At 39.7% G+C, this 114141-nt stretch overlaps 9 protein-coding genes and 1 long non-coding RNA gene across 20 annotated transcripts; 4 read left to right on the forward strand and 6 right to left on the reverse strand.

The window, feature by feature from the left end:
• Positions 1-9066: 9066 nt before the first annotated feature.
• On the reverse strand, positions 9067-14644 carry LOC117832970 (C2 calcium-dependent domain-containing protein 4C). The gene is made up of 2 exons (XM_034712305.1): positions 14540-14644; positions 9067-13619 (listed from the first exon to the last, which is right to left on the reverse strand). Exon 2 carries the CDS (start codon positions 13561-13563, stop codon positions 12304-12306), a length of 1260 nt encoding a protein of 419 aa, XP_034568196.1. The 5' UTR covers positions 13564-13619; positions 14540-14644; the 3' UTR covers positions 9067-12303.
• Positions 14645-23728: 9084 nt separating this feature from the next.
• On the reverse strand, positions 23729-39771 carry cdc34a (cell division cycle 34 homolog (S. cerevisiae) a). 2 transcript variants are annotated; one of them, XM_034707326.1, is made up of 5 exons: positions 39514-39771; positions 27280-27366; positions 26282-26379; positions 24323-24457; positions 23729-24174 (listed from the first exon to the last, which is right to left on the reverse strand). In XM_034707326.1, exons 1-5 carry the CDS (start codon positions 39721-39723, stop codon positions 23952-23954), a joined length of 753 nt encoding a protein of 250 aa, XP_034563217.1. In that variant the 5' UTR covers positions 39724-39771; the 3' UTR covers positions 23729-23951. The 2 variants fall into 2 exon arrangements, with proteins under 2 accessions (XP_034563217.1, XP_034563225.1); XM_034707334.1 differs by having other exon boundaries at positions 39291-39750.
• A 1981-nt stretch (positions 39772-41752) lies between these two features.
• On the reverse strand, positions 41753-70003 carry ap3d1 (adaptor related protein complex 3 subunit delta 1). 6 transcript variants are annotated; one of them, XM_034704465.1, is made up of 35 exons: positions 69499-70003; positions 65381-65476; positions 64490-64570; positions 63800-63880; positions 63581-63688; positions 63270-63399; positions 62566-62705; positions 62086-62159; positions 61912-61961; positions 61644-61693; positions 61301-61349; positions 59594-59739; positions 59217-59365; positions 58861-59091; positions 58146-58377; positions 57862-58007; positions 57579-57720; positions 57342-57353; positions 57000-57071; positions 56763-56838; positions 55292-55491; positions 55013-55086; positions 53244-53412; positions 52906-53049; positions 52406-52459; positions 49561-49683; positions 49134-49289; positions 48756-48803; positions 48175-48195; positions 47583-47772; positions 47323-47411; positions 46159-46244; positions 45214-45335; positions 44711-44790; positions 41753-44581 (listed from the first exon to the last, which is right to left on the reverse strand). In XM_034704465.1, the coding sequence occupies exons 1-35, from the start codon at positions 69592-69594 to the stop codon at positions 44486-44488; spliced, it is 3813 nt and encodes a 1270-aa protein (XP_034560356.1). In that variant the 5' UTR covers positions 69595-70003; the 3' UTR covers positions 41753-44485. The 6 variants fall into 6 exon arrangements, with proteins under 6 accessions (XP_034560356.1, XP_034560365.1, XP_034560375.1 ...); XM_034704474.1 differs by lacking the exon at positions 57342-57353; XM_034704484.1 differs by lacking the exon at positions 48175-48195.
• A 1807-nt stretch (positions 70004-71810) lies between these two features.
• On the reverse strand, positions 71811-78794 carry hdgfl2 (HDGF like 2). 2 transcript variants are annotated; one of them, XM_034707701.1, is made up of 16 exons: positions 78453-78794; positions 77922-77998; positions 77207-77348; positions 76825-77007; positions 75809-75928; positions 75646-75714; positions 75376-75553; positions 75159-75243; positions 74739-75042; positions 74467-74600; positions 74267-74334; positions 73988-74058; positions 73793-73894; positions 73423-73582; positions 73204-73321; positions 71811-72965 (listed from the first exon to the last, which is right to left on the reverse strand). In XM_034707701.1, exons 1-16 carry the CDS (start codon positions 78522-78524, stop codon positions 72869-72871), a joined length of 1980 nt encoding a protein of 659 aa, XP_034563592.1. In that variant the 5' UTR covers positions 78525-78794; the 3' UTR covers positions 71811-72868. The 2 variants fall into 2 exon arrangements, with proteins under 2 accessions (XP_034563592.1, XP_034563583.1); XM_034707692.1 differs by having other exon boundaries at positions 75376-75556; positions 78453-78793.
• Positions 78795-80327: 1533 nt separating this feature from the next.
• On the forward strand, positions 80328-82425 carry fh (fumarate hydratase). Its single transcript, XM_034707710.1, has one exon. It carries the CDS (start codon positions 80339-80341, stop codon positions 81899-81901), a length of 1563 nt encoding a protein of 520 aa, XP_034563601.1. The 5' UTR covers positions 80328-80338; the 3' UTR covers positions 81902-82425.
• Positions 82426-82527: 102 nt separating this feature from the next.
• On the reverse strand, positions 82528-85686 carry fam32a (family with sequence similarity 32 member A). The gene is made up of 4 exons (XM_034707724.1): positions 85549-85686; positions 84176-84320; positions 82965-83018; positions 82528-82751 (listed from the first exon to the last, which is right to left on the reverse strand). Exons 1-4 carry the CDS (start codon positions 85620-85622, stop codon positions 82683-82685), a joined length of 342 nt encoding a protein of 113 aa, XP_034563615.1. The 5' UTR covers positions 85623-85686; the 3' UTR covers positions 82528-82682.
• A 95-nt stretch (positions 85687-85781) lies between these two features.
• Positions 85782-90644, forward strand: mrpl54 (mitochondrial ribosomal protein L54). The gene is made up of 3 exons (XM_034707740.1): positions 85782-86025; positions 89626-89782; positions 90158-90644. The coding sequence occupies exons 1-3, from the start codon at positions 85899-85901 to the stop codon at positions 90288-90290; spliced, it is 417 nt and encodes a 138-aa protein (XP_034563631.1). The 5' UTR covers positions 85782-85898; the 3' UTR covers positions 90291-90644.
• Positions 90645-92062: 1418 nt separating this feature from the next.
• On the forward strand, positions 92063-101075 carry malt2 (MALT paracaspase 2). Of its 3 annotated transcripts, none has more exons than XM_034706067.1 (18): positions 92063-92210; positions 92287-92325; positions 92713-92866; positions 94515-94681; positions 95277-95404; positions 95599-95743; positions 95823-96010; positions 96576-96672; positions 96815-96865; positions 97168-97254; positions 97374-97577; positions 97816-97993; positions 98078-98152; positions 98314-98441; positions 99354-99503; positions 99639-99796; positions 99971-100108; positions 100373-101075. In XM_034706067.1, exons 3-18 carry the CDS (start codon positions 92745-92747, stop codon positions 100808-100810), a joined length of 2454 nt encoding a protein of 817 aa, XP_034561958.1. In that variant the 5' UTR covers positions 92063-92210; positions 92287-92325; positions 92713-92744; the 3' UTR covers positions 100811-101075. The 3 variants fall into 3 exon arrangements, with proteins under 3 accessions (XP_034561958.1, XP_034561942.1, XP_034561951.1); XM_034706051.1 differs by having other exon boundaries at positions 92064-92210; positions 95274-95404; XM_034706060.1 differs by having other exon boundaries at positions 92210-92325; positions 95274-95404.
• LOC117828764 lies at positions 99290-101812 on the reverse strand. The gene is made up of 3 exons (XR_004634489.1): positions 101445-101812; positions 99645-99791; positions 99290-99508 (listed from the first exon to the last, which is right to left on the reverse strand). It is a non-coding gene; the product is annotated as an uncharacterized LOC117828764 (long non-coding RNA).
• safb (scaffold attachment factor B) lies at positions 101502-111392 on the forward strand. 2 transcript variants are annotated; one of them, XM_034706040.1, is made up of 21 exons: positions 101502-101799; positions 102165-102255; positions 103947-104011; positions 104190-104390; positions 104480-104539; positions 104637-104676; positions 105438-105870; positions 106224-106267; positions 106354-106463; positions 106602-106751; positions 107049-107134; positions 107419-107468; positions 107581-107660; positions 107833-107975; positions 108822-108933; positions 109131-109327; positions 109477-109639; positions 110034-110116; positions 110229-110287; positions 110433-110487; positions 110609-111392. In XM_034706040.1, the coding sequence occupies exons 1-21, from the start codon at positions 101647-101649 to the stop codon at positions 110724-110726; spliced, it is 2493 nt and encodes an 830-aa protein (XP_034561931.1). In that variant the 5' UTR covers positions 101502-101646; the 3' UTR covers positions 110727-111392. The 2 variants fall into 2 exon arrangements, with proteins under 2 accessions (XP_034561931.1, XP_034561922.1); XM_034706031.1 differs by having other exon boundaries at positions 101503-101799; positions 110606-111392.
• Positions 111393-114141: the final 2749 nt, after the last annotated feature.

Consider the following 114141-nt stretch of genomic DNA (forward strand, 5'->3'; position numbering starts at 1 on the left):
TTCCCTGGACATCGTGTCCATCTGCAACTTCATCTCTCACGTTTACTATATTCAGAAATCTGGTCCACGACCAACCAAACCTACCTCTCTGGCATTAACTTCTTCATCAAACTAGTCACTGGCCTGAACTTCCATCTCCCATTCCCATGTAACGATGTTGATTAAAGGTTGAAGAAAACAGGAACCTGCAGTCACCTCAAAGTGCCTTCCACTCACCTCTGACCTCCTCAGTCTTTGCATTCAGTCTCTCTGTTCAGAAATGCACACAGCTCATGGTCAAGACTTTGAGTTTCCATCACACAGTGACATGTGATCATTATTTTTCCCTCTGATGCTTAGAGTCATTCATCGTGTGCTTGTATGTTATAAACATTATGACAGGATGTTGTCACTTTGTTGAGGAGATGGATGATTTGCTGCTGTGTGAGGGAACACCTGGAAGGTTCTTTTTCAATATCAAACTAATGTAATAACTGATTTAAGAGAAAATAGCCCTTGCCTTGTTTGAAGGGTGCTCATGGCTGGTTAATTAACCTGCTTCAATTTCCTTTCATTCAGTTTATTGTGTCCCTAATTAGAAAAGGGGACATTTCATTCCATCTCTAATGGTCATGCCATAAAGGTGCGTCTTGTATGTATTTTATTTCCCAGTAATTTGGGTCAGAAGACAAATGCGATGGACAGCCTCATGCTTCATCTTTGTCAATAATTCCGCCATGTATCTTTTGCAATGATGACATTTTATGAGATAAAATTTTAACATCAATTAATGACATCAATAACCTTCTCTTTATATTTATTCCATCACTTTTTTATGTTGTTTTTTTTGATGACGATCAATTTCACCCAATTCGTTAAAATGTGATGTTAAAAATAAATAATAGGGTCATCAGAAAATAAATGCATTGGATTATGTAGAAGTTATAACTTACATTAAACATGATTGATTCATTTCACATGTTTTTACTACACCAGCTGATCTCTAGAGGCTCGTCACACACTAACCTGTGGACTTCATCTGACTCCAAGTGCTTAAAAATGTCTTCTCTGCCACACTGACCACCTGATGTATTTTATAAAAAGAATATACTTTAATAGACACCCCCCCACCTGCCACCCCTCTCCTGTGTACCTTCATTTCCCTTCACCTGTGGCATATGTCCCCTGGGTTGTTATGGAAACAGTGACACAGATGGTTTGACAGCACCGTTGTTCTCGGCACTCGTGGAGTTTAGTGTTGAAGTGTCTGTGATCACCATGGTTAAGCTGCAGGATGGTGGCAGAGGGTCAGCCATTTTATTGGTTAGGGGTTACAGGGATCAGGCACTGACAGGGTCACAAGAGGTCAGTCCAGCAAAGGAGTCAGCTGATCATTAACACTGCTGCAGGCAGGTGATAAAAGATAGGTCTGACACATTTTACCGACCCAGGCAAAACTCTATTGGCTTACATAACAATGGATTAGTGTAGACAAGAGGTAAATGCAGACCCAGCCTTGTTTTGAACTGTAGTGCTAGCTATAACTTTTAGCAGTCTTTGTCATAAAGTAAAGAACACTGCAGCAAAATATAGTCTGACAAACCAAACTTGTAGGTATGCACGTAATTATTCAACCCCAACTGTTCAGAAAAAACAGAGACGGGCTGCTACTGAGTCAGGAACCATAGCTAACCTTTATGATTGTTTTAATTTTACTATTATCGTATGCAATATGTCAGTATGTAAGAATAGTTTTCCAGAGCCTTTCATTTTTCTTTTGAAACGTTGGGTGTTTGATGCAAAAAATCTACGTAATGGGATTTTAAACCACAACTTTTTATGTGGTGTCATCCATCCATCCATCCATCCAGTTTCTTCCACTTATCTCAGGTCATGATGACATTAGGCTGAGCAAGCCCAGACATCCTACTCCCCAGCAACATTATCCAGCTCCTCCCGGACGATCCAAAGGTATTCCCTGTCCAGACAGGATATACATCCCTCTAGGGTCTCCTCCTAGATGTGCCAGGAAAACCTCCAAAGGAAGGTGCCCAGAAGACATCTTTATTAGATGCTGAACCACCATCCCAATGGAGCCAGTCAATCTTCTCACAGTGGAAATTTTGACCTTAACTGTAGAAAAAAGAGCTGATTAAACTAATGATGGGTCTGTTTGATTTATGCGAACCAGTGAACAGCGAGTGTTATCAATGGTATCATTACACATTGCTTGAAAAGCAACAGGTGCACATAACTGCTCCATTGGCTGCCAAAGCAAGGGACTGCTCTTTTATAAACTAACGTCATTGTAAGCTGGCTCATTGTTTTTAATCTCTAGTGGACCAACAGGAGGCCTGTAACATAAATGTACATATATAGAAATACTTTTCATGTCCCCTTGGGAAACTCTTTCTTTTCAAACAAAGAGGAAAACACTCAGTATTTCTGACTGGACACCAACACTGCAAACATTGGAAGGGCTACTGATTAAACATCAGAGTCAAATCTGCTTCTTTTGTTGGAGGGTTAATGCTGAAAGGAAAAACACAGCGTGCTACAATTATACTGGATGGCAATTTAAACTGCAATACTCAACCCCCCACTAGACACACGCATGCACACACACACCACACATCTCATTCCTTCACTCAGAGAGCACTCAGCTCAGTGGTTGCCATAGTAATCCCAAAGCCAATAACAGCCCTAAACATTTCCTCCCTGAAGTCGGGGATGAAAATCACCCCCAATCAAATTTGCCCTACGGAGAATAGGTTTCGTTGCTGCGGCCACGTCACATTCAGAATCTGCACCCATCTCCAGAGCCCCCAAGTTTTCTTTGTGTTTCCCCCATCCTCACCCAAACCGAGGAGAAGACAGCATTATAAATCAATTTACTTGCTGTGAAAGGCATCTGGCAGAGGATGGGGATGAACAACGATGAAAGATATTGAAAACAGTGAGCGGGTGGAGGCAGCTCTATGTGCAGCTGACTCAGGAAACATAATAGTATTTTTGCGTCTGCATACACATTCGAGTGATGAATTAGAGAAGGCAGGAATGAGGAGAGGAAGGGATTGTAGACAGATTGTGTGTTTGTGTCCTTGCTTGTGTAGGCTTGTGTAATGTATAGTTGAAGCAGACAAAAGTTATCTTAGGTTAGACGACTCTTAAATGAAGTGCGTGAAGCAAACTCCTGGTAAACAGTGAGTCAGATCTTTATCCATGATGTCTCATATGGTCAGCTTTTCAATAAAACTTTCTAAATGAAGGTCAATTTAAACCAAGTCCCAAACGAGGGCTGTACCCACATCTTGAAGACCGATACCCAAATCAATATATTTCTTCTTTAATTTGACAAGCTTTTCTCGTTCTGTTAAACTTGGGCAGGAATAATTGTGAAAAAGTAAATAACAGTTTCGTCAGCGTAAAGATGAAAAGTAGACTTTGTCCACACTAACTAATGTTAATAGTAAATAATAAAGGGCCCAGAACTTAACTTTGAGGGATCCCTTTGTGGATTTGTAGCACATCTGAAGTAAATGGTAAATGGACTTGTATTTATATAGCGTTTTTCTAGTCTTTCTGACCACTCAAAGCGCTTTTACACACTACTTGTCGCATTCACCCATTCATACCCATGAATGGCTGATGGTAGAGGCTGCTATTTAGTAAGGGACCATCAATATTAGCTAATTTAATTCGTACACATTCACACACCGCTGAACAACAGCAGGAGCAATTTGGGGTTCAGTGTCTTGCTCAAGGACACTTCAGCATGTGACCGCAGGAGCTGGGATCGAACCGCCAATCTTCCAATTGATAGACGACCGACTCTACCCTCTGAGCCACAGCCGCTCCAAAGTACAAAGTACAGCTTAAAAACTTAAGCTGATTAATCTGGTTTATTTTAGGAGACCAGACAACTGATTGATCTGTAAAACTAATATCTTTAAGACCTTTTTATAAAATACTTCAACCGGTGGGTAACAAAAGCCTTGGAAAAGTCACAAGAATTCACTTTAATTGCTGATGATTTATGATCTATCTCAAGTATAGTTATTAAATATTGATGTTTAGTGACTAAGACAGATATGTATTTTATTTATATATTAAACCTGTGCACACATTACCTTTTTTCTAGGCTCTGTAGGTACCTAATAAATGGAGTTCCCCATCATTACAGGTCAGTTTGTTTCTCCTCCAGTTCCTAAGGAAAAAATATTGGCTCCTGGTTACTGAGTTTGTCAGAGGCTATAATTAAATAGTTGTATATTGATAAATAAGCCTGCAAAAGAGCAAGTGACAGGCCTTGGAGTTGCACAGTCAATAAAAAAAGTATATTGCAGTTGCTGTTCAAGTGTCCACTTTAGGCTGGCTCTGAGTTACAATGCAAGCTCTGAGTTACAATGCCAGCAGAAATAACTATTTTCACTGCCTCAAACAAAAGAAAGGTTATGGTCTTTTTAAATAACGTTTCTATTTTGGAGAACTGCCAGGGTGTTGAATTTCTACACAGCTCACCCGTTTTAATGATAATAAGCGTAAGTTATTCAAATGAGGTGCATAGCTACTTCGAGTGAAAGGTGAATGCTGCTGGCTGTCTGAATAACAACAACAGAGCCTATTCAGTCCCCAAACTTAGTTGTGTTTGTGTTTTTGAAGCCTTTTAGAACATTTTTCGGGTAAAAATTGGACGAACAACGTGACTCTGTGTGGTTTATGGCACTAAATGGAGCGCCGCCTGCAAGCTAGTTCAGGCAGACAACTCGAGCCGCGCTCATCATACTGACACGTCACCACCTCTCCATCAGCTGATCTCAACATCCTCATTCGGCGGTCTATTTAAACGGCAAGCCTCCCTGTCTCTGCCTATGCTTGCAGTGCTCCTGCTGTTCTGCTCAGTGCTGTGTGAAGTTTGTCCCCACCTCCTCCCCGGCTTCCACCTGCGGGCTCCGAGGGGGTTAGTGCTATCTCATTGCTCCTAATGTCTGCATTTAAATAATCTACGAGGAGTAATGAAATTCGGAGCCCACACGCCAAACACAATACTGTATGCTGCAATAAACTTATTAAGTAAACATGAGTTGTCTGACTGAACTGAAAAATATGTTGGTGAGTGAATGTATTATATTACATTGTAAGTGCCAGATTGTTTCCTGGCACTGATGCCACTGATGTTTGGTGCCCTAGAGCAAGGCACCAAACCTCCATCTGCTCATGGCGCTCATCCATGTGCAGCCCCTCACTTTGAAATGTCTCTATTAGTACATGTCTACAGGACCCTGTTTTTGCATTTGTGTGTGTCATGTTTAATAATGAACTGTAAAAAGTTGATTCCCCTAAATAAATACCTATGTCTTCTTCTTCTATTGTTTTTACTTGACCTGTTCGTTTCTGTAGTGTTTATGAAACAGCTTTTTTATTTGTTGGTCAGTGCAAAAGATACAGGATTATTGTTGGTTATTCCCTGGAGACATTAAGGCAGACAGTTGTGGTTAGAAGACCGGTTATTCAAAATGATGTGGTATCTGTCGGTCACCCGACGCCCCCTCACTGGTGATTCAGGCGAGTGAGCCACATGCAGTGAGCCTGCTACACTCCACAAGCTCTCTTGGCTCTTCTAGTCTAATAGAGAAATGGCTGCGGTCAACCAGCAACACAAATAGACTCTCACTCTGTTGGTACCACAAGATTAAAATAACTCATCCACCATCTAATGAATTAGTCATGGGTGATGAATGTTGAGCTTTGATAACTTGGTGTTTGCCAAACCCTGGCTCTTCTCCAGCAGCACCCTCTCAACCAAATATAACTTCATATAATATATTAAAAATAATAATAATCAGCAGCAGTTGATGCCGCTATTTCCTTAAAATGTAAGAACAAATGTTGACTGTAAAAGTGTACTCATCCTGCAAATTAAAAACAACATATAGCTGAGATGAGATAGTAGTTTATCTCTTTGTGTGTGCTGTTGATTCAGAATACAAAAGGGTGAGCAGTTAAGAGGGGAAAAGGCTTGACAACTCTGTTGAATATGGGATTTAAGAGGCAGGGTGCATCATTAAAAAGATTTGATATTAGTCTGAGGGAGCCAGAGTGTTACTTCACTCAGATAAAAACAAGCAATAGGAAAGATGGACAGGACTGAGGAAGGTAAGCTGGAGACAAGTAAACGAAAGAGTACAAAGTGGCAAAGTTATTTTGTTTATAATGTTTGAAATTCACCTCAAGAAGTGCTGGAATATTTTAACAGATTGGCAACACTGAAGAACATCCAATGAACACTCAAAGAGAGGGAAGACCATAGACATAAAGAGTAGACGCTGCTTCAACCGCTACTACCTATTGGCGCTGATGAGCCGTGGGGCCGCCATCTTGGTTCGGTCACCCGCCCCACTCAGTGTGATCTGTTTGGCAGAAATTAAGTGTCAGCGCAATTGATCAATCATAACTCGCTGAATACTGAACGGATTTTCATGCAGGGGGGGGGGGTGGTTCTGCAAACGTCATACATATAGGTATGATACAGGACACATGGTTTGGGGTATTTTAATATTCATAGTGGCCTTAACAGTAATAGAATATTCTGATATGTGATATATGTGATGTATGAAAGGTATTTTGCTGCACAGTGCTCTGGCATCTTGAAGTCTCTGCTGCTTCAGTTTACATTTACAGGTAGGATCATGGGTAGGATGACCAGACCAAGATGGCGGCCGTGTTTCTTGCGCCCAAGCAGCCAATGTGGCGTCTACTCTTTATATGTCTATGGGGAAGACACCCAGAAAATATATCCATAGTCAATCAAGGTACAGCGAGACACAGGTGAGTCTAATCAGGGCGGGACTGACCTAAGGGGGGAAACATGGGGAGCAGGGTGGAGGAGACAGGGGATAAGGATAAAACAGGAAATGACAATAATGAAAGAGGAAAACAAAAACATAACCATAGGTTACTGTAATACAGATATACTTAAGTTCATGTCTTTCGGGCCATTCCAAGTGGGCTGTTAATTGTATTGTTCCTGTCCAACGCAAAAAGAACGTTAATAATTAGTTAATTAATTGTGACATAAAATTTCTAATCAAAAGACAGAAGATCCAAGGGACACTTAAGTGCTTCAGTTTTGCTCACATCAGTTTCGTCGATAATTATTGATTAATAACAGACTGCACTGAGCAGATCTTCATCAAGAGCATTATTTATTTACATCAACCTCATAAGTTATAGTAGACAGTAGTGGGGAGGCTGTAAGTTAAACTTTTACTTCATAGGGGAGTAGGTCAAAATATGGTCATGCACATTAACACATTAATAACTGCATTATGTTGTCCAATACAGAACCAAAGCACAACACATCTGCATGATAATAAGCAACTAACTAATATTGAATGTGTATCTCTTACAATATTATAAAAGTGTTACTGATATGTCAGTTGGCCAGCTATTTCCCTGTCACAACTAAAAGGAATTCATTTTCAGCAAGAAAAAAAGAAATACTCTTCAAGCTAATTTGAGGGATTCTCACCATGTGAAATGTATGTCAAATAAAAATTGTGGCCATTTTCATTCTTGATCATTCTATTTTATAATGGTTTACACTACTCTTGTGACATACAACTGTGCTAATAAGCTGTAAATCAAAAACAACACACTCACAGAAAGTCATATTCTTTAATTGAAGTATTTCACACCATGTACAGAATAACCAAACCAAACCTAATAGCTTCTGTCAGTGGATTTAGTCACAGTAAAAAAAAAGAAAATGAAGGCATTACTTGCACATGCAGGATACACACTGTGAACAAAATCATCATATTGAAACAAGATTCCAAAGCTTTATTACATCTATGCAATTTAAAGATTTCAGTCTCAAGTAAAGGACGGGCACTCAGAGAAAACCTGTAAAGACAGGAAGACTTAAGACACATAAACTTTTCTTGAGTTCTTCAAGAATTATATGTTATATAACGATTATGCACCACCACTCTCAGTCTGTCACTAATGGAACCTTCTTCTTCAATCGTTTCATTTAAAATGTTATCAGTATAGCCTCTCCAAATGTTCAATTTGTTCAATCATTTCTGCTGTTGCAATACAGTTATTATGTTAGCTTCTTCAGTCTGTGCTGACTACTAATTGTTACAGCACATCTTAACATGAAACCACAACTCATCATCTTTACATCTCACTGTATGCACAGATTAAACAAACACAACACAGCCAGCCATTTCAACAGCTTTAGGAGTGCTTGTCAACATCATACCCCTTTTTTGTCACTCAAACAGCAGAACTGTCTCCACCTGTTATCTGTTTTTACAAAAGTCAATGCCAATCTCCTCAGGGCTCTTGTTCAATATTCACCCCGTTTGACAAAAACTCATATTGATTTTACCACTTACACTGGTAAATGAAGCACAAAAAAGAGTATTCCTTTAAATGACCAACATTTTGGGAAATTAATTGACTTAAAACCTGGTAACCTCAGCTACTATTTTAATTTAGAGCTAACATGTCTGATAAGTTTGAGATGCTGGCTTTCACAGTAAATAATCTATTAATCTTATTCTACAAATTAGAAAGGAAAAAACTGGCCTTACTAGTGGCATCCTAATTGTATAACTACATGTGTCTCACCTTTTTAAACTATTTCATAGATGTAAGACTTTTAGCTTGCTAGCATGGCTGCTTGCTAACATAGCTGCTCGCTAGCATGGCTACTGGCTAATGAGGCAGAGTAGGGAATAGTAAGAATCCATTTTCTTAGCATTACTTTCAGCAGTACTTAAAAACTGTCTTTTAATTTTGAAAACAGAAGTTCTGTCTGTCTAGAAAGTTAAAGTGGGGAATCAAAAGAAGCCAATTGTTATTTTTACAAACGAAGTACACTGAAAAAATGTTGTGTTGAATCATCTAAATTTTATTATATCAAGGTTTTGCATGAAATACATTTCTCTAAATGCAGATATATTTATTAAGTTAATTGTACCTAACTTAATAAATATATCTGAATTTAGAGAAATGTATTTCATGCAACAACTTGACATAATAACATTTAGTAGATTCAACACAACATTTTTTTCTGTGTAGGTTTTATTTCCTCTAGACACAATATTCATCACTGAATGTTAGAAACATGGTAGTTGTCCTGCTCGGCTTAAAAACCCCTTAAGACGCAGAGAGAAACTAATGGTTAAAATAATTGGTTTGTTATGATATATTTTTGGTAAAATTTGGTAAGATTGTGTCAGATAAAGAATGTCAAAGAAAAGGCGGGGGCCAAATGTGATAATATTTTTCAGTGGGCCTAAAATCCCTGGTGGTGCACCTGTAACTAAGAGCAGCACAGCCTGACCAGGCAGAAGTAGTCAGATAAATGATCATTTTTTCCCCTTGCTTTTTATTTTTAAATGAAAAGTTTCATGAAGACAATCAGAACAGTTGATTATAAAAGCTAAGACAATTAGTCTGACAATTTGCAGAACACACCTCCAGGTTTCTGGCATCATTATAGACATTGTGTCGTCTGAAATCATCTTTTACAATCAGAGCACCGGGTAACCAAACAAGAAACAGTAAGGATCCACTGAAATTTAGCACTGACAATACTGAAGTGTATACTGTAAGTCATGCGAGAAGCAACCTTAGAAAAGGTTAACAACAGGTCTGTGTAAAAAATACCGTAAGTCTACAAGCAGGCACTGCAAACTATGTCTGCAACAGGTTTTACAACAGATCACTTAGTTTCACTCAAAAACAACCAGCAGGGTCACTGAATATAGAGTATAGAGAGCATATTAATAGCAGTGCTACAGGTGAGCTACAAACGCCAGGTGAGAGAAATTCTCTCAGAGTTCAAGTGAAGCTTTTAGGCAAAGTGTGAGACACTTCAGTAATCTCCATCAGTCTGACAACTTTGACTGCTCTCCTGTTTGTTGTCGCTTCCCTCTGCTGAGCACTTGAAGCTGCAGTCACATGCAATTTTTTTGTAATTCCTCAAAACGGCGCCAGAGAACAGCAAAACGGCAGAGGGCTGTCAAAACACATAAAATAGCTTTCCTGGTTGCCTTATTTCCTCATTTCCTTCCTGACATTTCTGCTCCTTCCCCCAGGGCTTCGTTAAGGTTGGAACTAATAAAATTAACACGCCTCTCATCACACCTCTCACACATGGCTGCATAATGAGTGTTTCCCCGACAGGTGTAGAAACTAGAACATGTAATTATATACAGTATAAAGTCAACACATGTTTAAAGTCATGTCAAAGGATTCAGTGGCATTTTACAAAATATGAAATGTACATAGAAAATCAACAACTTTAGACAAAGTATCATGCTTATTAAGACCAATTCTCTGTCACACACATGCATACACACATATGTACAAATATAGTAAGGCTTTAGGGTTTCATAAAACTTTGAGTGTGTCATGCAAACACCAGTCGACATATCAATGCCATACAGCTGGTACTCTGCACTGTGACACCAGTGCTCTGCTCGTCTATAGAAAACATTTAATACATTTACATGCACACAAGCACTGTATTTGTCCACTGCCTATACTGGCTGCATAAATTGACTGTTTTATTCTGTTTCCATGAATATGTTTAAGTTTGACTTTTTTAACTACCTTGTATCATGTCTCACTGCATTTGGAATAAACAAATTAACTATGTGGCACTTTGACACTGCCCCTTCCATAAATACCATTTGTTAAAGTCCATCATTTCAGGTGCTATTTTTAAAAATTAATGATCACGAAATGATTTTGAGTGAAGCATCTTGTTATTATTAAATATTGTTCTGAAAACAAATATAATTGTCAATGCTTCTGTGTTCTTTGTTCTGGAGAATCTGCAGAAATAACACTGAGGTTACATTGCATCTCTGAATGCAGAGGGAGGATGTTGATGTACCTATTTTGGCAAATGCCTGTTGCCTGGTTGCACAAGATTTAATCTAGGTGCCCACACTGGGTGAAACATGCGTGACAGACTGCAGCTGAAACGTCCACACAGGTCCCTTATGAGGCTGCATGCATGATGATTCATGATGTCATTAACCAAGCAGGAATAAAGAACATGTTAAATCAACAGGAATTCTCTCATATAGTGAAAAACATTCTTCTTTGCAGCTTTTTCTTTAAGTCAACGAGTCAGGTTTAATGTGGTGCACTTTATAAAAATAAAGTTACCTCACACTTATGTAAGACCTGGACTATAATTTTATAGATAGATGAAACATTAAGAAAATACTTCTATATTTAGAAGAATATTTAACCCTGTTGCCAAAAGATTTCAACTTGTTTAAAGATGTTTGATTGTGAAATAAAATCAGCATTAGAATATTAAAAAATAAACTTTACTTAATCAAAACAAACTCAAACTTTTTTCCTAAAGTGGCTCTTGGAAGAACTCAAGGCTTTTTTGGGGTTGATCTGGGTTTTTTTTCGGCTCACTCAATGCACTTTGGTAAGAAACACTGAATGTAACTCCATACGGCACCTTTAACTTATCATAACTTAAATGGGATTCAAATTTTACTTAAACTTTGAAGTTTTTGCAGCACATATACATCACAAGGGTTTCAGTTTCTGTCAGTAAGAACAAAATAAAACTAATATATTCAGATTATACAATCACAGGACTTTGTCCCACTTGCATAACTAATCTCGTTCTATTTCTATTTTTGATCTGCATGTGAATGTGGCCATTGTGGCAATCTGTTGCTCTCCTGTAGTAGGCGGGCCATGGCAACTAAGATCAAAGGGTAATTTGCACATCAGGACGTAGTGCCACTTCAAAGCCCCACTGTCTCACAAAAGCATCTTTGTGCTGCACACATGGTTAAGCTGATGTAGAATCACATCTCTGCTGCTGTGGATTCATGTCACATTTTAATAATAAAACCATGCCACACATGGCGGAGTGCAGGCAAGGACGTGGAGGAGACAGGTCGATGCACAGGTGTCTCCAATCTTTGAACAGGAGCTGACTGAGGAAGCTGGCAGCGAGATATGTCCAGAAAAAATCGAACCCTTTTATCTGTGGAATTAATGTGTGGCTGCCCAGCTTGGTTTAATGAGATTTCATTGCATGGGGAATGAGCCTGGCAAGCCTCAGCCTCTATGAGTCCTTCATCTGTCCATGAATTTCAACAGATTCATCTTCTGAGACGTTTTATTTTCTGAACTTGAGATCCTCTAGAAGTTATTTTTCCGTTATCTACTGGAACAAAAACAGCTGCGTCTATAAAAAACAATGCAAACATCAAACTTCAGTGTCCCCCTTTTAGTTGTATTTGAACTTGAGGTCCTGTGGACTTAAACTCCAGAGAGTAGCTTTGTCAGCAGCACCTCTCTCTGTCCCAGCAGTGTGTCCCTCTTCAAGCTGGTGCCTTTGTTGACCACCTTGAACTTCATGGACAAGCTTTTCACCTGCACCGAACTAATCGAGTCAAAGAAGAAGTCCTCGTTGAAGACCGGGTTGCGGCTGTTCTTGATAATGTTGCTCCTTTGCTTCTGAAGTTTCCCCGGTGTCAGATAGACGGACACGCAGCAGTTGATGCTCTTGATGTCAACGTGCTTGTCGTAAAGACTCTCTGCTGCCAGGATGCGGATGAGTAGACGGGAGGTGCTAGAATCATAGTTGGCGCTGATTCTCAGCATCCCACCTTTGTGCAGGCTGATAGTGTGCTCTCGATGGATTTTATTGTCTGACACTGCGCCACCACTGTGCAAGGAGGGTATGTGGAGCCGTCTCTGGACATTGGGGCTTGGCTCGGCTGAGCTGCACTCATCGGTTGAGAGCGAGCTGTGGCGAGCAAATGTCCGCTTGGCTTTCACCACTTTGGCCTGCGTCTCGTGAGTGAAGATCTTGAGCAGGGAGGCTGAGCGGGAGAGCAACGGGGAGCTGAAGGGAGAGGACTCAGCTGAGGAGCAGGTGTCGCTCTCTCCACCACTGAAGTATCGATAAGGATTCATGTGAGAGGTGTTAAAGTCTGCTGGATTTAGGTGATTCCCCCCTTCACTTCCTCTCCCCGGGGTCTTTCTCTGAGTGTTTGGCGAAGTGATGGGACTGGTGTGCTCACAGTGGAACAGCGACTCTTTACGCCGGGTGTGGGGGCTCTCCTTTAAAGTTACAAAGCCATAAGGGGTGTGAGTCTTAGGGACATAAGGCAAGGACATTGCTGTCTGTGACTGGGGGTCTGCATTGGTGTCTCCAGTCACAACATCGTCTGCACTTTCTATCTGAATGATGTGACGGTTTGCTGCTTTCAGCAAGTTCTTGGTGTCTCCCGCGATCTTGGCGACCAGGCGTGGACTTCTTGGGCTGCTGATCTTCCTCCCACTGCTGATTGTTTGCTCTGAAGTTGAGGGTTGCAATCCTTCTTTGGGCTTTAAGGTTGGGATCTCAGGTTCTGGGGGGGTGCTAACCAGCTTTGGGGGAATGAAAAAGTCTGGGATCTTGTCAGGAGTGAGGACGTTGCTGTAGGATGGAGTGACGCCCTTCTTGTCTCCGTTCTCTCCTTGTCTCAGAACGCCAGTCTCCACCGAGCCGCGGATTTTATCCAGAACCCACATGGTCCCACAAGACGGTGGGATGTGGGGGTGTGTGGAGTAGTCACAGTCAGGTGTGTCTGCAGTTAATAACACACAGAGAGGTAAATGATCAGAAGAGGGTTACTCCACAGGGAACAGAGATTAAAATAGCACCTAGGTGTAAAGGTCATGAATAATACAGCACACTGAATATCAGCTTAACTTTTAGAGCAATACTCACTACAACTGAGTATACTGAGATACTAATGCTGAAAAACGCGCTCTACAAAAAGCAGCAGTTCATTAACAGGGCTTGATACATCTTAGAGAAGAGGTCTAACAAACTAACACGACTCGGAAGGTAGCAACATGACACAGAAAAAAAGGCATAACAGCCAAAGTTCGATTAGGCTTCTGTTTTTTCCATAGCACATGAGTTATTCATCATTTGTTTTTGGACAGCTTAATGCAAAGATTAAGTGTTATTACAGAGTATCTACGAATATATTACTAACACTATATGGACGACTTGGCTATTTCTTTTCTAAATGTAATGTTCAATAGCACTACTTTAAAGTCAAATTCATGGTTTAATTAATCAACCACTAAATATTATTGATTGGCCGTTGCCAGCCAAAACCGGAAATTACTTGTTGAATTTTTATTCTCTAAACTGAGAAATCACAGCTCTAAATGTGGCATTAAGTTAAAAGGAGAAACGAACTGGTGGTTTTCAGGACATACTAATATTGTAACTAGTTTTGCCGAATTTTGAAACAATTTATTTAATGAAAAAATCATTAATCAAAACAAAAAACGTTGCCTGACGAGTTTTAAGAAAAAAAGTGAGGGAAAATAATTTCTAAAAGTAACAAACGCTCCAGTGCAACAGGTGCCGAGAGACTTCCTCCTTTTACGCACAAGTGCGTTTTCCCAAACCTCTTACATCCAATATTTTCACGTCATCTTAAGGCTTCACAGTTTCTATCTTTAAAAACCTGATATATAATATACTTACAGCACTTCTCCAAAGCGCACGCTCCTCTTTTCCTCTTCCTCAGTCAGTAACACAGGTTTTCTTCTCGGGTGCGCCTCGCGCTGCTCTGCGCACTCACACGGTCTCAGCTCTTGAGAGCTTGGCTCGCGCTTTATACACGGCACAGGGATGCAGTTGACCAATGAGATCAAACTGAGATATTCTCAGCCGAAGCGACTAGAAACACATCAGTGATATATCAGAGGAAGAGGTGTTCAACAGGTGGGTCAATAATCTAAGCCAACACAGCCCCTGCCACGATCTAGATACACACCCTGATACATTTTTATGTGTAGCCTATTATATGATAGATTTTAAAAAAGGACAGAACAAAAAAAAAAAAACAACAACAGGTGCTACCCTCTCATATTCAACAGGAATAACTTCAATTATCTTCAGTCCAGCTGTTTTAATACTTTCACTGAGACAGCACTGACTGTTTTTCTCATTTCTTTGTGTTTGCAGCTCGTTTTATTTGTCATGATCTAAACATTGGAGCAGGAAAAACACATGCACCTAAGCAAATAGTGCTTGCTGCTGCAAACAGGAGCACCTATCGTCTGTGTGGTTTAATTCAATTTCACAGCAGCTTTTCTTCCTCCTTCTATCTTTTTTGTCCGTCTATCTTTGGGTTTAAACCATCTGATCGGTTTCCCTGGAAACTTTGCTATGGCAACAAACGCATCTGTCCGTCTAAAATTGGAAGGGCCCCACTGACTTCATTGATTGTCAGGACAAAAAGCTCCATTTGACTAGATTGCCTGGATTTGAGTTAAGTGCTACATAAGCTATGGACTGAGAGGTTTATGGTCACAGCTGACGCACTGATCTTGCACTAAGACAACAAGAGAGCTGCATTAACCTGACAGAGAGTCATTTAAGAAATACAGGTTAGAGTAGCTGTGAGTGTTGGTTTGTCAAAACTTTGGACTGAATGCAGATTTCTCCCCTTTGAAACTCATTTTTTGGATCAATATTCATATGACAGTGCCAAGGTAACACAATAAGTAAAGTGTCCGAAGTCTTTCATAATTATATTGATAATTTCTTAAAAAAGGAACTGTAAACTGTCATAAAAAAGCTCAAATGTGGATATGTAGAGCAATATGTCACATAAAGTCAGTAATTCAGAAAATATACTTTAAGTCAGGAAAGCTAAGACACAGAATGATATACCAGCACTCAAATGTAGAGACACACAACAGGTCTTGACATTCAAATACAATTAGACAAAGGTGCATCTGCATCTAACATTTACCAACCCTCATGCAAACAAATCCATATCTGTTTACACATGCATTTGCACAAATATGCACACACAATGAAAACCGGATCCAGAGAGAAGAATAAACCTGCAAAATGACATTCTTCACCTGAGGGTGAATGTGAACCCAGGTGTCAGGCTTTGACCTAAAAGAGTGAGGACAAACGCACATCAGGACGGCCTTTAGCTCAGCATGTGAAACATGTCAGCTATTCCAGCTCTGAGCGGAGATAATTACACGTCTTGTCTTCAGAGGCCCTTTGTGAGGTCAACGTCTGATGTAATCAACCTGTGAAAAGAGCCACTTACCATGTAGATTGCAGAGGCACATTTGAGCCCTCATGCACCCATCGCTGTGTGTCATCTGAAGGCGACAGTTATCACTCTGTCTGCACACACAGATGCTCAACCAACTACACAAGAAAACAAGTTTTCAGAGCGATCTCATCAGTAGTAGTCATGTAATTAGGACCGTCCAAAGATAGTTCAATGAGGGTCACAGCTGATGATCATGTCTGTTAATGGTTATTACTATAATTATTCTTTTATATCTAACAGTGTGACCGCAAAAATCTAAAACATCCTCATTATATTTGATGGTGAAATCTTAAGTTATTTGCCGTTTGTAGAGAACACAGAAAAAAGATGGATGTGTGCTGACATTCTACCATGTTCTGTATATCCTTCACACCAGTCTCTTAAAATCTCCTTAAATGAATGTATCTGTTTACAACAACTCAATCATCAGAATGGTTAGTGTTTGGCCTGACTCACCAATTAATCATTGTTTCAGTGCAGTGGTTTGAGTGAGCTTAAATTCAAAATGGAAAAAAAGGGATGAAACTTCCCTCAAATTGCAACAAAAGAGGAAAAAAATAATAGAAAGTATATCAAAATTGGACGAGTGCCCTCTGAGGAATCATTTGAATGTCACACTGCTCCATGCTCACGCTGCTAACAGCTTCCTTTAGGGAAATAATGAGATGGGTACAGAGCAGTGTGTGAATTCTCAGCGAGCAGGACAAACTACAGCCTGTGAAAAGGTTAATGTGTCTGTTGTGCTCTCATTAAGAGGCCAACTGTACATCTCTGTCCGTCCAACTTTGCAGCTGTTACACAACCCAAAAGTATAGAAGTTCCCCTCTTTGGTGAGCTGATGCAGCGTGTTGCTTGTTTCTGGTCATGGGGAGACAGGTGCACACTGGCAGAGAAGGGGGAAATTATACATGCAGAGAGGCAGCTGTAAAGACTACTGCACCAATTGTTGAGCAACTTCTTTTCTGATAAAGTCTCGTCGACTTACAGGAAATGGAGGACTCAGAAACAAGCCTTAATAAAAAGCTGCAGGAGGTCTTGTGTACCTCCAGGATTGTTCCTCCTACAGTGTGTCTCAGGACACACGGTCACTCATTAAACACGTCACAGGCTCCATTTTTACCCAGCTACGTCTTATTGTTGCCATCCATTTTCCTTCTTCTCGTCAAACGGCTTCCACACAACTTCTGTTGCCTTGGTGACATCTCATATCGTGACATATGAATCAATCCGACCTCAGTGACCAACTCTCCACTCTCCTCCTCTCATCTCACCTTTCTTCACCTCCCCGGTCTGTTACAATACAAACAGGTGGTTCATTCCTCAGGATGGCCAGCTTGCGTCAGGTCAACAAGGGCTCTGATTCAGGGAAGGCATTAGGAGCCAAAGCCAGCTGGAGCAGGGAAATGCTACCCTCAGGTTGTAACATCTGGCACTGATCGAGCTGTATGAACAAAGTGTTCTCCTTTTCGAGACAAAAACAACGAGAGAGTGAGAAAGGCAGCACAGACTGAAAGGCAATTTTGTAAATGCCAGGACCATTTTCGGGGTCTAGCCTGTTCTGGTCTGCTGAACTGGCATTTGGATTGGACACAAGCGGGGCAAAAAGGTCGAACCTGTTGCTGCAGGAAACAAATGTGATGGAGTTTGAAGCAAAGATCTTCATATCTCTGTCGGGGCAGAGTGATAGGATGACCCGGCAGCTGAGGGGAGATTCATTAGAGGATTCAAATTAAAACATTGATTGCAAAAAAAAAAAAAGATTACACTTCTTCTGAAAGCTGATCCAAAAAAACTCACTTTGTCTTATTGATCTGCATTTTCTGTCAGGTGAAAGCCCCTTTGTTGTGGCTTGCCCTGTTGTGACTTCTTTTCAGGCAGCCACAGATGGTCTTTCCCAAGAAATAAAAACACCATGACGAATTTATGTGTAAGAGCAGCACATGGTGGCAAAGCATGTGTGCTAAACATGCAGTTTACCTACAGAGTGTAATGAGCGATGAGAAAAGTGTAAACCACAGGATACTCCGGCACTACTGAGCCTGTTCTGTTCTACCTCTGTAAAAAGAATAGCAGCACCCCCAACTGGAGGACAAGGAAAAGGACAGGGACATCTCTCTTGCCTCAGTGTGTGCTATGGATTGCAGAAGCACACAAGTCTGATCTGAGAAAACAAAGGCAAACACAGTTCTATCAACCATATTCTTGGAATAATTGAACTGTAAAAATTTGTTCCTGAGAAATACTCTTAAGACTCTTAAATCTTCAAACACTGTGGTCTTACAGAATGTTCACAGACAACTACTCTGTAATAATCAAGCTGTTGCTGCCCTCTAGAGGCACAGAGCAGTCAATTAATTAAACCTTAAAAAAGAGCATAGCAGGGGTTACATGAGGAGAGCATCAAGATATCCTTTAAATCTCCACCACCCACATATGAAGGGTGACTGCAGGTTGCAGATCTCATCATACTCACTCCTCACTTAGTTTGAACTCAGCAAACCATATATGCACCGAGCAGAGAGCTGTGATCAAAGCTAGTATGAGGGGTCTTGTATATTAACAATTAAGACAGAATCAGAATCAGAATCAGAATCAGCTTTATTCGCCAAGTATGCTTGAACACACAAGGAATTTGACTTTAGTAAACTGTGCTCTCTTTGTACAAGGCATAAGAATAGGAATAAGAATAAGAACTACAATAAAAAAATAAAATAAAAATATAATAACAATAACCTTAGCTATAAATACAAAGAACAACAAATAGGCATGACTAATATGTACAGGCTAAAATAATATGATAAAGTGCAGTGGTGAGTTGCAGAGGTAGTATACACACATGAATACCCCCCTTGGCTGCATATAGTATGAGCTCATTTGTCTCCATTTAAAAATATAAGGATTGCACACTGCTTTACCTCAGCTGTTTTGCAGGACGGTTTCAGCATCTGTAAGAACAGACAGTGAAAATATCCATGTTTTTTCTCAATATGTTAAATTTCACACCCAAAATTCCTGAAAGAGAGTCAAACTCTATGCGTTTAAGTTTAGCTGCACAGACAAACGATATTTCAGGCCTTCAGTGTCAGAGCAGTTTCTGAAAAATGTGATTAATTTGAATGCAGATTGCTTATTTTTGTTTATTAATAGCAGATTTAGACAATCCAAAGTGATCCAAATCTAAAGGGAAAGCATGTAACTATTATCTTCCTCTGTGAAATACACAGAATGGTACATTGACCAACAAGTTTAAAATATAAAGTGTCATGGTGCGCAGCAAACAAAGGAGGACCCAAAGTGCAGATTAACATAAGAAGGTTTTAATAACCAAAAGCAATAAACAAAAACGGACTTTAACAAGAAATATAAAGCATAAGTCAAGTGGATTGAATCAAAAACACATTGTGTTAGACTTTGTGACATCAATACATATCCTATTGTTGTCTTGAAAATCTATGTTTTACCCTGACAGACTTGTGATTAACATGCCTACTGTTAAGGTGAAAGTGTGATTAATAAAGAAATCTGGGGAAGTTCAAATCTACACACTTCACAAGTAGAAGATCAGGGCCGTGTGAAGATTTGTTAGTACAATGACTGAGTCTTATCTCCATGTGTAAACCCAGTGAAGATGTTTCAGTCAAAGTATCTTATATGTGAAACGGATGATTTTCTTTTTCACATGCAAGGTGAAGTGAAAGTAACGAGTGAGGTAGAAACATGATGAAACTGTCTTGGCCAGGTCGTCCTTGGAAATGAGATCTTTGATCTCAATGGGACAACCTGGTTAAATAAAGGTTAAATGAAATAAAAAATAAATTATCCCAGTGTAGTTCAATTGTTCTAGGAGGATTTTCCTGACATTTCCTCAGTTGCATCTTACAGCAAAAGCCATGGTCCACAGAGAGCTTCCAAAGCATCAGAGGGATCTCATGTTTTGAAAGGTATCAGTCAGGAGAAGGGTACAAACATTTTCAAAGGCATTTGATATACCATGGACCACAGTGAAGACAGTCATCATCAAGTGGAGAAAATATGGCACAACAGTGACATTCAGAGAGCTGAACATCCCTCCAAAACTGATGAAAAGACGAGAAGAAAACTGGTCATGGAGGCTTCCAAGAGGCCTACAGCAACATTAAAGGAGCTGCAGGGATTTCTGACTAGTACTGGCTGTGTACTACATGTGACAACATCTCTCGTATTCTTCATATGCTTCTGCTATGGATAGGGTGGCAAGAAGGAAGCCTTTTCTTATGAAGAAAAACATCCAAGCCCGACAAAATGTTTCAAAAACATACATGAAGTCTCCCAAAAGCATGTGGCAAATGTTTTATGGTCTGATGAAACCAAGGTTGAACTTTTTGGCCATAATTCCAATAGGTAGGTTTGTCGTAAAAGCAACACTGCACATCACATAAAGAACACCATACTCGCAGAGAAGCATGGTGGGGGCAGCATCATGCTTTGGGCCTGTTTTTCTTCAGCTGGAACCGGGGCCTTAGTCAAGGTGGAGGGAAGTATGAACAGTTACAAATACCAGTCAGTTTAACACAAAACCTCCAGGCCTCTGTTAGAAAGATGAAGATGAAGAGGAATTTCACCTTTCAACTCAACAACGACCCAAAGCATACATCCAAATCAACAAAAGTATGGCCTCACCAGAAGAAGATTAAAGTTTTGGAATGGCCCAGCCAGAGTCCAGACGTGAATCCAGTTCAATATCTGTGGGGTGGTCTGAAGAGGGCTGTGCACAGGAGATGCCCTCCCTATCTGATGGATTTGGAGCTTTTTTGTAAAGACGAATGGGCAAATATTACCACATCAAGATGTGCCATGCTAATAGACTCCTACAAAAAATATGGAGTGCTGAAATAAAATCAAAAGGTGCTTCAACAAATGATTAGTTAAAGGGTGTGTGCTCTTATGCAACCACATTATTTTAGTTTTTATTCTTCCTCGGAAATATTTAATTTTTTCTCAATTGAATTGTTCATGTTATAGGTCACATTAAAGGTGGAAAAAGTTCTGACATGATTTATCTTGGTCTCATTTTTTTACATCACAAAACCTGGCATTTTAACAGGGGTGTGTAGACTTTTGCTATCCACTGTAAGTGAAAAGAAGGGAGGACACAAGCCTTACCTCTCAGAGTAAGCCCTGAGTTTCATTCATATTTCAACCACTCATGTCATTCCAGTGTCTACGAGAGAAAACAGAAACCAAGGAGAACTTGAAAATCTGTAACCCATTCATCCCAAAATGAAGAACAATCAGGCAATATCTAATAAAGATCTTTATTTCAGATTTTAAATAGATTTACAAACCATAAGAAAAAAAGAAAATATCAACAAGAAAAGAAAAAAAAAACATCAAGTGATCGTCAAATATCCACATGTGCATATTAAGGTAGAGATTGTAAACAGTCCTTTGAAGCCGAAAAGTGAGACTCCCCGGGGCTTAGGTTCACTCAGATGGAAAAATAATGTTTGTTTGTTTGGTGGTTGGTAGATTTTCTCTTCCTGAGGTTCTTGTAGTTTTCTGCAATTATCAGCTGGGTTTTTTCCCTCAGTGATGCTTCAACCAATCAGAGCTCAGAGAATGGGGGACAATTGGGGGGGCGACAATAAAAAAAAAAAAGAGACAGTAGTTTGACAAAAATAATCCCATTCACTCTAAAACATCAAACAGCGGGTGGAGGATCATTCATAGGCTGCGTGATGGATATCTGTTAATCATTGAGAATTGATGACTCACTTGTGAGCATTGTGGGCTTTAGAACAGGTTTAAGTAATTACTGTGTGGTGTGCTGTTTGAACTTTCTGCTAGTTTTTAATAAAATCATAGATTTCTTATGAACAACCCTGTGTTTTTTCACAATCAGGTCAATATTAGTAGCACTTAATACATATAAGATAGAAAACATTGTAGCCCACACCACGATTTGGAAATAAAAGATAACATGAGTATAGTAAATGAAGCCAGTCCTCCCAGAAAAACAAAAACGGACAACCCTCAGCCCATTCATAATGCAACAACTTCAGATAAAATTGAGAAGAGGACTTAAGTCCTTGGACACAATCCCCACCCTGTATAGCAGTTCTAACACCACAAACACATCATAACAGCATGCTAGTGAAGAACCACAGTCTCCTGTTCATGCTCATAGGACAACCTGATCCCCATGCCTTCCCATTTCTGCACTTCTTCTCAATACTTATCAGCACATCTTATTAACAATCAGCAAGTATTCACACACAACGGAAACATGGTTACAACAGAAATACTGCAGGGTGGTGGTGCAGAGGGCCTCTACAGGGTACTGAGTGAGAACAAACCCCCTGTCAGTAGGCCTTTATCATTCGTCGAAATCACTCACACTGCTACCTCTTCTGCTCTGAGGTAACAGGGTTCATTTATCCAGGTGAGTCAAGGTGGCTGCAGCCCAGTCGAGCATTTCATAATCGGGGGGGATGAAAATGCCTGTACACACAGTCACCACTAGGAGGTGAGCTCTGATGGCAGTCTGTGCACAAATTCACTCTTGTCCCTGCTCACAGCACTTGTGGATATGACTTCACATGTCCATCTCTCGCTGAGGACAAATCAAGACCAGAACCCTCACAGGATCGTTGCTGGCTTTCAAAAACTCAAGCTGTAGTTCAGGTCAGACTGTAGAGAGGCTCAGCTTCACTGCCACACGTGTAAAGCACTGCATATTAAGTATGTTCAAGGACTGTCTGCATAGGTTTTCTTTGAAATACAGTACATTGGATATCATGAGGAGCAGCCGGCTCTGCTAGCTGTTTCTTAATGCATCCAGGCCACGAGTTGCACGTGCTTGTACGATGAAGGCTACGTGGCGGGCAGTAGAGGACGTTAGTGGGATTCTGATCTACATTCCATTCTTTAGTTCAGCTGTTGGATCTCACCTCTCTCCCTCCATCCCCAACAAATCTGACAGGTGCTGCTATAAATAACTTATTCCATCAGGAGGGCGCTGTTTGCACAGTATCCCCCACATGGGACCTTGTGAGCCAGAAAATCTCCTGCTGTGTGCACAGTCTGCCCCATGACTCATTCAGATTTGTGATATCAGGGAGAGAGGGAAGGCACAAGGGAATTTGAACGGCTTTTCGAAATGGGTAACTTCCCTGTTTGGAGCAGCAGAAGCCCAAAGGGCTCAAAGTGTCAGAGGTGAAGCGTGGCATACCTTCTAACCAGGTCACACACACACATGGCTCAGAGAAAGAGTGACTCAGCTTTTTTTCAAACATGCATGCAGCACACAAACTCTGCAGCTTTGCACATGCACCCAACTTGTTTGACTCTGATCTGGCCTGACCTGTGACATTGCATTCCACCCTGCTGATGCTGAAGTCAAGAAAAGGCGTGACTATTTCTCAGCCAAATTTTCCTACAGGAAAATTTCACAGATGCTTTGTTCCGTTCAAAGCCGAAGGAAGAAAAGGGTCTCCGAAATTTTAACCAGTTCTCAATTATGTAAGTTGTGCTCTTGCGTGCGTGTGTGTGAGTGTGTGTCATGAGTGCAACTTCTACTCAGACAACAAAATAAAAAAATAAGAAACATATAAGAAAAAAACAAAAAACTCTGTAGCTTTCTTTTCATGAATGCATCAGGTTCTAGTGTGCATACTGTGGCCGCACATGTGACAGACGGTGGACAAAGGGGCGGTGCTAAGTGAGTAGGACAGAAAAGGGGAGGGAATTAAAGTTCAGTTCCTGACAAGAGGAGTAGGTGTGATGGTAGGGGGTGGGGGGGCGAGGAGGTGGTGCTATCACAAGGAGGTGAGGTCAGGAGTCTTCGGTGCCCGAGTCGTCGTCATCATAGCAACAGTCCTCGTTATCGTCCTCATCATCGTCTTCCAGTTCCTCATCGTCATAGTAGTCGTCGTATAAAAGGTTGGAGCCGTCGTCTGTGGGCGGGACTTGGGTGCGAACGCAGTACTCGTCCAAAGTGGTAGGAACCTTGACCCCATCACGCTCCGCGTCAGCTTTGGTAGCCAGCACCTGCTTCCTGTGAGGCGTACAGGGAGAAGATAGAGGAGGAAAAAGGAAGATCAGGAGAGGCTTAGGCACTCTGCTGCTAACACACGGTAAAGTGCTTATTCATCAAGCTCCCATGTGAGGTGTAGAGTTTCTGTGTTTATGTTTTCTTTTGTTACCTGATGATCTCGATGTATTCTCTGTCCTTGCCCTTGCTGTCCCTCCACTTGCGGTACATGACGGAGGCGTCGACGTTGGCCGGGGAGAAGGTGTTGGGCTCGTTTAGGAGGGAGATCACACTAAGCAGGATGGTTCTGAGAAACAGAAAAAGAGATGAGAACACAGGAGAAAGAGGAGATGGAAAAACAGGAACAACAGGGGGTCGATTGAAGGATGGAAGTAAGTCGAGACAAGGCACATTGAAAGCGTGGGACAAAGAGGTGTACAGAGATGGAAAGGAAGGCAAAGAGAGAAAGAAAGGGAAACATCCATTTGTCTCTGCTGTCAGCTCCTGAATTCAGCTTCCAGTAGCCAGTCATCAATACATACAGACAATGGCGTACATACAATATTCATACTTTAATTTGACTGAGGGGAATCAACTAGATTGCACCGTTTTCTTACATGTGACATCTCACCAGCTCTCCTCTCTCCTTCAGAGGAAATGTGGAACGGTTTATGTTTATTTTGCTTTGATCAGCAGCAGCTCAGGGGCTACAGAGCCCATTATTGTGAACACAGTTCTATCCAGCTGTGAGAGTTTGTGTCTATACATAATGCATTAAAAGAAAAAGCTATAGAAAAACACAGGGAAGGATTCAATAGAAAGCAGCAGGGGTTGAATAAATAAATCTGTGTCAAGTGATTAAATAAAATAAAGCAGTATGAGTAATACATCATGTTTGAATGTGTAATGAATGTACACAGCAGCAAGCTGGTTTAGAGTCTAACAAAAAAGTCTTTTAGCTTTGAATCATGTCTGCAGACAGGGGAAACAATACTAAAAAAACAAGATGCATAATCTAAAGTATAATCTCAGTAGGGTGACAAAGGGCTGATCATTTCTGGCCCTGATATGAGTATTCTTAAACAACCCTGGTCTGGTGGATTGTTTCAATTAAGAGCTTTGATTGCACTGTTGATGTCAGGAATTAATTAGATGCTTTACACATTACAACAAAGACACTTTAAAACCAATCAATGCTATCAGTGAATTCAGTATGCATGAACCAAAAAGACACATAAAGGAACGAAAAATGGAAAGATTCAAATCTTTGCATGTTAGCTGCTACAACAACATTTATCCAGCCTGATTAGACAACAATGTGCCAACTACATCCTGTAAAGCAGGGGTTCCCAAAGTGTGGGACAGGACCCCCGAGGGGATCGCGAAACACACATTGGGAAGTCGTGAGATGTCTTCCAGAATTTTCTTTTTTTTTTTGAAGATTGAAAAATAGTACATTTTACCCATTATATTACAAAAATAGTCGCTTAATTTGAAATAAAACCTTGAAAATAGAAAATGTAATGACTCTTCTACCTCTCTTTTTGCCTGATGACTCATAAGTTTAGGGTTAGTGAAAAGTTAATTATCAAAAGCATCAGTAGCAGTAGGTTAATTCATAACGGCACAGGAAACACAGTCACATGCTCATATAGGTAGGCACATTTTCTGCAGACCAGCTAAATGAAGCCACATTAAATCACTCTGAGGGACAGTGGGAGTGACAAGTCTTTGGCACCTATATTTTGGGGGTCACAAGCTGGAAAGTTTGGGAACCCCTGTTGTAAAGTATCTGAAATCTCATGGCAAGATTGGGTAAACAGCTGCGAATGAGTCTATAAATCCTTAAAGCAAAATGCGAAATATTTGCATCTAACACGTTTACTGTGATGTAAAGTCTTAAGTTTGTATTTGAAACTGGCTGGACAATTGGGCAATGGGTAAGCAGAAGAAGAGTGACATCATGCTGCCAGAATCAGCATAATTGTCAACTCACGCCTGCAACCGGTCATGGTTAAATCCCAATGATATTATTAAAGAAACAATTTACAAATCATTGCATATCATTTGCTGCGCCTTGTTCATTAAAAACATTGGCATGTATGAACTTTAAGAACCCATTGTTGTGTACCTGACGTTCTGCGTGGGGTTCCACCTCTCTGATGGCAACTCCCCGCTCTGTGGGTCGTCCACCGGTGGGTGCAGGATTGAGATGCATACATCTCCATTCTGGGGACAAAGGAGAATACATCCGTTTAGTCATAAATACCTCGATGCAGTTAAAAGGATCTATGTGTTGGTCTCAATTGCCTTTATTTAAAATTCCTCCCAAACATAAAAAATCTAACAGGTAACCACGCTACAAGCTGATCTTACACTAATATACGGCGAAATCACAACAGCAATTCAGAAAACTTTGGATATTGCTGTAGTGTTTCTGATTTGCCGTAGTGTTTCTGATCTGTCGTAGTGTTTTCTGATTTGCCATTGTGTTTTCTGATTTGCCGTTGTGTTTTCTGGTTTGCTGTTGTGTTTTCTGATTTGCCGTTATGTTTTCTGATTTGCCGTTGTGTTTTCTGATCTGCCGTTGTTTTTTCAAATGCGTTGTGTTTTCAAATACGTTGTGTTTTCTGATTTGCCGTTGTGTTTTCTGATTTGCCGTTGTGTTTTCTGATTTGCTGTTGTGTTTTCTGATTTGCCGTTGTGTTTTCTGATTTTCTGTTGTGTTTTCTGATTTGCTGTAGTGTTTTCTGATTTGCCGTTGTGTTTTCTGATTTGCTGTTGTGTTTTCTGATTTGCCGTTGTGTTTTCTGATTTGCTGTTGTGTTTTCTGATTTTCTGTTGTGTTTTCTGATTTGCTGTTGTGTTTTCTGATTTGCTGTTGTGTTTTCTGATTTGCCGTTATGTTTTCTGATTTGCCGTTGTGTTTTCTGATCTGCTGTTGTGTTTTCTGATTTGCTGTTGTGTTTTCTGATTTGCCGTTGTGTTTTCTGATTTGCCGTTGTGTTTTGCACTTCAGGGCCACCGTACTAATATAACCCCTACTTACCTATCACAAGCACTCTATAAAACAAAGACTATAATCACTGCTTTGTGTCGTGTACAGGAATTAATTGAAGTCAGACTTACTTCATAAATGTTGGGGTGCCACATTTTGGTGAGAAAGCGGAAGGCAGGTGGAGAGTACGGGTAGTCGACAGGGAACTTGATGCGAGCCTGAGGGCAAGAGGAGACACATATTAGCAATGTGAGAGGCAGGCGGTTTATTCACACACTTCCCAACAGACAAGTCATGACTACTTCCCTAAAAGCTATGACTGATTAGGGGGGGGAACTGTTTTCTTGTCTGCACACAAACCTTACTCGGGTGTGATTGTTGAAGCTATGGTGGGTGTGCTGCGTGTAGTTTTAACGCGGTAGTCGTGCTGCTTGCTTAAAGAAAACTTTGCCTCTTCTGCTAAAAAGCACTGAGCTGGTGGACACCGTCTCCCAAGGGTAGTCCAGAAAGCAAGTCTGTACAGTGCTGCAGAAGCCACTATCACACACAGGCACAAACACAAGGACAGCTGCTGGGGATACAGGGGCTTCATTCTGCATGTTTTCTTCATTTTTCCACATTGATGTCAGCGCCTGGCTGCTCAGAGAAGATCTCTACACTCATGCTGATCTGCTTCAACAGTGACTGAAAGAAACCTAAAAATAGCAGCTGTGGAGTCATGGCTAACCCTTCTGAGGTGGCTGAGCATGGAGGAGCTAATGACAGTGTAATGTAATATAGTGAGGAGGGAGGGAGGGAGGGAGAGCGGCTGGCAGAGCATTCAGCTGCTCAGTGCGTGGAGCTTTTGAGAAACACCAGTGGGTGAGGGGAGCTGCTGGTATAAAGACATTGAGGGGGTTTGTTCTCTCCAGCTGTCACTGCAACCCAAGACAATCCACTACTCACACTCATGCTCTGCTTTTATATGTCCCCCCCACACTGAAACCACACTCACACACACTCACACACTCACACAGTCTCACACAGTCTCACACACACACACACACACACACACACACACACACACACACACACACACACACACACACACACACACACACACACACACACACACACACACACACACACACACACACACACACACACACACACACACACTGTATATAAATCCTGCTTTGTGTGGCGGACCCCTCCTCCAGTTCCATAAGGAGTGATTTGGGAGGGACGGGAGGGGACACCGACTGCTGATTACACACACACACACGCACGCACGTCACTCACAGCTTGGAACCTTCTGCTTATCCCCCCCTGTCATATACATACACACACACACACACTCACATTTGCTGATTCGGCATGGTCAGCTGGTCCTCGCCACAGTGAAGCAGGAGGCATGGGGATCGGTTGCTGTGAGGGGGGGATTTTGCTTAGAATAAAGGGGGTTTTGCTCTACTTAATACTTCTGCTCCATATTAGCATCTTACCCCCCCTGTCTGCATTGTAGCATTAAAACAGGCTGTATGTAGCAGAGACACACACTTAATACTAAAAGGCCGCCGTTGTAAAAATGCCACTTACAGGAACACTTCAGGATCTATTGTGTGCGTAAGTATTGCCCTCAAGTTCAAGAGCAACATTTGTGTTACGTGTTATGTGTCTTAACAGCTCCTGGTTTGCAATGAACAGAACATAGCTGCTCTCACGAAACTGGGGAGGAAACACTGACACAGTCCTGAGAGAATGCCACTTGCAGGAAAACACACACACAAAATCCCAGGGTCCGAATGACCCTGCTGGAAATCTGGCGGCCCTTCTGAGTGCAGGGTTCAAGCCAACATTGCACACATTACAAGCTGGCAAGAGTGCAACACATAGCAGCCAGCTAGGAGGGAGGGGGTAAAGGGGGTTGGGAGGTGGGGAGGCAGCAGCAGCGGCGGCGAGAGCTTGGTTTGTCATCCAAAACAATAAATGTCAAGATCATATCTGTCCACTCTCAGTGAAAAAGGCGGAAAAATATCTCATTCTGTAGATTTGGGACTAATCTTCCCCTCCCTCCAACATCATGCCCAACTGACGGCTAATGTCTGTTTTGGTTTACACAGTGCAGGGCCCGCTTCTTTGTTGACCCCGATAGGATAAGCAGAGAGCTACAGCATCTGGCAGGGAGGATGCTTTAAACAAACCACATCAGAGAGCATTTGGTCAAACGCAAAAGAGGATGGACAGGGTGTTAAGATAACTAGAGGGTATTTGACTAAGAGCTATGCCTGCACTTCCTTTGGGAAAAGTGGTTTATGCTTATTGTCCAGGCGTTCAGAAAAAAACAATGTGTGAAGAGATCTACAGCCTCCAGACTTCTGAAAGTCCCTGATGTCTTTCAGTCACTTGCAAAGATTAAGACTTTTTTATTTGCCACAGCCTTCCTATCTTAGCTTATTTTAACTCACTTTAAATGCAAACTTTAAATTCACTTTTAATATATTTCTAATTCCTTTTCTTTTCTGTTTTATTATATTTGTCATTTTAATTGTGCTCTGTTATGCTTGTCTGAATGTTTCCAATGCTCTTAATGTTATAATGTAAAGCACATTAAGTTGCCCTCATGTATGAAATGCGCTAGGGGTGTCCAGATACAACCTTTTCACTTCCGATACAATACCGATATTGCAGCCTTCTATCCGGGCGCTGCTGGATAGAAGTGCTGGAGCGGAGTCTGGAATGGACTGCTTGTATGGGAGTGCTTATATCGGAGATTTTAGATGCAGGCCGATACAATCTGATACTCGTTTTTTTGCTGATATCGGACCGATATCCAATATCAATATCCGATCGGGACACCCCTAAAATGTGCTACAAAATAAAGTTGCCTTGCAAAAACCAACAAGTTGTATTCCTTTGTCAAAACACTGTTTATACATCCAGTGTCACACAGTCAGGGAAAACACTGGGATGCAAACCACAACAACTTCAGCATCATCTGAAACACTCAAAACAACCCATCTCAGTAGAAGTACAGTCTTCTTTATTTCATTCATCGCTGAATAAGGAAATGATCTCACTTTGTATCCTGTTGCTGGGAGACCTGAGCATCAACACTTCCCATTAAATGGTTTCATTCATCACAATCCTGAGAATGCAAGCCAAAAGTAAAGCAGGGATGTAGGCATATGCATTAAGGGTAAGCACCAGCATTGATCCCTGTAAGAAGGTAAGAGCATGATTTCACAATGCAGCTTACCAGAAGGCTTTAAAATACAATGCCACCAACTGCACAAGAAATGGATTCAATTTTTATTTCTCTGTGGAAGTTAAAAAAATGGACAAAGTCAGGAGGACACACACACACACGCTGTATGTGGGTTTGGCAGCTGTAAAATACAGATTTAACACTGTATGAAAGAGACTGAATGATAGCAGTTTCCCCTGTGAGCAAGCAGGAGGGGGAGGATGGAAAGTGTTGACCTGCCCACACAGGTGACACTGAACCTTAGATTGATGGAGGGAGGATGGATGGATGGATGGAGGTAGAGAAGTGTGACGGAGCTGGGCAGAACACAGACAGGCTGCTTGGTTTGCTTGTTTGCTCTGCAGCAGCGAGGAGCTCGTCTCCAATCTCATCAGCAGCGAGCTGACAGAAGAGGTGAAATCCAAGGAGGAGCAGGAAGAGAAAGGAGGATGCTGCAGACAGACAATATTCACTTTTTCCTTGATTTGACAGAACTCACTCTCGTCTACGAGCCACACCGGAATAGATCCTTATTCTAGTCTTTTCACGTATTTGCCTTACCCCACTCACTCGTTCTTTACTATAGTCTGTTTTCCTAAGATGAAATGAGATCTCCCTCCATTAGTGCTGGGCAATATTGAAAATTATGTTATCAGGATAAAATATTTCATATTAGTCAATATCGATAATTATCACGATAAATATCAAATCATTATTTCATTTAAATTTAAATGCAGATTTTTGGTCCTGAGTGAAAGTTGAAGAAACCAGACAGTTTGTTAGTTTGTATCTGGATTTAGTTTTCTGATAAACTTCTTGATTAGATTTTTGTGAAGTTTTAGTTTGTAGATTCTTGTTTTTCTCAGATTGAGGTTATTTCCATAATTTGATTTAGATTTACAACAAATATATATATCAAATTGTGTTCTGTGTATCAGTTTATAGAGTATTGTTTTGAGTTGTGCGCTCCCCTTTAAGATTACTAAGGGTTACAGGCAGGGTGATGTTGTTTCCCACAGTGCAGTGAATGCATCACACTCGTTCAGTGTTCAGTTGTCCTACGGTCGCAGCGGAAGTTGCCTCTGTGCTCTTCCTTTACCCACATCCTGAAACTATATTTAATGAAGTGTTTTAAGTTAATAGTTAACGCAGAGTCGACAGTGTCAGACTAACGACTCTGTGTTAAGCTGGTAGGTTTTGAGTTTTCTTCAGTGTCGCTGTCCCTCGTCTCAGCTGTTTTTACTGTCAGCTCCACATGTCTTGAAGCCCCGCCTACCTCTCACCCCGTGACATGATTGGCTGTTCAATGCAGTCTTCTTCTTGTGTCAAATGTTGGGTGGCAACTAGCGTTTAAGGCTCATTAGCGCTCCCCTTCATTTGAAGTGGCCGGCGGGTGTAATTACAGGTTTGTTTATATCGAATTTCTATCAAAAATGTTTTATATTTATATCAAGAAGAAATGTATTGTGATAATTATCGTTATCGAATTATCGCCCAGCCCTACCCTCCATCACAAAGTGCTGCTAGCCTCAGCCCAGTTGCTGAAACATGCTACTTGCTGACTTGCATGGCATGCCTCATAATTGGATTGAGCACAGAATTAACAGCACCCAGGGTCAAGAGGTGACTCACTACGGACGACTCATTTGAGGGCTGTATACGACACAAAGTGCAGCTGATTTCCTGCAGAGCGTGCAAAAAAAGATCCAAACTTAGGAAAGCCTTGCTCTGGAGAATACGGAGTGCAGGTTCATTATCTTCTTGCTATGAAATTCTTATTTGAATTGCGAGCTGACAAGCTGCCTTGAAGAGAGAGAGGGAGAATGAGTGTGAACACGCCCACTGAGTGGTAGATGACAGCAGGGCAAAGTAAACCAGGTCAATGTGAAGACCCTGAACAGAACAAATCATTCTGTTCTTCCCTGAGCACCTCTTTACCTTCTCCGCAGAGAAAAAAAGTCCTTGTGTGGAGCAAATGGCATACCCTCGCACACACATGCATATAGATCTAAGAGATTATCATGCTCGTACCCTCCAGGCCCCCTGCCTCATTAACTGGATTCAGAAGGAGGGAGTTTAAAAGAAGAAACAACACATGGAAGTTTTAAACAAACTGCCAAGACATGTTTCAGAGGAACAGTTATCACGCTGATGGCTAACACAGGAAAAGAAACACATGACCAGGGCTTCAGGGGACGGTTATGACTGACTACAGGGGCCTCACACTCTCTTCTATTAACTGCAGGCTCTCCTTTCAAAGAGGCACCACTGCATGGAGGAAGGGCTCTCTTCTCTGCTCTGGATCTGGCTGTTCCTGTACTTCTTTCCTCTGCCCTGCTCTCATATCTCTGTGACACAACCAGAGGTGGGGGGGGGGGAGAAACATGACTCCGACAAGCTCAACCAGGCCCGGCCCCAGTCAGGCCCTTCTGCTGCCGGGGTTGAGTCCTCTCTCGCCTTGTACCCTCCTCCTCTTCGGTGCCGAGGAAGGAAGAAAAAAGAAGGAAGGAAGGCACAAACACAGAGTCAGCTGCTCTGCAGAACTAGACAGACAGACAGGCCCAGGCCGAAACCAGGCGTCAACACCCCTCTTTTATTTTCATGGCTGCTGTGAAGACGTGGTCTGTCAGTGTTTGGTGAGCCACTCTGGGAAAACCACATGACTGACATATGAAAGATGTTTTGTTTCAAGGTATATTTGGAGCTGCCAGGATCGAATTTACAGCATAATTACATGCAGCAGAAATGACAATGAAAGTTACCAGATGCTGACAGAGCAGCACTTAAAACACGGTCATCCTTCTTTTTTTTTTTTTACTTTTTATAGATCTCAGGATCTTTTACAGAAGTCCTGTCAACAAACAGAAAAGTTCCTGCTGCACACCAAGGCGACAAACTCCATTGTGAAAAAGCAAAGCAGGTGAACTCACAGTTGTAGATAGAGAGAGCAACACCCTGCTCTGCTGCTCTGCTGCATGACACAGAACGGAGCAGCAAGAGGTCAAAGCTGCTAATTGTGAACAGACTGACTCTGGTGTCACAGAAAAAGCAGCATCGCTGTTCTGAAGTGGACTCGCTGATGTTTTTATGGACATCTTTATGGATTCATTAATCAGTAAGCTGATAAACGTGCAGAACACAGAAGCGCATTTAATGCCATGCAGATTTACAAAACTTTTTCAAAATGAGAATGCACATCATTAAAGACTGAATCCAAAGCAGAGTTATCTTAAGAGCAAAACTAAACCAGAGTTTCAGGTATGCTGCACTTCTGGGCCATGTAAGGTAAAGCCGGTTGAGCCTTTTAGGGGCCTCTTGGAAATAACAGTGATTACTAAAGGCTCGAGAAAGGAGTTCACTGCAAGTGAAAATTACAGTTCAAGTTTGGGTCATTATGAAAACAAATTCACTGATCCATTACATTTTAGCCATCAGTAGTTCTGCTCTAAAATGTCAATGCAGATAAATATATTCCACGTTCAAAAAAGTGCAAAACTGTTGGATAGTAAATAGTGGTGTCCAGATACAACCTTTTCACTTCCGATACGATATCGATATTGCAGCCTTGAGTACTGAGCGATACCGATATCGATCCGATACAATATCAGCACGGCTCATAGATACTTTTATTACTTATTTTGCAGTATGGAATGTTAGAAAAGGCTTGATCAAGTGATATTACTCAAACAGAGAACAATAGTCAACAACAGTAGGTATGAGAAATCTGACCCATTTATTATTGTATTAGGTATAGTTTCATCAACAATGAATATGTGATCACGTGGGTTCTGCATGGTGGATTCAGGCGCTGCTGGATAGATGTACTGGAGTGGAGTCTGGAATGGACTGCTTGTATGGGGGTGCTTATATCGGAGATTTTAGATGCAGATACACACCTAATAGTAATCCCAGAAGTGACTGTGAGCAAAGTTCTAAATAAAAAGTTAACAAGAGGCCGGATCGTAGAGGATCTTACAAAGAGGATGTGTCATAGGGCTGAGCTAGCTCCGATGTAATGCTGAATATTGGCGACTAAGATTTAGAGGTTGTGGAGTGATATAGACCAGGGTGTGATCTTATTATCTCACAAAACACTGACATCTCACGGCTCGTCTATGAGGTCAAGAAGGAACAAGTTAGAAACCAAGACCATCAAGAAAGAAAAAAAGTAGTTACTTTTTAAGAGCCTCAAAGATTAATGTAGAAATGTAATACTAGTGGTAGAATAATTGGGCCAAATAATAACCAGCAACTGCTCATGTCTGTAGGACATGTCCCTTCTGTCCATTTCGCCATTGTGTGTTCAACATTCTGCAGTCTGCTATAAATGTCCTCAGTCATCGTCATCTACATGAAATGTGTTTCCCATCCTGAATGACAGCATATCAGACCTCAGACAGTAACTGGCTGCCATTTAATATAAAGTGTGTTATGATAATTATAGAATAGCAGTTTGATAATGCTTCTAAAATAAATATCAGACAGACCAAACAAGATATTCAAGGACGTCCTCTTGTGCTCTTGAAAACATTGATGTTTGCTTTCAACCATTTTATGGCCCAAAAGAAGCCCTGCGTCCATTCAGTGAAAAAACTTTCATCAATGAAAAGAACTGTGAGATGATAACTGTATCCACAGGCAGACTAAATGTCAACAATGACAACACACACAGTGGAACTGACTGGCCCTCTTTCAGGGATCATCAGGCACTCAGAGCCTTGAGTGATACTTCACATGACAGAGATGAAGGTTTACAAACAAAGATCCTTAAGCTTTGAAATGTCTCTGACCCAGTGAATGAACATCAGTGTTAGAGCTTGTTGTGGACTCTTCAGGCTGAAAGGGAGCCCACATCACACCAATTTTAAAGTCTTTGCATGGGCTTCCAGTATCTTTTAGAATAGATTATAAGATTATTTTATTGGTTGTTAAATCTCTTAATGGTATTGGTCCTTCTTATTTATCAGATTTGCATTTATCATATGAGCCAGTGAGCGCCCTCAGGTCTTCAGGTAGTGGACTTTTAATTGTACCAAATGTAAGAACAAAGACCCACAGTGAGGCAGCTTTTTATTATCATTGCCCACGCCTGTGGAACACCTTATCTGACGATCTGAGGGCTGCGCAGAGCATAAACATTTTTGAAAGCAAACTCAAGACAGACCTTTTTAGTCTCACTTTTAACCGAGTTTGACTCTTAAGAGTTTTATTTATTTATGTATTATCTAGTTCAAATTTTAGTCACTTTTATTATACTTTATTTATGTACTTATTCATTTTAAGTACAGCATCTTATTTTCTTTTAATGGTTTAATATTTTAGTGTTTTATTATCTTAGAAATGTATTTTATTTTGGTGATTTCAATTTCCTGTGTGGATTTTTAACATCTTATATTACCTCCAGTGTTTCCTCATTAAGATATCATGACAGCGTTTCCTCAGTTCCTTCAGCAACTTATTTTTTATTTTGTATTTATTTATTTATTTTATTTCTATTGTTGTATTACTATTGTTGCATATATTGTGTTCTTAACCTTAGGATTGTGGGGTGGGTTTTGGGTCAGGCCTGGGGGTGGGATCTTTTTCTTAATTTATTTCATTTTAGGTTGTTTTTATGTACATCACTTTGTTACAATGTCTTTGTATGAAAAGCGCTTTATGAATAAAGTCTGATTGGATTGATTAATGGTCAGTGTGTTATTAAAAAAAGGTATAGAGTGTTTACTGATCCAAGACAGACATCTGATGTATCCTGAATGGCATTTTAATATGACTCAATGTGGGCCTCTAGTCATGACTTATTGCTCATAGTGTGACTCTTGGAGAGAAACACCCATGTGAAATTTATACCTGACTCAGCCGGGCTTCATGTGACGTCATCCCCTGCCCTTTTTTGGGAGGAACAGGTGGCGGCAGCGTGTCATAACAGCTTGTTTGTGTTTGGGTTACCTGGTCAGAAAAGGGTGGGTTTTGTCTTTTTGAATAAGGTAAACTGGTTGGATGGAAACCCAGCACAGAACAATGAGTCACAGCCATGCGGTGGATTTCACAGCCGGGCTGTGCATTCCTGGCCCGACAAAGGAATCCTGTACACAGCAGCAGAGCACCCACACAGAAACACTGTCTGAACACGGTCTACAGTAGCCTGGTCAGGGCCCTCCATGCTTGTGTTCACAGGCTTGAGAAAGACCAGAGGCAAAAAGTGCAGCTGAAATTGTGTGCGTTTAAATAGTCTGGATTTCTAAGAAGTCTGAACACAGTGGGAGCCTCACTGGTACATAACAAGTTAGCTTAAACAATTACACAACTATGTCTAACGCTGGACTTAGTGCTATGACCCCAAGACAAAAAATAACAATACAGTAGATCATATAAATGAAGCATACCTTTGAGTATTTATTATCTACCTCATACAAAGTTTGGACCTTCTTTATTGGCTGTTTTATATTTATCAGAAAGACAGGATTGCGCAACCATGCTAAAACATAATGTTTGTATGACGTTTTCTATCATAAATATCTAGGTCAAGTTTGATCAGTATTTACCACTGCCTTTACCAGATAAATACATCTGAGTTATTTATAGAATAAATTACTGCATAAGTACAGTACATGACTTGAAACCAGGATACTCAACAATGGCAGGAGTATCTGGCAATTCCCAATGTTGGTTTTCATTCACTAATTAAGGTGTGAGCTTTGCAAACAAAGGCTTACTCCTGTGGCACAAACATATATTTACAAAGAATTGAGCTTAGAGTGAGACTTAATGTGAATCTAAAAAGCAGGCACTAAAGCTGCCACTTTAGGGGCAACAGTAAGTGGCTAAGGTTTAAGGTCACAGCTGTAGTGCAATGAAAATGACTAAAGCTGTTACTAAAATATAAGTCAAATACACATCAGGATGTGTTTTCAACAAGTCCGGCCAACTTAGTCTGTACTTCTACTGTTTTCAACTGTAATTCCGCCCTCAAACTTTCAACTTTGACTCCACGCAGAACCTTCAAGCTAAAACTTCAACAGATTGTAGTTGACTGTTGCTCCTGTGGATCACTTCGGACTTTACTTACATGCATACTTATATATACACACATACTTTCTTACACCTAGTGCACAATGCTTCTTACTTGTTCACTTTTATTCTATTTTATGTTTATATGTCTATGTGTGTGTGTGTGTTCCTGTTGGCGACTCTGGGTCATGTCATGTTTGTGAATGAGAACTGGTAAAATAAAGGTCTAATAACAGTGATGGACAAAGTACACAGCTTCATTATTTCAGTCAAAGTATAGATACTCCAGGTCAAATATTACTCCAATACAAGTGAAAGTTGCTCTGTCAGATTATTTCTTGAGTTAAAGTACTGGAGTACTTGCTTTTAAAAAAACTTAAGTATTCAAAGTACTTCTTAAAAAAATCTCAAAACGTTGTATTTTCAGAATATATATATATAATTATATCAGTGCAGTCAAGAATACATAGAAGTACATTCTGTTACATCACGTTTATCTAGAAACCATTACTTGAAATCTCTAAAAACTATACCATGGAATAAAAACAGGAACTAAGTTACTCCAAGCACAGACAACTTAGTTTGAAATGTTGATCTGGAATTAAACAAATGTAATGTTGCTCAGCACGCTTTCTCAGGTTGGACAGTGAATTTTTGTATGTTTGAGCAGAGTGGGAAACAGGGAGAACATTTCAAATGATACGTATCATTCTTCATTTCAAACACCTCTAACACGGGCTGAAGATATGGCCATGGGTACTCAGATGGAGAATTAAAGCCATCATTAACACCTTTAAATGAACGGCCTGATCTGAGTGACATTTGCTCTGTGTTTCATATACAGGTATGGCTAAACCACTGAGACAAACAGAACTACACAAACACATTTTACTGTCTTAGGGATCAGATTTCAGAAAAGAGATGGAAATTTGTGAGATGACTTCAAAGCAAAAGTAGTGAGTAACTAGAGCACTGATAGAAATGTAGAGGAGTGAAAAGTACAATAATTGTCTTCTGAATGTAATGGAGTAAAAGTAACAAGTTCCACCTAAAAATAATACTCAAGTAAAGTACAGATACTCAAAAGATGTACTTAAGTACAGTACTCAAGTAAATTTACTTTGTTCCCGTTCACCACTGTCTAATTATAAAAGTTGTTGCCAGCTTAGTGAAGATTGCCAACCTTCTTTGACAATAACAAACAGTGAAAAACAGGAACAACAGATCTGAGAAACAAACACATCTTCACTCTCAAGGGAGGAAGTGTGCTCAAAAACATATCAAACATATTAACATTACCATGTGTTACAAGGAAAAACTACAATTAGTTGTCTAAATTTCCAAATCAAGGTTACCGTGTATTATGGTTTGGCTTGCCTTGAATTCATTTGAATGTAGAAACAGACCTGGAGCTGTTGTACTGTTAAACAACCAGGAACTGATTGAATTACTTTCCCTAATCATAATAATGATACAGCTTGAAGCGGTTATACTAACAACCTTTTGTTTCGTGTTAACACAGAAGTTTCTCTGTCATTATAAAGCCTACTGATTGTCACTTATTTGGACAGCCAGTGAATCTCCATTTTACTAAAAAGAAAAAAAGGAAAAGGAGAAAAAAAGAGAAAAAAAAGGCACAGCAAAAAATAGAGTTAAAATCTAAGAGCTGGCCCTGACAGGATGTAATAATATAAAGTGAGTGATTCAAAGTTAAACAAAGAAGACTGTTTTTATATAAAAAGGTTAGCAATAAGGGAATGTTTTTCTGTGTTAACCGCTGCTGTTGAAACGCTAACTTGAAGGTGAACCATTGCACTGTCCTCTATGAGTAAATTACACAAATGTAGGATTAATCTAGCAGCTACAGAACAATAGATCCACTGCTAGCTAACATTAGCTACTCACCTTAAAATAACCACCCTCGTAGTGTGTGTTCGGGGGTCCGAATATCGCTACTTCCCAGTTGTACATGTCCGACTCGTCCACCAAAGTTATTTTGAACCCTTCGACGGGCTCATCTTGGAGACTTTTCATCTCCAGCATCAGAGCTTTTTGGGAACTGGCTACATGATGTCCATGCTGAGCCATATTCCACTAGGATTTGTATAAATATATATCAGCAACCCACCACAGCTATGACTGCAAAGACGGACAAAGCTAGCTCTCGGTGGAAGAAGGAAGCTCCTCTCGCACAGGAAGGCGTCACGTTAGTTTCCGATGGTGTGGTTACAAACTGGATGAAAAAAAAAAACTCGACTGGGTTCTCTTTAGTCCGATCTGAAGCGGCTTCCTCTGTTGTTGTGAACAATCCCGGGGAGCCCCAGGTATTAACGACCATGTAACCTTCTCTTATCAAGTTACACGTGTTAGCAATCTACTTCCGGTTACAGATTTAAAAATAAAGTTGGTTTATAATTAAAGGTGTTTTTTGTTGTCATGAGTGTATTTACTTTATATATATTGTATTGTTGTCCTGTCTTCTGTATGTATGATAGGCTTATATTATTTAATATGTCTTCTCTTGATTTGTGTGTTGCTGTCTTCTGCTACTCACCACTGCAGTTTTATCATATTATTTTAGTCTGTACATTTTAGTCATGCCTATTTGCTGTTATTCTGTATTTATAGCTGATGTTATTTTTATTACATTTTTTTTATATACTTTTTATTTTTATTTTTTTATTTTGTATGTCTTATTCTTATGCCTTGTACAAAGAGAGCATAGTTTACCTAGGTCAAATTCCTTGTGTGTTCAAGCATACCTGGCCAATAAAGCTGATTCTGATTCTGATTCTACCTGTATATAAACACCTTTACTCTTGAATAATAAAATAATTCATTAAATGAATAAATAAATAAATAGATAAATAAATAAATAAAGTTGGTTTATAATTTAAAGTATGTTTATTTTTTTTACCAGTTGGTTAAATACACATTGTCCGATGAGGATTCTGTTTTATTGTATTTTATATTTTTTCAAACTCATCGCAGATTATTCACGTGTTTACTTTTAGACTAAGAGGTATTATCTTATTCATTAATTAGTTAGTTGGCTATACTTAAAAATACGCCTTTTATCAAATTGCAAGGCAAGGCAACTTTATTTGTATAGAGCAATTCATACACGAGGGCAACTCAATGTGCTTTACATTAAAACACTAAAAGCATTGGAAACATTCAGACAAGCATTAAAGGACACAATTAAAATGACAAATATAATAAAGCAGAAAAAAAGGGAAAAGTAGAAATATATTAAAAATAAAATTTAAATTTGCATTTAAAAAGAGTTCAAATAAGCTAAGATAGGATGGCAGTGGCAAATAAAAAAGTCTTAGTTTTTTATTTAAAAGAGGTGAGAGTTGGAGCGGACCTGCAGCTTTCAGGCAATTGTATGTCAATTATTATTCTCAATTTTTTTTTTAAATCAGAGCATTCACTGCCTTCCAAATGATTTTTTTTGTCAGCTTTGTTTATTTGATTATTATTTATTATTGATTGATTCATTTGAATATTTAGTTTGTATTACTTTATCCGTTATTTCTGTATAATATTTAGAAAGGGGTGGGGCGGGGGTTCAATTGTGATGGCATGCTCAACACGATCCAGCTTTTTATAAAACTTAACTATATATCCGATTTTTTGTCCTGATTTTCTATTATCATTATTTTATTCTTATTTATCTCTTAAATATAAGTCTATTTGACTAACTGATCATTAACTTATCGTTTGTAACTATTATGTGGCTGTTTGTTCTGTATGTCAATTGTCATGTGCTTTTGTGTTTTCTGATGAGTGTTGTTAATCAATAAAAAGACCATTGAAAGAAAGAAATTACATGTTAAAATGTTTGACAGCAAACCAGGTATTTGTCAACGAACAAGTCGTTTAAAATCTAAGAATGATAAAACTTTAACTTGAGTTAGCTTTTATTTTGAAACTCCAAACAGGAAACTATTCTCAGTTATTTGGTGGAGAGGGATGCTAATGAAAACTAGCTTGTCTTCCTGTGAGCTGTGAGGTTGTCTCTTTTTAGAAAGTGGGCGGCTAGGCGACCTTTGTATTCAAAGAAAGTTAGTTTTCATAAAATCAATAAAGCCAAAACCTCCAGAGTAATCTGCTGACCTCCGACTAACCAAGCTGCTCGCTGTCAGTCATTAAGAGGTCTCGAATACTTCTTCTATCACGGAGAGCTTTCTGGGAAATGAAGTTCTATTCATACAACATGCTGTAATAATCTAAATTTCAAACATCAATGTGCCCACATCGATATAACATATAACACACATCTTAAGTTACTTGTACAGATAATAAATGATTTGCATGAACAGATGTTTGGAAGTTCGGGTTAACAAAAAGTGGACAACAGCAGCGTTTTACAGCCTTTATTTTAATTCAGTGGACTTTCTTGAAAGGGAATGTAGATACTTTAGGTTGTCCCCTTTAAAACATTATACATTGTACAGTTTGATAATTGAATATGGAGAAATAAAAAGACAGGACCTTCAGAAATCAGTCATTTGAGAGTATATTTCAATGTCACAAGCCAAACTTGGTAAAAGAACTCACTACAACTGAACCAAGAATTAAGACAGAATGGGTTGCCTCTCAGTACACTGCTTCTCTTGGTCTGTTCTACTCAACTTATGTTTTTGAAGCCCCATGCCCTCAGTGTCATGACACCAAATAGAAACCCCTTCCTTCCCCTGTGAATAATAATTTAAAACATTCAATAATATCTCTTTTTTTTTATATTGTTTGAACTAAGAAGTTAAAAACACAATACCATCAAAAATAGAGAATGGTCAAGTAAACTTCATAAAAAAAAGTAATAAAGAAAAGGACAAATGGAATGACAAGTTCTTGTTTGTGTAAGCATGTCAGAAGGGAAATAAAAATTGTACATTCCTAATCATGCAATATACAAATTTTAATCAATTATTATGCACAAGAAAAATGATCAGAATTCGGACAACATATGATTGGGAGATTTGTTTTTCAGTTTCACTTATATCAGTCATTTTCAGGAGCAGGGAATACATACATACTCGTTTTCTACTGACATTCCTGAAACACAGCTGATCATGTCTTCATTTATACTCTACTACTGGACAGAAGATCTCACGGAATGGCTGACCTGCACTTCAGGTCGCAAACATCGTCATCATAGGTATCTACAATAGCAGACAGAAGTAAAGATGGCCTTACCAGAAAATATGATCAGAGACGCTACCAAATCAGTTTAATCTTGCTACTACTAGGAGAAGTCGTGCTGGACTGGGTAGTGACTTCAGACATGAATGATACAAACTAAAAACATCACGTACCTCAGAGAGAGAGAGAGCTCTAAAATGTAGCCAGTCTTTACAAAATGGCCATTTATGTTCATCCTTACATGTCAAAGCACAAAAAAACAAAGGCAAGGCAGTTTTTGAAGGGGGGGAGGAACACTGGGGTTTATCTGGGTTCACACCAGCTGGGTGTCAGCCAGTGCGAGTGCAGCTACTGTTCAAGTGGCACAGGCAATATTGTTTTATGATGTCGCAATAAATAGAGAGATGTCTCATTGCAGTAGAAGCCACATAACCTAATACTGATTTAAAAGGGAACCTCAGACCACTAACCATTTATAAACTCTTCCTGCAACTTCAGTACTCTGGTATGCAGAGCGGTTTTAAACCTATAGACAGATTGATAGTGTAACATTTGTCGTCCCTTAGTTATTTTTCTTACTTTCTCATAGAGCGGCGTGACAAAGCCAGCCCTCTTTGTGCCAAATCATTGTCTTTAACTTGACTGTGATCATACGAATAAAGGGCCATCAGCAACATAGCAGATTCAGATTAATACGTTTCTTCAAAATATAACACCTTCTACACAGCTAACCAAACCGTTTGAAAGAGCTGATGAAAGGTGGCATTGGCCTGACAGACAACTCTTCTGTTGTGAAATATAAATGTTTTATAACTGTCATGAATTCCTCTCTTGTGCCACACATTCATTCAATCATTTTCATGATCTCCTGTCTTTAAATGATTTGATTCATGAAGGACATGATATGTTGGAAGTTTAAAGGGGAGTCAAACTTCAGTATAAGCGTGGGAGTGGATTTTCTGGGGTTGGAGGTGGGGCTCTACATAACTCATGGTGCACTGGAGTAGGTCAGACTGCACGGCTAAGGCATAGAGCAAAACCACTGATCTACTGTACAAATCACCCGTAGTGCCACATAAGGATTCTGTTTAACTAACACCAGCAGATCTGCTCTGAGCCCTGCCAGGAGGCAAGTAGGGCAACGGCTTGGAAAGAAGTCTAAAACCCATGCCTTATATGTAGCTTTGGTTTCATCTTTGCACCATGCTTTACTGCAGTTGCTCAGCATCTGGTCGTCTCCAGGCACCCAGTCAGTGGTAGGTGAGAAGGTTAGAGTCCCAATTTTTCCAGCTAGGATCTGTCTGAAAAAGAGTCGAATGCTTTTTTTCCAGGTCTTCACAGACGAGCAGCACGCACACTGATGGTAAGTGAGTGGAAAGAAGGGGGCAAGACAAAGGCGCAGATAGGCTTCAGACAAAAAAACAAAAACAAACCAGAGACAAAAAAACCTTCCAAACAGTAAAAACACAATCAAACCATAAACAGCAAAAGTCCAGTTGTCAACATTACATTACATGACTGTCACAGACTGAATTGCCGACAGAGTGGAGGGCGGAGAGAGGAACAGCAAAGAACAGAGGAAGCAGAGCACCCAGAAACAGGAGCTCAGAACAGAGTCATTAAGGGAGGAGCAGCGTGGCTGCTGGGGCTGGAAAACCAAGAGGTCAAAATTAAGATGCATTGCAGAGCAGACAGTGCATGTACACAGTGAGTCTGTAAAACAACATCAATTGTCGGGGAGTGACCACAGAGCTCAGAGTGCAGAGGAACAAGAGCGTGGGGACACTGAAGAAGAAGAGAAGGAGGGAAAGAAGTCTTGCGAATCTGAGGACTAATAAATAGGACGATACTGGAGGTGCCAGCCGAAGTGTTTCGTAACATGATTATGTTGTGTTTCAGCAAGGGAGGGGGGGGGCGTGGGGGGCGCACCCCAGGGCTGTCGGACACAATCAGCACTGAGAGAAGGTCTGCTTGATCTCATCCAGCACATTCCCAAGCAGTGTCGGCTCGTCACATTTAGCGTCAATGGACACTGTCTGATCCGACTGGGAGAGAGAGGACAAATGAAAATCAAGGTCACTGTCTGAATGTCCAATTAATAAAAGTACACTTTGAGTTATAAGACTTAATCAGAGGGGTTCAAATAAGGCAGGGGTTCAACGTGGTTCACTCACAGTTTTGACCAGCAGACAAACATGGTGACCCTGGATAGACCTGCTGTACATGGAAGCACAGGAGTCGATCCTCTCCACAACTAATCCCACAAAACAAACAAACAAAAACAAGTGTAAGCAACTCTAAGAGTATTCACAAATTAAGGTTGAGTGAAAGCAGACTAGAGCTACACTATTTTTTTTAGCTTATTCCAAAAAAAAAAAACGCCTCGTGAATTTGGAATGGTACTCAGAATATATCGTAATCTTATGCTATATGTGGTTAGTGTTTTCGTTATGATACTAAACTGATAATCCAATTACCCTATACTGTATATATAAAGGCCCAACTAGGTACAACAGTTAAAAATGAGCAATAGCCATAAACTTAGTGTTAAAATGCTCTCGTGCTCTGTATAGTATCGTCTCTTTGGGATAATGTGAAGTCCCCTGACTTAACTTTAACACACAACCTTTCTCGTTCCTTTATGTTTTTATTAGTACTTGGTGTAGTGTGTACATACCAGAGAAATGGTGGTGGAAGCAGATCCTAGCCAGTAGGTGGTGGAAGGGCATGTTGACCCCCTCCAGTCTGATAGAGCTGCCCTTCAGGTCACCTGATTCCAACAGCTTTGCAAACGCATCACTGGCCAAACAAAACAAAAGAAGGTTGGTTTTCATTCTCTCTTTGGCCTGAATATGACAAAGAGGTAATGCGGCACAGAAACTTGGAGAGATGTCTGGCTGTAGATCTCCACTGTGAGGCCACCTCAACTGTGAGCCAAGGAGGTGACGTGGGATGTACCTTGTTAGGTAGACGACAGTTAGCAACTATTTTTCATTATCCAGAGTTTTGAGTTCTCTGAGAGTATACAAATCATTTTAAATAGATAAAATAAACCTGTCTCACCCAGTCGCGGTTCTATATCCAATAACCACCTGCTAACCATACATTATCCCTGACTTAAACAGTGTCATGACAAAAAGAAGAGGCTTAATCTGTTAGGAAAATATATCTACATAAATACTTATGCATAAAATCTGATGATAATTTTCGATGTAAATACTTATTTTGTCATTTGAGTGCACTTCCCGGCCTGACAGTAGAAGTGGCCTCACTGCGGAGGTGCATTTTGCACGGATAACTCTTGAATTTTATGGCCTGAAATGTACTAAACCCATTTCCGTTGCCCAAAGGATGACACATTGAATTTCTAATCACTCAGAAAGCTTTTTTTCTCTTTAACAGTCCAAACACCTGACTGTCAATACGCCCACTCTAGTGAAAACAAACTGTTACAAGAACATTGTGATTAATGTTCTCAGCACTGTCATGGTCCCGAGGGAAAAAAACATTACGTAAATTACGAAAAGAAATGTATAAAAACTGTCAGTATGTACCTTTCCCAGACTTATATGGCTTTTTATGTGGCAAAAAAGTATTTTATAAACTAAAAAAATACACCAACCTGTAACAAGGAGTAGTGATTAGGTAGGAGGTGCAGGTAAAGTGCAGTTTAAAGTCCAGTTTCTCGTGAGTGGAGGAGTCCTCATTCTGTGGAAACACAACAACAAATACAGATAATCAATAACAAAGTATCATGTTGATCTATTTTGCTCCTGCAGACAGCCAGACACAACTGGGTGAAGGGTTGTGTACAAAAATCGGACCTGTTCCTTATCTGGGTTGAGCACGTGGCAGCTACTTTACTTTGCCACCCTGCAGTGCTGAGGATGTTTTCAACATAGGAATAGATCATGAAAGAAGTTGAAAATGTAAAAACATGTCTGACAAGTTATGGAGGCAAAAGAGACTGACATTTACATGAGACTTTCAATTCCACTTTAATTCAGAATTAAAATCAAATCCTCTTTAAAAAGATTAAAAATGACCATGTAAACACCTAATTCCGAATGAAAATGACCATTCTGAATTAAACTTAAATGCAAAGTAAGTGGCTGGTTTATTCTGATTCTAAATCAGAATTGAATAATTCCTCGATCATGTATACGTTCATTCCACTTTAAATTAATTCTGGTTGTTCCGCGCATGCTTGTTCCCTTGTCCTGTCGCGATGACGCACATATTCCGTGCTGGTGGGCACATATTTCAGGCTGAGGTAGAGCAGCTGGTGCACAAACCGGCTTTGATTCGCCAAAGTACGGTCTTCCGCTTCCCTTCTCTGGTCCTCTATCTCTCTGCTCCTCCTCAGCTGACTTAAGTGAAGCAGTATGTTTGTGTCGAGCTGCTTATTCAAAACTATAATAAAAATCAAAGCGAAAGTTGTACTTATTGTGTGGTCTTCCATGTTGTAACTGAAAATGAACGAAGCAGGAACTGGAGTCTGTTTTCTTCCGGTAAACGTAAATACGTCATGCCCGCCCCTGTCCAATCAGAACCATTTCCAACCCCCAGACCTTAAGCGGAATTGAATATGGACAATTAAACGTGTTTTCCATATAAACTTCAATTCGGAATTACTATTTCCGTTTGAACACGAAGGAGAATACTTTAATTCTGAATTTTTTAATTCTGAATAATTAATTCTAAATAAAAAAACCTCATGTAACCGTGGCCAATAATGCTTGTTTTGGTGTGAGTGTTCACAGTGTATCAGTGTTTGCCTACAGACCTTTACTATGAAGGTGAGGGTTCCCTTAAGTTTCTGTGGCATTACAATGCTCTGCACAGTGAAGACAAATCGTGCCTCATTGGACACTCCTGAAGGAAACAAGAAGAGTTCATGTTTAGAAAATCTGAGGCTTTAAATGCTGTGCTTCTGACTTGAAAAAACATGTGCACCACTGCAGTATTACAGAATGTAAATGATGTTCATTGTTTTGACAGTTATCTCTTTTTTCATGGAGATACATTTCGCAGATTCTCACTTACCAGGTGGAAGTTGGAAGGGAACTGTGAGGCCGTCGTGTGGACCTGACCCCTCTGGCCTCTGCAGCTTGGAGTTGAGTGAATCAAGGACATTGAACTCCATGGACTTGAGGAAGCTTTCACACTTGTTTTCAAATATAACAGACACCACCACCTGACTGCCATCCTGCAGGTTTCCCTGGATGTCATTCACCTTAAAGGGGTTAAAGTAAAAAATGAAGAGAGAATTTAGTTATCTAATAAGTTATTTTGCATGAGGAACAACCAATCAAACTCAAGCTGTATGAACTCCCACTCTGTATTTAAAAACTTAAATATACAGTTCTAAGTTCATTTTGATTTAGATTTGCTGTTTGTCCTCTCTTAAATTAAGTTAAAGCAAACAACAACAAACAGAATTAGAACCAACCCAACACCAGAGCACACATCACTGTTTCCAAGAAACCCTCTGAGCACAGTCAACAATCACAAAGGCAGGATTATTCCACAGAGACAAGAAAATAGTTTGCCTCAGAGTTCAGTCTGAGAGAGCAGAGAGAAACACATCTAGAAGAGTTTTAACGATATCTGTCACTGACAGAAGTTCAGCCACTACCTGATCGGCATCCTCCATCATCTTTGAAGAGAAGGAGACAAAAGGAGAGATCTGCATGTATTGTTTTTTTAAACTGCGGCTGTCGTCTGATAACGTTAACATTAATAGTGGTAGTGTAAAGTGTGATGATGTACATGATCATTATCTTATCTCTCCACAAAGGGAGAAAGATGAAACAGCTAAATAGTAAGAGGAAATTCAGGTTTTTCCATAACTTGGAATGTATAATTGGTTACGACATCATTGCAGGGGCATGGCTATCCTGAAACATCCCCATGACGACAACTGAGTCAACTGAGGGCAAACATCACATGGACAATCAAATGATCCAACAAATGTCATCCTTTTCAGAACCCAGGCAAATTTGTGTGCTTTTTCATTATTAAAAGAAGAGTGTATACATGAATCAATCAGGTGCAAAGAATCCCCATCAACACTTTGAAATGTAACAAGGTGCTCTATGATTAATGGCAGCTCTGTAGGAAGAAGCCCTAAATGCTGGACAAACTACTAAAAAAGACAGGTAGAAGTTGAGTTTTCACTGCATTAAAGGGAACGGTGTCTCAAACCTCAACACTCACCATCTTGATGTAGGAGTTTTCAGCCAGCAGGCAGTAATTGGACATGGGCTGAAAGGAGAGAAGAGCTCAGGTCAGATCAGGCATTCTCTGTCACTCAGTATGCTAACTAGGCAACAGGAGCTGGTTTCACATAGTTGATGCATAACAAGCAAGGCAGTGTGTGTGTGTGTGTGTGTGTGTGTGCACGCACTATTTATATGGAATAGATGGTACAAATAGGCATGAATTTAAATTATAATGTCTATTTCCATCAAGTTTTAGGAGGCTTACAGGATTTTGTGATCCAAATTGTTAAATTCAGTCATAATGACAGAACTGATTGATTGTTTTTGTCTCCACGGATATTATTTTCCAATTAGATGAGTGACAATCACTGACCGGCAGCGGCTCTTCCTCCTCCACAGTGCCGTTCTGCACAGACTCCTCTCCTCCTCCGTCACTGTGGTGGTGATGGTGATGATGCTTCTTCTTCTTTTTCTTCTCCTTCTCTTCTTTCTCCTTTTTCTGCTTTTTCTTCTTGTGTTTAGAGGACTTCTAACCAACGGAAACCCACAAGGAAAATAAAGAGAACTGAGTGGAAATTCCCAAGGTTACAAACCTGTCTTTGAAACATGAACTGGGAACAACTTTGCTTCAGGGACTACATGAGAACTAGCAGTTCTCTGGTACATCATTTACACAGACTTGTGAGAAAAAAAGAGTTGCTGATGTGCTGCATCCTGTCAGGTCACTGTGAACTCAAATCTATCACACAGCAGTCAAACTTTTATATTGTGTAATTATCACATCATCGCTGGTGACTCACAGACTCCTCCAGCTCGGTGTCTTTGGGCTCATCAGGCTCAGAGTCTGGCGCAACGGCAGGGGCCGCCTCAGGCACGGGGGCTGCTTCTGCTTCTGCTTCTGCTGCTGCTACTGTTGCTGCTTCCTGTTCACACACATACACCACCACAAAAACACATGTAACCATTAGCAGTGAGCCACTTTGGCATTAAGGATGTAAGTTGTGTTGGTCAGTTCTGTGTCGATCAGGTAAGTTGGTGAGTTCACACAGTCACTCGTAAAGCAGTCATTCGTGCTCAGCTTCACCTCCTAACCTCTGTGATAACACAAACAAATGAACCTGTGAATTTACAAACAACAACTAGTTAACCATCCAAATGTTCTAAAACACAGATGAGACTAAGAGAGTAACTGACATGTATATCAGTAGGTATATCTGTACACATTCAGAGGTTTTGTTTTTTCCGAAATCAACTGTACAAACCAGCCTCACTCACTGCAAACAACAGATTAAAAAACCTGATTTACATGATTCTAGAGAAAGTCTACATCTGCAGAACGTTAGCTTCCTTTAGGGAAAACACAGATGTGTTATTCTGTGTGACAGTCGATGAAAAACAAGTGTTCCACATGAACATGTTGAGGCTTGTAAAAGGTCAGGAAGGCTTTTCCTTCAGTGTTGACAGCTCACATGAAAAGACAAAATACATGAGAAGTAAAGCTGACTGACAACCCAAGTTTTACTGAACACACCCAATAGCTCATATTAGACTGTATGGAAGGCTCAGAACAAAGTCTGTTTTAAATCTTGTATCATTCAAAGAACAGTGTGATGTTTTATAAGTAAGCTAATTAAATTTATTTCAAAGGGAACCTAGAGAAGATCCATGCTCACATATGACCAGAGGAGGAGTTAATAGATAAGACTGGAGTTGAGGTCATGAAGGGGATTTTCAACAGCCTCTAAAAAATCTTATTGAAATGTCTCTTTCTCGTTAAAGGTACTATGAGGAACTTTTGTTTTGTATTGATTCTGGCGCCCCCCTTGTGGACAAAGGGATACCTCTTATCTCTTGTTCTTTACATGCAAAAGTAGTGTTTTCAACTAAAGCCTCATCCTGCTGTGTTCAACAGTCAAATTTATCAGGCAATGTGATTATTTTCCATGAAAACAGTCAAATAAAGGCTGTTTCTGAAGCAAGATGTCCATCATCTGGTCTGACACCTACCCCCCCCAGGGCGGTTTCAGGCATTAAAAATTACAACAGAGAAGGTGCCAGTGTTGCTGCTGATGGACTTGTTTGCTATTGAAGGTTATAAAGAGGCATCAGTATCATTTTCAGTCTGTTTCTCAGCCATTTCAAAACTCCTCACAGGGCCTTTAACAAAACGATAGGTAAAGAAATAATTAAAATTGTCTGATTTTCTAAATCAGGGCCCTTTATAAAAACGTGTTTAAACTAGAGCGGTCATCTTTAAAGCTAGGGTTGGTAGTCTCAGAAAACTAGCATGAATTTAAATGTAGCATTTCCTCAGGACTCACAAAGATTCCCTGGAAGTAGAGCACAAAAATTTGGAGCTTCCCCTAGTAACTGGCTACAGTATATATCATTAAACCTGCCTCCTCTATGTTAACAGATGGGACATGGTTTAAGCTAGAATGTCAAAATAGGCGTAAAATAACTTCTTCAAATTTTATTTTGTCATTAGAAAGTTCTTCTGATTTTTGCCCCAGTATTTTCTTTCCTTAGAATTTTATTTTCATTGAGTTATTTGATGGTATAAAAATGGGTAAAACATGAGTAACAGTCCTATTAACAGATGTGGCTCATGTGTACACCAGACTAGTAGAGTAAAGTTGCAATGACAAGAGGACACGCAACAGACATTAACACAAGAGTCCTTGAACTTGCCATAATGGTTGGTGTCCTCTTCAAATACATGAATCTGGTCTACTTTAGACTGTGCTGACCTGGTGGATCTTTGTTTAAGTCTAACAGAAAGTTAAATATATGTGTTTGTAAGCTGAAGGGCCGAATGCTCATCATGTCAGCTGCCATCACTGGGGGTATTTTGGCATCACTTTTGTTCAACTGGAGAAAGTGGATGAAGGTGGTCCATCTTTATATACAGTCAATGGTTGAGTCTGGGTATGGGTCACCCTTGTATTCATAGAACTTCTAACAGCCAAAAAGTTCCTAAAGTTGCCTTAAACTTGATCTGACTTGTAGTATATATTTAGGAAGTTTTGTTTACAGATGTTTTGCGTCTCCGTGTGCAGTTTTTGAAATCAAAAGGTCAAACAGAAACAAAGGGGAGCAGGACCCCCACATGTGATCATGGAGAAAGCAGCCAGAAGACACATGTGGTGACAAGAGGGACAAAAAGAACCGACCCCGGGGCAGTTTCCAGGGAACCTCAGACAGCCTTCACTCACTTGTCACCACCGACAACAACACAACAACAACAACTTTTATTTTGACCTCAAGACTGACATGACACCAAGCGAGCAAAACAAAGGCTGAAGAAGGGAACCACTGGCATTGTGAAACACATACCAACAAACTGTGTTCACACGAACATACATACACACATGCTGGAAAAGAAAGGAAGGCTGGAGAGTGAGAGAGGAAAGTGTTATGTGACCTGTGAAAGAGAGGAAACTGTGTCAAAGGGGGTGAGCTGTGGGAGATGTAAAACTGATTCAAATTAAGAGGCAATACAGGGGAGAACAAATGTAAACAACAATGTATGAGGTGGATCAATAAAACGTGACTTTTTTTCAAAAGAGGGATGGGTGATCTGGAGAGATGAAGAGAGGGGAGGGGGAATGAGAGAAAACAAGAGAGAGGGGGAGGTGACTCAACCTGGGTGTTAGAGGGCACTGGAGCGTTTGAGAGCCAGAAATCCAGATCCGAAACCTAGAGGAGGGAGGGAGGGAGAGGAGTGCGAGGAGGTGAGAGGGGTGAGGGCCAAACAGGTTCTCTATCTTTCTACTATTCATGAAAATGGATCCAGAGATTACACTGTTCTATTTCATGAATAAATCAAGTATCTGGCGAGAGCCTGCACCGTCAGCTACAAGGAAACTGACACTTGATCCCTACAGCTGATTGAAAGACGCACCGGGAGGAAGCAATGGGAGCACTGAGTCAATGAAAATGATCAAATATACTGCTTTTCACATAATCTTTCAGCTCAAATTGTTCATTACATATGATGTAGTATTCCTAAGTGTTGTCACAGCTTAATTCTTTGGATCAGATGACATACATTTAAGCAGAAATCTGGATCAGATCAGACTTTAGATGTAAACTCTGTTGCTAGGTAGAAGAGCGGCCAGCTCCGCCCTTTTGTAAGAACATACCTCAGCACTCGTGGAGGTGGGCGGCGCAGCCACCTCACTGGTCTCTTCTGATTGAACCACAGGCTCGTCTGCCTGACCTCCAAGAAGATCCTCTTCCTTTTCTTCATGTTTGTGTTTCTTCTTCTTCTTCTCTTCTTTGCTCTTCTACAGACAAACAAAAGTAAAAAGTTTGAAACTGAAACCACTTAATACAGAGTCATTTGTTGCAAATGTTCTATCTCCAACTTCTCAGTAAATCTTTTCTAGTTTTAAGAAACTGTTTCATCACAACAACAAAATAAGATCATGTAGTTTCCAAGAAAAAAATGAAAAATGTACTAGATTAAAAGTAACCTCACCTTCCTATCCCGGTCTTTATCCTTCTTCTTCTCTCTCTTTTCTTTGCTGCTTTTCTTTTTGGGCTCCAGTGAAGCAGCACTCTCAGCGTCTCCATCTTCTGCTGGGCTCTTTGGAGCCTCTGCTGCACGGTGTGCCCTGACGGGTAGCTTCTCACTGTCTGCAAGTGGCCTAGACAGATATGCACAGATGTGAGTTTGACTGTGTTAAGATGGTGAGTTATGTGGTGTTTATGGTCCATCTGGAGTTAGTGCCAGCATCTGAAAAATATCTAATATTGTCTGTTCCTCAGTGAGTAATAATCTGTCGGGGAAAAGTTTAAGGAGGAGTTGCGAAATGCAGCAATCCCTCGACTTCAGGCACATTTTCTGCAGCAGCCGGGTCTCATTCAAAGCAGTGAAGTAAGCCATTCCTCTGGCAAAGCTACAAGCATTTGAAATCCTCAAAAAGCTAGACACTATACGGATACATTTCTCCATTGAACTGGCAAGAGCTGTCAACATTATTGCTCCCAGTCTGACTCTTTAAAGCAGTTATGACAGGAAATGTTGCCCCCTGCTGGTTATTCTCTGTAAAGACACATATCACTCTGTCTTTGTGGTGGAACATTTTTTATCTCTTTTCATTTTATTCAGTTTAAAAGAAGGCCAGATCTTTTTCTTATTTGAGTGGAAAACAGTCCAAACGATCTGTATGAGTGTGTCTAAAAAGTCCAACACAATAGTATTTACAAAGACAATAGCATTTTTCAAAGGGCACATATGCCTGTTATTTCTACAAAGAGCAGACAAGGAATATTTCCTTAAAAAACAAACAGCATTATGAGAGTTTAAAGCGGGGCTAGTCTACCACACTGGGGAAGATTTGGGAAATGTAAGCATGTTTTTTAGGCAGCACCTAACCCCTTGGATAAGTTTCCTGGTATCCTAGAAGCATATTGATCAGGATTATCTTTTCCAAGAGAGGTGCCAAAATGCTTATAGGAGCCTTCTCTAGGGGGGCAGACCGGGAGAGATAAAGTCCTGAGAACATCAGCAGCTGCTTATTTCTGACACTATACGATTCTTAAAAAAGGAAAAACCCTCTTTGAATGTAAACCTTTTTGTTTTGACAGATAAATCATTAAAGCTGCTGATGTTGTCAAACTTAAACTTGAAATTAAGAAGCAGGCTGAGATAAAATGTCGTCTGGATATTATACTAGCCTACAAGAGTTATTGAAAACAGAGCAAAAAGAGGAAGCAGGTACTGCAAACTTCAAATGAGGAAAGAAAGGACAGCTATGTTAGTAAGAGGAGCAAGACGGCTATTCTGAGAGAGAGTCAAAGAGAGGCAATCCATGTACAGTTGGAGCCCAGGTCCTGTGGCTGGGGTGCAACTCACCTGCGCCTAGCAGTCTCCAGCAAGCTGCCCACGCAAAGAGGCAGTAATGGATGTGTGTAGGCATAGAAAAAAGAGGAAGCAGAAAGCAGAACGCCGTGAGAAGGAATGAGAGGAGCGAAAGGGCCCGAGTCACACTGGCTGTGATTAGCACGGCCAGGACGATCAAGAATAAAACGTCCATATTGAAACAGAAAATCATGAGATTTAACTGAAGTCTGCTTCAGATTTAATTTGACTGTAAAATGAAAGTGTCAAAGATAAGTGAATCCACTAAGTCCAGCTCATAACTGAGAGGTTTGGACTAACTTTAACATTGTGTGTTTAAATGCAGGGTTACATTGACATGGAGGTAGTTTAGTTGTATAAGACTCAACATTTCGTTCACTCACCTGTCCAGGTCGATGTCCAGGGCTCTATGAGGGTCATTAGGGTCTTTTTCATCATCATCACTGGGTAAGGCATTCTGAAGTAATGAGAAGCTCAAATCAATAAAACAAAATCATAACTTTCTCAATAAATTCAACAAAAAACTGCTGATATTGATCTATGCCTGGATTGATTCTGAAGTAATTCAAATAAAGAATCAAATCCAATCTATGACATATCTTATAGCATCTAAGTTCTTGGTTTCCCCTTCAAACTCTTTGTTTTACAAAACTCCAGGTTACCTCTGGCATCTCCTCTGTAACTATGTCGACCATGTGCGCAGGCGTGATGTCCTCCTCGCTCTCTGGGCCAGAATCATGTTTCCTTCCTCGTCCACTGCGCTTTTCTTTCCTCTTCTTCTTCTCTTTTTTCTTCTTCTCTGCCCTCTCTTTCTGCCGGCGCTCCTCCTCTAGTTTCACATACTGGTCAGACATAGGGAGACCTGAGGGACAGGAGACAGCAACGTGTGTTATGTCCTCTTTCAAATATCAAAAGGAAATAGACTAAGTATTGATCTTAAGATTACTTTATTGATAAGTCCCCTCAGAAAGTCAGCAGCACTTCCATGGTTATGATATTCTTATCAGCCTACTTACGGATCACATTAATATGAAACATTCTCAAGTTGTGGTTGCTTTGTATCTGTTTTCTATCAGAAAACTGCAGCTTGTCCAAAACGCTGCTGCCAGAGTTTTAACAAGGAAAAATAAAACTGATCATATAACCCCTCTTCTTAAACTCTGCACTGGCTCCCCGTTTCTTTTAGAATTGATTTTAAAGTTATTTTACTTGTTTTTAAAGCTCTTAACAGCCTTGCTCCTCCATACATAACTGATCTCCTGTCATGCCATGTTCCAACCCGATCACTGAGGTCCTCGAATGCTTCCCTTTTAAATGTTCCCCGTGTGTCTCACATAAGCACCGGCCAGAGAGCTTTCAGTTTTTATGCCCCTAAGCTATGGAACTCTCTGCCTCTGGACATTAAAACAGCGAGCTCTGGGTGTTTTTAAAATTAAACTAAAGACTCACCTTTTTAATCTAGCTTTTAATTTGGAGTAATTTATTTTTAGCCCTGAACTGCATTATTATTTTTATTATTTGAATCATTATTTCAAACATTATTATTTTAATCATTGCTTTGTCATATATTTATCTTGTTTAATTATGTATTTATCTATTTATTTTTTGTATTCAGCTGATCGTGTTAACGCTACCTTATTTTTAACTTTTCTTTCCACTATTACTTATTGTATTAATTTTACTGTATTGATTTTATTTTATTTTTAAACATTTTATTTATAATCATGCCTTTTATAATTTTACCATTGCTGTTGTTTTCTGTCTCTCTGTTATTTTGTGAAGCACTTAGGGCTGCAAGTTTTTATGTATGAAAGGTGCTGTATAAATAAATTTGAGTTAAGTTTTATTTGGTCGACATCTCTTGTGTGATTACGTTTTTCTGTGGTGTCGCCTTCGCTATTCAGAGGTAATAACCATTTTTAAGGGCTTGAACAATCAGAATCAAGTATATAACACAGCAGGGTGATTAACAAAGCTGGGTAATGAATAAAAGATTTTTTTAAAAAGGAAACCCGACAGTGTCTTGGTTATAGATGTCCAGTACAGTGGCAGTAAAGTCAGGAATGCTGTATTTTTTTTTATGTTTTTGAAAGCTTTAAAAGTGAAGTGATTGTTTTGTGGTCATTTCCTTACCTGGGACTTTGAGAGGCACACTGAGGTCAATCTGCACAACTGGGATGTGCTCAACACCAGGGGCTTCCTGGTAAACCTACACAGAAGACATGTTCATTTATAACATGACTTACAGTTCACACTGTAAACAATCAATTGTGTTGTAATTACTTATCATACAAATCAGGTTTTAAACAAGCTGAATGAAGCATATGGGATCTGTACAGTATAAAGCCAGTGATGACTCTGTGAGCACACCTTCTGAGAGGATGGCGATGCCTTGATGTAGAACGGGTTGTTGGCTTGCTCCTGCTTTCTTGCTTCTCTCCTCTGTGAGTGTGGAAACCAAAACAGGTGCATGAATTAATCAACGACTGCACAGCCTACCACAGACGTAGTATTAGAGAGAGAGCACACACACACACACACACACAGATTTAAAGAAGAGATATACTACTTTTTGGATGATAAGGAACCGCATGCACAGGACTAGATTGAAAACACTGACTATTTTTTGCCGCCTAAATTAATTACTAGTACTATTTCAGTTGCAAGTTGTTGAAAAAATAGTTTCAAACATGGTGTGGTATAAATACATACATGTTGATTCAGCTGACACGATAACATGCAAATGAAGACAAGAAAATGGTTTAATGTTACAAACAAAGCTGAAACAATCAAAAAACGTTCTTCAGGATATCTTCAAATAATTCAAATGTATGAATAGTGATCCCTTTTGATATACATCACTGTGCTCATTCATTCATTAAGACTATTCATGAAATAGTACTGCTTGTTCAATTCAGCTATGTTGCAATTAATTGTCAACCAGCTCACCCTTGCCAGCTCCTTCTCATCCACTTCTGTGTGGCGGGGGCGGGAGTGTTTGGGCTCCTCCTTGGTAAAAATAGCCTTGGGCTGCTCGTCCTCAGACTCACTTTCAGATGGAGGCTCATTGATCCATGCATCCAAGTCCAGACTGCACAAACAAAACAAGATCATGCTTCATTTGTCACAGAGACACTTATCATAGATTCAGAATAGCATGACCAAATGCTCTTGTTTATGTGATACTACGTATTAATGTTGTGATGTTATTAACTGCTGTTGCAAAACTCACCCTTCAGGAACAGGCACTTTCTTCTGTGCCTTGGGGGCCACAGGGTTCAGCTCTCCAGCAAACAGAGCGTTGACCTCTTCTGCTACTTCTACATCCTTCTGCTGCAGTTTCTGTATGTACTTGACCAGCTGCAGGATGCAAGATGCCTGAGGACATGACAGAAGGTAAGGAAGATACAGTGATTCACACAGGTATGCACCAGATTTATGGATAGCACCTTGGGAGGTACATGTTAGCAAAGTAGGCATCTACTTTATTAGATCTTATAGATAATTCTGTCTTACCCTTTCCTGCACCTCCAGGTTGGCGCTCTGGACAAACAGCGGCAGTCTGTCTATCATCAGCTGGCTGGTTTCCTGGGCTGTTGTGCTGTCAGTGTTGCCCTCCTGGCTCTTCAGCACAGTAGCAAACAGCTTGGCAGCATTCTGCACATACACTGCTTGGATGTGGCCTGGCAGGGTGGCCACCTTTGGTCGCAACATGGCCTCAAGTGTCTGCATTGGGTTCTCCAAATGCCTAAGAAAAAAAAGAGGATCATTAAAATACATTTCTGATAGAACACTAGATTAAAACACGGCATCAATGCAAAATCAAGGATGACACTGATGTGATATTTCATTATAATCCAAGCACTGAAATTGTGAGGTTACTTTTGACAAGTTAAAAGATAACACAAGTGACGCATGTTAGCAGTGAGGAAGTGGGAGATTCTGATGAGTGTCTATCAGTCTGATCAGTCTGCCAAGGGAAGGGCAGGCTTGTACAAGAATGATTGTTACATAGAGCTGCAGTCACTGGATACCTTATAGTCAAAGCAGTCATACATTTTTCATGCATGATTGCCGAATTACAGTTAACCGTCCCTATTGTGTACAAAATGGCAAAAGAATTGTGTTGGACAGCGGTTTCACTTCCTTCTAATGCTCATGACTTTTTTTGTACGTTTAAGGTTTTACTTGTGTGTATTAGTTTGCATCACAGTGAGATCAATCAACCTACTCAGAGAATTCACCGCAGATCCAGGCTGCAGCATACAACACTTCACAGATGCCCTTTCGCTGCACATTGCCTGTCAACAGGTGGGCGTTGTCCAGCAGAGTGGCCATCTGGGCAACAGCAAAGACCCGGATGGCTTTGACTCGAATAGCAACATCCAGCATCTGAGAGGCGATGAGGTGGCCGTGCCGTGTGCCCTCTAATCGGGTCAGCTCCACCAGGATACTGATGTACCTGCCAAGCAGACACAAAGAGATTCAGATGAAAATAATGCTTCAGTGTGAAAATTAACATCAAAGAAACGAGGTGGGATGCATACTATGAGGGAGATTTTGAGGGAAGAAGGCTATGACACTGACCATTCAAAATTTGTGATGTACTGGTAGTTGCTCTGGCTGCAGATGTCGATAATCTTTGTGAGCAGTTCGTCTCTGTAGGTGGTTCCTTCTGCTTTGTCGACATGCAGCATCAGCTTCTTTACTATCTCCATCAAGTTCTTCTTGGAGACCTGGAGGGTGGATAGGCGTTCAGTTAGCGTTACGTTTAAATTACCACCCAGATTTAAGGAATTAACACCACCTGCTGCCAGTGAAAGTGGCAGAGAACCCAATTACACATAAAAAATCAGGGAATGCATCATCACTTCAAGTGAAAATTAAAAGACTCACAAGTCAATGGCTGCTGATGTTTAAAGAAAACTAATCAATGAGTAAAACCAACTATATTCACTTCATACCATGCCGTAGAGCAGGTCCAGAGCTCTCAGGCGGATGGACTCGTCCTTGTCATCCAGACACTGAAGGATGAGGTCTTTATGAGACTGCACTGACTTTGGGTGGGTCTTCAGGATCTTTGACATGGCCAGCAGGCCCAGGTACTTCACTGGGAAATCATACACACATGGCCTTAGTACATTTACGAACAGACTCTCACTGCACCCTACTAAAAAAAGCTACATCTTCTTATATCTTGTATCACCTAAACTGAGTCTCAGTAATGATGTATGTTTAAACGGACTGTCCTTATTTGATCGTGAATGCAGTAACAGTATCTACAACTTCTGGATATACATAAGTAGCTTTTTTTGGACTCATGGGTTCATACTTGAAAATATGTTAAACTACACTTCCCTACACCTTCCCTGCATCAGGTCAAGTATAATAAACAGAAAATATTAATAACTTAATACAATTTCATCAAATTACTGATGTGTGACCTTGCCTGGGATCATTTCCAAAAGAAAGATATGAAAATAAAAGACTAAATATCACAAAAGGAAAGGAACACAGAACATATATGACGATGGAAAGGACACACAAACATTCACACGGTACATCACACACACACTGGACACAGTAGTTTTGTTTTGCCTTCTCCTCTGTTGTTTTCCTGGCAGCTCTTCCCGCTCGCCAAGCAGACTTTTTAAAGATTCAGAAATCTGCTGAATCACACGCTTCTGTCCGTCAAAGAATCTGGCAGAGACAAATGCTTCTCAGGTTCTTGGATCAATAAGTGTGTGCGTGAGGTCAGGCTGGTCACTGAAGTGCATACATTGCAGAAATGACCGGGGACAAGACCTGAGGGCAGATGCTGCACACAAAAACACAGCCTCCGAATCTGGCTCTGCTGTGGGAAAGTGATGGCAGCAGTTGCAGCAGCATATAATGCATCTAAACAATAAATCAATGGTGATTATTCTATTTTAGTGGACTGCATTTCATTGAGTGCACTTACCATGCTGCTGCTTTCACATCAACTCTTTTGCCATGTTATCATGATTCAACTTAACTTGCTCTAACTTTACTCCCTTAAAAATGTGATGGGATTTCAACATGGCTTCTTCTTCTTTACCCTGTGTTTTTATTGCTCTGTCAGCCTCAGATTTGTTTTACTTTACTGATTTCATCAGCAAAGCATCTTCGGAATCAAGGAAAGGTCTGATTGTTCACTTACTTCCTCATCATGTATTGGAATGTGTCACATCAAAAGGATGACTTTAAGAGGCATGGTAAAAGGATAAACAAAACCTGAAACCACAAGTTCACACTCTGTTCTATTAACACCAGCATTCTACAGTCTACACCAAACACAACTATCTATCTACGGGTGTCCAGATAACTCGAAAGTCTGGATTTAGTACACTCGGCTCCACTTGGATGTGTGCAGGAGTGTGTATTTACTGAGCTACGCCTCATGTTTGAGAAAAACCAACAGGGAAACTTTTTCCCAGCTCAGGCTGAATCAACAAATGAGGAAGATGTGACTTAAGTGAACTGGCATTCTAAGCAGGCCAGCTAATTAAGAGTGAGAAGGTAATAATGTTCGAGTTATCCAGAGTCAGGGGCTCTATGGTGTTGTCGTCTACAAGGGCGGACTGTTCCACAGTCAGAAACACACAGACAATGAGAAAATGACACACTGCAGGCATTGACAGAGGGCTCACAGTTCTGGTCCGAGTCTTCTATCAGGATTCGCAGTTTCTGCACACAGAGCTGAAAGAGAGAAAGAGAGCAAGAGAAAAAGGAGGGGAGACATTAACACCGCTGAAAACCTTTCCACCACCAGTTCCAGTTTTGATGTATAAGCACATGTCAAAGAACTTCAATGAGAAAATATTAAAGTGGGGGAGATGGGGCCTATTTAAGATATCTATGTCCTGGTGGCCTGTCTGATAGCTGCTGTGTCTCTGGTGAAAGCATGCATCGTGCTTCAACTGGAGTGGAAAGGGTTATGATCAACATCTGACCGCAAGAAAGTGCAGGTGGATAATACGAATTCATCCTTACCTGGATACTAGCACTGTGGTTAGGCATCCCAGAGGACAAGGAAATCAACACTGCAAGATGGGACAGAGACGCAGTTAGAACTGACTGAGGAGGAATTACTATGTGGACTAAATGGATTTTGTAAAAAAAAAACTAAAACAGGTGCATTTATGAAGTAAGAAGTTATCTCAAATCCTAAGAACAACATTTAAACCATAGAATTGATATTCTGGCAGTATAATCAATTCTACCATTAACACACACGCTAAATGAGACTGCCAGTACTGACCTGCAATAACAGTGTTGACACATTCATACAGCAGTGACATTGCAGAGGTACTGTAGGAGATGAAGACAGGCAAAGAAGCACACAGAGAGAGAAGATTATCATCAATATTTACCCGGCAGATCAGAATGTTTTTATTACCTTTGATACGTTTATAATGGAGGGATTTAGTCTCACCTGTGGATAAGATTAGTCAGAGGTTCAATTAGCTTCTTCCCCAACCGTGGCTCAAGAGGTGTGAGAGCACCAAACTGTAGAACAAACACGCAAAGTGTCACGACACACAGTTTATATCCTTCCTGTTGTTATGTCCTTCCATTGTTAGGAGTTTAACTGAAACTGTAACTGACTTAGATGTGAATGGAATACTTGAAAAAAAAGAGGTATAGTGCTAGCTATGAAATACACTGTCATGTTGTTTCATTTCACTCTGGTCAGTTTAGGCCTATTCAGGTTGCAAAACTGGTATCAATTCCTTTTTTCGGATGGATTCCTCATGCCTATCATAAAATACTTAAAAAGGTAAAAAAATACAAAAACCCATGACCCCATGGTGCAAAGGAAATAGCTTTGTTGTTTATCTAAAACTGCTTGTGCAATTTTTTTTTTTATCAAAACAATCTTTAAAGGTTGCTTCTCTGTTTCCTGTTGACTCACCAGCTTAATAATCTTAATGAGAACCCAGTTATTAGTAGAGGATGTCATGAGTTTGAAGAAAAGAGGGGCCAGAGACAGGTAGTTCTTGGGATTTCTCCGTGCCAGCTCACAGATAACATTTACTGCCGCAGACTGGACACCTGAAGATGAAAAACACATTCAACAGAATAAAGATCATCAGGGAAACACATAATGGGGAAGAGCAGGGATGCTAGATTTACTTTCACCTTACATCACTTTGAAAAGATCTTTTGAACAACAGTTGAAAGCAGCCTTTCACATCAGAGCCCTTTAGGAATCTCATTCATTAAATAATGGCACACTAACACTTTGACATCACTCATTACATGTCATACAGCCAGATAAACATCCTATTAGATGCTTCTGTCTGTGCAGAAACAGAAAAAGTCCAGTGAATTGTTGCATATTCCCAGACAGTCCTGGCAGGATAACAAATGAGCCTTGCTTAATCTCATATTCTTAGTTACTGAATAATTCATAGGGTTCAGGTGACAGAGAACGTCTGTCCCTGCGAGTACCAGCACAGTCTAACATTTAGCCACCTCAAATAAGGAGAAAGCCTATTTGGCAAAAAGCACGTTCGCAGGGAGAACTAGCAAACAGCCCTCTCTTCTTTCAAAGCTGTGCTGGTGCTGTGGGCACAAGCACACATATAAGACAGAGTGCAGTGTATTTGCTGATACCTGGATCTGGATCCTCCAGTTTCTCCTTGAGCCTGGGGAAAGCAGGCCGCAGGGACTCTGGGTACTTCAAAAACACCTTGTACATGATCAGCACAGCTTTCTTTCTGATGTAGGGTTTCGTGTGAGACATCTAAGGATGGGAGAAAAAAGTTTACACAAGAGGGAGAGATGTGTTCAAACTGTAGCAAAAAAGAACACCTCTTACAGACTGAAGAGTCTCTAGATACACACAGATTCATGGAGAGTTACAAGGTTTGAAAACCGACTGCAGCCAGAAAAATCCATGACGTACAGTGTTCTCCATGACTCACCAGTGTCATGATGTCATTAGCCAGATCCCGAGCCAGGTCAGGGGTCACAAAACAAGAGAGGCCAGTCAGAGCGACACCTGTGTCATACTGGTTCGGACTGCTGAGATCCTGGGAGAGAAAAACAGAGGAGAATTTACCATGAGAGAAAATAAGAAAAGGTTGTCTGACTAATAAATAGAGCAGAATGAATGAAGGGCACAGGTAATAAAAATCACTGACCTTTCGGATCTGATTGGTTGTCAACATGATGACATCAGTGCTCTCATGAAAGCACTGCGAGGCTGCCAGGTAGCCAATCCTCTGTAGGGAGAGAAGCAAATAGAAAGAATGAAGAAATTGGACAGATTGATATCTCTTCACACATTTATGAGTATCATAAAGAATGAGGAGAATAAGGTGAGAGGCATGAGGTTGTTTTCTTGAAAGCCTGCAGTGTATTTGAATATATTTAGAGCTGTTGTTATTTGCTAGTGCTGTATTGTTTCTGTCTTTTTTATAATGCGTTTTTAATTCTGTATGGCTGCTACCTTGGCCCGGTCTCTCTCGTAAAACAAACTTTTAATCTCAGTGGGACTTCTGGGTTTACTAAAAGTTCAATCAAATTTAAAGAACATTTTGCTACATTTTAAATGTGTGATTACATGCTGTTCATTTCAGTACAATGCTACTATTACACAAATCAATTAACCTGCAGTTCTATAGGGATTTACCTCCACAGAACACAAGATTTAACATCAAAATTTCTCGGGCTATTTCTGGGTGAGTAACTGTGAGGAGAATTTAACTTCAATGATGCAGAATAAATCATTTCCTGGTAAATCCACATTTCATTTTAAACTACAGTCTCAACATCATACCCATAGAGACCTGTTTTTTTTCCCCCAAACTCTCGTTATATTCCAGTCATACCTTGTATGTGAACTTGGAGGAGCTCATGACTTCAACGATGTTGAAAGCGGCCCAGCTGACATCATAACCCAGCATCTGAAGCTGTAACACAGAAGAGAAAAGAGACGGGGAGATGTGGTTGAATAAATGGAGGAGAGAGGCTCTGAGCTGTCCCTGTGGTACACACAGAGGCTAAATGATTTGAGCTGAAAGCTCTCGAAGAGCACACCAATACACCAATTGCATGAAACCAGCTAGAAGCTCATTGTTGTGCTCGGATATAAATAGAAACAGTGATTCCATTAGAACAGAAATTGTACACTGTTCTTAATAAATGGAGGCTGCTGGCTATAAGGCCGGACACTGGAACATGTTCACGGAGCCTTGTACCTGTTTTGTGAAAATGTATGAAGTGGTTTCTTACTAATTCAATAATATACAAAGGACAAGCCTGTATGTGGCTACCTTTTACAGTTGCCACAGCCGCCTAGGGATTTCCATTCTATGAATGAACACACAAACTAGCAGTGTATGAAACTGACTGAGACTTTAAAATCATTCCCTGTACAACCAAACCATCTTCTTTGAAAAGACCTTTAACAACCTGAAAAGATGCTTTGATACATGTTTATGTTCAGGGTTACTCGTGTATGAATCAAATTGTATGTGTGCTGTCTTGGTAGTGTCTTGTTTTGTTAATTTTGGGTGTTCAGTACAGAATGGATCACCTTGCTAGTGCTAGTGAGACTTTGGCATTGTGTTTAGTTAAGCAGCCACATAGTCACAGGTGGTCTCTGTGAACCATGCACTGACAGAGTTTGTCTCAGTGTTCATCAGTGCCTCTGTATCAGCTAGAAGTGATAGAAGTGATAGAGTGTCAGTGAATAAGTGGAGGATGTTGAGAGATCTTACGTAGGTGAGCTTGCACACAGCATTGGCTTTGACGGCGATGTTGTCCTGCTTGAGCTCCTGTTTGATCTCATCGATGCATGTGGAGATGTACTTAGCCTGAGGGCAGACAGAGAAAGAAGGACAAACAACAGACACAAGATCAGATTTGGTGGGGAAGTGATATCCGGCGTGGAAGGCAGCTACCAAGCACCAGGAGGAAACTGAGAAAAAATCCTGCTGTGCTTATTGTTGTTGCTATTTAAGACATCATTGTTTTACCAGTCCAAAGTCAAGTCAGGCAACCTCTCAACTTCATCTCTGACGTAATCGCGTCATAGCAGAGGTTTCATCTAGCAATACACTTGTGGCATCAGCAAATAGTCAAAATTATTCTGTAATGGAAGAATAAAAAAAAAATGAGTCAAATTCAAGTCACGTGTTTCTGGTAATGCATCAAAGTTATGCCAAATAATCAAATTCATGACTTGTGACTGATAAAGCCCCACAGCTGTGTGGCCTGGTTTGACTGCTAGAATCCTCAATTTTGAAAGCATGTTCCCAATTTCAGGTGAAATATGGCTCTTGCTTGTTGACTGAGAACATTTTGTACCCTGATGGCCTTTACTGACAGACAGTAGATTGTACCGTTTTTCCTATGATGCCATCATCATCAGTCATGGCCTGATGGCTGCAACAAACATATATACACAGGTGTCAAAAGTTTTCACATTCATTACTCAAGTAGAAGTATAGATACTAGGGTTTAAAAATACTTCTGTAGAAGTTGAACTATCAGCTGAAGCTTTTTACTCAAGTAAAAGTTTAAAAGAACTGGTTTCAAAACTACTTAAAGTATAAAAGTTAAAGTGATGTAAGGGGGAAAAATGCCATTAAGGACAAAAGCTTAGGCTGCGCCACAGGGGCCTAAAGTGCACTACCCCACCTCCCCCCCCAAAAAAAACATTTTTCTGAAGGCCATAATGACTATAATGTTATATTAATATGTTGATGTTGAAATATTTGGGTTGCACCTGTTTCAGTCGCTTTTATGCCCATTGAAATGAACTCAAATTTGTACAATGCAAATACATTAAAGAACCATATATGTGTACTACTGAGCATTAACGTGTTTCATGGAGTGGAAGATATGATGACTAGTTGCCTATAAGTATTGTAATGGTGCAAAAGTCAAACTGTTATCAACAGCCTTTATTAGAATGTAAATGTACATAAGTGGTTTTTTTTCAACGATGACAAGCCAAAGTAAAACTGGAATAACGGGGCTATTTTTAAAATGTAAGGAGTAGAAAGTATACATAATTGCGTGAAACTGTAAGGAGTAGAAGTAAAAAGTCGTCTGAAAAATAATTACTCCACTAAAGTATAGATACCCAAAATTTCTACTTAAGTAAGGTAACAAAGTATTTGTACTTCGGTACTCGACACCTCTGCATATATATCCCAGAATAAAACTGCTCATGCCTAAAAAATATTATCTAATGATTGTACAGTAGTTTCACAGTTCATACACACGGGTTCTTTGATGCTTTTCTGAATTGTAACAAATGAGATTGCCAGGAACCCAAGCTTCTGAATGAATGACTGAAAAAAAAAGCTGTTCCCATAATCCCCACTATACTACCCTAGATTTCTTGAGATAGAGTCAGCAGATGCTGCATTTCATTCAAGAGTGGAGGAATAGCTTAGATACACCTCTAGATAAAGTAATCAGTCAGCCATTGTTAAGAGGAGCAACCTTGCAAAACAAATACATCCACGTATAGCTCTGTAGAGTGAGTGTGTGTGCTGGTCATGTGTGTGCAGTCATGAGACAGCACAGTGACAGGAGGAGGTGGAGGGGTGGGGGCTGAACTCTGCTGCCTGGCAGGGCTGGAAGGATTCAACACATGATCACCAGACACACACGTTACCATCTTGCTCATCCTTCTTCAATGAACAATTCAGAACTCATTCAAATACCTGAAATAGTTGTCAAAAGGCCAACAGGGACAATCTTTCTGCAACTAACGCAGACTAAGCTGGAAGTGAACTCCAAGCCCTGAACTCGTAAAGGCTCAGTGTCAGCTGAGGCTAACCAGAGGTACAACTTTTTACTTTTTTACAACATGTTTCAATGACAAAGAATCCACCTAAATTACAGACTGAATTGGACTCCAATATACATGCTGTTCAAAACACAAAGAGTAACTGGGAGGAAGAGTGAATGAATGAAATGTGCACAGATCCAGCACACACACACACACACACACACACACACACACACACACACACACACACACACACACACACACACACACACACACACACACACACACACACACACACACACACGTGAGAGAAACAAAGATAGTGAATAAGAAACTATGGGCTGGCCAGGAAAAAGTCCACACACTTAGACACGCACACACACATAGCGTATTAATATTTCAGCTCACTGTTCACTGTTGACTTGGCAACCACCACACTATCTAGGCAGCTTAGGTTGGGTTACTACTGGTGCATAGCTTAACCCATACACTGAATCAAGAGATCAAGGATTGCTGGCCTTCACCAGATGCAGTACTTGAGTTTTACTCCCTCAACAATAAGACACATCGCTTGTTAAAAAGAAAATGTATAGTTGGTTAGATCTTCATGTTTGGGGCATGGATGTAATGGTTTGTTTTTTTTTCAAATGAGATGGTAAGCAGGACATAACTGCCACGTTGAGAGGGAGAAATCAAGCCCTTTTCCTGCCCTCAGATTTGACACTCTCCCTCCACATTTCACATCAGGCCTACGACTGGAGACAGGTGTGCACAGTACCGAAGCGCTCTGCAACAACAACCCAAGGATCCTGCATTAAACTTAAATCTTACTACCAACCTGACATCGCATTTTTAACAGTAAGAGCAATGTTAGACACAGCAGAGCTTATCAGAAGTGCAGGCAGGACAGTGTCTTCCCAAAACAGTGCCCTCTAATGGCCCATCCCACTCTACTCCCACCCAGGTCTGGATGCTGCTGTGATCAGTCTGTCATCACCCACAGAGCTGTGACAGAGATGACATCACCTTCAATCACTAATGGAGATGTTTGAATGGATGCAGAGACCTGCTGACTCATTTCACACAATTTTGATATCAACATCCAGAAAGTTCATCAGCCCATTTTTTTAATGTTGAAGTGAGTCAGTAAGGTAAGTTAGGTATTTTCAACACTGACGATAACATCAGAGCATCGGCAGTGAAGTGACTCTGTTGTCCTCCAATCTGAATAGATGAAGTTGGATTCAGGTGAACACATCCTTAATTTTCTCCTAGAATAACACCTCACTCAAGGCTAATAACTGACCAAGATGGCATTACTTGGAAGACAGTCCTCATCAGCAGTATCTTATGGGACCATTTCTTGTTGCAGTACTCAACTTAACTCAACTTTAGTTATATTATATAGCACCTTTCATACATAAACACATGCAGACCAAAGTGCTTCACAGAATAACAGAGACAGAAAACAACAGCAATGGTAAAATTACAAAAGGAAGGATTATAAATAAAACACTTAAAAATAAAATAAAATCAACACAGTAAAATTAATAGAATAAATAATAGTGGAAAGAAAAGTTAAAAAATAAGGTAGCGTTGACAAGATCAGAAGAATACAAGAAATACATAGATAAATAAATGTTAAAGCAATGATTAAAATAATAATGGTTAAAATAATAAGAGTAATCTGTTGCTACATGGTACTACCTTTAACGGGGTGACAGTGAACTGGGTTAGCCAGCTGTCATTAACCCCATTAAGCCTCTTTTCTTAACACCACACGGGTAATATTGACACAAAGTTGGCATTAAAATAAACACCCATCCCTGTTACTTTACTAATGTCAAATGATCATTCTGCCGGCTTCACTGGCCTGTGAAAAGAGTTGTTTTGAGTAAGAGTTAGCTGCTGAAATGACTGTGCAGGGTTAGCTGACCAGCCTCCCTCACGTTAATTCACCGAGCGTTAGCTATCAACGTTAGCTAGCTGGTCAATGATAACGGTGATGGCAGCAGGAATCAGATAAAAACAAAATGAAATATGAGTTTTAAAATGTTCTGAGTGTCAGTGTTTGCTCGGTGGTCGTTTTACCTCATCCTCCTTGTGATTCCTAATGCCACGTACTAAATCCTGAAGGTTTTTATCGAACATCCGATCGATGCTCCCTTTGACAATCTTCAAAGCCATGGCTGCCTGTGACTTGTACCGGGGGGCCAAGCGCCTTCCAGGAGTCTAACGGGAGCCGAGCGACCCTCTAGACTGTGTCTCATCCACCCGGGGACCGTCAGTGCAGGATCGGCTGCTGTTTATCAAGCCCGGGCAGATGAAGCTGAGGCCAGACGGGGCGTCCTGTGCTGTGCAGAGACGCTGGCAATGGATCAGTGTAGGAAATGGCTGACAAAATGGCGTCTGAAGTCAGCTGACTTGAGTATTATGCGAGACGCTCATATGAGGAATCAGGGGAATTAAAGGTCTAGTCCCACGATCAGTCATATATCTGAGATGTGATGATGATGATCTGCAGCGACAGTGGTGTAAACTTTATGCACAGGCTAATATGCTGGCACGTACATTTCCAATGTGCACAGATAATGTTAAAACAGAGCTTACTGTACTCCTCTTTATACTGCCCATTTGTGGTGCAGTTACAGTAGGGCTAAAATGAAAAGGCTTCAGGTAGCTTATAATGATGCATATCGAATTTTCCTTTAACTACCAATATGGACCAGTGCAAGTTTTATGTTTGTATCAAACAATGTGCCTACATTTGATTTGATTTGATGTCTTTATTTCGAACATGTAAAAGTAAAATAGAAAAGAAAAAAACATACAAGTAGAAAAGAAGAAATAGGTATGAAAACATACAATTAATTAAAAAGAAATAGTTATACAAAAGAAACAAAATCAATCAGTTCCATTAGCAAGCACTGAAACATTTTACTTAACATGTGCGAAAAAGAAGTAGGAAGAAGTTAAAGCGTATCTTATCCTTCCCCTTTATTCACTAATATCTGGCATTATACTAGTCCACTCCCACAAGTCAAATCTTCATATTTATACCGATAATCAAAAGTAAACTTCTCATGATTATCAACACTTGTCCTCCTCCTTGTACCTCATGGAAATAATTTCTTTATACCTTTTCTTGAACTGGATTATGTTCTGACATTGCTGTAGCTGCATATTGAGACTGTTCCACAGTTTTACACCACAGATTGTAATACAAAAACTTCTCATTGTAGTCCAAACACTCACCATCTTTAATCTTAACATCCCTCTTAAAGCTCCTGTGAGGAACTTTGTTTGTTTTGACTTTGGCGCCCCCCTGTGGACTAAGTGATCTTGCTTATTTTGTCCTGTGCATGTGTAAATTATGTTATCTCCTCCTGCTTTCAACTAACAGTCAACTATTTCACTCTTTAAGAATATTTACCGCAGAGAAAGGGTTTTTATTGACGTGCTGTCAATCACCTCATCTGACACCTACCCTCTCACAGCGATTTCAGGCTTTAAAATAACACAACAGAAATGATCAATACCTTTTCTAACAATCTTGTTTACTTTTCTAGGTCATAAAGAGGCATCACTGCTCATTTCAGTCCATTTCATGACCACTCAAAAACTCCTCACAGGGCCTTTAAGTTATAACCTCCTTCTCTTTCAAAGAACAATCTTTGAATAAATCCTGGAAGAAGATTTTTCTTAGCCTTTTACCCAATTTGTGCAGTTTTAAAATCTACAAGGTCAAATAATTTCAATAATTTGGATTTTAGGAACAGTGAATTTGTGTGTTCACATTTCATGCTATACTGAGAAATTTGATGTATGCATTTATGTGTTGCTTAGCTGATTCAGAAAATGAAATTTTAAGGGTGCTAACTCAGCCCACATTAAGTGACACAAGGTATTTTTCTTGCTTTTGGAAACATTGAAATGCCTTTTTATGCTTTAATCAAAATGAATGTGTAAACTGTTGTCATGTGATTTTTTTATTTCTTGCTGGACATGTATTTTACTTATTTTTAGTCTTTTATATTAATCTTGTGCTGATATGGACCTATGTGTCTGAAATAAAGTATATCTATCTAAACCGTTCAAGTGACACTGCCAGTTTTGAAGATATAAACACAATTTATTGAAATAAAAAATGCCAGTTTAGATGTTCTGTGATTAATCCTTTTTTAAATTGGTAATCCTATGTACAAGACACATTTCAACGAGTCATACGCGTGCAGTTAGTTTATAAGTGCATTAGGCTGTATTGCATACAAAAAGAGTGACAATAAAATACCAAAACTTTCCAACATCAAACAACATGGCGATGACCTGGTAGCAAAAGTAACCGTTCTGATTTTAATATAAGCTGAAATTTAATTTTAAGTAAATAATTAGATAGAAACAAAGCCATGCTGAGATTTTTATTCAAGTCTCAACTCAGTGATAGAAATGCTATACCAATTTACATAGCACTAAAAACACCTGTTGTATGCATATGACGTAAAATGGCAAAATATGCTGCAGCTACATGAGATCTCAATAGCTTTTAAGGGCAGTTTTAATCTGTACAGTTACTCCATATATTAAGCAAGCTACTGAAAGCAGACACGATGAGGAGACGAGAGTGCAAGGTGTTCAACTCCACAGCAATTATTATTTTAGACAACTGTCGATGCAAATATTTGCAAACAAGGCTATAAAAAGTGGGTGGAGTTCAGTCAGAAAACAGTTTTAAGAGTGACTCAATTAATGGCTTTACATTTCAGACTGGATTAACTTGAAGACCAGATAATTAAAAAAAATACTTAACATAAAAGACTGACAAATAGTACTTTACCACTCTCACAATGTCATACACACAGTCAAGAGGCCTTTGTGATGTTCTATAGGCTTTACAAAACAAGATGCAAGGGCAGCACAAAATTCTCAAGTGAAAAAATTAACATCATGGCTCTTTTTCTGCCCAATTTCCCAAACAAGTATCGTCCAAGTTTCATTTCATACTCCTCCCAGTGTATATTCTGGATAGAAATGCTAAAAATGTAATCATTCAATTTACATAAGGTATGAAAGACCAAAGTAGGAGTTCATGTGGTAGAAAGACAAAGTAGCCAAGAGCAGGGAGGTACAGGGTGAGGATCCAGGACGGGCCGAGTGTCGTATAAAAGGAAAAGTATATTTCAGAAACAAAAGGGGTTCACACGGCGCCACAATCTATTAACCTACTAAGCTTTTCCTTTTATTTGTGATAAATAATGGACCAAACTTTTTAAGCAACAAGGCCTTTACGTTTGATATTATCGTACTACAAAAAAGTCCAAAACATCAACATTGGTGTAACACAGTAGGAAACGCTAGGTGTGTGATGCACTGTTTCTGGGTCAGGAGTACTGCAAGACTTCAGACAAAGAGGCCAACATCTTTAGCACTTGGTCCACTGCAGAGGTGGTTCAGGGTCTTTCATTCAGCTTTCTATAGCAGGTGGCTCGGTCTCTGCAGAGATGGAGTTTTCCGCTTCCTCATACGTGTGAGTGTGTTCAGCAGGGCTGTCTGGGCTCATTCTGTAGCGAAAAACATCATTTGTGGAAATTAGAACGTGTACATTAAAAGAGGCAGCATGCTCATATGTGCTATGTCATGGTAAGCAAACAGGCTCAACTTTGCACATGGTAAATAAAAAGGTATAAAACCTCCTTGAACCAAAGACAGACAATGTTCAATAGAGATTCCAGTAACCAAATCTTCTCTCATATCATGTCAGTCGTCTGTACTTTGTGTTGCTTTACATGTTAAGTTCACCTGTTTGGACTTGAAGCAGTTTCATCATTGTTCTCCTCTTGGGCAGGTGATTTTGGTTTATCCTCTACATCCATATCATCGTTTTTCTGTTCAGATTCCCCATTCACTGGAGTGGAGTCTGGAAAATTAAAAATTAGGTCAACATAAGGACAAAAATATCAAACTGGGATATGTAACTAAGATGGAAGCAGGATCCAAGGTATAGCTTTTTGTTTTTACCTGTGTTTTCGGTCTGCTTCTCATCCTCTTCTTCTTCTTCCTTGTTCTCTGTTGAAGGTTTAGCTGCCATCACCGGCTTGCCCATAAAGCGAAGTTTTAACTTGTTGTAGACTTGACCAGCTTTTTCCATGACTTCAGCGCTGGCTTTATATCGCCGAATCTATATTGTGATTTAAAACAAAATAAAAGAAGTTCATTTTTGACTAATGAAAAAATTCCTCTTTTTTTTGTTAGGTATAATTTCCATTTCATAACAGCTTCAATAATAACCCAATGTTTATTTTGTCCTTATTTTATTTATGTGTGCTATCCTGCCTTAATACAAGACAAGTTAGGAAACAATAAGGAACTATGGACTGTCACAGCAAACCTTTTTCAGTGTGGCAATAACTTCAGCATTTTTATGTAGAATTTGGCTGGTAACAGGCACAGCCTCAAGTTCTGCCAGGGCTTGTAGACACCGCTCTATGTCCTAAAAAAATAGACAAATATATTTTTAAAAAATGTTTTCATGCTATTCTGATAAATACATCTGTATTCTACAAAAGTACTCAATGTTACTCACTGGGTTGTCCACTTTTAGTGCAAACTTAATATCTGTGTGGAGTTTCTGTAGCTTCTCTTCTGGCGATGACTCTGCATGTGGATTAGCAGCACAGTGTGTTATACTAAATGACACTTATACAATTCACAGACAAACAATATAACTTATCTTTGTGTGTTTAGAACAGCTGTATTATTGAAGTCTACATGAAGCAGCTTCTACCAGGCAATGTCTTCTAACCTGCTGCAGTGTACAAGCACAGTGCGTGTGAAACTGAGCATGACTGTACTAAACACTGACCCTTTTTCTTTTCCACTTTCTTCTCCGGCTGCCTCTCTGGTCTGCGTTTGGGTTTTTCAGGCTTGGACCTGAAAGAGGGAGAGAGTGTGAGAGAAAGAGAGAGAGGGAGAGGCACCTCTGTGATCTGTGTGCATTAATTCTTAATGAAGTTCTTCTAATGAGGTTTGCATACCATAGTGAATTTCCCATTGTGCGCTCACCTGGCTCTGGACTTCTCCTCTGACCGTCTGGCTTTCTTCTCTTTAAGCTCTTTTTCCTTTCTTTCCTTCCTCTCCTTCTCTTTCTTTATTCTTGCCTTCTTCTGCTGATCGGGCTTCTTTGATGATTTCTTTGCCTTTTAAAAAACAAGATTCAAAAATAAGTAACACCTTGACTAAGCAGCCTACATATTACTCTGAATACAGCAGAATGTAACACATAATGTAGTTGACTGCATCTTAGACTATGAAAATGTTGTATCATGTGACTGTACCTCAGTTGGTGCTGGAGAATCAGAGTCTGAGGGCGCAGGGATTGGGGGTGGAGGGGGTTTCTTGGACTTCTTCAACGGGTGATCATCTACACCTTCATCTGAGCTACTGCTGTTGTCACTGTCGCTCCCTTTTTTACCCTTATCCTTATCCTTGTCTTTTTTCTTTTTCTCTTCTTCCTCTTTCTCTCTCTCACGTAACCTGCGGAGCTCCTCTGCCTCCTCTTTTTTTCGGCGCTCCTCCAGCTCTCGTCTGCGCTCTTCGTCTCGCTTCTTCCATTCACTGATGTGGTCGGTTTCACTGTCACTGTGAGGAAAACAAAGCTGCCTCTTAATAACAGGCTCGTAGTTTCTTCACAGTTCACACTGCTGTTTTTAAGCAGTGTTAAATAAAGAAGGAAAATGTCTTAAGAGAGAGCTAACCTGTCGCTGTCGGAGGATGATGGAGGCGCTCGTTTGGCCGGGGCTGGTTTGGGTTTCCGTGCACGAGGCTTCGGTGCAGGCTTCTCTGTAGATGTAGGAAATTTAAAAAACTGAGTCCTTCTACACAAGTGGTAAAATAAATCTTATGATTTCAGATCATTTCTCTGAAATTCTACTTTAACTGATCAAACTAATCTTGAATGAGACTGATGCACACCTTTCTTGCGTGCTTGTGGACCCTTCTTGGGAGGTGGATCTGAGTCTGAATCAGATTTTGAGCCAGACTTTGATTCAGAGCCTGACAAAGCCGGCCGCGGCTTCTCGTCCTCTGATTCGCTGTCTGCCGCTTTCTTTTCTGAGCCCGATCCTGATTCTGAGTCCGACCCAGAAGAAGCCTTCTGCAACATCATAGAACAAAATGAATAAAGTTGGAGATAAAAGAAGAAATTAAAATGGGAATCTTCAGTTGTTTTGGCTGATGGGTCACCTTCTTCTTCCCTCTGCTCCCTGCTTTCTTCCCACCTCGTCCACCAGCTTTCTTCTCAGGAGTAAAATCCTGTTGGGAGAAAAAAAGTGTCTCATTATTAGCTGTTAAGTTTCACATCACCCTACCAAAAACATGCTGTTTGTGTGCACACCTGTGTGTATACCTGATCACTGTTCTTTCCAGAGTCAGAATCTGAGGGTGTGGGTTCTGATTCAGAGGGTGATCCACTCTCTGCACCTCGGTCACTGGATGAGCCCCGAGACTTTTTTGGAGGCGGAGGCCGCTAAAACGGAAAAACACACAAACTTTCAAAGAGCTAAACTGAATAACATTAAGAACGTTATCCAGATCTGTTTGATTTGACTTCAATTAAACACTGCCTGTTCACATTATTTTGTCCTTACTTTAACAACTGCTGCACTTAATTGGTAGAATAAATACCAAATTTAAAATAATAAATTATCAACTATTCACACATAAGAAAAAACAATATTGAATGAATGAATGAATGAATGAATGAATGAATGAACTAATATTTTTATGATTAAAAAAAAATAAAAATTGGAGGCTGTGCGATAAATCTGGAAGTAGAGATACCTTGAAAAAAAAAAAGAGGAAAACCTTTATTGTATTAATCCAAATATAAGAATACCCTGATTATAAAACCAAACACTTAACACTCTTAAAGTTTAGTCAAATATTTTATTTGAAAATAATTTGAATATAAAAACATTTATGATAAAAACATGTTATTTTGTTGTTGACAACTTTAGAAAAAACTGTTTTCAATGTATTCAAGATTAAAGTTGCATATTAAAACTAAATTGAAATGTAACCACGTGTGAATAAAGCACACTGATATTGATGTTCCTTATTTATAACATAAAAATAAAAAATAAACTTTAACAGTTAATTGGTTATAAGACTGTCAGCTCAGTTAATAAAAATCCATATGATGCCTCTAAGGTGCTCTTTATGGGGTATTGTGTGTAGAATGTTGAGGGAAAAAAATGACTTAATCCATTTTGGAATAAAGCCGTAACATAACAAAATGGAGAAAAATTGAAGGGGTATGAACACTTTCCGGTTGCACTGTATGTGCTGCTGATGTCACTTGATTGCACTTGAAGTTTTCAAAATATCCATGGGATTTATTGAGTGAAATTAAACATCAGTTACCTTAGCAGGTGGCGGCTTTCGCTTCACTGCTGCTCCCTTTCCTTGATCATCACTCCCAGAATCCGAGTCGACTTCACTTCCTGACTCCACTTTTGGTGGCACTGGGGCTTCTGCTTCTTCCTCCTCCTCATCATCACTTCCTCCCCTGGCACTGTTGCCCTCGCTGTCAGAAGAGCTGGCTGGCTGTGGATGACCAGTGATAAAAGACAAGATTATCACAGATGTCCTGCTAATACACACAGCAGTCTACCAGTCTGCTATACAATCTAAATTACCAGGACTTAGACGTCTATGTTTACTTTTCATTATATCATAGAGTGTAAGGTTATGTTAAATCATGCCTGATAAAGGATTTATGGATTCTTATATTAGGAAAACTTACCACAGGTGGAGCGCTGTAGGAGGCATGAGGATTGTTCTGAATCTCCCATAAACCTTCATTGAATCCCTTCCGTTTATTGGGCTTCCCATAACGTTCGCTGTACTTATCATAGGCAAAAAGGTCCTTTGGTGCTAGGAATGCTCTGTGCAAAGAGACATTAAGCAAAAAAAGTGATCAGTTTTACTATCTGAATAAAACCACCCCTGCGTTATCAGCAACAGGTTTACACTGACAATAAGGATACTCTCTGCTGACTTAAGAGTAAAGCAGCAGACTGTGCCCCCTAGTGATGAATTAATATACAGCAGGTGCCATCTTGTCAAACAGATGGTGTCTGATGCCAGAGCAGGCATATCAACACATCTCTCTGAAACATACTGCAAACTCAAACTGACCAGATTCAATGCTCCACAGGAAACCCTAACAAGAGAACTCATATCAAGATAAAACACTGACAGGCAATAGTGTGAGATGAGTAGTGGTGGTTTTTAGTCTCACATTGCTCTCAAATAAGATATATGACTTAAAAACAGATGAGACAATGGAATACATTTTATATTTAATAAACTATGTGTTGACAAAGCATCTATACAATAGAAACGACCGTTTAGTCATTTTTAATAGTCTCAATTCAAAAAGCATCAGCGGTCAGTCAGGTGCATAAATCATATCAGGTGTGTCTGTAGAACTTCTGATAGTGCAATGTTTTACTCACGTTTCATGTGTCCCAAAAAAGAAAATAGGGATTTTATTAGGCGGTGGTTTCACTGCCCCATCTGCCACATCTTCAATCTGGAAACAGACAAGAGTGAAACTTAGCTGGCAGATCACGATTTGTTTTCATCCAGACTAGTGTTATTGCACGCAGACGTGGTTATCATTGGAACGCAAACCATTGTGGATGTATTTGGAACAGTGTGATTTTACATTGAAATATATTGCATGATGAACTGTTTTCATATGAGACCGAGTTGTCTCAAACGTCATTCAATAAAATAACAAGGCTAGCTTCGCAGCCTGACGTCTCTTTGCAGATTAACGTTAGGCCAACATCATTATATTCACATGATGTATCCCTGACTGCTGGACTGACAGAGAGCACCATGATAAATACAGTTAGCAGTATGTTTGTGTATGCTGTGTATCCATGTTCAGTGTCGAGGATACACAGAACCTTCTCCAGCGTCCCATGCAGCGCCGCTCATCCCCTCCGCCCCTCCGGCTGCTGCTAACGATACTTGCTTACCCTGGCTGGCCAGTGGGGGTACCCCTTCATTTTAGCGAAGACCAGGTCTCCGGCCTGGAAGTTGTGCGGCATTGTCCCGCTCCTCGGTGCAGCCTGGATTTAAAAAGTATTCAGCTGCGTAGCCGGTCCGTGTCTCTCCTCGTTTGCTTTTTTTTCAGGTCGACACGAAACCTGGAAACGATGGGGTTAGCTTACAAGCTAACAGCATACCAACGATATACCGCGAGAAGAGCTAACAGAGTGGAGCTAGCTACAGGAGACTCAACACTTCCGCTAATGAGCCGTGTGTGATTTTCAAAATAAAGGTATTTCCACGTGGAACTAAATCACTATGATACTTCATCATCGGCATGTATAACAAGTAAATATGTTTCTTTTTGGAATACTCAAGTGACCAAAAATGTCCATAACTACGGTGGTCATGAAGGTCAAAAAACAAATTTACAAAAGATGCAACATTTTTACAAAGTTGAAAATTTACATTTTATAAAACATTTTTACATAAAAACAAAAACAAAATTACATCAGCAAAACACTTTTACCAATGCCAAAACAAATTCATATTTAAGGAAACAAATTTACAAAAGATGAAACACTTTTACAAAGCTGGAGACAATTTTACAAATGATGGATCACTTTTACCGTTAAGTCTGACTCCTTTCAGCCTGACTCTGTTTAGCCTGAGGCTATGTGGTCTGAGGCCGTTTCATCTGAATTCTGACACATGATGAAGGTTTTGCGGACACATGACTGAGCTTTTCCGGAGACATTATGCTTTTTCATCTGAGGTCTGACACCTCGACCCGAGGATGTCCTAATATGTAAACCATGTGCATCTCCGTTCGGTCTCTCTCCATCAAAACAAATTAAATGACCCCTCACTCGATCACATCTGGATCACTTCCGGTATTTGGTACATTCCCTTTCCGTAAAAATGAAATGTTAATTCGTTTCAGAAATGGTAAAAGTGTTCCATTGTTTGTATAATTTTCTTCAACTTTGTAAAAGTGTTTCATCTTTTGTGAATTTGTTTTCTTAAATGTAAATTTGTTTTGGCCTTGGTAAAAGGGTTTTGCTGATGTAATTTTGTTTTATAAAATGTTAAAATGTTTTCCGAAATGTAAATTTTTTCTCCAACTTTGTAAAAGTGTTTCATCTTTTGTAAATTTTGTCCTTCAGGGCAACCATACATAACCATATATTTATTAAAAATTAAAACCCAAGCTGATGAATAATACTCATAGTTTTAATAATGTTCCAATTTAAACATTAAGGGAATCTTGGGATCAAGGTCATTATTAAAATCTCTATCTGGCAGGACATTACCAATAAAAGCCAACTAAACGGCTACAAATAAAACTCAACAAAAAAACATGAATATGATTTGTTAAAATTATGAGAAAAAAAGACCCCGGGTGATGTTCTTGTTGTTGAGACGCAAATGTCAAATCAATTTTAGTGAGAAACACGTATGCAAATAGTTATTTAAAGCTTGCCTGCTTGACATGTTTATGTATGCATTTTAAATGATGAATTATAAAAGTGTTTTGCTGATGTAATTTTGTTTTATAAAAAGTTAAAATGTTTTCCAATTTGTAAATTTCCGTGAGAAACACTTATGAAAATAGTTATTTAAAGCTGGCCTGCTCGACACTTTTTATGTATGCATTTTAAATGATGAATTATGTAATAAAACAGACTTCTATTTTATAAAGCAAATCGTCCCTTGTTGACACACCGGAAATGAAACACTGCAATGTTATGAGCAGCTTCATCAATCCGGATGAAGGATCCGATCACCTCCACGCGATTCGACAACCTTGCCGGAAGTCCCTCCCTCCTTGCCTTCCTATTGGCTGACAGACACTCAGTTTCCTTTCCACCCAATGACAGGTTACAATGTAGAAGGCTGCGTTGACCTCCCACTGGATTCACCTCTAATAGGAACCATGATTCGGTCTCTGAGACGCGTTCAGCAGTTTAACTGCAACATCCTGACTTTTCAAAGAGTCTGTGTAAACTCAAAACTCCCTTTCTGCACGTCAAGAATGGCCAGCTCAGATTTCAGGCTCGAGCGCGACACTTTCGGTGAGCTCAAGGTCCCAGCTGACAAGTACTACGGGGCTCAGACTGTCAGATCCACCATGAACTTCAAAATAGGGGGACCGAGCGAGAGAATGCCCATCCAAGTGATCAAGGCCTTCGGTATTCTGAAGAGAGCGGCCGCTGAAGTGAACAAGGACTACGGCCTGGACCCAAAGATAGCGGACGCGATCGTCCAGGCTGCAGATGAGGTATCAGCTGGTAAACTGGACGATCATTTCCCTCTGGTGGTGTGGCAGACTGGATCTGGAACTCAGAGCAACATGAACGTTAATGAGGTGATCAGCAACAGAGCTATTGAGATCCTAGGGGGGAAACTGGGCTCCAAGGAGCCTGTCCACCCTAATGACCACGTGAACAAGAGTCAGAGCTCCAATGACACCTTCCCCACTGCCATGCACATTTCTGCAGCTACAGAGGTCCACCACGTCCTGCTGCCTGGCCTGCAAACTTTGCATGACGCTATGGCTGCTAAGGCAGAAGAGTTCAAAGACATCATCAAGATCGGGCGCACACACACTCAGGATGCTGTCCCTCTCTCACTTGGACAAGAGTTTGGGGGATATGTCCAGCAGGTGAAGTACAGCATTGCGAGGGTGAAGAGTGCCATGCCAAGGGTGTATGAGCTGGCAGCAGGAGGCACAGCAGTGGGAACAGGACTCAACACCCGCATAGGCTTTGCAGAGAAAGTAGCCTCAACTGTTGCTTCTCTCACAGGCCTGCCATTTGTTACAGCACCCAACAAGTTTGAAGCTCTGGCAGCCCATGATGCTCTAGTGGAGCTGAGTGGAGCCCTGAACACAGTGGCTGTCAGCATGATGAAGATAGCGAACGACATCCGCTTTTTGGGGTCAGGACCTCGCTCTGGTCTGGGTGAGCTTATCCTACCAGAGAATGAACCAGGGAGCAGCATCATGCCAGGCAAGGTGAATCCCACCCAGTGTGAGGCCATGACTATGGTGGCCGCCCAAGTGATGGGGAACCATGTCGCCGTCACCATTGGAGGCAGCAATGGACACTTTGAGCTCAACGTCTTCAAACCCATGATAATAAAGAATGTGCTGAACTCTGCTCGGCTCCTTGGTGATGCCTCCGTCTCATTCACAAACAACTGTGTGGTGGGCATCCAAGCCAACACAGAGAGGATCAACAAGCTGATGAATGAGTCCCTCATGCTGGTCACCGCCCTCAACCCGCACATCGGTTATGACAAGGCAGCAGCCATCGCCAAGACGGCTCACAAGAAAGGCACCACACTGAAGGCCATGGCTGTGGAGCTGGGCTACCTGACGGAGGAGCAGTTTGACCAGTGGGTGAAGCCGGAGGAGATGCTGGGGCCAAAGTGAACTCTGGGGACATAAAAACACTACCAAACTTAAAAAGAATACCTTTTCTACTGTGAGAAAGGAGTATTTATTAAACATTAATCAAGTTGGACTGTAATAAGAATTATTTTTTTTGGGAAACAAGAACATCTCTTTTCTGTAATAAAAAATTGAGCATCCTGTGCTATTGTTTGGTGCAGCGTCTTACAGTTTTTCCCTCATGTGTAACTTAATTGTCACACTTATACGGTTACCAAAACAAAACATCAAATTGTTGAGAATACATTTAACAATTACACATCTGTTAAGTGCTGTGTAAAGTAGTTGTCACTGTATTGCAGCATCACAAGCAATGTGTTCACCATTTTTTCTGGGATTATCTTAAATACTTGTTTACAATGAGTTGATACCTTCAGATGTTCACACCGTGCCATCCCAAATGCTTTGACACACAATACTGTAACATTTTGTTTGCTGGTTTACAGTATGTGTGCTATTTTTCCAGATTTGCAGTTCAATTAAATGTTTATTCTTTGAAAACCAAACATGAATGTCTGACTTCTTTTTACTGTCACCTCAACTTGTACATTCATAAACGTGTTAAATGCAGCTAATGTGTGCAGTGAATGAAGGAAAAAACACAGCCGTTAATGTGTGTTGACTCAAATCCTTTATTGAATACACCAGAACTTGCAACAAAAAATTAGGGCCAGCTGAACTCAGTTAAATAATAAATGTTTGAAGACAGCAAGCAATATGTTAAAAAAAGAAGAAAGAAACTTGAAAATAAAACTCTCCCCCTCTATTTAGTCCAGCTGACTTTGGGAATGTCATAATGTTCTGTCAGGTTGTCCAGATGGCGATTGAAATCCTGAAAACAAATGACACAACAAGAGAAATATTATTCTTTGAGACATGCTCTATTGATAACTTCACATGCAGTATGATTTCTACAGAGGTTAACAGTTCCATTATTAGATATTTTGGATAAACTGTATGTCAAAAACAAAAAAATGAGTAGCCTGAATAAATGTGTCGTGTGACTTGGACTGAATGTGTCTACAACAGGAGTAACATGACTTACCTCGACTCTGTGTTTGTGTGTCTTTGATGCTTTGTTCAAAATCCTCTCCATTTGCTTTTAGGGAAAGAGAGAGAGTTAAAATCAAAAGAAGCTGTAGCATTAAACATTACTATGGAAATAACTCAGAGGTCTTTCAAGTGATAAACGTTCTACTGACTGCTCTTGCAATAAATTACTGCAGGCAGTAGACATCAGTAAACCATTAGAGAAAAGACACTCTGTCCTTGTTTTGATGCATCACCATGTGTATGCTAAAATGAACTTTGTACTTTGAGTTGAAAAAGAGCTGATGAACCTCATGATAGGATTTGAACTCTTTTAAACTAAGACCATGAAACATCATTAACTGTAGTGCTCTGTCAATTAAGTCGTTTTCTGGTTAGTATTATTCTAACCATGCCCTCAGTCACAAAGAAAACATTAAGCCTACTCTCTTAATAGAGTATAATCTGCACTTTTGTACAGGAAAGTTCGCCACAGTAGTAAGTAGGGGTACAAGATTCACCGATCCAAATCGGTCACCTATCATAATGTTGAAGATTTGAGTACCCTGGTCCACAGCATTCTGGATCAATAAATCTGTCATTCAAAGCGGTAAATCGTCTGGTGTCAAAGTTGTGATCCAGTTTACTGAGGTTTATTTAACATAAACCTGAGCAACAAGATAAAAAGCAGACAATATTCAAAGAAATAAATGTTTGCTCAAATTAAGAATGACATTAAAGAACTCCTAAATGAAGAGGAAGCAGCAATAACAACAACGCCTGAATGCCTTGTGCAATTAATGGGTGAAAATCACAGCAAATGTGTTCAGTAGGAAAAAAACTGTCTTTAATCTTTTTAACATTACAGTTTTAAAAACAGCATTTCCCTTTTGTCCACTGTGATACAATGAGTTCTGTCATTCAGTGTTTGATTCCATCTACAGGTATTGTTAATTTGGCTTTAATCTTTTTAACTTGGAAAAATAAATACTTTTTTAAGCGTGAACAGGACTTCACAAAGTCCAGGAAGGTAAGTTTGCAGAGAAAACCCACAGATAAAAAATGTAGCATCTTTGAACCCTTTATTTATATTTTGTTATTATTGGTAGTTTTGATACACTGCTGAAGTGTAACCTACATATTGTAATGTCATAACTTTTATTATCTATTGTTTGCCTCCATCTCCTGATGGATCACTGTAGTTAATACAGGACTAGTGAAACTTACCCTTTTCTCTTGCGTCTTGTCAAAAGCAACTTGTGCCGGTGTCCTTTTGTCCAGATATAATTTCTTGGTGTTCACCTCCTCATCATTTTGGCTGGTCACAGCCTGCTCCATGCGATGCTTACTTTCTTTATCCTTCTTCTTTTTCCTGCAATAAAAAATAAAAAGGTAATGGCTGGTCAGTGACAGAGAGAGATTATTTATAAGCCTGCTCCTCGCGTTGATATTCAGCGTGTTGACATTTTGAACGCCTCAATATGATCCGTAGCTGTTTAATACCGTAAGTAATATATATACATTGTGTCGTGAAGGAAAATTTGATTTAGGGGGAAAAAATGCATTTGGCATTATTTTTGACATGGAAGACGTTTTTTTACTGATTAAATGATAATTGATCGTTAACATTTCCAAAGATCGATCTCGGAGAATACTTGAAATTTACAGCCTAATTTAAAGAGATTGACCTTATTTGTTGTAATATTTAATACTTTAATTTTGGGAATTGTTCACTTTCCATTTCTCTATAATTGTCCTGAAATTTAACAAGGTATTTTAGTATGGCAATTTTTTTTTCTTTTTTGCCAGGTACTGAAAAAAAGTGTGCAGTGGATTTTTTTGGAGTTACAACACCTAAAAATTTAAAAAATTCCTTGTTTAAAAAGAAATACAAGAGAAAAAATATATATTGTAACTGTCCATATCTGAGAAGTGAAATAAAATAATAGTTATTTAAATTTTGAGTTCTATACAGTTTTCTTGAAAATCGTTAGAGAATCGTGAGTGAATCGTATCGTGAACAAAAAAATCTGGATTTGAATCGTATCGTGGGTTGAGTGTATCCTTACCATGATCCTTACATTCCTTGTCTGAATACGTGTGCTCGTACTTGTACCCGCACTTATGTTATAAAGGTGAGAATGTCGAACAATGTACTTTAAACAGACTTTCAAGTCGTTTACAGCTATGTCTGAATGGCTTTTGCCCTGTTGAGATCGCGTTTCTGTACTTTTTCCGCAACGAAAATTAGTTGTAGCTTTTTACATGTAGCTAACCTCAAGTCAATAACAACAATTGTAGTCCTAATGTTACTGAGAAATCCATAACGTTGCTCTTAACAGTGTGAAAGACACAGATTAGACGAGCTGTACTCCACTGTACACTGTTTCATCACGTTTACTTTATCACACTGTTGCTTTATCACAGAATCTAACTAAACCTCGAGGTAACTCTTCAGCATTTAGCTACAGTAAGCAAACAAGCTAACGTTAGCTTAGCCTACACTCTAGACAGAGGATTTTGCCTCTTCTAGCTCTGCATTTTGGTCAATATCAACTCTTCTACCCCATAATATTTCACAACAAAATGTACATGCTTACTTTTTTCCAGCTGAAATGCTCCCAACACCTTTTAATTTCAAGGCACTCTTCTGAGACATCGCGTATTCAGACATTTTGAAGAAGCTCTTTTTTGTGTCTTCTTCTCTGTTGTTATTATTGTTCACTTTAGATATCAGCTGTGCTGCCACCTGTTGGATTAAAGTGTCATGACGCCAGTGCTGCTTTAACCTTGATCCAATCGTCTTGCAGTGTGTTGTTTCGTCCACAGTGGGCAGTGCATTATTTTCACAGCGCCAAAGATGGAGCAGTAACCGGAAGTTGAAGGAATTATGAAAGTCAAACTGCAGCATGCCTAGATGTGTGTTTAGCTAACCTTCAATAGAGCAATAATGTTAGGAAACAGATTATTAAAGATAGCCACGTTTACTAAATGCATCAACACCAATGCATCGACGTTGCTGGACAGGACGTACTCCTTAAACAGAATACAAATATGCGGATATGCGAAAAAAGTTGGTGAGTAAAGAGGACATGTAGCTTCATTATAGTGATGGTGTATATTGTGTTTATCTCAAGATGCGTCCTTCATTATAGTGATGGTGTATACTGTGTTTATATCAAGATGCGTCCTTCATTATAGTGATGGTGTATATTGTGTTCATCTTAAGATGCGTCCTTCATTATAGTGATGGTGTATATTGTGGTTATATCAAGATGCGTCCTTCATTATAGTGATGGTGTATATTGTGTTTCTGTCAAGATGCGTCCTTCATTATAGTGATGGTGTATATTGCGTTTATATCAAGATGCGTCCTTCATTATAGTGATGGTGTATATTGTGTTTCTGTCAAGATGCGTCCTTAATTATAGTGATGGTGTATATTGTGTTTCTGTCAAGATGCGTCCTTCATTATAGTGATGGTGTATATTGTGTTTATATCAAGATGCGTTCTTCATTATAGTGATGGTGTATACTGTGTTTATATCAAGATTCGTCCTTCATTATAGTGATGGTGTATATTGTGTTTATTATATCAAGATGCGTCCTTAATTATAGTGATGGTGTATATTGCGTTTCTATCAAGATGCGTCCTTCATTATAGTGATGGTGTATATTGCGTTTATATCAAGATGCGTCCTTCATTATAGTGATGGTGTATATTGTGTTTATCTCAAGATGCGTCCTTCATTATAGTGATGGTGTATATTGTGGTTATATCAAGATTTGTCCTTCATTATAGTGATGGTGTATATTGTGTTTCTGTCAAGATGCGTCCTTAATTATAGTGATGGTGTATATTGTGTTTATATCAAGATGCATCCTTCATTATAGTGATGGTGTATATTGTGTTTCTGTCAAGATGCGTCCTTCATTATAGTGATGGTGTATATTGTGTTTCTGTCAAGATGCGTCCTTCATTATAGTGATGGTGTATATTGTGTTTATATCAAGATGCGTCCTTCATTATAGTGATGGTGTATATTGTGTTCATCTTAAGATGCGTCCTTCATTATAGTGATGGTGTATATTGTGTTTATATCAAGATGCGTCCTTCATTATAGTGATGGTGTATATTGTGTTTATATCAAGATGCGTCCTTCATTATAGTGATGGTGTATATTGTGTTCATCTTAAGATGCGTCCTTCATTATAGTGATGGTGTATATTGTGTTTATATCAAGATGCGTCCTTCATTATAGTGATGGTGTATATTGCGTTTATATCAAGATTCGTCCTTCATTATAGTGATGGTGTATATTGTGTTTATATCAAGATGCATCCTTCATAACCTGTTAGCATATTACGTATATTGTGTTAATATCAAGATGCCTCCTTCATTATAGTGATGGTGTATATTGTGTTTCTGTCAAGATGCGTCCTTCATTATAGTGATGGTGTATATTGTGTTTCTGTCAAGATGCGTCCTTCATTATAGTGATGGTGTATGTTGTGTTTATATCTAGATGCGTCCTTCATTATAGTGATGGTGTATATTGTGTTTATATCAAGATGCATCCTTCATTATAGTGATGGTGTATATTGTGTTTATATCAAGATGCATCCTTCATTATAGTGATGGTGTATATTGTGTTTATATCAAGATGCGTCCTTCATTATAGTGATGGTGTATATTGTGTTCATCTTAAGATGCGTCCTTCATTATAGTGATGGTGTATATTGTGTTTATATCAAGATGCGTCCTTCATTATAGTGATGGTGTATATTGTGTTCATCTTAAGATGCGTCCTTCATTATAGTGATGGTGTATATTGTGTTTATATCAAGATGCGTCCTTCATTATAGTGATGGTGTATATTGCGTTTATATCAAGATTCGTCCTTCATTATAGTGATGGTGTATATTGTGTTTATATCAAGATGCATCCTTCATAACCTGTTAGCATATTACGTATATTGTGTTAATATCAAGATGCCTCCTTCATTATAGTGATGGTGTATATTGCGTTTATATCAAGATTCGTCCTTCATTATAGTGATGGTGTATATTGTGTTTCTGTCAAGATGCGTCCTTCATTATAGTGATGGTGTATGTTGTGTTTATATCTAGATGCGTCCTTCATTATAGTGATGGTGTATATTGTGTTTATATCAAGATGCATCCTTCATTATAGTGATGGTGTATATTGTGTTTATATCAAGATGCATCCTTCATTATAGTGATGGTGTATATTGTGTTTATATCAAGATGCGTCCTTCATTATAGTGATGGTGTATATTGCGTTTATATCAAGATTCGTCCTTCATTATAGTGATGGTGTATATTGTGTTTATATCAAGATGCGTCCTTCATTATAGTGATGGTGTATATTGTGTTTATATCAAGATGCGTCCTTCATTATAGTGATGGTGTATATTGTGTTTATATCAAGATGCGTCCTTCATTATAGTGATGGTGTATATTGCGTTTATATCAAGATTCGTCCTTCATTATAGTGATGGTGTATATTGTGTTTATATCAAGATGCGTCCTTCATTATAGTGATGGTGTATATTGTGTTTCTGTCAAGATGCGTCCTTCATTATAGTGATGGTGTATATTGTGTTTATATCAAGATGCGTCCTTCATTATAGTGATGGTGTATATTGTGTTCAACTTAAGATGCGTCCTTCATTATAGTGATGGTGTATATTGTGTTTATATCAAGATGCGTCCTTCATTATAGTGATGGTGTTTATTGTGTTTATATCAAGATGCGTCCTTCATTATAGTGATGGTGTATATTGTGTTTATATCAAGATGCGTCCTTCATTATAGTGATGGTGTATATTGTGTTTCTGTCAAGATGCGTCCTTCATTATAGTGATGGTGTTTATTGTGTTTATATCAAGATGCGTCCTTCATTATAGTGATGGTGTATATTGTGTTCATCTTAAGATGCGTCCTTCATTATAGTGATGGTGTATATTGTGTTTATATCAAGATGCGTCCTTCATTATAGTGATGGTGTTTATTGTGTTTATATCAAGATGCGTCCTTCATTATAGTGATGGTGTATATTGTGTTTCTGTCAAGATGCGTCCTTCATTATAGTGATGGTGTATATTGTGTTTATATCAAGATGCGTCCTTCATTATAGTGATGGTGTATATTGCGTTTATATCAAGATTCGTCCTTCATTATAGTGATGGTGTATATTGTGTTTATATCAAGATGCATCCTTCATAACCTGTTAGCATATTACGTATATTGTGTTTATATCAAGATGCCTCCTTCATTATAGTGATGGTGTATATTGCGTTTATATCAAGATTCGTCCTTCATTATAGTGATGGTGTATATTGTGTTTCTGTCAAGATGCGTCCTTCATTATAGTGATGGTGTATGTTGTGTTTATATCTAGATGCGTCCTTCATTATAGTGATGGTGTATGTTGTGTTTCTGTCAAGATGTGTCCTTCATTATAGTGATGGTGTATATTGTGTTTATATCAAGATGCGTCCTTCATAACCTGTTAGCATATAACATATTCTGTAAAACATGAATTATTACAATGAGTTACTTTAGATTTTTAATGAACTTAAAACCTCGAACACTTTGGACATGTCAGTATGTTTATGTAAGGAACAGATTTATGTTTGTACGCTTCTTTGCAGCGGCCAAAGGCAAAGGTAAAGGTGCGGCAAAAGAAGAGCTGAAAGGTCCAGAGGTGTGTAAAGACCCTGTCCGACTGACTTCTTATGCAGTAGGCGCCAACATCCTCAAACAAGGAGAAGACCCAAAGCTGAAGCCTCCTGAGCAATATCCAGAGTGGTGAGAGCATACATTTCCTCTCAGGCCAACTATTATTATTATTATTATTATTATTATTATTAGTAGTAGTAGTAGTAGTAGTAGTAGTAGTAGTAGTATTAATATATGCTCTTTCAAGTTTGTCAGATTAAAATGCAAACTCTGTGCAGTATATGTCAACATTTTGTTTCTTAATTCTTGAATACATATTTTTTTCTGTTTGGTCATCTTGTGTAAGTGAGGATTTATCTGCTTTTTAATTTCTGCTTGAACAGGCTTGCATCATGCATCCAAAAAGTATAGCTCCTATTATTTCAAACTATCCTTATGGCTTAACAGACATGGTTATTAGTTCCTGCTTTTCACTCAACTGATGGTCCTCTCCTTTCCTCTCAGGCTGTTCCAGTTGAACCTAGGACCTCCAGCAAAGCTGAACGAGCTGGATTCAGACACTTGGGAGTACTGGAAGCGTTTGAGGAAGGAAAATATTTGGCGCTACAACAGACTTCATAAAGGGAAGAAATTTTAGGACAACACTGGACTGAGAGGGTGCTTCTTCCTGTAACTTGGGTTTGGGCAGAATCTATGGATTGAATAACCTGATAAAATGCATTTTCAGATGTGGTGTTGAGCCAAATTCAGTGTCTTGTCTTTAATCATTTATTAAAGACTAACTGGTGAGAATACTCAAACACCGAAAACAATCTCTGTTGGTTACGTTAACAAAAAAAAAAATGATTCCAACGCTTGTACATTTCATCTCATTTGTACATGTATCTTTTGAAGGGGACAGTATTTGCCTAGCTGTCATGAAAATGTAGGCTTTCCATGTAAAAGCTTTTGTGACAGGACTGAATTATAATAAAGAAATGAATATGGCTTGTTCTTTGGCTATTTTGTCAATTTCAGGAGATGATATGAAATGATTAATTTCAAGATTGCCTTACTTTCATGCTAAAATACTGTAATCAATAACTAAAAAACATTTCAGCAGCATTGCAATTGAGAATGCTTTATACGAGGTGCTCAAACATGACAAAGGCCAGAGAAAAATAAAGTTATTTTAAGGGGGCATTTAAGATCATTGAAAGAATCCATCAAAAATGAAAGAGAAAATAAATGGCAAAAGCAGAAGGCTCAATTATTATGACTTTCAAAGAATGTTTCGAAAGTTTTTTAGCTAGGTATCTGTTGAAATAATTGAATAAGAGGCAGCTGGAACAAAACAAGTGACTCATCAGCTTTGTTTAAAAATAAATGAAAAGTTTCAGTGGACTTGCAACTTTCTGACTAAATTCTGCTCTTCATGTATGGTTCAGACTCCAGGGACAGAAAGCAGATTACCAGGGCGGACTGGATGGTTCATGAGAAAATCACTAAATGTATTTAAACCTATATACAGTGCTTCTTTGCCCTGTCCTTTTCAAAGCAGAATATTAACCAACAAAGCAAATCAAGGTCACCAAGTTGAACATTCCGAGGTTAGTTTTTACCAGTGGTGGAAAATAACAAAGTAAATTTACTTGAGTACTGTACTTAGGTACATTTTTTGAGTATCTGTACTTTACTTAAGTATTATTTTTAGGTGGAACTTGTTACTTTTACTCCACTACATTCAGAAGACAATTATTGTACTTTTTACTCCACTACATTTCTATCAATGCTCTAGTTACTCACTACTTTTGCTTTGAAGTCGGCTCATGAATTTCCTTCTCTTTTCTGAAATCTGATCCCTCGGTTGAACGTGGAGCAAACACAGAGCAAATTTCACTCAAATCAGGCAGTTCATTTAGAGGTGGTAATGATGGCTACAGTTCTCCACCTGAGCATCCATGGCCATATCTTCAGCCCATGTTAGAGGTTTTTTAAAATGAAGAATGATATCATTCGAAATGTTCATCCTGTTTCCCACTCTGCCCAAACATACAACAACTCACTGTCCAACCTGAGAAAGTGTGTTGAGCTACGTAATATTTCATTCCAGATGAACATTTCAAACTAAGTTGTCTGTGTTCGTAGTAAGTTAGATGCTGTTTTTATTCCATGGATTATTTTATTTTTTTAGAGATTTCAAGTAATGTTTTCTAGATAAACATAATATAACAGAATGTACTCCTATGTATTCTTGACTGCACTCATGTATTGTGAAAACACAACATTTTGTGATTTTTTAAAAAGTACTTTGAATACTTAAGTATTTTAAAAAGCAAGTACTTCAGTACTTTAACTCAAATAATAATCTGACAGAGCAACTTTCACTTGTGTTGGCGTAATATTTGACCTGAAATATCTATACTTTGACTTAAGTGATGAAGCTGTGTACTTTGTCCACCACTGGTTTTTACTGTTAGTTTCATGTACATGTTGCTATAACAACGCTTCATGCAAATGATGATGGCCAAATTGAGGAACCGAAATGAGAAGCAAGTCACCAGGAGAACAAAATCACGTAAGATTGGAAGAGTATTAAGGGTGTGAAATTACCCGGACTCTTCTTTAAATTTTTGCTTCTTCCTTCTTTTCAGCAACTGACTTTCCTGAAAGAGATCGAGCTTTTTAAATCGGTGAGTCCAAACTTTTATGAATAAATTATAGGCTGCATATTCGTTGCGGAAGCGACAAGTGGCATCTCATGGTTTATCGACGTCGTGGATTTCATTTTGTTGCTTCGCGGATGCTCGACTTATTTCTTCTACGAAACTAAACCCTCATTTTATGTTATCTTTTACAGTAAGACTACAGATGGGTTTTTATAGGGTTAAACACTGGATATCCCGCTGTTGTTTACATTTTGTAGTTTTGGAACTCATCCAGTAGTTGCACTGTAGTAGTTCATCTTTACGAGTCACATCCGCAGTCTGGACTCACAATGCTGAGCTACGCGCTGGAGCTGAAAGTTAAAGGTAGAGCAGTTTACTGAGAGTTAATTTCTGTTTCTCTTGGGTGTTTAGCGGCGACAAACACGGAGTAACTGGGGTGGAAAATGAATATTAGTACTTTGAATGAAGACGTCTTGAAGAGACTGTCAACGATGTTGGACAACGCGACTTGTGGATGGAGGCAGCTTGCCAACGCTGTGTCTGAGCAACCAAAGCTCTGCTGCAGGTGAGACATTGAAGGTATCACACTAAGAGTGTGGCTACAATACGTTTGTGTTACTATAATTGAAGCCATTGTTCCCATGATTAATCGTTTGAGCGTCATATACTAGAGGGGCTTTTGATAATGCATGATAACTAAGTATGGGGAACAAGTTTGTCCCTCCAGAATTCTGTATGGTTCTGAAAGAGCTTTGGGGCTTTCCCCTTGCACCTGCTGGCCCTTTGACTGTCTTCACTCCAGTTGTGGACAAAGTACACAGCTTCATTATTTAAGTCAAAGTATAGATACTGCAGGTCAAATATTACTCCAATACAAGTGAATGTTGTTCAGTCAGATTATTACTTGAGTTAAAGTTCTGGAGTACCTGCTTTTTAAAGTACTTAAGTATTTAGAGTACTTCTTAAAAAATCTCAAAACGTTGTATTTTCAAAATACATAAGTGCAGTAAAGAATACATAGAAGTACATTCTGTTACATTATGTAAAAAAAAAATCTCTAAAAACTATACTATTGAATAAAAACAGAAACTAAGTTACTCCAAGCACAGACAACTTAGTTTGAAATGTTCATCTTGAATTAAACAAATGTAACGTTGCTCAGCACGCTTTCTCAGGTTGGACAGTGAATTTTTGTATGTTTGGGCAGAGTGGGAAACAGGGAGAACATTTCAAACGATACGTATCATTCTTCATTTGAAAAACCTCTAACACGGGCTGAAGATATGGACTTGGGTGCTCAGGTGGAGAATTATAGCCATCATTACCATCTCCACTTGAACTGCCTGATCTGAGTGAAATTAGCTCTGTGTTTGCTCCACGTTCAACTGTGGGATCAGATTTCAGAAAAGAGAAGGAAATTCATGAGCTGACTTCAAAGCAAAAGTGTTGAGTAACTAGAACACTGATAGAAATGTAGTGGAGTAAAAAGTATGATAATTGTCTTCTGAATGTAGTGGAGTAAAAGTAACAAGTTCCCCCCCAAAATAATACTCAAATAAAGTAAATGGTAAAATGGACTTGTACTTGTATAGCGCTTTTCTAGTCTGTCTGACCACTCAAAGCGCTTTTACACTACTCGTCACATTCACCCATTCATACCCATTCACTCACTGATGGTTGAGGCTGCTATGTAGTGAGTGACCATCAGTATTAACTAATTTCATTCGTTCACATTCACACACTGCTGAACAACAGAGGGAGCAATTTGGGGTTCAGTGTCTTGCTCAAGGACACTTCGACATGTGACTGCCAGAGTTGTGATCGAACCGCCAACCTTCAGATTGATAGACGACCGACTCTATCCACTGAGCCACAGCCGCCCAAAGTACAGATACTCAAAAAATGTACTTTAGTACAGTACTCAAGTAAATTTACTTTACTGTCCACCACTGAAGGTATCACACAAAGAATGGGGCCACAATAAGTATGTGATACTATAAATGTTTATTCAAGCCATTGTTACCATGATTAATCGTTTGAGCGTCATATAGGCTACTAGAGGGGCTTTTGATAGTGCATGGTAGGGAACAAGTTTGTCCCTTCAGAATTCTGTATGGTTCTGAAAGAGCTTTGGGGCTTTCCCCATGCACCTGCTGGCCCCTTTGACTGTCTTCACTGTTACTGACACTTCCCATTGTACTCCCTCCCTGCAGTGAGAGAGAGCTGACCGCCTGCTCCCTTCAGGTGCTCAGTGCTGCAGGCAGCCCAGGACGCACCCTCCTGGCCTGGCTGGCCGATCGTTCCTGCTCCCTCGACTTCCTGCTTCATTGCCTGAGGAAGATTGACCACCAGGAAGCTGTGCAGTACCTCACCTCCATCGGTAAAGCAGAACTGATTGGTGCAACAAACATGCAAATTTATAGAGATGCTTAATAAAGTTGCTGTCAGCTATAAAAATATGCTTGAGGTAAACTTGTTTCCTTACATTGTTCTTTGTTGAGTAACAGCAGAATGTGACTAGAGATCAATGACACTCTTAGCCCTTGATTTAAGCAGTTTAGTCTGCAGAATTAAAGTGATGGTATTTGTCCATAGAATGAGTTACTTTAAAATTGGAGGTAATACCAAATGCACAGTCTCCCATCTTCACATCTTCATAATCCTGCAGACAATGAAGGATGTGTTAAAGCATTTCCAGATTCATTGCTTCCAATAAATGTTATTGTGAAAAATTTACAGTTACTATTAATAATTCTTTAATAGGTAACCAGAGTGTTTATACTTTCAGTTTGTTTTGTGATTATCAGGAAGCAACAGTCCTTGCCTTTTTTCATTTATATTTTTATCGTCAGCATGTTCAAGCTTGTTAAATCGCTGTGTATGGCGTAACTGTTAACATTTTTGTTGCGGCATGTGCTTGTGTGTGTGTCTTGCGTGTATCTTTGTGTATGTGCATTTGCATTTGTGTGCAGTAGCAGAGCTGATACAGATCACAGTGCAGCCTCAATCTCAGCCCACCACAGTGGGGGGCAGGGTGGTACTGACGTGCAGAGCCTCAGGTCCACCTGGACTCGGCTACCAGTGGTTCAGAGGAAAAGATGAGGTCAGTCCAACATCTCTTGATTATGTTACTGAAAAGATCAACAATAGAACCTTGTTAAATGTCCTTTTTTGTTGCATCTGCCTCCTTTACTCAGTTTTGATTTAAATACTGTGATGGGGTTGAGGGAGATTGTTCCTTTTGTTGATAGTTATTGTCAAATGAGAGCTAAAAAGTCTTTTTGTTTCATGTTTTAGATATTGGATGGGACAGGGTGCACACAAGAGCTGATTCTGTGTCCTTTAGCTCAAGTCCATCAGGGTCACTACATCTGTAGGGTCAACCATGGAGAAAACGTTGTCTTCTCTCAGTGGGCTCAAGTTCGCTGCATCCTCTCTCCTGGTACCTCCTGTCTCTTCTTTTTCTCTACATTTTGTTTTTATCTTTTGATTTAATGTCCCACTTAACATTCACATCTCAGGCTGCAGTAGCAGTCTCTTTCCAGGCTCAGTGAGTGGGCTGCGTATCACCCATCAGCCTCAGTCTCAAGCGGTGTCTGAGGGCGACACTCTTTTCCTGGAGTGTAATGCAGAGGCCAACCCTCCACCCAAGTATGAGTGGTATCACAACACTGTGCCCATGGAACAACAAAAGACACGAACACTCAAGGTATGTGTTTTATAGACTCTGCTGTTACCTTGTGATTCCAGGAACTTCTCTCCAAAGAGCTAAATGGTTCCTGTGGCCCATTGTTGTCTGTGTTTCTACTGTGGCCTGAAGTCCTGTGAAGATAATGCAAGTCAGACTAGTGACTAAGCTGATGGGTATATTTTGACAGTGTAATACAAAACTAAACTAGTATGCATTCCTAAGGACTCCTTACGTGTTTCAACAGCTGTTGTAACTCAACAACCACTGACACGTTCATTTCTAAGTCACCAGTTAATAGGTCATTCTTGAAACTGTAATGCCAGGAGCTGACAGAGACACATTCCTGCTATCAGGCTCAAAGAAGACCACTCACTGACTCAGTTTAAAAAAGGTTTGATAATCACAAAATTTTGATGCAATGGTCTCAGATAAAAGTATTTTGGTGGTATTATTTTTTTTCTGCTGTTTTTCAACTGCCATTCACCACTGTAACGTGAAAATAACTATCCTTCAAAATTGAAAAGAAACTTATGTGTAAATAATTACTGCTGTTAAACTGTAGTATTTCTTGTATTTCCTGTAGATGCCATGTGTGACAACAGCAAACAGAGGACAGTACAGATGCAAGGTGTTCAATTTGTATCACGAGGCATTGAGCAGCACAGCAACAGTCACCATTGGTGAGCATCAGGCACATTTATTTTGTCAAATTGTAATTGTAAAATCTTCACTAACAGTGAACATTTTTAGACCCAGAGCCACACTTGAGCAAAAGTGCACTTCTGTGCAGCAAATAACTTCCTGTTTTGCACTTTTATGCAGGCCCAAGCTCTATCACTGAGGCAACCTGGGTAGAAGTTGATCGTGGGCGAGGTATTTTTTTTTTTTTTTTTTTTTTTTTTTTTTACATATTCTGTTTGCATATTCAGAAGGAAATAGAGGAACTTAAGTATGGTGGTAGTTTTTGCACCATGGTTTTTTGTACAGAAAGAGTTTCATGTTACCTACCTTGTTTCTGTCAAGGCAACACATCTGCTGCTGTATTGTTGTACATCACGTGTGGTTCTCAAGCAGTGAATAACTGAAAAGATCAATTAAAAAACCTTGAGATTTAAGATCAAACTACATTAGATTATTTATTATTATTCAGTAATATGTGTATACTGTGCTGACAGACTCACAAGAAGTCCACAGGTCAGGAGCAGGTATATACCCACTACAGCAGATGGGCAAACCATCACCATCAGTCAAACGTTTCTATGGTGAGTTTTGGCCCTAAAGATAATGTTGTCACAACACAGTAACTGTGGATCTGAAATGAGACATGTCATTTTTCCATGATAATGTTCTTGCAATGTTGCCTTTTCTTTCCCCTCCACAGCAACAGACAAAGTTGCTCTCCTGATTGGCAACATGAACTATGTCTACCACACTCAGCTGTCTGCTCCCATTGCTGATGTCCATGAGTTGACCAACCTCCTCAGACAAATGAACTTTAAGGTGGTTTCTCTGCTCGACCTCAACTGGCAGGAGATGCACAGCGCTGTTACAGAGTTCCTCTTGCTGCTTGACAAGGGGGTCTATGGTCAGTCTCTTGTCCATCGCGATTATATGTTTAGTGTGTTTAAGATGTGTTTCCTATCTTAACCTTTACTTTAAAAAAACTCAGCCACTACGTGATAATTAATTATTATGTGTGTAGTAACTTGTTCTCCGAAAAGCATTTACAAAATACATGTACAATTTAAAACATTTTTTTCTAATCAGTCATGATTTTATATGCTTTTCATGCTAAGCTAATGCCACTCCTTTACTTTCCTCAGGTTTGCTTTATTTTGCTGGCCATGGTTATGAGAATTTCGGCAACAGTTTCATGGTTCCCATCGACGCACCGACCTCCTACACATCAGAGCACTGTGTGTGTGTTCAGAAAATACTGACCAGGATGCAGCAGAAAGAGACAGGGCTTAACGTGTTTCTGCTGGACATGTGCCGCAAAAGGTCTGAGTGTTTCTCATAAACTGATGAAAGAATCTAATTTTACATTGTACATTCATATTTATGTGTCTCATTATTACTTTTTAGAAACCCAAATGATGATATCATTGTACAACCAGGATTGCTTAAGGTGACAGCTAATATAGTGTTTGGATACGCCACGTAAGTTCCATCTGACACATTAAATCTCAAGCTGTTATGATGTCCTCGCTCCTGTTTGTTAGCTTTAATTTTATATAGTGTTAACATAGAAACAAATGTCTGAATGAATTTCTTTGCTTTTAGCTAAAAGGTGTCACTCATATGTAGCTTGTTCTGTTTAGATGTGTGGACGCAGAGGCGTATGAAGTGAAGAGAAAAAACGTCTCAAATGGCATCTTCATCAGTTTCCTCAAGCAAAGAGTCTCGGAAGACGAGAAGGTCACAGTCATGCTGGACAGAGTGGCTGAAGGTAAGCTGAGCACACAACAAGTATGAAATCTAACATTTAGGCCTATTGCAGATTTCAACTAACTCATACAAAAGGCCATCTCCGTTCCAAGGAAGTTATGGCTGCAATTAACTTTCAATACTTTCAATGACTCAAGTCATTGGACTCACTGGGGGCTGTTGTGGAGAGATGCACACAGAAGAAGCTAGAGGTCATTCTAAATTACACAGATCATCCACTTCACAACTTCTTTGTGGACCAGAGAAACAGCGGCAGTGGACGGCTCATCTCTCTGCGCTGCAGGACTGAGAGATACAGAAAATCATTCACCCCTGCAGCCATTAGGCTTCATAACTCTCTAGCCAATGGGAGATGAGCTGACAGACACCTGAATTACTTGTTTTATGTGATTTATATAATTGTATCTGCTAGACACCTGAATTTCCCTACGGGGATTGATAAAGTACATTCAATTCTATTGAAAATAATTTTCTCCCAGTCTTTTGTACTGCTTTATTGTATGGAGATTGTGCCTACATTTTCACATGTTTTTCAAGTAACTTCTGCATCTGCTCACCTATGGGTGACCTGCAGACTATTTGATAGTTGTTTGGGTAACATCTGATTCTTTTTTTATTACATAATTTAAAACAATAAGTGTTGTTACAACTTTATCAAACTAACCACTGTAGTATTGTTCTCTATAATTGAAATGTCTCTATGTGTTACTGACACACCTAGCAACATCATTGTTGATATTCGTTCCACCTGTGCTCTTCCTGTTATGACAGTAATCTATTGTGAGGGACTTCCTTTTGTAGTCCCAACCACATACCACTCATGTCATGTTGCAGTATTGGCAAGCGATTGGACCCAACTGTTAAAGCACTAATAAATGGATGCTTTGTATTTAAGTCTTTTATTTCTCACCAGATATGGGTCATTGTAGGATCACTAAGGGGAGGCAGGCTCTGGAGCTGCGCAGTAATCTTTCAGAACGACGTTGCCTCACCGACCAGATACAGAGCTCTGACTGTTCTGCCTCCCAATCTGTCCGAAACCTGCAGTGGGCTGTTGCTCATGGTAATCTGTTCCAGAAAACATAAGCCCAAATAAGTTAATATTTCAAAAGTGCTTATTATTTTTGCAGATAGCTTTATTTTTTTTTATTGGCATAATAGAGTAAAGCATACCTAAGTCAGTTATTTTTGTTCACAGACCTACCAAAGAGTCGATACCTGCAGTTTGACTGCGGAGTGAAGGTGCAGCTTGGATTTGCTGCAGAGTTCTCCAACATCATGGTCATCTACACTCGGATTCTTGAGCAGCCCGAAGAAATCGTATCCTGTTCTGCTCAGCTTACTGACTTCCCTGCGGTGCGTAAGCAGAAAAACAGATGGAACGGAGATTTTAGAGACACAAAAGCACAATTGTTTTATCCCCTGAAGACTTCACATACTTGTGTAGTGGAACCTCACAATACACCACCTTTTCATTTAGGTATTTGTTACTGTGGATTCATGTTTACTATATTCTTTTCACTTTGGTAGGATGTCGACATTGATCTGAAGCAGAGTAACCAGGAGACTCTACTTGAAGCTGGCAGTTTTATGTTGATTGAGGAAAGTCTTCCTTCACCAGAGGCCCCTAGTCTCTACACACGTGTCCGAAGCCTGCAAAGACTCAGGGTCAGACCTTTGTTATTGTTTTTATGATAAGTTCTCCTTTTTCTGTCAGAGGAGGAATCTGGTAAATGCTAATAATGTCAATAAAGAAAAAATGTTTTGCAAAATAAGGGTTGCTATTATGAGGAAACTATTTTCAATATTTTAGTCAAGTGTCTGTTAAAAAGCATCTCATTTGGGTTATTGTGCTCATCTGAGCAGTATTTTTTCTTTCTGTTTTGTCCTTAACTAAAAAAACCCACAATGGGACTTTTACTGTCTTTACAGGTGGGACTCACATTCACCATCTGCCTCCATTACACCTATTCCAACATGGATGATGAAGTGCAGGAAAGGCAGCCGGTGACAATTGGTAAACCACTGGTCTCCAAACTCAACCTGCATGAACCGCGACCACCTTGCACTTCTTCCTCCTCATCCTTCAGCCTTGACTCCTTTAACCTCACTGAATGCTCCTCCCTGACTGAGGCCTTTGCCTCTGTTGGTTCATCTAACGCATGGACATGTTATGCACAAACTGGAACACAGTCTAGCATCACTGACTCTTGCCCTTCAATCAGTGGCGCTAATGTTCCAGAGGAGAGTGACACTTCTGACTTTTTGGATGCACCAAGACCTCTTGTTACCAGCAAAAGTTTGCCTCTCGGCCAAGTGAATGAGACAAACTACAAATTCAGTGACATGTACAATTTTCATTCTCACTAAGCACTATAACACCTTCAATGACAGCCACATGCTGATAAATCAGAAGTACACAAAAACAAACAAGTGAGATAATGAAGGCAAAAGCCTATGAATATACTATTTTCATAAAGCTGACTCAAGCACCGGTTATTGAATGTGTTCCATTGAACTTAATTAGGTGTGATGTTTTGTTGTCATTTTTTGTAATACTTTAACCTGGGGGGACAGGGCTTTCTCTGTCGCTACCTCCACCCTCTGGAACTCTGTCCCCCAACACCTCAGACTCTCTCCCTCACCAACTTCAAGTCCGGACTCAAAACCCAACTATTCAGAAAGACTTTTAACCTATAATTGATTGATTTTTTTTGTATTTTTTTTTTGCTTTGCATTCCTTTGCTTATCTATTGTATCATTTTTTTTTGTAAAGTGTCTTAGAGAAACTTTTAAAGCGCTTTTATAAATTAAATATATTATTATTATTATTATTATTATTACTAAACGTTTTACACTGCTGATCAAGTGATATGCTATTATTGTTAAGGTATAAAGACACAACCTTCCTCAATGAATGAAATGAATTGTTCAATATACAAGCTTTTTAACTTTTTTGCATCTTACTCACAATAAAAGTCATGAGAAGAATTCCCTTTTTTACCTGTTTATAATGTTTATAACCCATAAAAGAGGAACGCTTTCCAGTAGGCACTGCTTTCACGTGTTCTGCGCATGCGTGTAAGTTAGGCCTCCATTTTGCAGTACGGTGCTAGCAACCTTTTCGCATACGAGAAGCTGCATCAGTATATTGAGTGCAATAAGGATTTATTCCTAACTAAGGCGACATTTCTACAACCAGTACCATGGCTGACCCATCAGCAGACACGGAGGTCCTGGAGGGCGCAGAGGTCCGCAAACTGTCCGAGCTGAGAGTGATCGACCTGAAGGCCGAGCTGAAGAAACGAAACCTGGACACCACGGGCGTCAAGAGCGTGCTATCAGAGCGACTCAAAAAGGTCATTTTAACTTCTCACTTTTAACAATTAGACACATACTTTGAATTACTGCAGGTAGTACGTAAGTGCATTGTTTGGCTTGTGAAGGCGTCCTGTCAAATCACGTTAAATGTGAAGCCACGTTAGCAGGAGGGGCCCACTCAGCCCTGCTGCTAGCTAGCATTAGTATTAGCTAACGTTTAATGCTTTGATTATCGTGTCTTTTACTCCTTTAATTTATCTCATTTAAAGCTTTACAGGTGTTTTACGTTTCTAAAGTCTCACTCTCTCTGTCTGTGTTTGCGTGCGTGCGTTCGTGTGTGTGTGTGTGTGTGTGTGTGTGTGTGTGTGTGTGTGTGTGTGTGGTTTCGTAAATCCATGAACAGGCGATTGAGGAAGAGGGGGGGAACCCTGACGAGATCATCGTCACTCCGGAGTTAGCCCCAAAGAAGTCTACACCAAAACGTCCTCTCAAAGGTAAAGTAAGCTTCAATGTGTATAAAACACAACGTTTACCATATATTATTAACTGTGAAGTCTATAATACGGTTTACGTGTAAACGAAACTTTTGTTGCATGATAATCTGCTTGCAAAAGGACACACGATACTCTCAATGTTGTGTCTCTTGAACATGGTGTTCTCTGTTCTATGATCATGCATTAAGAAATGCTATCTTTATTTATCCTCCTGTTATGTTGCGGGTCAAATTGACCCATTTTATAGTCTATTTTAGGCAATATATGGCTTCCAAAGTAGCTAAATACAGCATAAAAACCTGGGCAGTATGTGACAGAAATGGCGTCTCGATGTAATTTATCAACATCACTTCGAAAAAATGTAAAATAAACAAGAATCTGTCGTGTAAAACTTTTCATATTAATATTTACGTCTTTCCAATGTACATTAAAGCAAGTTTAACATTAGTTGTAATGATAAACGAGTTTCCTAATTGAACCATGATCTGTGAGAATTAAAGAACACCATTGCACTAAGTCTAAATCTTGATTTATTTGGTTAGCAATGGAGTTAAAAATGAGATTAAAATCAATGTTTATTGGAATTTTTGGGGGGTTTCTTACACTTTTGGATAATTGAAAATGCTTCAGGTCAAATTGACTCCGGAACATTATTTCTGTTGCTGAGAAACAAACATAACAGGAGGGTTGAAGACATTATCAAATGATGGTGGATATTTTAAATGTCCATGTCATTAGGTACATCTCCACTAAGGCTATAATGTTAATGTTTTATAACCTTATTAAAATAGAAGTGTGTTAATTGTTGCTATTTATATCTGATAATGTATTTAACCACTAAACTAAGGAGAAAATGAGTTCCAAGCTGAACATTTAAAGTAAATGTTACAATGAAACTGCACCTGTGTATGTCATGTAAAACTGAATAGTTAGACCAACTAGTTTCCCTTAATTTTGTCCTCTCTGGTACCATGTACAGCCTATTTTTTTTTTCAATATTATTCTTATTGTTTTAATTTTTTAGTGCAAAACACACAACATTTTTTTTACTTCCCTTTCCTTCCCTTTAACCCCCGGCCCCTACATCTCTTTGCTTAAGACAGAGTATACATAATTAAAGTAAGAAGAACGAGCAAAACAGGAGAGAAAAAAAACATAGGCCAAAAAGACAATGTGTTCATACAACTGCAAATTCCATATGTGTATCTTTTTAAAATTTAGCATAACATTTTATAGAGGGATAAGCAGCCTGTAAACTTCATGATATAGTTAAAAAGAAGACCAGATAAATAAAAAATAATAGCAAAGTAAGAAAAGTATTGTTAATGAATAGGAGGTAAAGCCTGTCTACCAGGATTAACTTTACACTGAAATATAGGAAGAAGTACATGCAGACAGGTGTTTCCCTCAGCAACAGTTGTAAGTCATGCCTCTTAATTAGACCAGTTGGGCAGCAGCATTCCTGGTTTTAGAGTTCCCCGCCTTATTTTAGACCAATCATCAGCAACCCATCACATCAGGTGGAACAACATAGGGGTGTGGGCTGTAAGGTTTACATAATAATGTAGGGAGGAGACTGCCACGTCGGTTTGTAGGAACACATTGAGATCGTTCACCTTTCGAAGTCAGTCAGCTCACAGTTCTGGAACATAAATCAAGACTTGGTCTAAAGTTAAGCATGTGTTTTATAGATACAAAGCAAGAGACTGATGAACCAGAGGACTGCACTATGGAGGAGGATTCCCACAATGACCATGTGAGTTTGCATTGAGATTCACTTGCTACATGCTGTAACAACTAGTCCTGTAAAAATGTGCCTGAGGGATTAAAAACCCTCTTGAGCAGAGTTGTTAGTAGAGGTGTTCTGATCCCCCTTTTCTTGTCCAACAGAGAAACTGCTGAATATTTGATCAGATTTTCCCTTTTCTTTACAGGAGGATCATCAAGATGATCACGAGAGCATGCAGGAAATGGACATCCTGGACATGAATGTCCTCGATGAAACAGAGAATGACAATGGAATACCAGCTGAGGATGATGAGGATGAAGCAGAGAATTTAGACGAAGATATGTTGTTGAATGAAGAGCATGACAACAGGGCGCTTGAGTCAGAAGACGAAGAAAAGGCTCGAGAGGTAAGAAACTGCTTCGGAAACAGGTCTCTAAATATTAACCTTTTACATCTCTTACCTTTTTAAATGTAACTGTTGTGTGTACCGAACAGATGGATGATCCTGAGATGTCAGAAAAGGATGACTCTATGACACACTCATCAGATCATATGGTATGTTCCCTCAAGCATCTCCATGTTTATTAATCTACAGTAAAACCTAACGTCATAAGACGACACACTCACTGAGACGACGTGCTTTACTTTTTAGCCTCGGGATCCAGACGCTACTGACGTGAAAGAAGAAACAGGTACTGTAGAAAATAGTTATTAAAAAGGTGGAGACATCTTTTTACAGTGTTGAACTTGGATTACAGACACTTTGTTTAGTTTCCATCAGGTGGAGAGACTGGAAGCCCAAAGGGAATTGCTGGCTATGTGTTGAAATTTGGTTAACCACAATTGATAAGTCACTGGTACATATATGGATTAAGTTTCCAGTTGTGTTGTTCTAGGAGTGAAACAGCAGTGGTTAACAAGTTGATGCACATTGACAGCAATTACATGTTAAGGTCAGGGTGGTGTGAGCTGTTGCAGGTGATTGCAGTGTTTCTAGGTTGCCACATGAAGATCAAGACAGAAGACCCATCAAGAACTATTACACGTTTTTAAAAACATGGACTCAGCTGGATATGACATTTCTGGACTTGTGTGCATCACTTCTGGACTCTGGGAGCGTCAAAAGCTGAAAGAAGATGAACTTCAGTGAGAACGTCCTGCAGCACTGCAGATCTTGTGGCTCTCTTCAGCCCTCTGAAGTCTTTGTCTGCTTGGGATCAGGTGAACAGTGGTTCAACTTGAGAAATGAGCCAGAGCAGCCTAGTTGTCCTTCAGCCTTTTGGGTTCTTTTCCAGTCTCTCATTAGGGTCTACTTCATTTTTATACATTGATCTAAAACACAGGCCAGTGGTCATGACGTTCCTAATCCAGGCCTTGCCAGTTCCTCGTTAACCATTGCTGTGTTTCAGAAGTGATTAAACTCTGTGCCATTCTATTCCTGTTAAATCCGTAGAAAATGACAAAGTAGCCGGGTCTTGTTTATCTGAGCCACTTAACGAAGATCAGCACCAGAGCCACGAGACGAGCCCCGAAGAAGAGCAAGCTGCCACCACTGCCGCAGGGGAAGAAAATGTGTCCGACACCTGCGCCAAGTCTGACATGGCTGCCTCTGGAGACGCGGAGAGCGACAGGGATGTTGCGGAGACCGACGCCAAAGAGGTCGGGGACGCACAGACCGTTCCAGAAGAAGAGACATTTGACTCTGAAAGCAAAAGCTTGCAGGCTGTTAGTGTAAGCGAACAGGGCACTGTGGGTGATGAAACTGTTGGTTCAGAAATGGGGTCTAAGGGTGAGGAGGATGAGAAGACAGAAGAGAAAGCTGCCGCGGATTCAGCCTCGACTGTGAAAGAGTCCTCTTCTGTAGAGGGCGATGATCAGAAAAAGAGGTTTGTTGCTTTCTGTCTACTAAGAACCAAAATGGCTATCTCTGTTGCATTGGCTCCTTTGTGCTAGAAAAAATTGGATGCTCTTTTGGAGGTAAAAACGTTTTGTGCATATGTGTGTTTCATTTGTCATTCCTTACACCCACCTGTCCCACTTTATTACTCATTAACAGTAACATATTGGGATTTCCAAAGGGTACAAATTCATTAATCACTGTTAAATCACTGCACTCTGGTACATGATGGGCTGATCACTGTCAGATCTGTATTATACCATTTAAAAAAAACACAAGTATATACATCTGCATCTGTTCTCACAGCTGAATGTTCATAGCTTTGTTTTTCTTTTTCTCTAGCTCTGAGGAGAACGATGGCAAGACTGAGTCTAAAGATGAAAAGAGTGAGTTAATGTGTTCATTTTTTAACCCCTTGGTGTTTAAATTCAGTGGATGATTGCTTATTAGTTAATTTTGTTTTTATGTGCAGCTGCTGGAAGTGGTGCTGCAGCAAGCAGTAGCAGGAATCTGTGGGTTAGTGGCCTCTCCTCCACGACCAGAGCAACTGATCTGAAGACCCTTTTCAGCAAATATGGCAAGGTCAGTCTCCGTAGACTATCTCTAACCCTTTTTATGATGCGAGAACATAGAAGTAATTTCTATTTAATATAAAAGTGGAAATTTCACATTTGTCTCCTTTGTCTTTATCCTCTAATTCTCTGTCTTGGCTTGCTGCAGGTTGTCGGTGCTAAGGTAGTGACCAACGCCAAGAGCCCTGGGGCTCGCTGCTACGGCTTTGTAACAATGTCTTCCACAGAGGAGGCCACCAAATGTATTAGCCACCTTCACAGGACCGAGCTGCACGGCAGGATGATCTCTGTGGAGCGGGTGAGGGTTCTCTAATTATTGCAACCCAGAGAAATTATTAATAGATATTACTGTAACTCAAGATGGTAAATTTCACGCTCAAAGCTGTTGCAATGCCTGTACATTAAAGAGGCGTGAAAGAAAAGTAATCACTATGCTTCTAGCATCATGTATCATTTTGAGATGGAAAAACTTGACGCTAACAGCTTAGTTATCACATGTAACCAAGTGCTTATAATAGAGATCTTCCTGTTAGTTTTAAATCGTGTCTTTTCATTCAGCTTTTTGATTCGACTTGTTAATGTGTGAACATTGCAGGCAAAAAATGAGCCTGTTGGGAAGAAGCCAGCAGACAAGAACGAAGCCAAGAAGTCTGGTGACCGGAGACACTCCTCTGACTCCAAGTAAGACTGCTTACAAGCTACTACATGTTTGACTCAAGTCTTGTACGTCACCAGCCCAGTATTTTAATCCAGTTTGCTTTTAAATATCAGAGGTGATTATATTTTTAGCATGGCTTATATGAGAGCTAAACTGTAACTGTAGCAGTTTGCACCCCTGAGCTATAAAACTCAAGACTAAAGAAGCCATCAGCTATATGAGGGGGGTAAACAAGTCATCAAAGTGTTGTTAAATTTCCGTTTAATAATTTGCATAGAGCTCACACTGTCTTTTCTTTTTTTCATAGATCTGAAGGAAAGGATGAGAAGTCTGAGGGAGAAGGAAAAGATGGAAAAGGTGATAAAGTGTTGTATTTTCCAGCTTTGATGTTCAAACAAAAGTTGAAAAGAGTTGCATCTGTGAAACCTTATTCTTTCTTTACCAATCAATTATTAATTTTGTTTGACAGGACGAAACGAGAGGACTGTAGTGATGGACAAGTCCAAAGGAGAGCCAGTCATCAGCGTCAAAACCAAAAGCAAAGAAAGGGTAAGTTCACACTTAGTCGTACATCACGCTGCTCCTTTAATTTGACATTCCAGTAATTCAAAGAAAGCTGCACTTCAGCGTGTCATATCTAATTTACAGTCATGAACAGTGTTCGTCATTCTGTTTATTGGACCTCGAGGCACTAATTCTTCAGCCTTTTTTTTCTTTTCAGAGCTCAAAGAGTCGGGACCGCAAATCACCCAGCAAGGAGAAGAAAGACATTCTGTCATTTGACCAGATCAAGGAGCAGAGAGAGCGAGAGAGGCAGAGACAACGAGAGCGAGAAATCAGAGAGGTGGAGAGGCGCAGAGTGACGTAAGGAATTTAGAAAATACTACACTCTAAGCCATCCATAGAAATAAATAAAGACTAATGTAGTATTAATTAAGATCCTTTGTAGTTTGGATCATGTATTTTATATATTGTATCAGACCACTGCTCCGTCTGTTTCTATGTAGAATAAGAAATAAGCTTATGGCCCTTTTCCACTACACAGTTCCAGCCCTACTCGATTCGACTCGGCTCTGCTCGACTCGACTCGGATTGGGTTTCTTTTCCACCAGCACCGACTCACTGTGGGCGGGATTGTCATAAACACAGCTGCGCGAAACTGCGCTCACGTTATTTTGAACGCGACACAACAGTCACAAACAGTAGAGGACATGGAGGCAATGGTGTACTTGCTGCTCGGTCTGTGGCCTTTTTTGTCGCAGTGAGAGAGGGAAGCAAAAGAGAGCACGAAAATACTGATGTCGTTTTTTTTTAAAATGGCGGGTTTGATTCCTGTATTGGGCGTCGCGCTCATGACTCTTCGGTGACGACAGTCTCTGACCAATCAGTGGCCGGCAGTCCGTCCATGTCACCTTTTAGTATCAGCTCAGCTCGCTGGGAACCAGAGCAGAGCAAGTACGAAAAACTGGTATCTGACACGAGGTACCGCGCCCGTGGAAACACAACACAAACCGAGTAGAGTCGAGTCAAGTTGAGTAGAGCAGGGCTAAGGTGGAAAAGAGCCATTAGTTTCTTGTGGAGGGATGAAGAAATAACCCTCAAAAGTTTTCATTGTGAAACCAAATGGTTCAAAACTGCCACAGCCTTGGCTTTTCCTCTGAAAACAGTACATTTGTAGCAGTGAGGTATATCTTTGCCCTCATCTTCCAGAGACCGGGATCGGGATCGTGACAACCGCCCAGACAGAGAGCGTGAGCGAATCCGTCTGTTCCGGGAGAGAGAGGAGAGGAACCATCTGATGAGGAAGAGACACTGGCTGGAGGTGAGATATTCCTTTCTCTCTGTGATGCTCTCATTGTTTGTTCCACTGGAGTATACACTGAGATAAAAGTTATAGAAATAGATAATCCATTTTGTATCTCTCAAACAAAGCTTGGTTCAATTTCTTATCAACAGACTTATTCTTTTTAAGTTTTCATTCATTATCTCACTCAATCCATGACTGTTAACTCATTCTAGGCTGAAAAACAGCGCCTGGAGGCAGACCGGATGGAGCGCCAATTCCTGGAACGGGAGAGAGTGCGTATTGAGTACGAGAGGCGGCGTGAGCAGGAGAGGATCCTCAGGGAGCGTGAGGAGCTGCGGCGGCAGCAGGACCAGCTGCGTTATGACCAAGACCGGCGGCCTGTCAAGAGACCTTATGACATGGACGGCAGGTAAATAGCAGGAACGGTGTTATGAGGCTGACAGACAAGTCATCTGATTTTGTAGCAGGGGTTCATTCAGTTAGGTTTGAGATCCTTCTGAGTCGCGGCATTTCATTTTTAAATCTGGACGGTGTCTCTGCTCTTTTTTTTTTTCCCAGGAAAGATGAGTGGCCTGAGAAGCGCATTGCCTTGGATGACCGTTATGGTCGCTCAGACTTAAGTCGACAGGATCGTTATCAGGACTTTGATCACAGGGATAGGAGCCGTTACCAAGACAACGTGATAATGGACAGACGCGACAATACCCGTAGTGACAGCCAGGTGAGACACAGCTCACTCTCTAAATCAACAGGTTACACTAACATCCTTCAGGCTCGGTATCAAACCTAAGGGCACCTCTTGCGTCTGCTGTCATAATCATGTTTATGAGGGTTTGAACTCTTGACATTGTTTGGTTACCAGATTAGAATGAAACTGGCACTCCAACCTGTTAGCAAGCCTGTTTGCATTGGTTGGTAAAATACAAATATTCATTCACTAAATGGTTTCTTGCAGCATCCTTATTTTAAGGCCGGAGAGCATCCTTTCCCACAAAAGCTCACTTTGTCACCATCTTGTAGATCTGTACTGCTTAATGAAAATACAACATGGATCATTGTAGCACCTTTCCTTGGATCAGGGTGTGAGATTAACTGTCCTGTGGCTCTGCTTGCAGCACTTCTCTGACCGATCAGACCGACATAGTAGAGATGGTCGAGACTCCTGGAGTGGAGGATATGACAAACGCTTGAACACAAGGTGAGTTTTACACTAAGATGGAACTGGCTCTGGTTAAAGCAACTGAACAGAGCTCTGCACTCACATTCTCCCTGAAAACAGGAATGTTTAAAGATATTTGTTTGTCTTTTAGGGAAGGAAGTCGAGACTGGGACTCGAGCCGGAAGGTGGATGGAGACAGATCATGGCAAAGTATGCAGTTATTTGTTTTTTATTGTGTGATGAATGCTTTGATAATACCACTTCTTCCATTTTAAAACAACATACTTCTTAACTCTAGGAAAACAAACCCACAGGGATCTTGAACTTTGTGTGTCTGTTTGTGTTTTTGTTCCAGGTAGAGACGGTGCCATCCCAGGCCAGAGCCATATAGCACGTGGTGGAATGACAGGGTGAGGATAGAACCTGAGATATTTCAAACACAACTTGGATTTTTTAAAACTTTTTTCACACAAATTGGATTTGTAAGAACAGTTTTTAATCGATTATTGTATGTTTCTTTTCTTACAGCAGCCGTGGAGGCTACATGAACACAGGAACATCTCAGTCCCTCTCTGGAGCTCTGAACAGACAGAACCAGCTGATGCAGGGCAGCGGGCTGCAGGGTGGAGCTTTCGGTCGACGCTACTGATGTCTGAAGACATTAGTGGAACCCTTTCAGGACGTCATGTCATGAAGGATGTGACCGTCTTGGTCTTGTACATGTTTTAAATTTAATATTCTTTTTTTGTTGTTTTCTTTGACACAATTCAAATCTTTTTTGATGGATACTTTTTTTATTTTTTGGTTGCTACCAGTATATATATATATTTTGTCCTTACGTTGTGTGTGTGACAAAGTGATCCTTGTATTTCCCATATGGTCAAATCTGTGTGGTTTGTGTATCACAGCCATCACTGCACCAGAAAGTGTGTTTTACACAGGTTGTTCTGTGGTGGGGAGTTATTTACAGCTCTGTGATGTAACTTCACATGTTTTTTTAGACGCCTGGGCTAATGGACCTAACCTCACCAGTCTTCCCAGTTTGTGTCTGGAACATTTTGCAAGTTTTTCCATTCTCGTTAAACGAGTCTTTGTCTAAACGAATTTGTTCAGAACTAAAAGTTGTGTTGGATGTTATTTTTTTATAACTTGATGGTTGGTACAGTTGAGCTGCTAGGAAGAAAGGTTTTTAATCTTCATGTCACGTTATGATGAACTCTTTTTTTTTTTTTTTCCATTTCAATCTCTTTTTTTTGTATATAGTATTTGATTTGTGTGATTGTTGAAATATGGTAATAAATATCCCTTAAATTAAGTCTTTGTGTTCAAATTCATTAGATTCTCTCATCAATCTTAGATTTTGTCTATGCCTTTTCATTCAAGGTCTCAGCTACTCCTGTTCTCTTTTGTTCAGTGTTTTTGACTAAATGATTTGGTGATTTCAGAGAGAATGTCTCATGCTGGTGTGAGATTTAAAAACTTGTATTCTTTCTGCTGCCCGAAACAGCACTACTCTTGAGTGGCACGTCACTTTTGAAAACTGAGGGCTCAGTTGACATTTAGAAGTGATATGCACTTTGTGTGAAATGCAATTAAAAATCCACCAAAGTACTTCAAGTTGCTCTTGGAGTTCTTGGCATCATCACAATCAAAATAATTTATAAGTAAAATAAATGGCTTTTACAAGTTGTTATCCACAGTACTGTGCAAATTGCCTCAGAACTGTGGATGAATCAACTGACTGCACACCAGTCAAAACTGCACAAGACTTGGGTTGTCCCTAGATTGGCATGTACTGTACTGTTCTTGAGTGGCACATAGTCATTGTTGTCCAGTATTACTTTGTACATGTTTAATTAGAACAGGAAACAACCCTTACTGAATGATGCCATGTTGAACTCTGTACTTCATGCTCATTTAGGTCATAAGTACACAAACTGTCACCATGTTCGTTTAGATATGACTTCCAGATATAACTCTTTCTTCACTTTAACTTCCTGATCTCATCTATTACTGGCTTTAAGTTCCCTTGTTACTAATAAACTTCTCTTTTCACAGGTACTTTCTCCCTAGCGTGAGCGTGAATGATGACTCATGGGGGAAGTACAGGGACGTAAACTATTGGGTGTGCATTCAAGCTTTTCACTGTTAAATTTTACTTAAGTTTGGGCTGTTTGGGCAGAACACTTATCTAGTAATTTAATCCGATAATGGTTTTAATCATTTACTTTCTGTTATAGATTATATGGCAATACACGTGACCAATATTGTGATTCAAAGATTCAATGAGATGTATTGTTATTCTTTAACATGTTGGTGAAAGTGGACAAGGTTAGAAATCAGGAACTCGGGTTCTGCTAAAAATTGAGTTTATTATACATATATATTTTTTAAATACAATACAACAACAACTCTGAGAAGGGAAAAATATTACCTGTGTAAAAACAACTGAACAATAATACAAAAAAGTTATGTAAGTATGTAGCTTTACTTTATATGTATGGGAAAGGTTAAAAAAATCTGCAGTCACAGTTACTAGAAACATTTATATGTATCCTGTGCTTCTAAAAACATCACTTGCATGTCAATGTGGAAACTCAGAAACAGAACAATTTGTTTCTATTAGAAGATTGTCCTGCAGTTTTTCCTTTTGTCCACTAGAGGGAGTCATATAACCATAAACAAAGACTCCAGTTTGTTGAGGTTTTAAAATTGTACAGACTAATCAACACAACTGGAGAATCTACTTCAGAGGTGTCAAAAGTTTTCACATTCATTACTCAAGTAGAAGTATAGATACTAGGGTTTAAAAAGACTTATGTAGAAGTTCAACTCAAGCTTTTTTACTCAAGTAAAAGTGTAAAAGAACTGGTTTCAAAACTACTTAAAGTATAAAAGTAAAAGTGATGTAAGGGGAAAAAAATGCCATTAAGGACAAAAGCTTAGGCTGCGCCACAGTGGCCTATAGTGCACTACCCCACCTCCCAAAAAAACATGTTTCTGAAGGCCATAATGACTATAATGTTATATTAATACGTTAATGTTGAAATATTTGGGTTGCACCCATTTCAGACTCATTAATGCCCATTGAAAATGAACGCATTTTCGTACAATGCAAATACATTAAAGAACCATATATGTGTACTACTGAGCATTAACGTGTTTCATGGAGCGGAAGATATGATGACTAGTTGCCTATAAGTATTGTAATGGTGCAAAAGTCAGACTTCACAGGCATGTTATCAACAGCCTTTATTGGAAATTAAATGTACATAAATGTGTTTTTTTGAACGATGACAAGCCGTAATGAAAACAAGCTGAAGTGAAATAGGAGTAACGAGGCTATTTTTAAAATGTAAGGAGTAGAAAGTTCAGATAATTGTGTGAAAATGTAAGGAGTAGAAGTAAAAAGTCGGCTGAAAAATAATTACTCCAGTAAAGTATTGATACCCCAAATTTCTACCTAAGTAAGGTAACAAAGTATTTGCACTTTGTTACTTGACACCTCTGATTATACTTCAACATGAACATTTTCAAAATCACAAACAGCAGCAAGTTGTAAGTTTTTGATGTTGTATCTGTATTCTCTATGCATATGCAGCCAGAACATGGCAGATGTGTCAAACACTGCAGATATTAGATGAGGGCATAGAGGACATGACTTCTTTGAGAGGAAACAAGGACCTTTACAAGTATCCATGAAGCTGGTTCACCTCTTTTCTTCCCATCACCCAAAATGACCACAGCAAGAAACTCACCCGATGTAAAATGAACAGCTTGAATCAGCTCAGCCACTGGGGGAGTGGAGCGGAGTAGGGTGTCTTTTCAAGTGGACCCACACATTTAAAGGTAGGAAAATGTTCACGTAAGCACACACATTTGGGTCCACGTAGAAGGAATGCACACTCAAACACACACATCAGTGATCTTTGGTGTCACCCCTTGCTGTGCTACATCATTTACCCAGATTCCTGGCCTGTGTTTATTTTCTCTGATGTCTGCTCTGATGAATTGTCTCACTGAAGTTTTTGTTTTGCTGCTGTGTCTCTCTCCTCCTTTCTGTA

Source organism: Notolabrus celidotus, chromosome 2 (assembly GCF_009762535.1).
Source record: "Notolabrus celidotus isolate fNotCel1 chromosome 2, fNotCel1.pri, whole genome shotgun sequence".
NCBI classification, from domain to species: Eukaryota; Metazoa; Chordata; class Actinopteri; order Labriformes; family Labridae; genus Notolabrus; species Notolabrus celidotus.

Bases quoted from the DNA above. Each gene is read 5' to 3' on its own strand.
- fam32a (XM_034707724.1), bottom strand. From the start codon at position 85,622: ATGTCTGAATACGCGATGTCTCAGAAGAGTGCCTTGAAATTAAAAGGT. The intron at 83,019-84,175 runs GTAAGTTTCACT...TTTCCCTAAAAG, and splicing joins ACAAGACGCAAGAGAAAAGG to CAAATGGAGAGGATTTTGAA. The intron at 82,752-82,964 runs GTAAGTCATGTT...ATTTGTTTTCAG, and splicing joins CACACAAACACAGAGTCGAG to GATTTCAATCGCCATCTGGA.
- malt2 (XM_034706051.1), top strand. From the start codon at position 92,745: ATGAATATTAGTACTTTGAATGAAGACGTCTTGAAGAGACTGTCAACG. The intron at 98,442-99,353 runs GTAAGCTGAGCA...ATTTCTCACCAG, and splicing joins GCTGGACAGAGTGGCTGAAG to ATATGGGTCATTGTAGGATC. The intron at 99,504-99,638 runs GTAATCTGTTCC...TTTTGTTCACAG, and splicing joins GCAGTGGGCTGTTGCTCATG to ACCTACCAAAGAGTCGATAC.
- fh (XM_034707710.1), top strand. From the start codon at position 80,339: ATGACAGGTTACAATGTAGAAGGCTGCGTTGACCTCCCACTGGATTCA.
- ap3d1 (XM_034704465.1), bottom strand. From the start codon at position 69,594: ATGGCTTTGAAGATTGTCAAAGGGAGCATCGATCGGATGTTCGATAAA. The intron at 49,290-49,560 runs GTGAGTCACCAG...TCCGTTGGTTAG, and splicing joins ACACCGAGCTGGAGGAGTCT to AAGTCCTCTAAACACAAGAA. The intron at 47,773-48,174 runs GTAGTGGCTGAA...AACCCCTTTAAG, and splicing joins TGATGGAGGATGCCGATCAG to GTGAATGACATCCAGGGAAA.
- cdc34a (XM_034707326.1), bottom strand. From the start codon at position 39,723: ATGGTCGTTAATACCTGGGGCTCCCCGGGATTGTTCACAACAACAGAG. The intron at 24,458-26,281 runs GTACACAACAAT...TCTGTTTCTCAG, and splicing joins AACCCCACGCAGAACGTCAG to AACCATCCTGCTTAGTGTGA. The intron at 24,175-24,322 runs GTAACAAAAGAA...TACGCCTCACAG, and splicing joins GAATACATCGAGATCATCAG to GAAGCAGGTGCTGGCTACCA.
- LOC117832970 (XM_034712305.1), bottom strand. From the start codon at position 13,563: ATGTGGGTTCTGGATAAAATCCGCGGCTCGGTGGAGACTGGCGTTCTG.
- hdgfl2 (XM_034707692.1), bottom strand. From the start codon at position 78,524: ATGCCGCACAACTTCCAGGCCGGAGACCTGGTCTTCGCTAAAATGAAG. The intron at 77,999-78,452 runs GTAAGCAAGTAT...GTCTGTTTCCAG, and splicing joins ACCCCCACTGGCCAGCCAGG to ATTGAAGATGTGGCAGATGG. The intron at 73,895-73,987 runs GTGAGTAACATT...CTATTTTTTTAG, and splicing joins CACTAAAAGTGGACAACCCA to GACATAGAGCGGTGTCTACA.
- mrpl54 (XM_034707740.1), top strand. From the start codon at position 85,899: ATGTTAGGAAACAGATTATTAAAGATAGCCACGTTTACTAAATGCATC. The intron at 86,026-89,625 runs GTGAGTAAAGAG...GCTTCTTTGCAG, and splicing joins CGGATATGCGAAAAAAGTTG to CGGCCAAAGGCAAAGGTAAA. The intron at 89,783-90,157 runs GTGAGAGCATAC...CTTTCCTCTCAG, and splicing joins CCTGAGCAATATCCAGAGTG to GCTGTTCCAGTTGAACCTAG.
- safb (XM_034706031.1), top strand. From the start codon at position 101,647: ATGGCTGACCCATCAGCAGACACGGAGGTCCTGGAGGGCGCAGAGGTC. The intron at 106,268-106,353 runs GTGAGTTAATGT...TTTTATGTGCAG, and splicing joins TGAGTCTAAAGATGAAAAGA to CTGCTGGAAGTGGTGCTGCA. The intron at 106,464-106,601 runs GTCAGTCTCCGT...GGCTTGCTGCAG, and splicing joins TTTTCAGCAAATATGGCAAG to GTTGTCGGTGCTAAGGTAGT.